This window comes from Apodemus sylvaticus, chromosome 23, assembly GCF_947179515.1.
Source record: "Apodemus sylvaticus chromosome 23, mApoSyl1.1, whole genome shotgun sequence".
In the NCBI taxonomy this organism is placed as follows: Eukaryota; Metazoa; Chordata; class Mammalia; order Rodentia; family Muridae; genus Apodemus; species Apodemus sylvaticus.
This window is the reverse complement of record NC_067494.1, coordinates 41,234,160-41,371,196: the sequence shown is the minus strand read 5'-3', so window position 1 is coordinate 41,371,196 and position 137,037 is coordinate 41,234,160. Positions and strand designations below refer to the sequence as shown.

The 137,037-nt window shown below is 45.7% G+C and overlaps 6 protein-coding genes and 2 non-coding genes across 12 annotated transcripts; 4 read left to right on the top strand and 4 right to left on the bottom strand.

Moving 5' to 3' along the window:
• Window positions 1-12,187: 12,187 nt before the first annotated feature.
• Window positions 12,188-13,167, top strand: LOC127674084 (mas-related G-protein coupled receptor member H). Its single transcript, XM_052169932.1, has one exon. The coding sequence runs from the start codon at window positions 12,202-12,204 to the stop codon at window positions 13,165-13,167; it is 966 nt and encodes a 321-aa protein (XP_052025892.1). The 5' UTR covers window positions 12,188-12,201.
• Window positions 13,168-24,587: 11,420 nt separating this feature from the next.
• Window positions 24,588-44,398, bottom strand: Pnldc1 (PARN like ribonuclease domain containing exonuclease 1). The gene is made up of 19 exons (XM_052169709.1): window positions 44,323-44,398; window positions 44,025-44,082; window positions 43,660-43,733; window positions 41,282-41,321; window positions 40,366-40,489; window positions 40,108-40,196; window positions 37,477-37,577; window positions 34,167-34,243; window positions 33,837-33,980; window positions 32,887-32,956; window positions 31,399-31,484; window positions 30,315-30,370; window positions 28,502-28,566; window positions 28,046-28,099; window positions 27,862-27,904; window positions 26,498-26,597; window positions 26,058-26,233; window positions 25,848-25,946; window positions 24,588-24,783 (listed from the first exon to the last, which is right to left on the bottom strand). The coding sequence occupies exons 1-19, from the start codon at window positions 44,396-44,398 to the stop codon at window positions 24,720-24,722; spliced, it is 1,596 nt and encodes a 531-aa protein (XP_052025669.1). The 3' UTR covers window positions 24,588-24,719.
• A 2,110-nt stretch (window positions 44,399-46,508) lies between these two features.
• On the bottom strand, window positions 46,509-51,295 carry Mrpl18 (mitochondrial ribosomal protein L18). Its single transcript, XM_052169237.1, has 4 exons — window positions 51,137-51,295; window positions 50,683-50,869; window positions 48,883-49,114; window positions 46,509-46,887 (listed from the first exon to the last, which is right to left on the bottom strand). Exons 1-4 carry the CDS (start codon window positions 51,186-51,188, stop codon window positions 46,816-46,818), a joined length of 543 nt encoding a protein of 180 aa, XP_052025197.1. The 5' UTR covers window positions 51,189-51,295; the 3' UTR covers window positions 46,509-46,815.
• Window positions 51,296-51,603: 308 nt separating this feature from the next.
• On the top strand, window positions 51,604-59,651 carry Tcp1 (t-complex 1). The gene is made up of 12 exons (XM_052169233.1): window positions 51,604-51,814; window positions 52,619-52,704; window positions 52,812-52,940; window positions 54,100-54,197; window positions 54,564-54,674; window positions 55,034-55,215; window positions 55,709-55,835; window positions 57,285-57,460; window positions 57,783-57,906; window positions 58,223-58,415; window positions 58,533-58,696; window positions 59,333-59,651. The coding sequence occupies exons 1-12, from the start codon at window positions 51,751-51,753 to the stop codon at window positions 59,547-59,549; spliced, it is 1,671 nt and encodes a 556-aa protein (XP_052025193.1). The 5' UTR covers window positions 51,604-51,750; the 3' UTR covers window positions 59,550-59,651.
• Window positions 54,339-54,475, top strand: LOC127674300 (small nucleolar RNA SNORA29). Its single transcript, XR_007975347.1, has one exon. It is a non-coding gene; the product is annotated as a small nucleolar RNA SNORA29 (small nucleolar RNA).
• Window positions 57,964-58,105, top strand: LOC127674299 (small nucleolar RNA SNORA20). Its single transcript, XR_007975346.1, has one exon. It is a non-coding gene; the product is annotated as a small nucleolar RNA SNORA20 (small nucleolar RNA).
• An 18-nt stretch (window positions 59,652-59,669) lies between the features above and the next one.
• Acat2 (acetyl-CoA acetyltransferase 2) lies at window positions 59,670-100,963 on the bottom strand. 2 transcript variants are annotated; one of them, XM_052169235.1, is made up of 9 exons: window positions 100,826-100,963; window positions 100,215-100,349; window positions 95,422-95,603; window positions 91,179-91,296; window positions 86,867-87,010; window positions 85,669-85,791; window positions 83,576-83,730; window positions 80,353-80,463; window positions 59,670-59,919 (listed from the first exon to the last, which is right to left on the bottom strand). In XM_052169235.1, the coding sequence occupies exons 1-9, from the start codon at window positions 100,878-100,880 to the stop codon at window positions 59,749-59,751; spliced, it is 1,194 nt and encodes a 397-aa protein (XP_052025195.1). In that variant the 5' UTR covers window positions 100,881-100,963; the 3' UTR covers window positions 59,670-59,748. The 2 variants fall into 2 exon arrangements, with proteins under 2 accessions (XP_052025195.1, XP_052025194.1); XM_052169234.1 differs by lacking the exon at window positions 59,670-59,919 and adding an exon at window positions 78,836-79,833.
• Window positions 100,964-106,410: 5,447 nt separating this feature from the next.
• Wtap (WT1 associated protein) lies at window positions 106,411-133,027 on the bottom strand. Of its 4 annotated transcripts, none has more exons than XM_052169280.1 (8): window positions 132,776-133,027; window positions 126,487-126,524; window positions 124,714-124,769; window positions 122,736-122,794; window positions 121,318-121,445; window positions 115,226-115,404; window positions 109,227-109,381; window positions 106,411-107,635 (listed from the first exon to the last, which is right to left on the bottom strand). In XM_052169280.1, exons 2-8 carry the CDS (start codon window positions 126,514-126,516, stop codon window positions 107,052-107,054), a joined length of 1,191 nt encoding a protein of 396 aa, XP_052025240.1. In that variant the 5' UTR covers window positions 126,517-126,524; window positions 132,776-133,027; the 3' UTR covers window positions 106,411-107,051. The 4 variants fall into 4 exon arrangements, with proteins under 4 accessions (XP_052025240.1, XP_052025239.1, XP_052025241.1 ...); XM_052169279.1 differs by lacking the exon at window positions 132,776-133,027 and adding an exon at window positions 132,540-132,700; XM_052169281.1 differs by lacking the exons at window positions 106,411-107,635; window positions 109,227-109,381; window positions 132,776-133,027 and adding exons at window positions 114,200-115,008; window positions 132,540-132,698.
• Window positions 133,028-137,037: the final 4,010 nt, after the last annotated feature.

The window sequence follows — 137,037 nt, the reverse complement described above, 5'->3', positions numbered from 1 at the left end:
GGAGGGATCCCCTACTTCGAGCCTCCTCTCTGTAGGCCCCCAGTAGCCTTCTCCATTTCTTCCACTCGCAAAATCTGAATGCCTCATGTCCTCGCCAGTACTTGCACACACACACACACACACAGACATACTCATACACACACATGTGCGTGTGTCTATGGTGTGCCTGAGTGTATGTGTGCCTGAGTGTTTGTGTATGTGTGTGTGACTGAGTGTGCGTGTATGTATATATGTATGAGTGTGTGTGTATGTATATGAGTGTGTGTGTATATGCACACACACGTATGTGTAACAGCTATCCTGACGGGTGGAAAGAGACACTGTTTGATAAGTTTCAAGCCCCTCAGCCTCGCCTGAGTCTGTGTTCTGAGGAATGTGTAGAAAGCCCTTGGGGGGGGAGGGAGGTTTCCAGAAGGGCTGCATTAGAAGACTGGGAGTTTCACTGAGGGAGGGCGGCTAGAGGTAGAACTCACCTGCCCCTGCCGGGGATTGAACCAGGTGCATCTGTGTAACAGTCTAAAGGGACGATGCAGTTTGGAAAGCTGGCTAAGGGGCACAGAGCTTCTAAAGGCTTCTGTCCCTGCCCACATTCTTCACTTGAGCATCCCTGTTGGCTTCCCAGAGGGTTAGCCTTGCCATCAATAGGTGCATGTAAGTTCAAGTGTCTGTAAGTCTTCTGATCACACTAACAAACTTGAAGAGGGACCCTGGCTTATGGACTGTCCAGAATGAGTCTTCAAGATGGAATACACTAACTCCAGGCAGACCACATCAAAACTGAATTATGATTATATGTGATTATATGGCATCGGGAGAGTGTCTGCACTGAACAAACAAATCCGTTGGTAGGGGAACCCTTCCCACATCCGCCATGAGACGTGACTAGTTAATTTCCCTCCTCCAGGACTTCTTCCCCTGCCTTCCCACCCACCCACCCCGCCCTGCCCCCGCCATCATCCCCAAACCTCCAGGCCTGTCTTAAAATAAACACCCTATGCTTAGTTCTCCATGAGAGACCACTGATATTTTTACAGACCCCGCCTTAGAAGTTCCCAGAACACTTCACCCACTGGCAGCCCAGTTAACTTTGAAATTCTGCATTAAACTCAGGCTGGGTGGTGAGGTCTGTCAGACCACGCTTCTCAGATAACACAGCGCCAGCCTCAGGCAACAAGAGCCTCTGAGAACAGAGCTACTTCAAAACCACCTCAAAAAATAGCATCCCTCCCTGGCCCTTGGGAAAGTGCACAGGACTCTGCCAGAAGGCAGCCGGAAGCCCCTGTGACTTCCTTTATTTGCTAGGGCCATCAAGTGGTAGGGTTTTGTTTTGTTTTTGTTTTGAGGGTTTTTTTTAAAAATATTTATTATTATATATAAGTACACTGTAGCTGTCTTCAGACACACCAGAAGGGGGCGTCAGATTTCATTACAGATGGTTGTGAGCCACCACGTGGTTGCTGGGATTTGAACTCAGGACCTTCAGAAGAGCAGTCAGTGCTCTTAACCGCTGAGCCATCTCTCCAGCCGTTTTTGGTTTTTTGTTTTTTTTTAAATAAATGTTGGTGGCAGGCTGTGTGACAGTCTATGCTCAGGCAAGTTTAGGTCATGAAACACTCAATTTGGGGACTGGGACATAACTCATGCAATACGATGCAACTAGGCAAGCATGAGGACCTGAGTTTGGACCCCAAGCACCCAGGTTAACGGTCTATAATCCTGGCACTGGGGAAGTGCAAAAGAGAGAGGATCCCCGGGGCTGGACAGGAAATGGAGAAGATGACACAGAAAAACAAAATGTTTATCCCCCCCAAACCAGAAGGGATCAGTGACAGCCCCCACTCTTGGGCAAGAGCAGAGGAATATACTTGCTATTGTGAAACTAAGGGGTAAGGGAGGGGTAAATAATTTATAGTAGTTTTTTTTAAAAAAGATTTATTTATTATTATATGTTAAGTACATGGTAGCTGTCTTCAGACACACCAGAAGAGGGCATCAGATCCCATTATGAATGATTGTGAGCCACCATGTGGTTGCTGGGATTTGAACTCAGGACCTCTGGAAGAGCAGTCAGTGCATTTAACCACTGAGCCATCTCTCCAGACCCATAGAAGTTGTTCTTAAGAATTAGAGATTGGCTCACAAGGAACCTTAGCACTCGTGAAGTCCTGGGTTCCGTCTCTAGCACAGCAGAAAAACAAGTGTGGCCATGCAGACCTGTAATCCCAGCACTCTGGAAGAAGAGGCAGGAAGATCAGAAGATCAGAAGATCAGAAGTTCGAGGTCATCCTCATCTACATAGTGAGTTTGAGGCTGCCCAGGACTACATGAGATCCTATCTCAAAATATAAAATAATAATATAGGTGGTGGAATCTATCCAGTTGTGTTTGTTCCCTGCTATAGTCCTAACACTCTGGAGACTGGAACAGAAAAATTTCTGTGGAGTTCAAGGCCATTTTGGACCACACAGTGAGCTCCAGGCTAGCTTGAGCTAAAGAATAAGACCCTGTTGTTGTTGTTGCCGGGTATTCGCCAGAGAAGACTGCTTGTTTAAACCAATAGAAAGTCTTTATTGGCCAGCTGGCAACTACAATTGGTGTTGGGGATCTGGGTATAGTACTGAGCCTTCTCGGGGTGAAATTTTAAGAACAAGATCACGGGGCTAGAGAGATGGCTCAGTGGTTAAGAGCACTGACTGCTCTTCCAGAGCTCCTGAGTTCAATTCCCAGCAACCATACAGTGGCTCATAACCATCTATAATGGGTTCTGATGCCCTCTTCTGGCACGCACTGTATTTACGCACAGAATACTCATACATACGTTAATAAAAATGTTTAAAAAGGAATGAGGGGCTGGAGAAATGGCTCAGCGGGTAAGAACACTAACTACTCTTCCGAAGGTCCTAAGTTCAAATCCCAGCAACCACATGGTGGCTCACAACCATCCATAATGAAATCAGATGCCCTCTTCTGGGTGTGTCTGAAGACAGCTACATTGTACTTACATATAACAATAAATAAATAAATAAATCTTTAAAAAAAAAAAAGAAAAGAAAAGAAACGATCTGGGTTGACAAACTTCAGTTAACAAGAACAGTTAGCCAGAAAAAGAACTACAGAACCCAAAAGACAAGGTTTGTACGTTTAGAGACCTTCCCAGAACTATAGATTTTGATGGATTAGGTGTTTGTTTTTGTTTTTGACTGGTGGTGCTGTCTTTGTGCTGAGTTGTACAGCCCAAATGGTGCTATCATCATGGAGTCAGTTGGGCTAAGGAATGGAGGTCTACGAAGGGCTGGGGGCTTGTTACACCTGTGAATGAGTAACAAGGACTAAGGTGTGACTGTAGCAGGGGGTTTTTAATGTCTTCTTACGGCTTGGCTATGGACTGTCTTGAGGCTCACACACCGGAAGCTCATCCTGCAGCTGGTGGGGCTGCTAGAAAGTGCTTGAAACCTTCGGAGAGGGGCTCGGAGACAAAAGGTCCCTAGGAGTGTGCTCTTAAAAGGGTATGTGGCAGACTGGAGAGATGGCTCAGCAGTTAAGAGCACTGACTACTCTTCTGAAGACCCTGAGTTCAAATCCCAGCAACCACATGGTGGCTCACAACTATCTGTACAGCTACAATATACTCATATATATAAAATAAATAAATCTTAAAAAAAAAAAAGGGTGTGTGGCACTGGTCATTCCTGCGGCCCCACCTCCAGCCACCTGATGCTCGTAGATGAGCACCTCTGCTCCCTGCCATGATGCTCTGCCTTATGCTGAGCCCCCAAAACATTACAGACAGGTGGCCCGGGCTAAAACCATGAGTCCAGGAGGCCTGCCCTCCCTTAATGATGTTGCTTCAGCTATTTTGTCACAGTGAGGAAGGCTGACTCAGAGAAAACTGGTTCCAAGAGAGGCCATTGCTGTGACTTTTCTCACTGGTGTGATACAATCCTTTGAAATGAATGGGAGGATTAAGAACTTAAGGTGAGCTAGTCTATAGGACACCAACAAATTAGATAGCACTGAAACAGTGTCCTGTCAGCTTGGCCACACCTTATTGATTAGAATTAAGTCAGTTTCCAGTACACACATGTGCACACACACACACAAGTAAGGAAGAGGTATTACAGCCAGGCGGTGGTAGCAGTTGTGTTTTATAAAAAGAGCCAGGATATGTTTTATAGAGCGCGGTATGGTGAGGTGAGAGGGGTGCTTCACCATGCTGAGGCAGCCCTTCCAAGGGACCAGCCGTATAACAGGTCGAGTATAGAATAGAGTTTATTAAGGGCATGGGGAGAGAAGTTGAGAAGGGAGCAGACAGAGAAACACACGAGGGGGGGGGAGAGGGGAGGAAGGAGGGAGGGAGAGAGATGGGAAGGGAGGAAGAAGGGAGGGAGGAGAGGGGAAGGGAGGGGAAGGGAGGGGAGGGGAGGGAAGGGGAGAAGGGGAGAGGGGGAAGGGAAGGGAAGGGAAGGGACCTGCCAAACACGTGGTAGAGAGGGGGGGAGGGAGATAGAGAGAGGAAGAAAGGGTCAGGGAGAGAAGAGAATGGAGGGGGGAGCAGAGGGAGCAAGGAGGGGCCAATCAGCCTCTTTTATAGCAAGCCAGGCCTACCTGGTTGTTGCCAGGTAACTGTTGGGCGGAGCCTAGAAGGAATGCTACTAGTAGAGGAGGCTTTTAATCCCAGCAATCTGGAGGCAGAGGCAGGTGGATCTCTATGAGTTCAAGGCCAGCCTGGTCTACAGAGTGAGTTTCAGGACAACCAAGGCTACTCAGAGAAACCCAACCCTGTCTCAATAGCAGAGAGAGAGACAGAGACAGAGAGAGAGAGAGAGAGAGAGGGATTGCAAAGGCTGTGGCTCATGTGGAGGGGGAGTCTTCCACAAATATCAATCAATGACTTTTAAAAAAAATCCTCAAGTAGGGCAGGCAAGAAGACTCAGAGTAAAGGCACTTGCCACCATGCCTGACAACCTGGGTTTGATCCCTGAGACCCACAAGGTGGAAAAGAACAACTCTCAGACATTATCCTCTGACCTCCACGGATGCCCTGACACATGCGTGTGCGCACACACAGCCTGCCGGAGGTAGCTAGCAACACCACCATCTTTCCTCGATGCCTTTTTTTTTTCCTGCCTTCTTGGTATCTCATGAAAACGGGACAACGCTACAGCCCCAAGAAAGGACACACAGGCTGGGACAGGGCCTGCAGCTCAATGCGCCACTCCCAGCAAACATCCCTTGGGACCGTGGGGTTTTTTTTTTTCATTCTATGGTCGGCCTCCCCTGATAATCCTGATAATCAGGTCTTCCAGCCATCACCAGTAGCAGAGCCAAGGAACCTGTCCCAGCGGGAGATCTGGTGCCTTCCCAGTACACAGGAATCCTCCTCCTCTCCAGCCCTCTGCTAAGAGGGCCACGCAGGCTGGAAAGAGAGTCCAGGCTGAGAGGATCCCAAGGGTTACTCTAAGGCCGTGTGGAGAGTAGAGACACAAAAGGCAGGAGAGAGACAGATCGGGGACACAGGAATTCACAACTAGAGTGCTGATGCACATATCCAATTCACTAACAACCAGAGAGGAATGCACTATCAGGCTCCTACTGGGGTAGATCAGGATATTTTCTCAATAGCTGGGACTCGATGCAAATTACCAAAAGTGTCTCGTGATGATTCGTTAGTTTGACGGACAGGTCTCCGCGGAAAACTGGCCACGCCCTCTGCCCTCAGGGCTTGCCAACAGGAATCTAAATTTCACTGGCCAGATCTGAAGCCAAAATAAGACCCTGAGAACGGACCGGTGCCAGACTGGTGTGGGCGCTCTTTCAGCCTTCCAGAACCTTCTTGTCTGCTGAACGGGGTATGAGAACCGGCAGAAATAGCAAGCCCTAGGGGAAGAACCAGAGATCACCACAGTGGCTCCTCACCAGCAGACCGTGAGTGCTCCCACTTGCCCGTTCCAGAAAGATCTCTGTGTGACTTGAGTGTACGGGAGCCTTCCTCCTCCCCAGCCCTCTGCAAAGAGGGTCACACTGGGTGGAAAGAGAGTCCACTTTAAGAGAATTTTAAGAGCTACCTTAGGGAGATCATGTCTTCTGAAACAAGGGTGGCACTGTGGTCTGACTATAACCACAGAGCCCACCCCCCCACCCCACCCCCGTAGGAGCACCATAAAAAATTTAAAAGCACGCCTAATAATCGAGCCCCATATATGTGTGGGCACGCTCACAGGTGTGCACACAGTGTGCGTAGTGCTGGCTCTGCACACCCACTGAGCGACACTTGGTTTGGAGCGCAGAAACAGCACCCGAAATAAAATGTGGCTCTGTTCTATTTTGTAGTTTTCTAGTAGAAAACCGACACACAGATGCGAGTGCGTTTATCTCCTGCCGAGCTTCCTTGATGGACTGGATCTGACAAGCTGAGAGAACTCATTAGTAAAGACCATAAATAACATGTTCCAGACACTAGGGTGTAAATCCAAAAGAGGGTCGGGGAACTGGGAAGGCAACTGCCCGGCTGCCACCAGAACATGTGGCAACTGTCCCTGGCAGGTTTTGCAGTCTGTACCCCGCTTCAAAGACAAGCTCCCTTTCCCCTCCCCAGCTATGCCCTCTTGCTCTCTCTTCAGTGGATAGTTAGAGACAGGGGTTGACTGAGGTGTCTCCGTGCAGACAGGAAGTTGAAGGGTACCTACCTACAGGAAATGGTATGGTAGCAGGCTGGGGGACTAAGGCAGGACTTCAGAACCCAGAGTCCTCAACATGTTACGTGAGGATGGCCTCCAACCTCTCTGGGTTCCTTAGCAACCATGTGGAACCGGCCAATCTGAATGATTAGTCTAATTGTACTTAATAGTTCAGGTCTCATCTCCTGTGTCTGTCTCTCTGTCTCTCTCTGTCTCTGTGTCTCTCTGTGTCTCTGTCTCTCTGTGTCTCTGTGTCTCTCTGACTCTGTCTCTATCAGTATGTCTCTGACTCTCTGTCTCTGTCTCTCTCTCAACAGGGTTTCTGTGTGTAGCCTTTGCTGTCTTGGCACTTACCCTGTACACCAGGCTAGCCTTGAACTAACAGAGACCTGTCTCTGCCTCCCGAGTGCTGGGACTAAAGGCGTGCGCCCCCACCGCCCGGCTCTTCTTTTTTCTCTTAAATTATACTTTGTTCCTAGGGCCAGACTATTAAGACATACAATTGAACTAAGTGCCTTTCTGTTTGCTAAATACACTTGCATCCAGGCAGAAAGGTTAGCAGAAAGGTTAGCGCAGACAGTGTTCCCCGGGCAACCCCATTCCCGTATTTGTTCAGACTTCTATGGAAGGATAGCCGTGAGTACGCGCTGATTTATTACTCTGCTCTGGCCTTAACACTCAGCCCCTAGGCGGTTGCGAGTGGGCTCCCTGGTGGCTCCTGGTCTGTGACAAAGGTCCCTGTAGGATCTTTCTGCCCCACCCCCACCCCCAATTCTGCCCTTACCTTTTGCCCTTGAACAGAGGGTTGTGACAGTGGACTTAGGGAAGAGAAAGAGAGGGAAGAGAGTGGGATTTGAGTGGGAGGGAACTGTGTTCACCTGCGCTTGCCTCGGCCCTTGAAAAGCCAAAGAGGCTTGCCTGGGGGTCTGGGCTACACCTGGAGAAGACCAATAAAGGCCATAGAATAAAGATCGATGCATGCTCCTAGGCCAACAAGGACCCTGATTCCCAAAAAATATGAGCTAAGCATCTAGAACATTCTGTCCAAGAAGAAACAAAATACCAAGAATATACCACCTTGCTCAGTGCTAAGCCTGCCAGTTATCATTTTTTTCCCCTATTAGATAGTTCTATTTGAAAATGATCAATACAGAAAAGGGCTTCGGTGTACACGTTCTCTCTTAAGCTGCTTCCAAAAACAACCTTTTAAAAAATATCGTTCATTGTTCTTTGAGGATTTCATATGCGTACAATGTAATTTTATCATGTTTATCCCTACGCCTTACCTAACCCCTCTCATTTCACACCACCCCCAGCTTCCTGTCCTTTTTTTTATTTTTATTTTAATAACTCGTGGAGTTTGAACTGTCCATAGGAGTATAAGACCATCGCCGGAGCACAGCTGGCCTATCAGGGGCCATCACCTTAAAGAATGCTCCCCCCACCCCCCATCTAGCAGTCGTCTGTTGTCATTAGCTCTTCAGCAAGCGGTAGCGAGCCACTCCCCACTCTGTGCTAGAATGGGGTGGCTTGATCTTGTGCAGGTATTGTGTGCGGCTGCTGGGTCTCTTTTAGCCTAGTCCAACCTCTAACTTCCATTGACTTCTGGGATTCCTGCCCGTATCTCCTGAATACTGAGACTATAGGTAGAAGACACCCTCCCCAGTTTATGTGGTGCAGGGGGTTGGAATCCAGGGCTTGTGAGAGATGAGCAACCACTGCTCTCTATGAGAACCCTGAGAACTCAATTTGAGAACTGTCAGACTGGGGACTGACATGTCTCTGCAATCTGCATTCAGAGCTGTGGAGATGACTCTGTGTGTAAAGCACTTGCCTGAAAATGTGAGAAGGTCCAGGTGCTGAGCCTTTGCTTTTTTAATTAATTAATTAATTAATTAATTAATTACATGTATGTAAGTACACTGTTACTATCTTCAGACACACCAGAAGAGGGCATCAGATCCCATTGCAGATGGTTGTGAGCCACCATGTGGTTGCTGGGAATTAAACTCAGGGCCTCTGGAAGAGCAGTCGGTGCTCTTAACCACTGAGCCACCTCTCCAGCCCCCTTAGTTTGCTTTCTTCTGTGGTGATAGCCAAAAGCAACCCGGGAAAGAAAGGGTTTATTTCATCTTACAGTTTACAGTCCGTCTGGAAGGCAAGTCTGAGCAGAAACTCAGAGCAGGAACCTGGAGTTGGAACGCGAAGCAGAGACTGTGGAAGAATAATGCTCTCCGGCTTACCCTCAGGCTCTTGTTCAATTATCTTTCTCCCCTGGACCACCCGCTCAGAAGGGGCACCACCCACAGTGAGATGGGCCCTCCCACAACAGTCGTCAATCAAAATGTCCTATGGTCTTGCCTTCAGGCAATCCAATGGAGTCATTTTCTTAGCTGAGGTTCCTTCTTCCCAGATGACTCTAGTTTGGTTCAAGTTGACAAAAACCTACAACCTGCATGTTCTCCCTCAACAGACAAAATAGAGAGCTAGGGCGAAGACACCAGATGTCAACCTCTGGCCTACACACACACACATGCACACATATGCATGCACACAGGTACAACACACACACACACACACACACACACACACACACACACACGGGTCAAAAGGACAAAGAGAAAGAGGAAATCAATTATTTCCTCAATTTTTCTCAATAACTGTGGAAACTGCTGTTAGTATTATTTCTGCTTTGCAGATAGAGAAACAGGTTAACAGAATGAAACCTGCCCAAAGGCAGATAATCCTGTCCTGGAGATGGGATTTAATCCCAAATCTCTGAGCCCAAGGCCTGTGTTCACGTCTATTATGCTTTTCTGATCCAAAGCCTTAAAGTCCCTCATAAGTCATTATTGTCAAAACACACCGCCCCCAAGGAAGAAATTAGAGAAACAGAAATGATAAATACTTTTAAATGGCCCATAGACGTGGAGAATTGCTAACACCCCAGGTGTTTGCAATAGCATAAACAAAATATAAAATAGCTTATGCATTCATCAGCACTTTTTGAAGAACTTTTAAGAGCAGTAAAATAGCAATATCATATTAAATATATAAAGGTAGGAATAGATACTTAAAGTAACTTGCCAATCAAGCCTGATATCCTGAGTTCCATCGCTGAGTGCCTTCCCTAAGTCCACATGGTGGGAGGAAAGAACCGAGTCCCATATGTCATCTTCTGACCTCTGTAAACTGTGTGTGCAAACTGTAGTGTGTGTGCACTCCACACACAACTAAGTAAGTATAACTTTTGAAGATGGCTATTAAACCACAGACTGCGGTCTCCGGGAAATCTGTCCGCATTGTGATAGAAGTGATCTTTGATAGATAATGATCAGGTGACTATTTTAAGATCGATAGTGGAAGAGATGTTAAACTCAACACTAAGAAATAGCAAGTGTCTGTGCTGACAGATGCCACCCACCCTAATCCCTGCATCACAGGTGCTCAACCATCACTGTGCATTCAACAGGTATGTACCGTTACATGTGACAATCAGAACTAAGAGGCATCTGGGCATGGTGGCACATGCCTACTGTCACTGCAGCACTCAAGAGGTGGCGGTGGGAGGATTCTGAGTTTGAGGCTAGCCTGTGCTACATGACAAAACCGTGTCTCAAGGCAAACAGAGGAAGTAGCTATCTTTGAGTGGTCAGACAAGAAAGTCAGTGGGTTTTGTTTTCTTCCTCCTGAACTCTCTAAAGTCAGTGAAATTAATTTACTTTTTTTCATCCATAAAAGTCATCCATTGTATCAAAACCACTGAAGTTGTTGAGACACTCCCATCTTAAGGCAGACTGGGTTGATCAGTGGGAAGAAAAGATCTGGCTGGAGAGAGAGAGACAGAGAGAGACAGAGAGAGAGAGAGAGAGAGAGAGAGAGAGATCAGGGGGAGCTCTGAGAAGGACAGAATCACAGGCTGCCTGGGATGCAGGGGCTTAGAAGACCTGCCTCTCCTGCTTTCTGTCTCCTCTGTTAAACCCCAGGTGCAGGTCACAGGGAAAGTCTTGAGAGGTTCCTCTGCTTGCTTTAGAAAGAAGAGGATGATTTGTGAACCACGCCTCTGTGGGGTAGGGCAGAGAAACATTCTGACTCCCCCCTGAGGCTAGTGGCTGATGAGAGAAACCCAAGAGCCAGTGCTCGGATCCAAGTACTGACAGGACCACGAGTGGAGCCAGCCCAACGTGGGGAAAGGAGGAAGGATGGTTTTGCTCATCCCTCAGTGGGCTGCTACTATAATCGTTCTTTTTGGCTACTTTATTGGGTTCTTTTACCTACCTCCTTTCTCTACCTCCATCCCTCCCAAGCCCACAGCACTGGGTAGGCAAGGAAGAAGGTTAGAGGAGAAAGAAGGAGTCGGTCTCATTAGACTAGTTCCCGCTAGTTAGGTGCACTGAGTTCCTAGAGGCAAGTTTAATCTCTGTTGTTGGGATAACCAATTTCTTCTTCTCATCAACTTTGCTCACAACCACTTGACAAACCACAACAGCAGCAACCAGCAGGAGGAGGGGAGCAGCGGCCTCCTCCTTTCTCAGGGTACTGGCATTTATATGTGCTCTGAAGAGTTCCCAGAATTCCACATGTAAACTATCTTCAGCCGGCAAAAATCACACACACTGTCAGAGCACGAGACAAGTCACAGGTCAGCTGCTGTGCATGATCTGAAGTTGCCCCGCATCCCACACCTGGGATTAGAGCAGAAACATAGTCACATGACATAACAGACTTTTTAAAAATCATTTATTTTATGTGAGCACACTGTAGCTGTCTTGCGACACACCAGAAGAAGGCATTGGATCCCATTACAGATGGTTGTAAGCCACCATGTGGTCGCTAAGATTTGAACTCAGGACCTCTGGAAGAGCAGTCAGTGCTCTTAACCGCTGAGCCATCTCTTTAGCCCCTCCCCCCACCTTGTTCTTTAAGACAGGGGGTTTCTCAGTGTGCCTGGAATTTGGTGTTCCAGCTAGACTGGATGGCCACCAGATCCCTGGGGTCTTTCTCTCTCCACTCCCTTGTGCTGGGGTTATAGATACATGCTACCGTGCCCAGATCCAAACTCAGATCTTCATGCTGCCTAGTTTTCTGAGCTGTGTATCCAGCCACAGTTTAAATCGTTTCAATGCATTGCAATGTATCATTCCTAAATTCCTGTTCCTAATTCTGCCACCTCGTTCTGGTAAGAACTCTTGGAAGTAAGAAACAGAGAGCTTTCCCAAATAGCCATAAACAAGACGAACTGTTGGAAGTGCCTGGAGCTAAGGTCGGGAGTCGGCCCTAGAGTTAGTAGAGGGGAGATGGACATTTCAGTAGCGTCTACTGGGCAGAGAGCTGGCAAAGGGAGAATGAACCAGGGCATGGAGATGAGGAGATTAGGGCAGGGGACTCTGGCTTCCCGAATTCCTCAGCATGGGAGAGAGCCTCTTCAGGATACAAAACCATTTTGAGGTGCAGAACAGATGACACCCGTCTCCACCTTCCATTTCTGACCACAGGAGGCCACAGAGAAAGTGATCTCCCTGGAATGGAGCCATTGGCGACGACCTGGTATCCTCTGGAATCCACACAATCCACCAGAAACGAAACCCCAAACGAAACCACCTGGTCTTCAGAGCATGAGGTTGAATACGCTTATATCTCCATTTCCCTGGTCATTTGTGCACTGGGACTGACTGGGAATGGGCTTTTGATTTGGTTCCTAGTGTTCTGTATCAAGAGGAAGCCATTCACCATCTATATCCTCCATCTTGCCATCGCTGACTTCATGGTCCTCCTGTGTTCGTCTATCATTCAACTAGTGAACACTTTCCACATCCACGATGTGCCCTTAGAGAGCTATGCCGTCCTCTTCATGATCTTTGGCTACAACACGGGCCTGCACCTCCTCACGGCCATCAGCGTGGAGCGGTGCCTCTCGGTACTTTACCCAATCTGGTACCAGTGCCGACGTCCAAAACACCAGTCCGCCGTGGCCTGTACGCTGCTGTGGGCCCTCTCTGTTCTCGTGTCCGGTTTGGAAAACTTCTTCTGCATCCTGGAAGTAAAGCCCCAGTTCCCAGAGTGCCGATACGTGTACATATTCTCCTGTGCCTTGACGTTCCTGGTCTTTGTTCCTCTCATGGTCTTCTCCAACTTGATACTCTTCATCCAGGTCTGCTGTAACCTGAAGCCACGCCAACCGGCCAAACTCTACGTGATCATCATGGCCACGGTCATCCTGTTTCTCGTCTTCGCCATGCCCATGAAGGTCTTGCTTATCATCGGCTACTATTCCAATTCCAGTGATGATTCAGTGTGGGCCTCCCTCCCCTACCTGAACATGCTGTCCACTATAAACTGCAGCATCAACCCAATTGTCTACTTTGTGGTAGGCAGCCTGAGGAGGAAGAGGAGCAGGAAGTCCCTAAAAGAAGCGCTGCAGAAAGTCTTCGAGGAAAAGCCAGTGGTGGCCTCGAGGGAGAATGTGACGCAGTTCTCCCTGCCTTCGTGACCTCCTGCTAGGACATCCCCAAGGAAGGATGCCTGAGGTTTTCCCCATGGGAATACAACACTATTATGAAAATACTTCTCTTTGTTCCCACCTGGTGGCTCGCTATATTTAAAGTCCTTCATTCCTCCTGGAAATAAATGGCAATAAGGCACACTGTACACATAGCATGCTTCGCCACAGAGAACTTGATAGGAGCTAGTACTTTTTCTAGTACCGGGAATTGGATCTTGGATCTCACACGTACTCTGGCTTGGAGACTTGGCCCAGGCCTGATCCTATCTCCCCAGCACTAAATGCTATGTGTCCCAAACACTGTCACACTTTGTCTTCCTGTCAATCTCATGAGCCACTGTTGTCAATCGACTGTCACAGATGACATAAGAGGTCAGAAAAGTTATAGGATAGGGGTGGTGCTGAGCCAGACTGTGACCTAAGGAGTCGACCCTTCAAATCTGTCCTTGAGACCACAATACCCAGGGCAGTCTTTGAGAGGTTCTCTAAACTGTGTGTGTGTGGTTGTTACCAATACTTCTCAAGTTCCTCTCCCCAGGCCTCCTCTACCTGTGCTTTGGATGCATCACAGGGAAACATGTTAGCTCATATAAGGGACATCCAAGCTATCTTACAGAGCATCTTCACTATCCGAACCTTCAGAACTCCTCATGGGAGCAGTTAAGAGAGGGTCGGGACATCCCATGAGTCCTTTAAAAATGTCATCCTATAAGAATTAGAAGGGGCCTCCACAAGGCTGAGTGATGCTTGACTTAGGCATGGAAAATTTTCACTTTCCCTCCCTCCCTGCCTTCCTTTCCTCTCCCCTCCTCCCTTTCCCCCACATCCCTCCTTCTCTGATTTTCTTCTGGTTTCCTTGTCTTCTTCTTCTTCTTCTTCTTCTTCTTCTTCTTCTTCTTCTTCTTCTTCTTCTTCTTCTTCTTTTTAAGAAAAGGTCTTACTATGTAATTCAGCCTGGTCCCAGCTTTCGATGCTCCTGCCTCAGGCTCCTGAGAGCTGGTTTTACAGGCATGTTCCAGCATCCGCAACTTCTTATCTTTCATCCCTCCCCACTCCTTTCTTTTGCTTACATGCCTGGGAACAACATGCAATGCATTTTTCTTATAAAGTGTGTACAAAACAGACCCGTGGTCTCTCCCTCAGCTGCCTCGGCATACAGCTAATCCCACACCATCCCTTCATTCCTCCCCTCTTGGCTGAGCAGCTCACTGGAAACGCTGCTTCTGATACTTCTGAAATGGAGTGTTTTCTTTTTTTATTGCAAAGAAAACATTCCTGGGTAGTCCCGAGGCGCGGTGGATGGGCTGTGTTATTTTAAGGTCGGCCCCCAGCTTCTTCCCGGCTCTATTAATAAATTTTGCTCATCCAGACATTTTCTTACTGGGAGAATAAACCCAGAATGCAAGTGGGTTTCATACAATAAGTCCTTAAATGTAAACTGGACAAGACTAGGGATCCTATTGAATGCCCAGCATTCAGTGACTTTGGGCCTGCTCCAACTATGGTGACAAGTTCCATCTATAATAAATCATGAATTAGAAAATGGTTTTTGTAAATACATATGGTGGCAGGGTAAAACCCCTTAACATATGGAATGCTCGACTAAACCAAGAATAAAAATAGCGGGATATCAATAGATAGATGGGTAAAAGGTTAAATGGTGAGTGATTTATAATCGCGCTGTAAACAGGCAAAAATGGCCCACAGCCAGAAGCGTTCGAACTCGGTGAACTCAGTCATCACCAAAAATGGAGCCCAGCATGGTAGTATCCATTACTATCCATCATGGAACCGCTCAGGGGCGGAAGCAGGAGGCTTCCTGTGAGTGTGATGGCATTCTAAGCAACACAATGAGATCCTGTCACAAAATAAATAATAAGGTAAAATATCTGAATGTTGTTTTAGCCGATACAAATGGCAAAGCTGAAAATTAAGTCTCTGTATGTATGTCTATATGTATGTATGTGTGTATGTATGTGTGTGTGTGTGTATGTGTGTATGTATGTGTGTATGGATGTTCATGTGTGGTGCTGGAGGGACAAACCCGTATGCTAGACACGCACCCTGTCCTGATCCACACTCCCCGCCGAGTGTGACTGCTGGTGAGAGAGGCCTCATCAGACACCACAGAGCCTCTATCTTTGTGGCTTCCAGCTCACTCCATCCTGAAATGGGTCTGGTTTGTTGAGTTTCACGCTGGGAGGAGAAGCGGGCCTTTCCTTTGGCCTCCGCTGCTGAGTTAGGAGGGTGTCTTGTCATTAACCTGGGAATACAACCTGACGTCCTCATCAAACACGAAACTGTGAGAACCTGCCCGAAATCACCAGGAGGCTGAGACCAGACGCTGGCGGGACGCTGGGCGGCTTCAGAGCCAAAGGCCAGAAAATATCAGAAAAACATCGTTCCTTCCTTGACGTTTTGCTTCAAAAAAAAATTGCGCTTCGGTGGGATGTATTTAGCTTGCTCTGAGAAAGGCTGTAGTGACTGTCACGGTGACCTTCCCCTTGAATTTGACAACGGGATGTAGCTGTGATATCCTCTGAAACCACGAGAGTGACACCGATCGCCTCGCGTTTTTTCTCTTTTGTTTTTTTGTTTTGTTTTGTTTTTAATGTAAAAAAAAAAAAAAAAAAAAAAAAACCGAGAAACAAACTATGACCTCTCCTCCCTCTAAGGCACTGCCAGAAACCGGCTCGCTGGGTGGCGCATTTCTGTACACTCTGCCCCGGTCGAAGGCAGTTACCTACTTCAGCCACCAGGGGTCGCTCGCTCTCCTTTAGAGAATTGCTTCAGTGACAAAAGGAACTCTTAAGTAATTTCAAGCAAACAGAAGCCTTCAGAAGCTTCCCTGAGAACTGAAGGAGGCTCTTTGAAAGACGGGGAAAGTCGTGCAGGATCTGGAGGCTTCAAACTCTGACCTTCATTCCATGTCAGTTCAGGGCAATGAAACTTTCCTATTCTGGATCATTGGGAATCGGAGAAACACCAAATGTCTGACTCCAAATGTATGTTTCTCTGTATTGGTGCACTTAGTAGACGAGCCAGGCAGGAGACTTGGCTCAGCAGGTAAAGGTGCTTGATGCTAGGCCGATGACCTGAGTGAGATCCTACATAGTGAGAACAGAGAGCCAACCTTTGCAAGTTGTCCTCTGACCTCCACCTGTGTGCTGTGGCACGTGTGCACAAATAAATAAATTATGTAATTATTTAAAACTTAAATAGCAGAATTCAATCATCAAATGTCTTCTGTCCCATATACAAGGAGATGATGCCATATACTATATTAGAACACTGTTATCATTTGTCAGTTATAAACACTATTAGAATACCGTTATTGTGTATTCACTTATAAACATGTGTAAATTCACCTATAACAAGTTGTGAGGAGGGGGCTGGAGAGATGGCTCAGCGGTTAAGAGCATTGACTGCTCTTTTGAGGGTCCTGAGTTCAAATCCCGGCAACCACATGGTGGCTCACACCCATCCGTAATGAGATCTGACTCCCTCTTCTGGTGTGTCTAAAGATAGCTACAGTGTACTTACATATAATAATAAATAAATCTTTAAAAAAAAGTTGTGAAGATTTATTATGTATATAATGTTCTACTCACTTGCCAGAAGAGGGCACCAGATCATCAGAGATGATTATGAGACACCATGCAGTTGCTGGGAATTAATAGCTAGTGTTCTGAATCCCCGAACCATCTCTCCAGCCCATAAACACTCATTGAGCATGCAATGAGCATTGGACATGTCTGTGGCTTTTTCTGGGTCCCCTCAGCCTCTAGGACAGTGGATCGCAAACTTCCTAATGCTCCAACCCTTTAATAACACAGTTCCTCATGTTGTGCCAACCCCCAACCATAAAATTATGTTCATTGATACTTCCTAACTGCAATTATGCTACCGTTAACGAATCATAATATCAAATCTGATATTTCCAGTGGTCTTAGGAGATGCACCTGAAAGGGTCCTTCAACCTTCCAAAGGGGTTGCAACCCACAGGTTGAGAACCATGGCTCGAAGCTGTTCAAGTCCCAAAGCCAATGCCTGTGTTCCATCTCTCATCAACTCTAGAAGGTTTCAGACATCCAAGGGATGCACTTCCTCTAGAGGACCTGAGTCAGGTGATTCACAAGTGTCTGTAACACCAGCCCCAGAGGGATCTGATGCCTTTATCCCCTCTTCATGGGCTTGTGCCCTCACGTGTTCATGCCCTCCATGTAGACACACACACACACACACATACACACACACCACATATAATTAATTAAAAAAAAGAAATCTGTAAAACAAAGAGCCTAAACAGCATGGTGGCACACATCTTTAGCCCCAGCACTCAGGAGGTAGAGCCAGGCAGATCTCTATAAGTTCGAGGCCAGCTTGGTTTACAGAGTGAGTTCCAGGACAGTCCGCATTACATAGAGAAACCCTGTCTAGGAAAACCATAAAAAGAAACAAACAGTGCCATTAGGCAACATTAGCCATTAGCATCCTTAGTCTTTGCTGCAACTGTCTGGCCTTAGCTAAGGAGGAAACACAGGGGCTCTTACACAGCCCAGCTGTCAAAGCCCTGGCTTGTCCCATCCTTGCCCACCTGATAAAAGGTCAGATCAGAGTGAGCCCCGCTGCTCCTGGCTGCTTCCCCTGCCTCCGGGTGGTAGAAAAGAGCTGGCCTTAGCAGGCGTGGGCCCATGTGAGTCTTTGTTGCCCCTGCTCAGAGTCAACCTATTGGACTATTCTGGAACTGGGCGGCTGCCTTGTCAGACTAAGGCCCAAAAATTACTGGAGCCGGGGCACACAGGGGAGGTACCAGAGGCAGGGTGAGTTCCTGACTGTGGAAGTGGTGGTGTCAGAGGCCTGGACACTCACTCCCCAGCTAAGTCTGGACCACGCAACAGGAAAAGACAGCTGACAATCCCTGTTTACTAGGAAGATTAAAATCAAGTGGTTATTTAAAATAATACTTTGGTTTTTACCTCTTTACTTTTTATTGGTATTAGGATGGGGTTTCACTATTTAACCCTAGCTGGCTTAGAAGAAAGTCACTTTGAGGACCAGGCTGCCCCCAGGGCTGGGATTAATAGTTCTTAGCTTTCCTGAGACAAGAAACTCAGGTTGGTCTTGAACTCAGCAAGTAGTGGAAGGTGGTCTTTCACTCCTGATCCTCCTGTCTCCATCTCTAAAATAACTTTTTAAAGAGTTATTTATTTATTTATTTAATGTATATGAGTACACTATAGCTGTACTGATGGTTGTGAGCCATCTTGTGGTTGCTGGGAATTTGAATTCAGGACCTCTGCTCATTCTTGTTGGCCCCATTTGCTCTGGCTTAAAGATTTATTTATTGTTATATATGAGTACACTGTAGCTGTCTTCAGACACACCAGAAGAGGGCATCAGATCCCGTTACAGATGGTTGTGAGCCACCATGTGGTTGCTGGGATTTGAACTCAGGACCTTCGGAAGAGCAGTCAGTGTGCTCTTAGCCACTGAGCCATCTCTCCAGCCCTAAAATAACTTTTAAAAAATGATTTCAAGTGAGAGGGACTGTAGCTCAGTGAGTAGACTGATTGACATGAGTGAGGCACATAACAGGTGACTGGAGTCCCAGCACCCAGAAGGTAGAACCAGTGGCTGGAGAGATGGCTCAGTGGTTAGGAGCACTAGCTAGTCTTCCACAGAACCAGGTTTGGATTTCCAGCACACACATGGCAGTTCACGACCCCTTGAAACTCCAGTCCCAGGGGATCCCACAGCTTCTTTCTGGCCTCTGCTGGCAGTGCGCGCGCACACACACACACACACACACACACACACACACACACACACACACACGGTATAGACGTGTGTACAGATAAGACACCAATTGTTAGCATTCTGTCTAAGCTCCACCCCACAGTTACCTGGCAACAGCTAGGTAGGCCTGGCCCATTATAAAAGGGGGATGCTAGTCCCTCCTCCCTCTCTTGCCCTCTTGCTCCCCCTCTCTCCACGTGGTCATGGCCGGCCTCTACTTCTTTACGCTCTCCCTCTCTCTGTCTTTCTCTGCCTCTACTATCCCCTTAACTCCCGTCTCCATGCCCTGAATAAACTCTATTCTATACTATTCCGTTGTGAGTCTGGCCCCTCAGAGGAAAGGGAGGCCTCGGTATGGGCCCACTGAGGCACCTCCTTCCCCCACACCTCACCCCCCCCAAAGAATCCTTAGACTTCTTTATCTTTTTATAATCACAGCACCCACCATACATGTAAAATAAATCATGCTTTTTATTTATCTTTTAATTTATTTACTCATATATATGTAAGTACACTGTAGCTGTCTTCAGACACACCAGAAGAGGGCATCAGATCTCATTACAGATGATTGTGATCCACCATGTGGTTGCTGGGATTTGAACTCAGGACCTGCGGAAGAGCAGTCGGTGCTCTTAACTGCTGAGCCATCTCTCCAGCCCCTTGCTCCATTTTTTAAGCAACATTTGCAGTGATTCTGGAGGGAGTGGCCCAAAGTGACACCAGGAGATGGAGAACTTTTTACCTGCCCTTTCTTGGGTACCAGAGCGCCTGACCTGCTATCCCAACTAAATGGAATGCAACAGGAAAAAAATAGGGGTTTGGGAGAGGTTGTGGGGTGGGGGTGGGGTGAATCAGGATCCTGTGACCTCACAGGAGGGAGTGGTGTCCCTTTGGACTGGTAGGAACGGAAGTGATGAAGTCACAGGCCCAGCACCTCCCTATACCAGACCTAGGAATACAAGATGGCTGAACTAAGCACCTGTGAGGGGAGGAAGAGACCTCTCAAAGCTGGCTCAGGGACAGTGAGGGACTCCCTACCAAATACGGTGGCAGGTGGTGACCCAGGCTGCTTTGACCCGTCCAGACAGACCACAGATGATGGGGGTGGGGGTGTGACTGGGCAGTGGAGACACCGACCTGTAGCTCCCTGCTGAGAAGTCTTGTAACACCTTGCAGAGACAGTCACTACCCCAGAGCCAGACCAGGAAGCCTCTCACCCCGTGGGGTTGCTGGGAAGAACAGGAGTCCCTTGCCCTCATCGCCTGACAAGGCCCTTCCACAGGGCACACGCTGTGCGGGCTCCACGACACTCTGCACTCGTGCCCTGGGGCGGCCACTCCTGGGTTCAGACCCTGCTTAGCTCTGTACCCCAGGGCAACTTCCTCAGCTCTCTAGGGCTGGGGTCCTTCCTCCTCTGTGAGAGGGACCCACGCCCAGCAGAGGGCCACCGTGGTGCACACTTCTTAAGTTTTCACTCCCTCTCCTTTTGAGGACTCTCTGCCATATCGTTTGCTGAACCCAGGGAGTTAGAGCACGAGGCCGGCGAGCGCACTGTCTGGGCAAGTGACGACCCGGTGCCGGACGGACACGCTCCCAGCCTGGCTCTAGGTGCAAGGACACATTTTACTGAAGCAATGTCTCCTTTTGTTTTGTCAGCTGTGTTTCAAGTCCACCAGCACGAATCCGTGGCGGCAGGGCATCCACTCACTGTCCACAGGATTCCTCCGCCCACCGCCCTGCCAGTGTCACGTGACGTCACCACAGCCTTGGTTCAGACCGTGTCCCGTGCAAAGCTTGCACAGGACATGTTACCCCCAAAACACGCAGTGCCTACAAAGACTGCCTGAAAATACAGACTCCCCCTAGTCCCCTGGGGAACTAAAGAGATAGCTCAGTGCTTTAAGAGCACACAGACTAGAAACTATAAAGCTTTTTCCATACACACAACGCTTCCTGCACGTGCCATGGTTTCATTAGGTAATCAGCATGTGTTGGTCCATCAATCCTGTGACCTTGGGTTGTATTAGAATGTTTGATTCTAAAATTCTGAAATTCGGATTGTTAAAATTTCATCTCCAAAAAAAAAAAAAAAAAAAAAAAAAAAAAGTAACAGGAATTTTGGCTTAGAATTGGGGTAGAATTCCAACAGTTTCTGAAATAGTCACCAAAATACCTCTGCCACTTTTACTATGAATTTATATAAAATAGTGTCCTCACAAACTGACGATTATAAAATCAAAATATCAGCCAGTTCTGGAAAACACTGACGAGGCCCTCAAATGTTCAGCCAACATTTAGTTCTCTGTGTAAATATAAACAAGCAGTTATCTCGTTAGTTTGCAAATTTGTCATCATCTTTAATGTTAAAATTATATGTGTGCCAAAGAGGAAAAGTTATGATTAGTAAAGATTTGGGGGTTTTTGTTTTTTGTTTTTTTCTGTTTTAAGATGGAGTCTCACTCTGTAGCTGTGGTTGGCCTGTAACTCAGAGATCCACCTTCCTATGTGCTGGGATTACCCTCATACACCCCGACATGCCTTATATGCTTGATTTGTATACTTCATAGATGTACTTCCTGATATCATCTGAAAATGGGTTCAGTGGAGGAAAAAAAATCTAAGAAACTTGTCCTAGTTAATGATAAAAAATATTACAGGAGACCCATCGCTAGCCGGTGTAACTTCCCCTCTGCCCCACATACACACCCCACCTCGGTTGGAACACTCCAAGCCTTCCCTGGGGACTAAAGAGATGGTTCAGTATTTAAAAGCACACACTGCTCTTTCCAAGTCAGTTCCTAGCAGGTAGACCAGGCAACTCCCAAACCAGCAGCAACGCAGTTCTAGTGGATCTGACATCTTCTGGACTCCACAGGAACTGCACGTGCACACACCCTCAGCAGTCACACACACACATACATACACACACATGCATAATTAATTAAAAATCTTTTAAAAACAAAAAAACAAAAATAAAAACAAAAACAACTTTGGAGCCAGAAAGATAGCTCAGAGGTCAAGAGCACAGATTGCTCTTTCAGAGGTCCTGAGTTCAATTCCCAGCAACCACATGGTGGCTCACAACCATGTGCAATGGGATCTGGTGCCCTCTTTGGGTCTTGTAGGCATATATGCAGGCAGAACACTGTATATATAATTAATAAATAAATCTTTAAAATGGCATTGGAGCAAAGACCTGGCTGCCGTGAAGTCACATGCCTTGGACTCCAGCGGTTTAGAAGATCTGCGCTGAGGTTCTATCGGCGCGGAAAGGCCTAGAAAGGGCTCCACCAATCACAGCGTTCCTGGTACCTGGTTCAGGAAAGCAGTTGCTAAAACAAAACGGAAGGGAGGAGCCGAGACTTGTACGGCTAAGCTCTAACCAGTGCTTGCTTGTGGGAGACCCCTTGCCATCAAGGGCTGGGCGGCTGGGTGGCGCCTCTGGGAGGTGAGGAAGGCGGAAGTGAGGCCTGACGGGAGGTGCCTGAGCCTGTAGTCTTCAAGGTGCGCTTACACTTTCCCTCCCACCATGCCGGGACTTCTCCAGGAGAGGAAATCCAACTGGGCCCCCTGGCCTTGACTTTCCTCAACTGGCACCTCAGCCTTTTCCTCTTTAGTAAGAGGGCCACCTCAGGTAGCGCTGCGACACTAGGAGATGCAAGATCAACTGGCCAGAGGTCACCAGGCACAGCAGCCTGACACGTCCCACAATACTGACTGAAAATTTATTCATAAAACTAGAACATTGTGATTTTTTTGACTGAGGGTCTCTGCCCCTCCCCCTTTGGTAGTGCTGCCTGTCAATCATCTCAAGGGCGAGCAGGCTTGCCCCAAAGAGTCAAATTCTTGGCTTCTGAGCTTAATTTATTTAGAGTTTTGGAAGGCTGGGGCAGAGGCAGTGGGCTGAACGCCAAATGCCTGGACTCCCAGAAGCGGGCTCTCGAGAGGCTTTATTTGGTTTATTTTATTTTTCACAGTTCTAAAAATTTAGCATGACCTGTTCATGGCAGACCTCCTACATTCTGAAGAGTTTGAGTTGTTATGGAGGGGGGGGAGGAGTATGTTGATAAAACAGTGAATTTCCATCCAAACAGAGATAAGTGTATCCACGCAGCTGGGCTGGAGAACCACAGGCCCGTGTGGGCAGCAGGCTAGAGAGGCCTAAAACTATGTGGGCCCTCCTTTGAAAAACCCCACATCCACATACGAGAAAGCCACGAGGGAAGGGGCTGGCACCAGCGGTGAGGCGAGTTCTGCAACACATGTGACAAGGAGCCGTCAAGAAAACAGAAGCCACCTGTGGGGAGCTGACATATGATTTGGTCCTAGAGACAAGAGAACAAAGTCAAATGACCTTTAATCCTGGTGGATCTCTGTGAGGCCAGCCAGGGATACAATGGTCCCTGGTCTCAAAAAACTAAACATCCATCCATCGGGATGGGAAGCCACCTAAGACCCTGGGACCAACAGATTTCACCGAGGTTCCTCAGAGAAGCTGAGGGGAGATAAGATGGTGCTACCAGGGTCAGGAGGCTCTGTGGACATTGCCTTGAAACTGGTTGAAACAGGGTTATCAGCCAGTTCCACCAGTCATCTCCACCTCCACAGGTCTCGCCTGACTAAATCCTGCTGTAAGAGCAGGCATGTCACCTGAGGAGAGCGGCCTCTATCAAGGGACAGTGATATCAGGGCAACTGGGCTCAGAACCATACTTACCCCAGGGGACCATGTCAGCCCTGGTGTAACAGAGAGTAAGGGTGGAGCCCTCCAAACGAGAGCCTACCTCAAGGCTGGCAAGGCGTGACCATGAGGACCAGAGCAGAAAGGAGGTCTCGACAGATGCGGGGGAGGGGTGCAGAGAGGCCCCACTGATTGCAGCAGCAACACAAGCCACCTTAGCCCAGAGAGATGACATTCGACCCCAAGTCCCTGAGAGTCTGGGGCAAGTTTGCTCTAAACCCACAACTTAGAAGCATGGGTTACCTGTCTTCTCAGCTCTGGAGAGAAAATAATGCTCCTCTTTTCATCTCCAAAACCGAGGCTTTAAAAGCATTCTGGTGAGGTGACTGTGCCCGGTCTTCGAGCGGCAACGCATTAGTGCAGCGCCTGCCCGGTCATGTAACTGTGAATGTCACACAGCACCTGTGCTGCTCGGCTGGGGCACGAGTGGGGCCCTGGGAGTCGCACGCCCGGACACGCCCGGATTCGCATCGCTCCATTCTGTGGCAGGGCCTCGCGATTTTCCTTCACATTCTGTATGCAATTCCTCTCACGCTGGCCTGCTCAGGGTTTGTTCTCCTGTTCTTCTACCACCGTAAGTTCCATGAGCCTGAAGCCCTGGGGCCCTTACTGGTCTCTGCATCCCAGTGTTGGCCCAGTGTGGTGCTCACACAGCTTCTACGGAAGCCACAGCAGCCCCTTTCCTTATCTCTGCCAGCTCCTTGTCCCAAATAGCCCTCTCACTCGCGCACGGCCACCAGAATTGTGAACATGCTGGTGCAATAGCTTCAACCCCAGAGGCCGGGACTTCTCCCAGCACTTGACAGCAAGGAATGCACTGGCCGTGTACAGAAGTCCGACATGCAAGGGTTTCTTTATCATCAGCCATATTTACAGAATCTCACATTCACAACACAACAGAATATCTACAGAGGACCGCATAGGTCTGCAGGAGAAAGGACCGATGAGCCACAAGGGTCATCTCCAGAGGCCAGGACAGAAGCTGAGGCGGCTCACTGCTCTCAGGAGCTGGGTCTTCCCAGGAGAAATGCAATCATGGCCCAGGTGGTGACTATGCTGCAGACCCTGTAAGACAAAGACACGTGTCAGAGGCCTGGACACGGGGTCTGCCTGGGGACCAGTGGCAACTGGCACAGGCTCTGTGCCCAATTTTGTTCAATCAAAAAAAAATTTTTTTTGAGACAGGATCTCAAGTATCCCCAGGCTGGCCTTAAATGTGCTATGTGGCCAGAGATGACCTTGAACTTCAGATCCTCCTGCCTCCGCATCCCCAGTGCCCAGGTGACAGGAAAGTACCACATTTAGTAGAGGTGTGCCAGAGCTTTGGGCACACCAGGTAAGCACTCCGCCAACAGAGCCATGTCCCCAGCACGAGCGTCCCTGCAACCATCGCCCAGGTGCCCATGGCCAACTTCTGCCTCTCAGGGGCAATACAGGTCAGAGCCTGACAGGACAAGAGGTTGCCTGAGAAGGGGGAGACTGTCCGTGGTAGCTATAGCACCTAAGGACCAACCCCAAGTCTGTTTTTCCAGTCACGTGGGCCTCTACCTCAACTGTGACTCTTCTTGGGCCTGCCACTTGCTTGGTTCCCTTCCCACTACCCAGGCTGGACCAGTTCACAGCCATACTTGCTCCCTGGTGCTCCCTATCCTCTGCTTCCTGTGCCTGCACTGGCACAGGAACCAGCAAGACTTTGCAAATGGGAGTTGGATCAGTCCCCCTCCCCCACACAGCCCCTTATCCACAGCGCTCACTGGTGGAGCCTCAGGATGGGACCCGTTTCTCACCTTACCCGCTCTTTCTTTGTTCCCCTTCACTGGCCCTCGGCCCACAGGCAGCTCCTACAAGGGTCGCTGCCCCACCCACCTGCCCCCAGTTTGGCTCGCTCCTCTCTGTATTTCCCCCGACTCTCACTGAAGCTTCCATCATCTCCTCTGAACTGTATCCTGCCCCCAGGTCTCTCTCCATCCCATCCTAGTTCACTGACAGAGCGGCACCCAAGGCTCCGGTGGGATGTTCTGGATACGCTGCGCTTCGCACCTGTCAACAACAGCTTGACAACCCATAGTAGCTAGTGAGCCAGGGCACGGGACCCCAGCGGCCAGGGGAGCGTTCGGCCAGCCACTTACTGTAAGAGGCAGGTGATGTTGGGGGAATGTCTCCAGTACCGGTACAGGGAGACCTGAAGGGTCGGGTGGCTCCTGTACTCCTTCAAGACACTGCGGGCACTGACAAAAGAAGTTCGCTCAGGTCAGCAAGCAATGTGGCCACAGCAGGTAAAGGCAAAGAGGCGGCGAGGATGAAGAGGCGGGGGTGGGGGCTTGGAGCGGGGTACCTACTCCTTAAACTTATTGGTCAGGAGCAGGAACTGGCTTCGTGTGAACCGCCTAACGTCGAACTTGCAGAGGTTCTGGAACTCGCGGTAGACGTGGTGCTCGCTCACCCCGGGCCACTTCTTGACAGTGAGGATGAGCACAGGGGGGCGGATGCTGGGGTAATCCGGGCCAGAGAAATTCTAGGAAGACAAAACCACCACGAGAAACTCTCCATACTTCTGATACTTCACACAAGCTGAAAACGCTAGAAGATTCTAAAAGAGGCTGAGCTTGGGGCTGGGAGCAGGAAGGAGAAAGGTGTGTCACGGGGTGTGACCCTCCTCCTCAGCTCCCTCTGCAGCCTGCCTGCATCATGAGAACCCTGAAGCACATCCCAGGGAGCGCTAGGCTGCTACCCACCCCAGGCCTGAGAGAGGAGAGAGCACAGAATGAGACATACTCACGATTTTCGGAACCCCGGCTCGGATAAGATTCACTTGGTTCACGTAGGGCGCCAGCACGTCGAGGTACTGGGGGAAGGCAGGCTCCTGCACAGCATCGCTGCTATATGGACAGAGACAGACCCTGAAGCACTCAGGTAGGCAGGTTTTTATGCAGGTCCTCAGCTATAGCTAAGGTCCTGGTAGGAAAACAGGGAAGGGAGCTACGTTGGGTGCCTCTCCTTTCTACCCCTTTAATTTTGGGGCTCATATTGGTGGGAACACACACAAACACACAGAGTTTAGACCGAGAACTTCTCGTATCCGCTGACCAGCACCGGCAGCACACTGGGAGGCCCCTGTTTGGAGGAAGCTCCACTTTATAACCTCTGCAGTAACATCACCCTGACTCCGATGCCCCACCACCACCTCTACTGCCAGCTGCGCCCCCAAATATAGATCCTAGAAGCAACGCCGGCCAAGGCGCCAGGCGAGCCTAGACAGCCATAAGCTTCTCTAACCTGAAAAGGGTTTTCCAGTCACAAGAGCTAAAATGAAGAAAGTGGGTAAGGCTGTGTCCAAAATACGAGGCATGCTGCTGCATGCTGCTGTCTTTGTGCCTGCACACAGCACCTGCCAGTGAGTACCGGGATACTGCCACACCAGGGGGAGAGGAAGCCAGCTGGCAGGTTCCTCACGTAAGTTATAAGCCTGGCATCAATTTATCAGACAATATTCATATTTATATCTGTGGCCAGAAGAGACTAGTAAATTCACAGTATAGTCCAGAACATTTCTAGGCCAGTGCTGAAGAACAGGTTACAACTGTGGACAGCTCCCTCTGTGGGCCCATGGAGTCCCATGGAATTAATGTGACTCACATTACAGCTCTGTCACATGTCAACAGCACCCTGGGTGTCTGTGGACCAGCACAGGGACACTGGGGTGCCACCCTCATGGGCCATGTGTTTATGTTCTGATTTGGGTTTCCGGGTCACAGCCACTGTCCTCCCTGAAGCCCTGGTGACAGACATGGCCTTCCTTCCCTTGAACGCTTCGTCTGCTCACTTCAGGAGGCCTCTGGGGGCTAGGAGAACATCGTAGCTGACAGGGCTACAGCACTGAGCCTGGGCGTTCTCTACTAGGAACCCTCTAGTCCCACCCTGATGCACGCCAGTCTCTATTGCTGAGACACTGCAGGACCCAGGCAGGAGGCAGCAAAGGGTTCAGTGGAGCACACCGCTTCCTTCCACACACACGCTGGATGCTGGGGAGACACCCACATACTACACATCCCTTCTCTTTGGTGGTCAGGTGCTGGTTTCTAACAAAGGTTTGCTGAGGGAGACCTGAGGACTTGGTACCAGGACGGAAGGAAGGACACTCACCCACGCACCCTCTGTAGGAGCAGGTGAGCCACTTTCAAAAGAACTAGAAGAGAAAACAAGAGACAGAACTGATCTCAGGCCTGTGGAAAAGCGCCTACTCAACTCTGTGTGCTACCCAACAGGAACCAAACATGACCCAGTCCACATCAACAGAGCAGGAGGCCCTTCGAAAGGAACACGTTACCTGACCCGCAGAGGAAAGCATCATAGGCTGCTTCGTGAGGGCACTTGGTCTCAGCTGAAGTGGTTTTCCAAAAGAGACAAATGACCAGTTGACAATTAGAACCGTTGTGAGGAGGAAACCTCTCTTCCCATCCTATTCAACAACCTTGGCAAGTGTGGCACGCACTGTGGACCTCTCTCCCTGCTCACAAACGTTTCTCACTCTGGTCCTGGCCTTGTGGGGAGGGCAGCCTAGACCCCACACACTGAGAGAAAGCAGGTTCCTGTGCCCGGAACAGTTCTCTAGCTTAGCATAGCTTAGCGTAGCGGAGTTGTGGGGAACAAAGCAAGGTGGGTCAGGAAGGAATCCCAACCCAGGTCTACAGCCTGCTGCCTGGGGGACCGGCGCTGGGGAACCCTCAACCCAGCCCCACCGCACTTGGCCAACTATGCCAGGGGCCAGAGCTCAGGGACATACCGTATTTTTTACACTGTCTTGCGTGAATAATCGCCGGTCCAGAATCCTTAGTGGGATTCAAGTTACTATTAGAAAAACAGAAGGAGGATAAAGATCAACTCACTAAAAGTAACTCCTTCTTCTTGTCCCAAGCTCCTTAAGTTACAGAGACACACTCTCAGCACATCCTTTTTTAAAAGACGAAGATAGCTGAGCAGTGGTGGCGCATGCCTGTAATCCCAGCACTTGGGAGGCAGAGGCAGGCGGATTTCTGAGTTTGAGGCCAGCCTGGTCTACAGAGTGAGTTCCAGGACAGTCAGGGCTATACAGCGAAACCCTGTCTCCAAAAAAAAGAAAAAAAAAAAAAAAGAAAGAAAAGAAAAGATTTTAAAAGACGAAGATCTAAGCATGGACCAATGAGGCCTTGACAAGGCCACAGACCATGAGGCTCTGGGTTCAATCCCTGATGCTTCAAATAAAGGAAAACAACAGAAGACAACAACAGGCCAGCCAATTGTGAACTAGAGCTGCACAAAAGCAGTGTGGTGGTAACACAAGCAGACAGGCGGTAAAGACCCGCTAAGACAAGTCAATGGTCTCGAAGAGAACCCAGGAGGAGCGACTCTAAGATGCAGTATCGGAGACGAGGAGAGAAACACACGGGACACCTACCAACCCTCCCACCAGGAAAAAGAAAGCCGGAGCGTGCCGGAGGAGAAAGCCCCAGCTCCAGGGCACGCAGAGCACACTGGCACAGCTCCAGGGCCCTGGGCTATTCCTAAGGCTGTGTGTGCAACATCCTGCCGGGTGCGAGCACAGGCATCCCGGGTAACTGTCCAAGGGGGAGAAACCACAGCAGAGGGCATGGGTGAAAGGGAGGCTGTGAGGGGACCACAGGCAAACTGGATAGCTTGACTCTAGGGAATAGAGCTGCTGCCAGACCAGTATTGGGCATCCCACCAAAGGCTTCCCACCAGTCAAGAAGTTCTGACTCTTCTATTCTACAACCTGATTGCACATATTTCCCACAAGTCCCCATGAAAAGTACAGGGTTACCATGGGAGTCAGGGAGAGGGTCAGAAAGTGAGTGGCTTGGTTTTAAGTCTTAGATGGTGATGGTAAGGGAAACAAGAGGTGATGGCTTCGGTCCCTAGGAAAGGGACAAGCAGGCGGAGTCTAAGGGAGGGAGGAGAGAGGGAGAGGGGGGTAGGCACATAATGGAGCGGGCCTGCTTGTCTCAGACAGGGAGGGTATGTGGGGTATGGCGTAGCTGTTTAAGGGCTTGCTTGGCATGTACAAAGCCCTGGGTTCTGCCCCTTGCACCCCCATAAAACCGAGCATACTGGCACACGCCTGTAATCTCAGCATCTGGAAGAGAGACAGAAGGATCAGAAGTTCAGGTCGTTCTTGTCTACAAGGTGAGTTCAAGGCCAACCCGAGACACCTGAGATCCTGTCTCAAAAGAAACCAGTAAGGAAGGTGACTGTGTGTGCTGGTGACAGGAATGTCAATAAGGATGACAGAACTTGTAAAATGTTCAAGAAGACAGGCAGCAGCCTCAGACCTTGACCTCTGATTTTTTTTTTTCAGAAGTGGGGCCAAGAATGCTGTCTGAGGCAGGGACAGAGGCATGAGGGGCTGGGTGGAGGGACATTGGACCCAAGCAGCAGTGTTCTAGGGAGCAGTACCACAAAATTATTATGTTGTTGTCCAGTGAAATACATGCCAATTACATACAAACACATCAAAACCCGGGGGCCTGGAATAAGTTAAAATCAGAGAAAGGTCTCAGAGGTCCCTTGTGGCCTGGGCAGCGAGGCCACACCTTCCTCACCTGCTCAGCACTTCATACACTTCCGAGAGGTTGGAGACTCGTGGGAAACGCAGGTCCTGCAATCATGAAGAACGAAGCACTGTGCTTGGGGTCACCATCTGCTGCAGGCCTCGCAAGGGGTCACTACATGGACCTGGCAAATGCTGGCCTTGACACCATCCCAGGGTCAGGAGAGCAGGACTCTGGGGGCATCACAGAAGACGTCCCAGTGACCCTGGCTAGAGGTCAGTGCCAGCCACAGAACTCACACCTTCTGTTTAGGGAAGTATGCGAACACAGCAATCTGAGACACTGGACTGAGGTGACTTAGACCTGCAGAGCACCTGGTAGTCTGGGGATCAGACGGCCTTGAGGTAACGTCAGATTACTAGGTCCCAAGATCGAAGATGGAACAGGTGAAGACCAAATACTCAGGGCCTCTCTGGGCAAGAATGCCCCCAGGAACCCCTTCTGAGTTCTGCTGCCCCTAAAAGCGTTTAAAGCTCAGTGCTTCCCTTCTCCACACACAGTGTGTGACCTGGGCTACAGGACAGTCACTGGGAGAGCTTTCAGAATATCACCTGGCTCTCCTCTAGACCACACAGGAAACAGACAGTGGAGCCAGCTGGGATCAGTTTGCAGCCTCCCCTGAGAGTCTAACTCTGTCAGAGAACCCATGTCTTCAGTGCTTGACAAAAACAGGGTTTCCTCCAGACTTTACAAGGGGCCCCTCCTCCTTTAGGTTGATACTTTCTAGGCATCTCTCATAGGTTTATAAAATATGTAGTTAAGTTCTAAAATAAACTGAACCATGCATAACAGTGTACTCTTTTAATCCTAGTATGTGGAAGGCTGAGGAGGCAGGGTGGTGGGGGGGGGGGGCTGTCATGAGTTCAAGGTCAGCCTAGGTTACCCAGCAAGACCCTGTCTTAAAAACCGAAACAGAACAAAACACCCACAGAATTATTGCTCTGTTAACCAATGAAAATTACACTATTTACCTACAAATGCATCACAGCTGGGGGCTTGGAATATGTGAAAATCCATTGAAAAGTGTCACAAGTATGACCTCAACACCCCCTACTCCAAAGCAAGCCACTCTTACCTTCCAGATGTCCTTTGTCACGTTCTTAGTGTCAATGAGGACAGGAAACAGGCTGTGGATGTTCTGCTTAAACTGATCGTAGCTTTCTGAGGGGGACACATGAACTGGTGGGCTAGTGGAACACGGAGCCATCCTCTAGCCCGGCTCGCCACCACCCAGGGCTGACTAGTAAAGCAGAGAGAACAACACACGCACGGGAAATATTTCTAATCCTTGTGGAGGACTCTGGCTCTCCAGCCAGGCAGCCACACTTTGTATGGTAAAGGTCGCGTGGCTTTCCACCAAACCCAAAGCCCAGCCGACAGCCATCATCAGCTAACACAGCCCCAGGGGCTTGGGAAGACACAAGTGATATAAGTTATAAATGGCTATGCAGAGAACAGCCCAAGACAATTCAGCTGAACACCTTCTGAGTAAAGCACCCTAAGAAAGGAGTTGTTAATAGGCTCTTAATAGGTTATACTCTGTGAAATTATACTGCTTCTAGATACTGAAGTTTACTACGCACAAAATCTCACCACACATCCCAAGCAAAAAGCCCCAGGATTCTCCATCACACTCCCTGCCCCATCCCAAAAGAACCTCTACAGGGTCCTCTCTCTGGGATCCTTGCACCCAGCTCACAACGGACTGTGACGGAGCTGTGGACTTGTGAAAAGGTCCTGACCTCCTCCCCCTCCTCACATCTCCCACGGGTCCCATATGCATGCTGTGGCTGCAGCACCCGCCACAGCCACAGCCCCAGGGCCACGAGGACCCCACCAACTGCAGGAACTTCCCTATCTGCCTCGCTTCCCCTCTTGCACAGTTGCTTTCCCTGTTTACTCAAGCTTTCTGCGTGCATCTTTAATCATTTGCCCCTAATTCTTCCAATATGCTCAAACGGAGCTGTTCTGTGCAGTCGTGATTTGCAGAACTCCCTCCTGAAGCTTCCTGTCCCATTTTAACTAGTGTCTGCCACATCTTTGTGAAGCCCCAAGCTGAGGTCGCTACTGCCATCTCACCTCACAGCTAAGCAGGGAAGGCAAAGGCACCAGCAGGAGGTGTCGTGTGCATGGGTGTGCACGCGTGTGCGCGTGCACACACTCCCTGAGGGCTGGACACTACCCACTATGCTATACTGCCATTTGTCTAAGGACAGACTCAGGTGAGGAAAAGGAGCACAGCCAGACAGGAGCCAAGGTAGTCACTGAAACATCTAGACATCTGTTAGGTCTATAATGGAGTGAGCGGGAAAAGCCAACCTTAAGATTAAATACTCAGTCTACCCAAGTATGTGAAGACTCAAAACAAAGAAGAAAACCCGAAGTGTTAAGCAATGAATGGTGGGTTCTTTCCTTCATGCACGTGTGACCTGGCCCAGTGTCGCACCATGCGCCAGTCACAGGAAGAAGCCATGTGACCAACTTCACCCTCCCTGATCACTGCTCAGAAGGCCGTACAGATACAGAGCCAAGGCTAGGCTAGGCGAGCCCCGTGTCACCCTACCTGGAAGAGGCCGGAAGAACTTCTCGTGGAGATGCAGCAGGTCCATCATCATGTTGTGTCCTACCAGGGGCTGCTTGGAGTGAAGCAGCAGGTGGGGGAAAGGAAGTCTAAAAACCAGGCCCGACACTTGGTCTAAAGCAGGTTTTGGTTTTGGTTTTTCAATACAGAATATAGCTTTAGGTCACTTGATAATCTAGCTTCAATGTCCTTCAGCTCCCACAAAAGGTAATGGGGCTGCTGGGGTGGACAGAGGGAAGGAAACAGGGAGGGGAAGGAGAAAGATGGAGGGAGGGGAGAGAGCAGACAGACAGACAGGGGAGGGGAAAGGAGGGGAGGGGAGGGAAGGGGGAAAGATGGGTAAACAGCAGAGACCCTGAGGCAGGGTCCACACTGGGAATCTGTGAGGCCAACACAATTTCTCTAAGCAATTTCAGGTAGTTGCTGTTAAAGTCCCCATGCTGCTGCAAGGGACAAAGCCACCGCAGACCCCGGGGCACTGTCTTTCCTCAGACTCACCGACCATGGAAAAAGCAAGGCTACGAAGTCAGAAGCAATTTGCCAAAGACAAAGTGTCACCTTAAAAATTTACTAGTCATTTATTTTATGTTATGTGGGTGCTTGGGCTGCACGGATATCTATAGATCATGTATGCCTGGTGTCCACGGAGGCCAGAAGAGGGAGTCAGAGCCACTGGAGTTACAGATAGCTATGAGAGGCCCTGCGGGTCCTCCACAACAGCGACAGGTGATCCTACTCACTGAGCCATCTCTCCAGCCTCCAAGAATCACTTTTTTGGAGAAAAAAAAATCTTTAATCACTTTTTGGCCTTTTGAATATGGTCAAGTGAAGAAAGATAACTTTATCAGCTGAGGAGCCTTAAAATCTACTGCTATAAATACAAAAGATGATGGAAAAAACAAAGCAAAAACAAGGAAAGAGATGTTCCCTACCTTCTGGGCTTTCACCAACATCTGAAAGAAGACAGAGAAGCCTCTTGCAGAGAGAAGAATCTGTTCCTTCCAGCAGCTGACCTGGTCACAAGAGGCGTGCTCCAGGTACCAGCGATGTGGCTGGCTTACCTTCTTCACAATCACCTGCAGCAGAGAGACAACCGTGCTCTGAGCGAGCGCCTGGTAACACAATTGGAAAGCAGGCGTCCCTTTACCACAGAGAGAAACATGAGACAGAAGCCTTTCAGAGGCCTGATTCTGCTACAGGAGAGACGGGGAGAGGGGGGTGAAGCTGCTAAGGGCAGGACGCAGACGTGGGTGAGGACTCACCCCCTCCTCTTTCAGCACTGTCCAGATGTTGGGGAGGGCCTGCCTCAGCACCAGTTGGACCTCAAAGGCTTGGAACCCTGCCACAAGGAAGCACAAGGCACACACAGGACCTGAACACTATCCAACTTCCCCACGGGAGAAGCCTGAAATGAACAGACGTTTCGAGCCTGTGACCTGTGGGCTGCACCAGAAACTTGCTTCCAGGGCACCCGAGCCTGCACGCATGTGTGCCTACCGGGATGTTCTAGGACAACATCCTCAAAGGTCTAGATCTCAAGAATGCTCTTCAGTTGGGGACACTCACGTGCTTGCTTCTGTAGTTTGAGGCTGATAATGTTAACTGTGTTAGGAACTAATTACAACTTAGAGAGGGCACTTCAATAGCAAAAACACTTTTAAGAAAAACAACTAACTGGTTTCTCAAACAAAAATATTTAGTAAATTGGACATGGTGGTGCATGCCTTTGCTCCTAGCACTCTGGAGTAAAGGCAACTGGATCTTTATGAGTTTGAGGCCAGCCTGGTCTAAATAAACAGTTCCAGGCCAGCCGAGGCTATCCAGTGAGATCTGTCTAAAGAAATCAAATAAAATGGAGAGGCTGGAGCGTCAGCTCAGTGGTTAAGAGCATGTGTTGCCCTTGCAGAAGATCTGGGTTCTGCTCCCAGCACCCACAATGGTGACTCACAATCATCCAAACACCAGCTTCAGGAGATTCAGTGCCCCCTTCTGACCCCCAAGGGCTCCAGGCACACACATAGTACACATATATACATACATACACATGGTACACGTATACACATGGAGGCTAAGCATGCATAAATCTAAAACAAACCTTTAAAAAATCTTGTAAACAACAAATGTAGCAGAAAGGGACACTGCTACTCATTTTTCAAACATCTGACTGGAATCACATCTACTTATGTGTTTGACCTACTGTGATATGTTATGGTCCTTCAACACTTGAAAAATGAAGTACACAAAAACAGGTCTGAAGCTTATAGACATCAGCCCGACTCTGCCGCCTCCAGAGTGCTGGGGTTAAAGGCACGTGCCACCAGGCTGCTGGCTGCATATGGTCTCTGTATGCTCACATCTAACTTTATAAAGTGCTGATGATTGAACCAGGGCCTCATGCACGCTGGGCAAGTCCTCTACCCACTGTGCTGCAGTCCCAGGCCCCTACACCTATCATTTATTGAAAGCTTAACATTAGCTGGGCAGTGATGGTGCATGCCTTTAATCCCAAGGAGGCAGAGGCAGGTGGATTTCTGAGTTCGAGGCCAGCCTGGTCTACAGAGCAAGTTCCAGGACAGCCAAGGCTACACAGAGAAACCCTGTCTCGAAAAACCAAAAAAGAAAGAAAGAAAGAAAAGAAAACAAGCTTAACGTTACAGCAAACACGTAAGTCTTAAGGTGACTGGCTGGCTTCTCCATTTGAGGAAAATGATTGAAAACACCCAGGTCGCCGGGCTGTGGTGGCGCACGCCTGTAATCCTAGCACTCTGGGAGGCAGAGGCAGGCGGATTTCTGAGTTCGAGGCCAGCCTGGTCTACAGAGTGAGTTTCAGGACAGCCAGGGCTACACAGGGAAACCCTGTCTCGAAAAAACCAAATCCAAAAAAACAAAAAAAAAAAAAAACAAAAAAAAAAGAAAGAAAGAAAGAAAAGAAAACACCCAGGTCTAAATAATCTCAGCTCAGTTATTGCAAGTAAAAGTTTTATTCTGTTAAGATAAAATAAGATGCTGGAGAGATAGCTCAGTGGTTAAGAGCACAGCTTCCTCTTCCAGAGGTTCAATTCCCAGCAACCACATGGTGGCTCACAACCATCTGTAATGGGAGCTGATTCCCTCTTCTGGCACACAGGTGTACATGCAGATAGAGAATTCATATTTTTTTAAAAAAATTATATTATTAAAATAAAATAAGAAAAGACACTGAACCCAGGTGGTGGTGGCGCACGCCTGTAATCCCAGCACTTGGAAGGCAGAGGCAGGCGGATTTCTGAGTTCGAGGCCAGCCTGGTCTACAGAGTGAGTTCCAGGACAGCCAGGGCTACACAGAGAAACCCTGTCTCAAAAAAAACCAAATCCAAAAACCCAAAAACCTAAAAAAAAAAACAAAAAACAAAACAAAACAAAACAAAAAAACAAAAGAAAGAAAGAAAGAAAGAAAGAAAGAAAGAAAGAAAGAAAGAAAGAGAGAAAGAAAGAAAGAAAGAAAGAAAGAGCAAAAGCAAAGATGCTGAGAGCTGGCTCAGTGATTAAAGGCCCTTGCTGCTCTTCCAGAGGACCCGTGTTTGTTTCTCGGTGCCCACATGGTAGCTTATAACCAGCTGTAACTTCAGTTCCAGGGGAGCCAATGCCTTGTGCTCCAGGCATGCATGTGGTGCACAGACATAAACGCAGGCAGAATACCCATCCACACTAAGTAAATACTAAAAAGAATGTTTGTTTGTTTTCAGCAGAAACAGCACCCGGGGCTGGAGGATCACTTACTTAGAATGCACAAGGCCCTGACTGTGCTCTCCAATGCGTGCACCCAGGCGCTCAGCTGATCCAGGTCTCAGGGGAACATGCCCCCTGGGTGCCCATTTCCAACACAGCCACTCTACTGCGGCCCACAGCAGCAATGCTGTCTGCACACTCATTTTCCCACACTTAGGCTGACACATAAAATTTAAGTAAGAGACGGCCAAAGGCTGAGGCTTCATAAACCTAAGAACATTACTTCCCACCAAGAAGGTTCTCCTGTAAAACTCCCTTTTGGAGCCTGAGTGGCTGGTGGGGAAGAGTCCGCTGACTGCCAGCGGAAGGCTGAGCCTGCCATCTTGTGCCATGGGGCAGACAGGTTTTACCTTCATCACTACTGCACCAGGACAAATGGCACCAAAAAAAAAAAAAAAAAAAAACCAACAACACAGTAACAAGTCACAGCTGAGCAACACTTTGGAGACAGCTTTGACGTCAGAGACTCCATGGCAAAGGGTCCACAGACTGGGCTCTGGCCATTGCTACACTAATTACCATTCCTCAAAGTCAGGAAAACATGCATTGGAGTGGAATAGAAATGATTGGCTTATGAATCTACACATAATGCAGGTTAAAAAGCCTCTGAGACGTGGGAATTCAGGTCAGGACTTTCACCCCAAGGATAAGCTACCTACTGAGCAAAGGTCTCAGACTCAGTCATGAGCAGGACATTTGGGATCAGGACTCACAGGAAAGAGAATTTGTTCCCCACCTTCTGGTACACTGCCATGACACCCCCGTGCTCCCAAGTGGGGAGGAATAGCCTCCTACCCCGCCTACCAGAGATGCCAGGCAGAGTCATCTGGTCGCCTTCCTCAGCCAGGTCCAGCCACTGCGTCACCTTATCGATCACCACCTTGATTTGATCTTTATCCAGAGAGCTGGAAAAGGGCACAGGAAAGCAGAGACGTTGGCGGAGGTCAGACCAGACCAAGATGGTCTCAACACTGAGGCCCGTCTGGAGCCTGTGCTTTCAACGCTGTGACTTCATAGTGAAGATCAGCAGCGCCCATGAAAACCGCCATTTGTTCTCCGAGTCTTTTCCTGCAAGAGGAGGGTGATCGCCTGTTCTTCGGACTTCTGCAGGAACACGAGTCCGCCTGGATGCGGTGGGCGGAAGAGGGGTGGATGGAAGAAGAGCCAGGAGCTCTAACCAGTGAACACCACTGTCAGGACTGGCTGCCCGTGACGCCCGGAGGATTTGTTGTGAACTTACTGGAAACACAAGGGAAAAGACAAACACGTGGATGAACTTCTCTGCTCCTCTGTTAGAAATTTAAGCTCGGGGCTGGAGGGATGGCTCAGCAGTTAAGAGCACTGACTACTCTTCTGAAGGTCCTGAGTTCAAATCCCAGCAACCACACGGTGTCTCACAACCATCCGTAATGAGATCTGACAACCCTCTTCTGGGGTGTCTGAAGACACTACAGTGTACTCACATATAATAAATAAATAAATAAATAAATAAATAAATAAATAAATAAATCTTTTTTAAAAAGAGAGAAAGAAATCTAAGCTCTCTCTCTCCAACACTTGAAAATAACAAAAGATCAAAAATTCACACCGTTTGCCTCGGGTTTTGCTCCTGACCCTTGAGGACCATTTCATTAGAGTTCTGAGAAGAAAAACAACAGGGCAGGCGAGCTGTAAAAGCTGTGACTGGCAGCTGGGGGAGGTGAGGAGGACGAGGAGGAAGGAGGAGGAGGAGGAGGAAGAGGGGGAGGAGAGAGGGGAGGAGGAAGAAGAGAGGGAGGAGGAAGAGGAGAGGAGGAAGAGGAGGAGGAAGAGGAAGAAGAGGAGGAGGAAGAGGAGAAGGAAGAAGAGGAGGAGGAAGAGGAGGAGGAGGAAGAGGAGAAGGAAGAAGAGGAGGAGGAAGAGGAGGAGGAGGAACAGGAGGAGGAAGAGGAGGAGGAAGAGGAGGAGGAAGAGGAAGAGGAGGAGGAGGAACAGGAGGAGGAGGAACAAGAAGAAGAAGAGGAGGAGGAAGAGGAGGAGGAGGAGAAGGAGGAGGAGGAGAAGGAGGAGGAGGAGGAGGAGGAGGAAGAGAGCCAGCCATGCCTTTTGAGTCAGGGTTCAAGAAATCAAGCAGATTCAGCAATGGAGGTCAGAGAACAGTTTAGAAGGCGGGGAGAGGCTTCGGAGAAGGGGTGGGAAAGCCGGGAGGCCAGGGGATCCAAAATCAAAGAAAGGGAAAGTCACCCACACTGAGCCTGAACTCCGAAAAGCAGGCAGCTTTAGCGGTGAAGTTCTGTAAGGGCCTTCCTGCTTTTCCTTTCAAACAAATCTACCTTTGTGTATGAACATCAATACCAAAAAAACAAAACAAAAAAATCCAAAGTATTCAAGATTATTACCCAGATCATATGAAAACCACATTTTGGAATCAAAGCTAACTGATTTTTTTTTTAAATGTAACCTGATGAAGGTGAAAAACCTTAAGCCCCTCCAAAAGCCCAAATAATTCAAAACTGGCAACTGGCTGGGACCCAGGCTGCCACCTCCCTGTGGTCACTGCGGACCTTAGTGCAAACAAGTGGGGGACAACAAGGTCTGAGCCTACCAAAGAGAAGCAACCCTGGCCCCAGGAACAGGGGAAAAGCCCAAGCTGAGCCTGACGCTCCAGCAGTTAGCTTGTAAATCCCACAGACCCAGTTCCTGTCTCTTTGAGGACCAAATTTAAGAGTTAATTTCTTAGCCAGGCAGTGGCGTACGGTACAGGCCTCTGATGATTCCCGCATGCAGGAAGCAGATCTTTGAGCTCGAGGCCAGCCTTGGACTACAGAGTGAGTTCTGGGACAGCCACGGTACACAGGGAAACCTGTCTCTAACCCTCCCCCAAAGTTAATTCCTTGCTGTTTTTCTCTTTAGAGATGAGGGTCCTCCTATGTTGCTCAGGCTTGCCTGGAACTCACAATCATGCTGCCTCACTCTCCGGGGTGATGGATTACCAGTGTGTGTCACTATGCTGTACATAAGGGTGTGTGTGCATGCTGGGGGTGGGGCCACCAGTCCTAAGTGTTCTCTACCACTGTGGGAGCTGGAGCTTCTGTTTCTCGACAGCCTGAGTCTCACCAAGTGGGCTGGGCTGTCAGGCAGCCAGCCCCACGGATTCGCCTCTCTCTACCCTCCGGCTGGGCTGGGATTATAATTTGCTTTAAGATCATACGTATGCTTTAAGGATCAAGCTGGGGGGGGGGGGGTCCATGAGCTTTACCTCCCAAACCTTGTATTTTCACTTTCAAGATTAAAATGATGTTGACACGAGAGTTGAAAGGAGAAGTTGTGGAGAATGTTCTCTACGCTTAGGAGAGCTAAGCATGGATGGTTTGAGGAGCCAGCCTCCCCATCTACAGAGGTGGCCGGAAGCCTATCAACAGGGGGACCAGAGGCACTGAGGAGGGCAGACCCTACCTCCGGACTCTCCAATTCCCTCTCAGGATACTGTGCTTGATTTTCTTCTCCTGTTCTTCGTTCATGTACGGGATTCCGTTTTTGAGGAACTGGAGACAGGGACAGAACAAGGTAACTGGTAAGAGGCATGGTGGGGGCCAGGCAGCAAAGGGAAGGGGAACACCTTGGCCTGGTGTCGGCAAGGGAGAAGGGAGGGGAGACGGTGGTGCGTTTAGAGTACCCCCCTCCACGACCACAGCCCCCTCATCGAGTGCATACCTTGTTATAGTCAAAGCCATACTGATTCAGAAACTGTACACTAGACGCCTGGAAAGAGAATTCTGAGTCCAGGATCCCGAATGTTGTAGGGAAGAGAAAGAAATTGCAGGAGTGTGCTACATACCTATAAGGCAGAGATAATGAGGAGAAAACCCTCAAACAAGGACAGAACAGACAGGGAAGCCAGTCTGGCTCACACAGCAGGCCCTGTGTGGGCTTCCCTTTCAGTTAAGTATCTAAATGGTTTCTGGGTCAGACGGTGCTCACACCTGTAATCCCAGCACTCTGGGAGGCAGAGGCAGGCAGATTTCTGAGTTCAAGGCCAGGCTAGTCTACAGAGTGAGTTCCAGGACAGCCAGGGCTATACAGAGAAACCCTGTCTCAAAAAAACCAAATCCGAAAAACCAAAAAATAAGTAAATAAATAAATAAACAAATGGTTTCTGAATGTTCAATGTACTTTGGACACTGTCTAGGTGGGGGGCAAAGAAAACAGGGAGTAAAACTTCCCTTGGGGAGCAAAGTCTAGAGCAGAAATAGGGCCGTGACCCACCCAAATATTCAGCCCACCAACGCACACACAGCTCAGCCCCCTGCCGCTGCTTCCAAGGAGATCTGTCCCAAAAGGTGCAGCACTCTTCTGACTTCTGGTACCTGAGAGCTACCAGGCAGCTTAAACAAACTTTCCCAAGAAGCACAAGAGCCAGCAGGAGGCAACAAGAACCGGAAGGACACTTGAGACACAAGGCAGGAGAGGCCCCACAGAGAAGGCGCTACTTCCAATCTGGAGAGCACAGTGCAGAGGCGAAAGCCAGAAGTCGGAAGACAGTGTCTGGGACAAAGTGACTCAGACAACCCAAGTGAAGCTGCCAAACACAGAAGGGGAAAGCCGTGTGTATCACAGTCAGCATACATACTTGTTTGATTCTCCTTCGATGCTGGAAAACACGGACAGTCCTAGAACAACAACGGTAGATGTAATGAGCACGGAGGCAAAGCCACCTGAGGACACCTGAGACCAGCTTTGCACCCACAGACATGGTGGGGGCTGCAGAACAGGGGCACATCCTTACTGCAAAACAGACTCAGGGCATGAGATCTCTACCACACCAGAGCTTGTGCCAAAGTTACCAAAAGTGCACTCGTGGCCAGCTCCCCAAACACAGAAGTGGTAAATCACCATTTTTGTAGCTTTAAAAATGAGCCAAGTGTCAGGCCCAATGGCATACGCCTTGTAATCCTGGCACTTGGGAGGAGGAGGAGGCAGGACGCTCAGAAGCTGAAGGGTTTGGCTACACTCCTTCTTGAGAGGCTAAGGCAGGAGTTTGAGGCCATCCTGTGTTTCCATGTGAAATTCTGTCTCAGGAAAACTAAAAAAACCAGAGCCAGCAAGATGGCTCAGTGGATAAAGGCACTTCTTACATAAGCCCGGTAGCCTGAGTTTAATCCCCAAGGCTGAGGTAAAGGTGAAAAGGCAGAATGTACCCAAGTTACCTTTGACCTATACACGTGCCCCGCACTCACACATCATAAGTAATGAATAAAGTGAAAAAAAATAGCAAGGCAGTGGTGGCGCACACCTTTAATCCCAGCACTTGGGAGGCAGAGGAAGGCAGATTTCTGAGTTAGAGGCCAGCCTGGTCTACAGAGTGAGTTCCAGGACAGCCAGGGCTGCACAAAGAAACCCTGTCTCAAAAAACAAAACAAAACAAACAACAAAACGAAACAAAAAATTTAAAAACTCAAAACCGACGACGACGACGACGACGACAACAACGACGACGACGAAAAAGCGCCAATGTGAACATTTTAAAAATCCCTGTATTACTAGGGCTGGAGAGATGGTTCAGCAGTTTAAGAGCATTGACTGCTCTTAACCTGAGTTCAAAACCCAGCAACCACAAGGTGGCGCACAACCATTCGTAATGAGATCTGACTCCCTCTTCTGGAGTATCTGAAGACAGCTACAGTGTACTTACACATAATAAATAAATCTTAGAAATAAAAACTAAAATCTCTGTATTACTATGTTAAATAAGCCACTCAAAATGGAAAAATTCCAAAGCAGTAGAGAGCACAAGAACTTAACCAAGAGCACTTGGTTAAGTACTTCTCAAATAGATCTTATAAGAAAAAAAAAAGGCGGCAGCAACACACAAGAAGGTAAAGCTGACACAGGAGTTAACACACATGAATGTTCATCTTCAGAGAAAGCAGGAGTCAGTAAAACCTGGCCCACAGCTTGTTTTTATAATTCATTTTACTGAAAAAGTCAGGACCTCCATCACAAAGGTGGGCCTTGAAAAAGAAATCACAAATACTATCTAGTCCCTCGCATAAACTTGTAGAGCCAGGTATTACAAATCAGAATCAAATTACAATATTTTTGTAGACTATCAGGTTGGGTTAATTCCCTGGGGTTTTGTATAGGAACGTCCATTCGCCGTGGTTGGTGTCAGTCTCTGAGAGCACTGTGGAGGATTAGCTGTGTCCATCAGTGCTTTAATGCACATCAGTCTCTGATGGAAATATCCCAGATGCATAGCACTAGGTGTGTAAATAAATACGAAGACCATCAGTAACAAAAAACACTTTTCATTGCAAACAAAGGGTTACCACATATACTTTATTTAGGACACTAAGTTCTAATCTATACTTTGCTATATTATGGAGTTGTGTCCATGACCAGGCCTGTTTGCTAACATAGCCTTCTAAACTCCATTAAATGAAAAACAAAAATAAAACATAAAACACCTGTAAAAATTGTTTTTGTAGGCTTTCTTTTGAAAAAAAAATCACACATACTGGGGCTAGGGAGATGTCTCAGGGGTGGTCAGGGATCTTTGTGACTCATATCCATCAGTAACTCCAGTTACAGGGGATATGGCATCCTCCTCGGACCTCTGCAAGCCCTGCAGGTATGCAGTGCATATATATATACAGGCAGGCAAAACAATACAAAAAAATCTAAGCAAAATCTAATCACCTACACTCACAGACAAAACATATAGCTTTGCTCAAATGATAGGTTTAAAAGTGACTGTTTCTGGCACGGGTCTATTTAGCCCATGAAATAAAAAGGCTGGTAAATTCCTGCTTGGCCTAAGCCACCATCTTCACACTATAGATGCTCCAGGTGGTGTACACACACACACACACACACAAAACAGAACAAGCATACAAAATGACACACGATGTCTTTGAAAACGGGCAAAGCTGGTTTACCCACAGGAAACCCAGACAGTAAAATACCTTCTAGAATGATCCATAGCAAAGGACTGAACATCAGACTCACCAATCTGACAGATTGTAAACTGCTGAACACTCTGCCGGGTCTTCAGATACCACTCAGATGGCAAGTCAAAAAGACTGTGAAGAAAAAGGCATCTCACTGCAGAGGCAGGGGGCTGAGGGGGAGGGACCAGGCCTCTGCGGTGGCTACCTATTACAGGGACTTGTGATCAAGGACCTATCACCCTGTTACCACTGATGCTGATAGAGAATCAATCAGCATTTGCCTAACAAAAGTCACCTGTCTCAACCCACCAAAGGGGAAAAAAAAAATATTCCCCAGTACACACTGGGAAAACAGAAACAACAACCAGACAACAGGAGCCAGGGCAGAAGGAGACACTGGGAAGGGAGGTAAAACAACAGTACCTGATCTGTTGGGGCCGGGACAAGTTTGAACGCAGACCTGTGAACTCTATGTCCAGACCTACGGGAGCACAAAACAGACAAAAGTCCTCTGTCCTCAGGCACAGAGCAGCACACCACCACCTTTCACACTATAAATGCTCCAGGTGGGGAGCAGATATACACAATAATAGAAAACAGGAATGGGGTGTGTGGTCCCAGACCAGGCTATCCGGAGCTGCGGGTTTGATTGCTTCAGCCCCCCCTGCCCGAGAGGGGAAAGGAACCCCTTCTCCTTTCCCTGCAACCCCAGGCACCTTACCCACGAAGTCTGCACCCGCGACAAGCTCCTGCAGGAGTGGAAGGCTCTGCTCAAATTCGTCCGCGCCCACGTCCATAGCCGCTCGTCCCAGGGCGCGCCGGATGCGGCCGCGTGCTGCCCACGCGTTTCCGCTGCGCAGGGCCTTAAAAGCTCGTGCCCGTCTCCCACCTAGGCCAGAGCCGGGTTGGTGGGAGCTTCGGGGCGGTGCTCAGAGCCTTGATTGTAACTTGCTGGGCAGGTGGAGGTTGTAGCCATCAAGAACTGCCAGCTGGCCTGAGCTAGGCTAACCATGGCGGCGAAGACGCTAAATCCCAAGGCCGAGGTGGCCCCGGGCACAGGCAGCGCTGGCGGTGAACATCCACCCGGCACGGGGCCTGCAGCATGTTCTGAGGACCAACTTGGGGCCTAAGGGTACCATACAGATGCTTGTATCTGGTGCTGGAGACGGCAAAGTTACTAAAGATGGTAAGGTGCCGCTTTATGAAATGCAAATTCAACACCCAACAGCCTCTTTGATAGCAAAAGTGGCTACAACCCAGGACGACATAACTGGAGATGGCACTACATCCGATGATGTCCCCATCCATCATCTGGGAGCTACTGGAACCGGCGGACCTCGACATTTCTGAAGTACACAGGATTCTTGTTTCTGTGCTATGTTTAGTGGGCTATTGGTGCACACCATAGAATGGGCAGGCTGCTTAACTCTGGGAGTCTGTGCCTGTCTGTAACCTGGTCTGAAATGAATAAATAAATTCAAAGAAAAAACTGTAAAAAAAAAAAAGAGAGAGAGAGAGATAGAACTGTCAGCTAGGCTGAAAGCATCGTTGGTGCCGGCGATCAGCGAGTTTAGTCTTTAGCCTATAGAAATGCCTACCAGCAGTACTAATGACCAGCTTCTAAGCTCACTGTTCACGGTCTGATACACCCTCTCAATTGTCTTAGTCTCCTAGAGACCCGTGCTTCTAAGTGAGATGCTTCAATCCAGTTAACATGAGAGAAGGAAAAAAAAAATACGCATGTATAGCCTTGTCTCCAGTTGGGTATTTACTGATCAGAGTGACTCTTATGCTATTGAATGCCTCGGAATTGATGCTTTAAAAGAAACTGAGCCACGTGACTAATAAGAAGTCACTTTGTTTACATGTCTTCTTCATATTTTAGCAACTTTCAGAGAGGTGCCATGATCTCCCCAAACTCCAACCTAAGTTATCTTGCATGACAATTTTTAACACATAATTTTATGTATATTTTGCTAGCATGTGTGTGTACTCTAGAAGCCAGAAATGGGTGCTGGGATTCCTACAACGGTAGTGCTGGCTGTGAGCTGCCCTCTGGGTCATGGGTACCAAATCCACGTCCTCTGCAAGATCAGTGAATGCTCCTAATCACATTAAGCCATCGCTCTAGCCCCTTGTATGACCATAAAGCATTTTCTACAGCCACATTTGAATTCCCACTTAAAGGCAAAGTGACCACTCACTACCTATCACTCCCACCCCCCATTGGCTGCTCCTACACTCATTACCTCTCTAAGATATGCCTGAAACCACTAGGGGGTGAGTCCAGGCAAGACTAGAAGGCATTTGCGGTCTATCTACATGTCCTGGCTGGTTTTGTGTGTCAACTTGATACAGGCTGGAGTTATCACAGAGAAAGGAGCTTCAGGTGGGAAGTGCCTCCATGAGGTCCAGCTGTGGGGCATTTTCTCAATTAGTGATCAAGGGGGGAGGGACTATTGAGGGTGGTTTCCTCCATGGGCTGGTGTTCTTGGGTTCTATAAGAGAGCAAACTGAGCACGCCAGGGGAAGCAAGCCAGTAAGGAACATCCCTCCACGGCCTCTGCATCAGCCCCTGCTTCCTGGCCTGCTTGAGTTCCAGTCCTGACTTCCTTTGGTGATGAACAGCATTGTGGAAGTGTGAGCTGAATAAACCCTTTCCTCCCCAACTTGCTTCTTGACCGTGATGTTTTGTGCAGGAATAGAAACCCTAAGACACTACACGTACTATTTCTGAGTTTACAATTGCACTGACATTAAAAACAAACCCAGCCTACATCCTGGGCAGCAACCAGTCCTCCTTCCCTGATGACTAGCCAGGCACCATCCCTGATGGCCAGTGCTTCACAGAACCCCACGTGTGCCCTGTAAGCCACAGGGTGTTTACAGAGAGCAACACAGTAAGGATTCACAGTTTGTTATAAACATTTTAATTTGTTCTTCAAATAGTGACTACTTTCCTTAAATACATCTCATGTCCAAGAATGAAGACACATTAAGCCCTTGATTAAAACAATGAAACCAGTTACACATGCACACACAGTCGTGGAAGGAAGCTAACTTTAAGTTTTCACTGGTGGTTATTGCGATGAAGCTTTCAGTCTGGTTCTCCTTCCAAATGCTCACTCCTTCCTTTCAATGCAGATGCTTTCTTTCGGTGGTTGTAGATGGTAGTTTTCTTTTTACACTTCCAACAACAGTTAATGCTTCTATTTCATTCATAGATTCTTCGAGGCTCCCGAAGCACCACCCCACTTTCTGTCATGGCGTTTTGTAAACGTTGTATCTAGTTTGGAGATCAGGAAGAAGAAGAGAAAAAAAGAAAACACCTTCAGCCTCCAGAAAAACCTGAGAATCAGTTTGTTTTCCAAGAGACAAAGAGACCACTGACTTCATCTCGCTGACCTCCCTGGGTACACCTGTGTTTCTCTGAGAGATCTTTTTTTTTTTTTTTCTCGAGACAGGGTTTCTCTGTGTAGCCCTGGCTGTCCTGGAGCTCACTCTGTAGACCAGGCTGGCCTCGAACTCAGAAATCCACCTGCCTCTGCCTCCCAGAGTGCTGGGATTACAGGTGTGCGCCACCACCGCCCGGCTCTCTCTGAGAGATCTTAAGAACACAGATGCTGGGGTGAAGGAGCAGAAACCGGGGAGGTGGCCGACCAGTGACTGGTCCAGCAGGAGACCCCTGCCATGAGAGGGGGGCCACCTGACACTGCCTGGAGGGCCAGGGACTAGAGGCTAGATAGACATGAGACCTAGGATAGAACCACACATGACTGACCAGGAAAAAAAAGTCAGCAAAACGATTCCTAATATTCTACTGTATTGAGACAGGAGCCTAGCATAGTTGTCATCAGTGGCTTCGTCCAACAACTGGTGGAAGCAGATGCAGGGACGCACAGGCAAACATTGGGCAGATTCTGGGGAATCCTACAGAGAAATGGGGGCGGGGGTTGTAGGGACCAGAGAAATGAAGGACCCAAGAAAACCCACAGAATCAACTCACCTGGGCCCAGAGGGGCTCACAGAGACCGAACCAACCATCGGGGGCCTGCATGGAGCTGATCTACACCCTCTGCACTATGTTGTGCTTGTACAGCTTGCTCTTCTTGTGGGACCTAACAGTGGGAGGGAGGCTGTCTCTCTTTTGCCTGCTTTTGGGACCCTGTCCCCCCTCCTACTGGGTTACGTTATCCAGCTTTGATATGAAGGGAGGTGCCTAGCCTTACTGCAACTTGATCTGCCATGTTTGGTTGGTATCCCTGGGAGGCCTGCCTTTTTCTAAAGAGAAATAGAAATGGATAAGGAGGGGGTGGGGGGTGTTGCACTGGGAAGAGAGGAGGGAGAGGAAACTGCCATCAGGATGTAATATATGAAATAAAAAATAATAAAACACATATGAAAAAGGAAATGGAGAGCTGTGGGGGATCGGCACATTCAACTACAAGATGCCAGTATACCAACATAACACCTATAGTGCTCGCATCCTAGACCACAGGGTCTCGGTCACCCAGCAATACCCACTGGCCTCGGTTTGTACAGAGAATGGGAACACAAGCTCCTATGGACTCCTGCAAAAATCCAATGTCACAGGATCCAGCCAAGGCCTACCACAGAGAGTACCCTCAGAAAATAATGTAGGCACAGCTAATATCAAGAGCTAACTCAAACCCTCTGTTGTCTCTGCGCGTTGCTGGAGATTGCACCCACGAGGCAGTGCTTTCAGAGCTGCGTCCCCAGCTCTGGGCCTTCCATGTATTATGGGTGGAACAGGAACACAGCCTCCTGCATGCTTGACCAGTGACTTACAGTTCCCAGCCCATTCCCTCCCGCTTAAAACTCTGAGACAAAGGCTTACTAAGGTATTCAGGCAAGCCTCGAACTTGAGATTCTTCCAAGTCAACCTCTCGACAGCGGGAATTATAAACCCGTGTCACCAAAAAACTAATCAATCTCTCTCTCTCTCTCAACAGGATCTCACCATATATCCCCGACTAGATGGAACCTGCTTGGTAGACCAGGTTGGTCCTAAACTCAAAAGGTCCACTTCTGCTTCTACCACACCATGCCAAATTTGTGTTTCTTTTGTTTTCCTTTTTTTGTTTTTCGAGACAGGGTTTCTCTGTGTAGCCCTGGCATTCCTAGAACTCACTCTGCAGACCAGGCTGGCTTTGATGGTGGAGATCTCTTGCCTCTGAGACTCCCCCTGAGTGCTGGGATTAAAGGCATACACCACCACTCCTAGCCAAATGTTTAAGTAAAGACATAGAAATAAAAATACCGAGTCTGAGGACGCCTCCCATGGGGTGGGCTGGTAGGCCATGAAGTTGATTCCCGCTTCTAAGCACCGCTGTGCCAGCACTCGCCCGATGCTCTCACAAGCCACCACGTTTCTGGTACTATAAAGGTGTTTTTTAATAGCCCACTCACGCGTGGATGCCGAAACCACAACCTGGCCGTTGAGGTGCTCAACAAATGCTTCTATGTGGTGCTGAGTCTTTATAACTCGCAACCTAAATGGGAAGAAAAAGAGAATAAAATTATAAAACAATCTATTTATCAAAATGTTAGACTACTTAAGGTGAATAAATGCCTACATATTCGTCAAGAATTCAGTGAGTACACTGTTAAGACAGGTCACTGGGTAAAGGTGCTTCCTACCAAGGCCAACAATCTGCATTCAATCTCCGGGGCTCGCAAGGTGGAACATGATCTAAGTATATGTGGTGAATGTGTGAAACTATGAGGATACGCACATACCAATAAACTGAAAAACAAAAAACAAAAACAAACTATAATGGTATTTGATGCCCTCTTCTGCTGTTTCTGGGGACAGTGACATTGTACTCACAGAAATAAAAATAAATAAAAAACAAAACCAGAAAAATCCCACTCTAACAACAAATATAGCCTACACACCTCAACACAACAATAATAATCTAAGGCCCCGACTCCAAGGTTACATACAAACATGTAAATCCTAGCTCTGGCATTGACTCATCATGTCTCCCTCAGTTTCAATTCCTCTGTTTCCAAAAAGTGGGGAAAATTGATACACCTGCTTCATAATGTAGTTTAAATAGTTGAATTAAGGGCTGGAGAGATGGCTCAACGGTTAAGAGCACTGACTGTTCTTCCAGAGGTCATGAGTTCAAATCCTAGCAACCACATGGTGGCTCACAACCATCCGTAATGGGATCCGATGTCCTCTTCTGGTGTATGTGAACACAGTGACAGTGTACTCACATACAGAAAACAAATAGATAAGTTTAAAAAAAAATAATTGAATTAAAAAAAAAAAGGACAGACATTCAAAGCAACTAGCCTAAGTGCTGGTAAATACAATGTTTTCCGTCAATAGCCATCTTGGGGCTGGGGGGACTGGGGAGTTCAGTTTAGAGGCAGAGCACTTGCTTTGTGCTGAAGGGCCTGGTCTCACCCTCGCAGTTCTCCCAAAATAAAATGTAACATTTATTTTCATGGGTATGATTATTTCTTGGGAATGTATGTCCGTGCACCACCAAGGTCAGAAGAGGGCGTCAGATCCCTGGGACCTGGAATTCCACACCACTGTAAGCTGCCTGGGTCCTCCGCAAGCTATGTATCTTGTTTCTATTAATGGACTTTTAACTTTTATTCTCCAGACTTAAAAAAAAATGACTAAGGTTCAAACTTTATTCTCTATCATTTTCCCTAATGTGCACGCTAATAACTAATTCTACTTACCACTCTATTCTCATAACGAGTCACTCGTTCCTTTATTTACTCAACTCCAGATACACAAGCCTGCCAGCTCCTCAGACACTCAATCCCAGCCTGCTAGATTGTCCTTCACGGTCAAGGATTCCGTGGCTCCCTGTCCTTTAGATCTCAGCTTTTTGACAAGTCACCTTCAGAGAAGCCCCAGTCTATAGTTTTTAAGTTTTCTTCAGGGCAACTATGAGTTGCTTGCTCCAAGGTCGCTTTCTACCCAGGTGTCATCTTCCTGACACATCCTGAGGCTTACCGGGCAGGGTCAGTCAGGGACTGATGAAAGTGTCGTGTAAGGTGCTATGCACAGTCCTAAGCTGACTTTAATTACCTGTGCCAGAACTCACGGTTCGGCCACACAGTAGCCCAGCCCCGTTCTTTCCGGGCGACACCTAAGAGCTCCAGATTCCGAGGGTTCCGGTTGGTGAACTCCGGGGCCACCGCTTCGTTTTCCTTAGTCTCCACGTCAGGCTGCACCGCCGGCGTGGAACTGGCAGAGAGGGCTGCGAACCCACACTCTAGGGGATGGAAACGATCATATGCATCTTTAGAAATGATCACTGCGGCCATGGGAAGGGCATGCTCTCACCATTCCCATCACAAGGCCCAGAAGCGGGAGAAATGGCCGTCTGACCACAGGTTATCACCACAGACCCACAACATTCTACTGCCACCCAGGTTCAGTTAGTGCGTTCACTTTCCCACATCAAATACAAAATCGGATTTGCAAATGCACCTGTACTGTACACAGAGCGCAGGCGAGGAGGTGGGGCGAGATTAGTTACCTAGGTTCCTGAAAACTGACAGACATTTCCGGAACCGCGGCTGAAGCGCCATCGCAGTCAGGACGTGGGCAAAGGCTTTTCCTTTGCTCACGGTCGTCTAGCCGCAGCCATGTTAACTGTGGGAAAAGCTACAGGGGCTGGCAGTACCTCCGAGGCTCCAGGACCCGGAACTAACAAGCTCCCTAGTGCTGAGTGGCCGAGTGAGCGATCGGTATCTCTGGTTCACCAATCAGCGCAGACGTTGAGGCAGGGGGCGGGACACGCTAGCCTTGGCCTAGATTCTGATTTCCGTTTGCCACTTCCGCGCCTTTCTTCTACAGTTTCTAATTGACCAGTAAATCAGAGACCTAGCTTCTGGCAGCTCCCTACTTCCGGCGTTTTCAGTTTTCGTCCCGCCCAGCTCACGTCTGTCAGTCTTCACGCGTCTTTCCCAGCATGCATTGCAGTTGGTGGAGCGTGGAGAGCGGGCGGGCGGGGCGTGTTACCCAGCAGCCCCCGCGGCGTCGCTCGGGCCTCTCCACGCCGTGATCCCCGCCGTGGTGGCCGCTGTCCGGTCTCAGAGCGGAGCGATCGGTTGTCTGCGGCGGTAGCGAGATTTGCTCCGTTTCCTGAAGATGGAAGGCCCTTTGTCCGTGTTCGGGGACCGCAGCACTGGGGAAGCGATCCGCTCCCAGAACGGTAAGGGCGAGAGAGACCTGGGTCCCGCTCGCGGCGGCGCAGGCCGAGGCCCAGCCGCGATCGGTAGGCCGGGGCTGCCCGCTTGGCACAGTGAAGTTCCCTCAAGAGAAGCCCAGCCATCCCGGATCCGCCCTCACTGGCGGGCCGATGCGACGCCATTGCGCCCTACCGTGTAAGGAAAGAATGTTCGAGAATGCAGCACGTTTGGGGGAGGCGCTCATTATGGGTGTGGGCGTCCATGCCTTAAAATCTAATAGAGGAGCGCCAGTCATACTTGCTTGCGGCTCCCCGCGGCCCCTTTGTTGGGTTCCGGGCCGGTTGGAGCATCCCTGACATAACCGGAAAAGAGTAGCTTTCCCCGGTTCCATTTGCCCATGAGAAAAGGCTCATAGAATTTAAGTGGCTTTTGCGTGACTTCCCGTGGCTGGTCGGGTTTCTGGATGTCCAGAGTCTTGCAGTTGACAGCTGCTCCCCCAGTAAAACATAACGGAATGCAACTTAAACGTTATTAAGCGATACTTGGCTACCTTTATCGTGGTTGACGTTAATACGAATTAGCACGTGGTTTGCTGTGGTTGAATCTGTTCTTAAAAGCATTCACTTGTAACCACGGTGTTGTCTGTGCTTTCTTTTTTTTTTTTCACCCTTCTTAGAAATTACTGCTACTTTACACTGGTAGACTGTCTGATGCTCTTATTAAAACTTGCTAGAGTAATTACAGACGTGTAGATTTGAGCAAATCACGGGAGGTTGGATGTCTTAGTTTATGCGTTATTCTAATTAGTTTTCACTGTTCGTCCACAGTTATGGCTGCAGCTTCGATCGCCAACATTGTGAAAAGTTCTCTTGGGCCAGTTGGCTTGGATAAAATGTTGGTGGACGATATTGGTGTAAGTATGTCTAATTGTTCTTGCTATAAAATCTTTTGTTTTTACCTGAGTATGGCATCGTGGAATGTGGTTTCTGTGTTGACCGCTTACTCCTTGGTATTTCTCAGGATGTAACCATTACTAATGATGGTGCCACCATCCTGAAGTTACTGGAGGTAGAACATCCTGCAGCTAAAGTTCTGTGTGAGCTGGCTGACCTGCAAGACAAAGAAGTTGGAGACGGAACTACCTCAGTGGTGAGAGGCTACCAGGAAATGGGCTAGAGAATAGTCAGAGTTCAATCCATGAAAGACCCATAGACTAGGTCAGAAATAAGTCACCTGGTACGGCAGCCTCACAAACATTTGAAAATTAACCATTGTAACAAGTTTGTGCAGTTTAAATAGGGAAAGAACTTGAGATGATTAAATACAAGCATACAAGCCTGTTTTAAATCCTGGAGTCTCATGAATTTGGGGGCTTATTTTAAACCCCCTTACCATTATGATGTTTACATCTAGAAAATGTTACCAGGTTTGGGCTTTTTTTTTCTTTGTTGTTTAATAGATACTTTTGCATTTTAAATGTGAACAAGAAATCTTGAGAATTAAAAATACAAATTTGCGAAAGTTAATTTGCTACCATATATGGCTAATAGCATAATATTTTGTGAGTTAACCTGCTTAGTAGTGTAATACTGTTTGGTGAGGAAGATCTTGGGCCTGGCAAAATAAATGGTGGGGGAAGAGTATTTTATAGACTTAATCTTTGCTAGGAAAGAATTGAATCTGTGTTTTCTAAACAGGGAAAATGGTCTTTATCGAATTTGTTCTTGAACAATGTAACTTAAAAATAACATTAGTTCTACTCAAAAGAAGTAAAGTTCTTTGGGGGATTTTTTTTGTTTGATTGATTTGTTAAGAAAAATAGCTCTTCACGTTGTTCTCTGTTTTAAGTAATTTTAAGATTTAACTGAAATTACTGGAATGATACCAATCATTTCCATTGATTCCTATCCAGCTTTTGCTACACTAAATCTCTAAATGTAATGGATATAAATTCTGCTTTATTAGAGTTTTAGCATTTTCTGGTTTCTACGGCTCGGGCCATTTGCACAGAATTATAGTAGTCTCCATTTTATGTTTTCAGCAAGTTGTTACTGCTTGTCTACTGTGGCTATCCTGGTTAACAATGCTACTTACGTCATAGCTGGGCACGGTGGCCTACACCTTTAATCCCAGCACTTGGAAGGCAAAGAAAAAGAGAATCTCTGGGTTCAAGACCAGCCAGGGGTATCTCAAAAGCCAAAACAAAAATGAAGTGAAACCTTAAAAAGTTAATAATGTTTTAATGTTTTCCTGTATACATTGTGCATATTGAGTGCCTTGCATATTTAAAGCAATGCTTGATCAACAGGTAATCATTGCAGCGGAACTTCTGAAAAATGCAGATGAGCTAGTCAAACAGAAAATTCATCCAACGTCAGTTATTAGTGGCTATCGTCTTGCCTGCAAGTAAGAAGATTGCATTCAAAGAACATGTTATTTTGTGTGATGGTAGTAAACTATTTTAATGTTTTAACCAATCGTTAAGTAGGAAATATTGTATCTTAGCATTCGAGCGTACTACTTGGGTACTAAGCTCAGTGTACTTTTTTTCCCATTTGACTACCACATTTTCTTCTAATAGAGTTTAGTGGCTATGCTTATGGGATAGATGAAAGGTGCCTTGATCTGAAGAGGGGGAACTCTTCCGTGTCTTTCCTCTATATGAAATGGCTGAACAGAAAACCATTCCTTGTGACATTGTATGTTAAATGTGGTAAGACGCAAAACTTTTGAGTGGTGTGTTTCTATTTTTCTTTTCCACGCTCTTAACAGGGAAGCGGTGCGTTATATCAATGAGAACTTAATTATTAACACAGATGAACTTGGAAGAGACTGTCTGATCAATGCTGCTAAGACATCCATGTCTTCCAAAATTATTGGAATGTATCCTTGAATGTTCCAGTACAGTTTAGCCCTAACCCCTTGTGTTCTTAAAAATAAGTTTAAAGTTTTTAGAATGTTGGTTTTCTGCAGTAAAATTTAAAGTGCCCACTAATTGCAAATTGGTCTTATTAGACAAAAACAACTGATCCTGCTGCTAACTATCCAACATTTCTGTGGTGAAAACTGCATTTGAAGTGCAGGTGGTGGTGGTGGCATATATACACAAGTCACTTTGATTATAGTAATAGCACTTTTCCTCACTGGTGAATTATTTTGCTAAAAGGAAGTCTAGATGAATAGGTTTTTGATCCCTAGGCCTTTTGTTCTATTGCTTCAGCTATCCTTAACTGTTGTCTCAGAAATGGTGATTTCTTCGCTAATATGGTAGTAGATGCTGTGCTTGCTGTTAAGTACACAGATGTAAGAGGCCAGCCTCGCTATCCAGTCAATTCTGTTAATATTCTGAAAGCACATGGCAGGAGTCAGATAGAAAGCATGCTGATCAATGGCTATGCACTCAACTGCGTGGTTGGATCTCAGGGTAAGTAGGGTTGTGATTTAGAAATGCAGATTACCAGGCCGGGCGGTGGTGGCGCATGCCTGTAATCCCAACACTCTGGGAGGCAGAGGCAGGCAGATTTCTGAGTTCGAGGCCAGCCTGGTCTACAGAGTGAGTTCCAGGACAGCCAGGGCTATACAGAGAAACCCTGTCTCAAAAAAACCAAATCCAAAAAAATGAAAAAAGAAATGCAGATTACCATAAGTAAGTCATTCTCTGTGGATTATATACTATGCTTTTAATAAGTTCAGAAAGTTGTAATAGGTGCTGGGCTGGTGGATCAGACATTTGATTCTAGAATTAAGGTATGAAGGGCAGGCAGGTCTCTGAATTTACAGGCCAGCCTTGTCTATCTAGTGAAGCCTGTGTTTAAAAAGAAAAGGGAAAAAAGAAATAGAAATGGTGGGTGCAGATTAAAAGAAATTATGTGCACTTTAGGTTTGGTGTAATTAACTAACCTCTTATTCAATTATAGGCATGCCCAAGAGAATAGTTAATGCAAAAATTGCTTGTCTTGACTTCAGCCTGCAGAAAACAAAAATGAAGCTTGGTGTGCAGGTGGTTATTACAGACCCTGAGAAATTGGACCAGATTAGACAGAGGTGAGTGGAGAAGCATGTTCTTTAAAAAAAAAAAAATGTTTAGTCAAACCAGGCATGATGTACTAGCTTTAGATGTCTGAAACGAGTGGGTGGGGGCTATTTAAAAACCAAGAATTGGGCTGGAGAGATGGCTGTGCTCTTCCAAAGGTCCTGAGTTCAATTCCCAGCAACCACCTCTAACAGGACCAGATGCCCTTCTCTGATGTGTCTGAAGACAGCAGCAGTGCACTCATATACATAAATAAATCTTTAAAAAATGAGGGCTGGAGAGATGCCTCAATGGTTAACAGCACTGACTGTTCTTCCAGAGGTCCTGAGTTCAATTCCCATCAACCACATGGTGGCTCACAACCATCTGTAATGGGATCTGATGCATTCTTCTAGTGTGTGTGTGTGTGTGTGTGTGTGTGTGTGTGTGTGTGTGTGTGTGTGTGAAGACAGCTACAGTGTACTCATGAATCAAAAATAAATTAATCTGTAAATAAAATTAGACCAAGGATTGGGGGGGTCAACGTTGGCATCATTGTATAGCCTCATGTCACAAACAAGAAAACTGATATAAAATAAATACGAATTATCAACTGTCAGGTACTGTGTGTGATTGCTGTAGTTTTCACGTATGACAGAGTAATACACAGTGCTGACAGTAGCTGCAGTGACATCACCCCAGCAGACAATTCTCCATTTTATTCTCAAGGAACTGCTGTTGTATAATTGGGGCCTATTACTGACCAATATGTCTGTTATGTACATATAACATAGCTTAAGTAATTGACATTTACTCTGTCTCGTAATTGGTACATGGAATCTTGACTTGTAAATGTCCACAAATGAGGCCGAAGCAGCTGCATCTCTGACTTTGAGGTTGGGCAACTTCAGGAGTCCTTTGCTGTATCTGTCCTTGATACATACTGTTCTGTACCTCTGGTTTCTGTCTCTGAAGTCTTTCATCTTTCCAGTCATTCTCATATTAGCAACATAGGCGCATTTGAAAGAAAAAGATTTTGACAATCATAGCCTTGCCTCAGAACATAAGCTAACTTCTGTTGGTTCAGCTCTGAGCTATTTTCATACCCCACTATGTTGTGGGATAAGAAAAAGTACAAGACAGTTCTCTGTCTTGTACTTGTCCTGGCTTCATACAGCTTTAGTGATGCCATCTTGGGTTTGTTAATAATAAATCTGTATTTCGTCTTTAAGATAGGAGAAGGTGCAAGGGGGCATCTTTTATTTATTTATTTATTTTTAAGAAAACTGTCCTTAGGAATTCAAAGTAGAAAGAGTAAATGGTATTTTCAAGTCCTTGAGATTTACATAAACTGGACTGATTTAACCTTGGTTTAATGGAAAAGAATAGTTAATATAATTTAATGTATAGCCAGTGAAAGTTAACACTGCATTGTTTAAAATTGAAGTTGCTAATTTAGGTTTATTGAACCATTATTGTAGAGAATCAGATATCACCAAGGAGAGAATTCAGAAGATCCTGGCAACTGGTGCCAATGTTATTCTAACCACTGGTGGAATTGATGATATGTGTCTGAAGTATTTTGTGGAAGCTGGTGCCATGGCTGTGAGGAGAGTTTTAAAAAGAGACCTCAAGCGCATTGCAAAAGCTTCTGGAGGTAAGTCTTCTCCTAATATGAGACGAACAACTTCCAGTAATATATGTCACTGGGTCAGAAGTCTTTAGATTGAAATATTGTCACTAAATTTCAAAAATATTTTTCTCTGTGTTGTGCTCTAATAGATTTATAAAGCCGTTTTCCAGGTAATTGGAAACTTTTTTTAATTCTGAATTTGTTGGGAATGAATAAAGCTAAGGTTCTACCTTGAATGTGGCAGTATTGGGTTAAGGTAGTGGTTTGTCTGGAACCTTGAGGTAATGCACTGCTTTTCCTTATACTAAAACTACAAGGAAAAATGTATCTTATGTGACTCTTATAGCAAGTATCCTGTCTACACTGGCCAATTTGGAAGGCGAAGAAACTTTTGAAGCGACAATGTTGGGACAAGCAGAAGAGGTCGTACAGGAGAGAATTTGTGATGATGAGCTGATCTTAATCAAAAAGTAAGAACTGCTTTTGTAAGTTATAGAGCAATGCAGATTGTGTTGTAAAAAGAATTCTTTCCCATTAATTTGCTGCTCTAGTCTGTCAGTGATGGGAGTGGTTATACGCATGGGATAAAATAACATTGGGCCATTGTACATGGAGATGAAATGTGTTTTGTTTTGTTTTTTTTGTCTCTCGTACATGGTCTAGACATTGTTCCTAGTGCCTTATGTCTAAATATCTTTTGGGATTTAATCAAGGGTGTTTGCAGTTCATGTTTTCACTAATAAAAATGCTAATAGCCTCACATTTGTTTTTTGTTTGTTTTGGTAGTACTAAGACTCGTACATCTGCCTCAATTATCTTACGAGGAGCAAATGATTTCATGTGCGATGAAATGGAGCGTTCTTTACATGACGCTCTTTGTGTGGTGAAGAGAGTTTTGGAATCAAAGTCAGTGGTCCCCGGTGGAGGTGCTGTAGAAGCTGCCCTGTCCATATACCTTGAAAACTATGCAACGAGTATGGTAAGGTTGCTTTCAAAAGGTGTAGGAGATGGTGTTGCGTTTTACCAAATACCCTGTCAGAGGCCCTGCTCTATACTTTGATTACTTTCATGAACACACCTCATGTTTTTTCCTTAGGGATCTCGGGAACAGCTTGCTATTGCAGAGTTTGCAAGATCTCTGCTTGTGATTCCTAATACACTGGCAGTAAATGCTGCCCAAGACTCCACCGACCTGGTTGCCAAGTTAAGAGCTTTTCACAATGAAGCTCAAGTTAACCCAGAACGTAAAAATCTAAAGTGGTGAGTATATGATTTCCTTGTGCTCTGTTTTCAACTACCATAGGTCTGTTCGAGGGTCGTCACAGTGCCTTTGTCCCTCCCTCCACCTTTGGGAAATACATGAAGAGACTTGCCACATACTGAAGCATCACAGGCGTCATTGTTGCTTGATAACCTCTTTACATAATATTGGCTGATAATTTTAGTGGCGTGTCCTAGGTGTCAGCTCTGGGCTCCATTCCGACTCCCTGGTAGTCTGTAGGAAAGGCCAAGAGGATGGTAGTGGGGTAGAGCTGACTCATTTTAGGCAGCTCTCAGCTTACGGTGAAGACAGACTCAGAATATTGTATCCTTAGACACTCTGGTCTAGATAAGGATATCGTAAAAAATATTTACACTAACCAAAACAGCTGTGCTGTCACTAGGCAAAGGGATCTTTGGCCACCAAACTGCACACAACTTGGCTGAACATATGCAACATGTCCCTGTTTGCTAAGTGTTTGACAGAAGAGGTTTCTCTGCTGCACCATCAGCTATTCTACTCCCAGAGCATGCTTGTCAGAACTCCGACAGTCTTTTGACTAGAATAGCTGGTCACAGCTACCACATCACCCACCACATCAACTTGGTCACTGAATCCAATTTTCACCATTACAGGATTGGTCTGGATTTGGTCCATGGGAAACCACGAGACAACAAGCAAGCAGGCGTGTTTGAACCAACCATAGTTAAAGTGAAGAGCCTGAAGTTTGCAACAGAAGCTGCAATCACCATCCTTCGGATTGATGACCTGATAAAACTACACCCAGAAACCAAGGATGATAAACACGGAAGTTATGAAAATGCTGTTCACTCAGGAGCCCTTGATGACTGATTGGATTTTCCTTTTATTTATAACCGTGTCAGGTGCAGTGTCTTAGCCTTGGGGGTCTGACATTAAAGTACAGCAGGCTGCCCACCTGGGTGCCTGTCCTCACTTTGGTCCTCTGGTTTCACTTTCTACTTAGTGTTTCACTGATACAATGAGGACTGTCCGGGGGTGGTGGCTCACCCGGGGTGGATCAAGGCTCAGATCATCCTCTCTGAACACACATTGCGATCCCCATCCCACCCCCAATGCACAGGGCTGCAACACCACGTGTCCCACCCACTCTCTCCAGGGTGTGCAACAAGGTCACTAGAATCCTACAGCCAGATGCTCCCAGAGGATGGCCCAAGGCAATGGCTCCTCCATCGATGTTGACCTGTAGAGAAGAAGAGCTTAAGTCAGTCCTCTGGGCACAGGCTGTTTTATCTTTCCCCACCAGTGTTATGCTAGCAAACCATCCTTTCAAACTCAACTTTCACTGTAAAGCTTTGGAATAAGTGATGCCTGTGTGACACCAGCTATCCCCCCTCGTTTCTAGAATGTCCCACTCATTCTAGTGTGAACTAACACAGTACTGTGAAAAAGCAACAACTCAACACCTGGCAGAAGCAACCTTAAACGTGGATTGTGCAACTTCCTGTTGGTTACCTTCTCGGGGTTTAGTCCCAGTTCTTTAGCTATTGCAACAGAGAGAGCAGCATAGGCTTCATTGATTTCAAACAGGTCAACATCAGGCAGGGACCAGCCTGCCTTTGCAACCTATAAAAAGAAGGAACTTGAGTTAAGCCATTAGTAATTGAGAACTACAAGACGTGTGGGACTCGGGGAACTGCTTCTATGAAGTTAGGTGTGCTTGGTGGGTCCTGCCTTTAACAAGGGTTGAAGATGAGCCAGCATAGTGTTCTCAGAAGAGCATTACGATGGACTCCTTTAGGGAGCGTCTCTAGGTTCAGTGGCACACCTATAATCTCAGGAGATGAGAGGGACAGCTACATTTGAGGTCAGGTTGGGCTTTAGAGCAAAGCTCAGCCTTGAAAGCAAAAAGATGGAATCATCTAGAATGCCCCTGAGGTACAAAGTCTAAACTGCCTTGTGATGTGCAGGTAATACATTTCATTTAAACTTGAACTGGTAAAGTACATGGCACCTGAGTTCAATTCCCAGAACCCATATTCTAAGAAAGCCAGGCATAGAGGTGTGCACTTGCAGCCCCTGTGCAGGGGGTGGGGGTGGTGGTGAGGTGGGAGGTCTCAGCTAGGTGGCAGCAAGTAGCAAGCACAAAGCACATCCTTACATCCTCAGAGTGGAAAGGTTTATTAGAGCTTAGTACAGAGCAACATTGTATACACTCTCGGGAAAGCCTAGCATGCACCAGTGAGGTGCACCTATAACCACACCAACTGGCTGGAGGAGCAGGGGTTTAAGGCCATCCTCGGGCTACACTAGAGTTTGAAAGCAATCTGGGCTTCCCCAAACCCTGTCACACATGTGCCCACCAACACATACACATTGCTAGAGACTCACAGCTTGCTTTATGGCAGGAATTGGTCCTACTCCCATGACAGAAGGTTCCACACCGGCTTGTGCCCATGAGACTATTCTGCCTAAAGGTCTCAGCATCCGACTCTCAGCTTCTGTCTTCTTCATAAGAACCACGGCCGCGGCACCATCATTCATTCCTGTGAACAAATGACCTGGTGTCTCCAGTGCTGCTTTCCTTCAGGTATGGACCCAGGGCCTGCTTTCCATCTGAAAGCATTAAGCTACCAACATCTTCCCAAGGGGTTCTGTTTGCTGTGATTCATCAGACTTTAGTGTACTTAGAAATGATCAAGTCAGACATGATCCAGCCATACAGACAGTCCCCAATAACTGGGGGCATATAGGGGTGGGGGAAAACCAAAACACAAGCCTAGGCCTTTCTGTGATCATAGCTACTGAGGTTCCTGGAATTGGAAAAATACAAAATGGATGAATATTGGAGGGCTTTGCTGTGTTTTCAGACAGTGTCTTCACTGTGTTCCTAGCTAGCCTACATTTCTCTAAGACCAGGATGAATGGAAACCACAGAGACCCACCTGCCTTTGCCATTTAAGTGCTAGAAGTATGGGTATGTGATACTCTGGAGTTCTTTAGTTTGGGGAGGGTGGTGGTGGTGGTGGTGGTAAGCATTCTGACAGGGCTCCTCTGTGTAACACCTCTGGCTGTCCTGGAACTTGATTTGTAAACCAGGCTGGCATCAAACTCAAGATGTACCTGCTTCTGCCTCCCAAGTGCTGGGATTAAAGGCATGCACCACCCTGCCCTGCTACTTACTTCATACTCTTCACGTGTGTGTCCAGTCTAGATACCAAGAAAACAAATCACTTCAGCATAGATTAACCAACAATAGAGAAAGACCAAGGGTTCCCCTTAAGTCCAGCCTTAAGAATCATTTTGTGTAGAAAGACATATTCATTGGTAGACCTTACCAGAGTTGGTAATTCCCTCAGTGCCCTTCAGAACTCATACCTGTTGCATTAGCAGATGTGACAGTTCCTGTTCCATCAGTAAGAAAGTAAGGTTTCAGCTTGGCCATGGCTTCAAGGTTGCTCCCATGATGAGGAAACTCATCGATTTTCATTTCAGTAAGACCTGCAGGGAACAAAGCCAGTTATATTTGAAATGAAAACAGAGAAGGAAGAGTTCTGGGACTGGGGACTTCTCAGAATCAAAAGGAGTGACATTTGAAAGAAAGGTCTATTACCATTTGACCACTTCCATTCCAGTAGGAACTGTTAGAATTACTGCATGGCCTCTACTGAGAACTCTTCCTAAGACCCACCCTGTGTTTCAAATCCACAGTCCGTCCTAAGGACAGCAGTTCTTTGTATTGTGTGGACACAGGTTTGGGTAACTGCATTTAGCTAGTTACAACTGAGTGGGTCAGAAGTGCTGCAATCCACCTTGTGTGAGCTGGCCATCAGTGTCAGATTGATTAGCATTTAATAAATGTTTTTTGGGTTTTTTTTTTTTTTTTTTTTTTTTTTTTTTTTTTTGAGACAGGGTTTTTCTGTGTAGCTCTGGCTGTCCTGGAACTCACTCTGTAGACCAGGCTGGCCTGAAACTCAGAAATCCTCTTGCCTCTGCCCGCCAGAGAGCTGGGATTACAGGCTTACGCCACCACCTCCTGGCTGATGAGCATTTAAAATCATGGCAAGTAAGCTAACAAGATGCTTCATCTGCAAGTTACATGGAAGCAACTGTAAAGACTTCATTTAAACTGAGTAGAAGAGTTGGGTCTTCTGACAACCACAAACCTGATGCTCCACTTCTCGTAAAACCCATGGGACACTGCAGCTCTGGACACTGAAGATGACAATTTCCCATTTGACCATATCTTGCTGTGGTGACAGTATTTTCCAGCCAAGTACACTGGCACACACTTTTGTTGTTGTTGTTGTTGTTGATTTCAAGACAGGGTTTCTCTGTATAGCCCTGGCTGTCCTGGAACTCACTCTAGACCAGACTGGCCTCGAACTCAGAAATCTGTCTGCCTCTGCCTCCCAAGTGCTGGGATGAAAGGCATGCACCACTACCGCCGGGCGCTGGCACACACTTTGTAATCCCAGCACTCAGCTGGTAGAAGTAGGAGGATCACCCAGCACTTGGAGTGAGCACTAGGCCATCCAGGCTACACAGCAAGACCATGTCTCAGAACACAGCACATCACAACCTGCCCTCCCCCATTCAGATTATAACACCTACACCTTTACAACCTGTAAAGACCTAAATTCACAAAGTCCTCCAGATCATCCTTGCCTCCAGACCATCCTGGCGGGTGTCATCCATGCCTACAAATAGGCTCATAACTGTGGCCTCCACGCTCACCTTTTCTGGAAGACACCAGCACAGGCACGATCTCCTTGTCAAAGTGGCCAGCTTTCTGCGCATGCTCCGCCCTATTCTGGGACAGGACTGCAACCTTGTCTTGGGCCTCTCTGCTCACTTGCCATTTTTTGGCTACGTTTTCAGCTGAGAAGAAGAAAAGGCAAAAACAGCACATTGAGGAGCTGGGCTTTTGTAGCTCAGGTTACTGACATTTAAACAAGAATTAACTGTATACACCAGCAGACCTTCAGGTTAGGAGGAGAGGCCTTGCTCTGCAGGTAGCTTCTGCTGCACCTGATAGGTCTGAGAACTGTGGCACCTCTTGAGAGGCATCCTCTCATCCCTTTCTGTATATGGAAGTGTAAACTTCCAGAAATCAGTATACAGATTCACCCGTTTACCTAACAGTCGCTCCTAAGCATTTGAAGGAAAGATGGAAATGCAATTCCTTTTTACCTCTGAATTATAATTTCACTATGTACTTCTCTTGAACAAATTATTTACCTATATAATGGGTTGTTTAAAAAATAAAATCAGGGCTGGTGATATGTTTCTGCAGATAAAAGATTCATGTTCCCATCTCTGGGGACCTTGATTGCACATAGTAGGGAAACTGACTACTATAGATTAACCTGTGACCTGCATACATGTACTGTGATACTTGCATACCTGTGTACCCATGCACACACAAATACAAAATTTAAAAAACGTTTTTTTAAACAAGCAGGAAATTTAACATCAGCATGAATTTTTAGCTCATCTTCAAAGTTTACCTATTGTACTATTAGATCTTTTAAAGTAATTACTTGTTTTAAAAAAAATGCATGCACATTTATTTCAAGACTTGGGAAGCAGAAACAGGCAGATCTCTGAGTCTCAGGCCAGCCTGGTCTACAGAGTGAGTTCCATGACAGCCAGGGCTACACAGAGAAACCCTGTCTCAAAGCAAACAAAAGAGTAATTGGTCCCATTGGCTCAGACACAGTGCTGATGTGGATGTTGCTTCACTTTAAATCTCTAAGTGTGATGTTTTGGAAGAGCATGGGCTGCCTGTTCTGTTACATTGCTCCTCTTTCCTTTCTTCTGAGTACAGTCAAGGCATGAATACACTGGCGAAGTAGGGAGTAATCACCTCCTCTCAGGTAGTGCTGGCAATTATTGCATATGTTGTATTCACAAGGTTTATACAGTGGCGGTATGTTAGGAAGTTGTGGCTAGCTGGAACTTGCTATGTATACCAGGCTAGCCCAGAGCTCACATGAATGCATGTGCCTCTGTCACTCTTATTCTAGGATATGGGTTTACATCACCATACCAGCTTGGGGCTCTCTATTGAAAAGTTTCCATCTTTGCATTTAAAACTAATCAGCAAACCATGGGAATTATGATGTCATAAAAATACCTTTACTTACCAGACATGGTGGCACATAGCTTAGAGCCCAGCGCTTTAGAGGCACATCAGCCTTACCTGTGATGCCCATGTGGTAGTTGTGAAACGCATCTGTAAGACCATCACAGAGTATGCTGTCAGCCAGTGGCACCTCACCCATCTTGACTCCTGTCCTCAGGTTAGCCAAGTGAGGAGCCTGGACACAGGAAGGAAGAACAGACTTAGGATGGGTGTCCCTTGTCTCTCAGGATCCCACTCAGATTCAGGAGGCTCTGGCTTGTACTTCTTCCTTCTTCATTACCCATCAAGCCCTTCTCCCCACTGCCTGCTTTCCAGGTCAGGACCTGAAAGCCCTTGGTGTTAGCAGACAATTCCTCCTGCCTTCTCTTAGCAATCTATTCCTCTATCACTTGATCATTTCTGTCTCTTGATCAAACCTGTCCATTCTGGGTTTTAGTTCCTTATGATTCTATTATTTCCTTCCAGATAGACAAGTATTACCAAAGGGGATGACATAGAAATCTAACTCCTGTACTACTTTCAAAAAATGGTGTGTGTGTGTGTGTGTTAGGGGCGAGGTGCTAAATGAATTTACATGTACCATTTAAGTGTGTGCCCAGAGACCAGAGGGTATTGGATGCCCTGGAGCTGGGTAATAGGCAGATGGGAGACACAGGACATGGATGTTAGGACCTGAACTTGGGACCTCTGCAAGAATGGCACAAGCTCTTCACCACTGACTAGAGTTATAGTTGTTAATTAGCTCTCTCTGAGCTCCAAATGGGTAGAACTCGTGAACCCACCCAAGAGCTATCTGTATTCTCAAATAAAAGACACAGTCACACACACACACACACACACACACTCACACTCACACACACTCACATACCAGTTAATTTTAATATGCCTGACTGCCAGGAGCCATCCTCACTTAGATCTCAATATCAGAGTCATTCTCACTTAAATCTCCTCTCCAGGAGCCATTCTTTTTTTTTTTTTTGGGGGGGGGGGGGTTTTGTCAAGACAGGGTTTCTCTGTATAGCCCTGGCTGTCCTGGAACTTACTCTGTAGACCAGGCTGGCCTCTAACTCAGAACTCCGCCTGCCTCTGCCTCCCAAGTGCTGGGATTAAAGGCGTGAGCCACCACCACCCGGTTCCAGGAGCCATTCCTATGTAGATCTCAAAACCCCCTCCTTTTGAAGCTCATCTGCGGATAGGTTACTATAGCAACCCCTTTCCACGTCACCTCCTCATGACCCCCTTAATCATACCAAAATTCCAGCAACAATAACTAGCCTTTCCCAGAAATTCTGAGAAACTGTTTCTAAGAAATGATTCTTCCTGAGATTCTTCCCCCTGCAACCCCTCCATACACCTATACCTTTCCCTTTAAATTGGCTTGTGTAAAAAATAAAATTTGACAGCTTGATCAGAATTAGACTTGCTGTCCGTCTTCTCATGTCTCTTGTCTCTCGCGTTCCCCTTAGGTAGTTCCGGGGACCCTGTTGACTGTCCTGTGGGTAGGGACACCTGACTAGCTCAAAGGCTGGGCAGTTCTAATCCTCCAGGCAGCAAACACACATTTCCCTCCAGTACTCCTGGCTCAACACCTTCTAAATCCATGTTTTATCTTTGCTGCCCTGCGACCTGCTGGGTAGGTCCCAGAGGGTCAGTTTCCCTTTCCACCTACGTTTTGGATGAATTTTCTTCTGCACCTCTAAATCTGATCTGTCTCCCTCAGAGACATGGCCATTCTCTCCTTCCTCTCTCCCAGTTCTTAGCCTGGGCAAAAGTCTCGCCTCAGTCTACCTGCCCAGCCATTGGCTGTTGGCTCTTTATTGATCAATCAAAAACCAATTGGGGACAAGGATCAGCCTGAAGGACAGCACTTGGTGAGACAGGAGGAGGGAAGCCTCCTGCAGAGGGGCTGCTCTCCGTGATCCTCAGCTCCATTCTTTCTTTCAGTTTCTGACACAAGGACTTGTATGGGATCCAGGCTGGTCTTGATGTTCAGGTCTCACATGCTTCTCAGCCTCAGCTCCTGAACAGCAGGGCCTGGCATGTATCACCACGCGTGTCTTTTACATGTTCTACCTACCCTCTAGGGGATCAGAAGTCTGGGCCTTGGGGTCCGTCCTGACCAAGGGCCATGACAAGAAGGTTAACTGGCAACGAGTGACTTGACTCTTCCTCACAGTGGAAAAGCAAGTCCAAACCAACTTAGGCTGATTCCTGTCTCCCTCTGGCCTGGGATCTGAAGTGGTGGAAATCTGTCCTGGAGAGGCTTGAGGTGAAAGTTTTGACTCCTTAAAAAACCCAGTTATATGAATTTTTTCTTTGTTTTAACTCCAGGTTTGGGATATGGGGCTGCTTCAGTATACCCACAGCTGTTAAATATGGTTGTCTTGTGCTCTAGGAGAGGCATGATTTTTGCCAGCTGCAGGTAGTTTAATTCTGTGGACTCTGGAGAGGGAATAAATGTCAGAGCCACCAAGAGGTAGGGGTGTGCGTGTGTGCATGCACATGCCTGAGCACGTATGCTCCGAGGAGGTGCCTCCTCCACGTTGCTGCTGCTGCTCTTTCCTGTTGTTGCGGTATCCTGAAAATGAAATTGGACTTGCCCTAAGGAACTCAATGCCCGCAATCAGCAGGAAGTAATCAAAATAAGTCTTATGTCTCTGATCCCCAAGGCTTCTTTCTCTCCCACCTGGCCGTTGGGGTTGGAAGGGGGATAGAGGCGTAAGAATCCAATAGAATAGCCAAAACGTTTATGCCAGCAGAGGCTCCTTGTGGTTTGTGTGCAGATCATGATCTGGATTATTCTAATAATTCTAATTCTTCTGGGCTCTGGCTCCAGGTCAAAATTAGAAAGAACACTTTGTAGGGATGAGCTGTTCCCTGGATTGACGAGCTGAGTCTAGGAACAGGGTGCTCCCAGGTCAAAGGGTCCTACGTGATTTGTTTGAGTTCAGTTGCCCTAATACTTTCAGCCTTGGGGCGATCTATCCAGAAGGTCAATGGAGGACGAACTAGGAATTCTAACAGCACAGCTTATGTTCCACTGTCCCACTCAAAGAACATTTAGTCACTTCTGCAGAAAGAAAGAAAGAAAGAAAGAAAGAAAGAAAGAAAGAAAGAAAGAAAGAAAGAAAGAAAGAAAGAAAGAAAGAAAGAAAGAAAAGAGAAAAAGAAAGAAAGAGAAAAAGAAAGAGAAAGAGAAAGAAAGCGCCAGAATTTCGTGGGCAGTGATAGGTAGATTTCTGTGAATTTGAGACCAGCCTGGTGGACTGGGAGTTCCAGGCTAGTGCAAGCTACATAGGACCTGGACTAAACTTGGGGATCCGGGGGAATAGGGCATTGTGCCCCACACCTTTGATCCCAACACTTAGGAGGTAGAGATAAACAAATCTCTGAATTTGAGGCCAGTAGTCTGGTTTAATAGGGAGTTGCAAGACAGCCAGGATCACACTGAAAAACCTTGCCTTGAAAAGCAAGCAAACAGACAAACTACACACACACACACACACACACAGGGGAAAAAAGCGTAAGAAGGCAGTGCTGGGGAGAAGGGTCAGTACACACAGGCACTTGCACCCAGCCTGATGACCTGAGCTCAATGCCCATCTGGTGGGATGGAGAGAATCTTCTCCAGGAAGTCATCCTCTGACCTCCATAAGTGGGGGTGCATGTGCCATCCCCCAGTAAAAGGGGTAAGAAATGTTTTTTATTTCATTTATTGTAATTATTAATTCTATTTTGAGGTTAAGAAGTGGAGAATTAGTGTAGTGCATGATGGGAAACAACTCACCATTGGAAGTGATAACTTGACACCATCTCAAGTGGAAAATTTGGGATCTCACCAGAATAATTAGTCAGGACCCAATTTTTATCCTTTGATAATAAGTAGAGAGCTGAATTATAAATCTGGATGATTCAGGGCCTTAATGACCTTGGAGTCAACTTCGTAAGGATGACACCCCTCAGAAGTTAGTTGCCTGTGGATTATCTTTTACCTTTCTTGTGTTCTCAAAATGAATTAGCTGTCCCAGGCATGTTTACTAACTCTTTGGGCATGATAAAAAGGAGCTTTCTCAAATTTTTAAGATTTTTAAGGAAGACAACTTAAAACGTTTAGACTAAAGCCGGGCAGTGGGGAGGCAGAGGCAGGCGGATTTCTGAGTTTGAGACCAATCTGGTCTACAGAGTGAGTTCCAGGACAGCCAGGGCTACACAGAGAAACCCTGTCTCAAAACAAACAAACAAACAAACAAACAGTTTAGACTAATTGGAAAATATCCAAAGATAATCTTAGCACTCTGGAGGCAGAGCAGGAGAGGCAAGCATCTAAGGCTAGCCTAGGCTACATAGCAAGTCTTGAGCTAGCCTTGGCTACATGATGAGCAGGAATAGCAACCAAATGATCTTGTGGGTTCATTTCAGAAAGCGCTGTGTGCTTCTGGAACAAGAGCTTAGAGAAATGATATTGTCCTCCACTGCCTGCTGTGTTCTTCACATGGGAGTTCTCACCCATCCTGGAGAGCAATGGGCATTCAGCAGGGGTCAGGCTGAGTCATTTCTGTGCATTCCTCAGCAGGCCACGCCCTCTAGGTGACCAGCAGCAGCTCTGCACATACTTACCTTGCTCATATTCTCCATGCCTCCAGCAACCACAATGGTGGAGTCGCCCATGGCTATGGACTGGGCGGCCAGACACACGGCTTTGAGGCCCGAGCCACAGATCATCTGGCAGCTCCACGCTGGCACCGAGTAGGGGATCCCTGCCCCCACACTGGCTTGTCGAGTGGGATTCTGCCCACAGCCTGGAACAAGGAGCACAGGAGTCAGGTTCTCAACATGTGGGTCGGGACCCTTCCGGGGCTGCAGATCAGAGGCTTACATCACAACACATGACAGTAGGGAAGGTCAGAGATGGACACACTTTTATGGCTGCTGTGACCACCCCATGAGGAACTGTAGGAAAGCGTTGCTGCCTTAGGAAGATAGAGAACTGCTGCCCATGAAGGAGAAAGGTTTATAAGACATGAGGGTTAAGTGTGTGCTAAGTGCCAGGAGGCTGCCCTCCACTTCTGCATGCCTTCAGGCCAGCTCGGTCCCCACAGCAGCAGAGAAGCCTGTCCTCCTCTCTGCCAGTCACTCCAGCCCTGGACAGATGCCACCTTGTGCAACTGCTAGGTGTTTCAGAGAGGCTTCCTTCTCCATTAACAGTGTCCCCGATACCGTAATGCAGAATCTTAAGATCTTCATCTCTGTCAATGTCGTGCTGACCACATACCCTGTTCTGTGTGTTCTCAGACTTGGTCATCTTTCAGCTCAGCCCAGCTGTGCCAGAGCCTCGCTTTCTTCAGCATTCTTTGTCTCTAATTTATTCTTGCATGTCTAATGATGGTTTTGCTCAGTCCATGGCTGTTAGGTCTTTAGCCTGTTGTTGGGTTTCTTTCTTTTATTTTTTTTTAATTTATTAATGTTTATTTATATGAGTACACTGCAGCTGTCTTTAGATACACCAGAAGAGAGCATCGGACTCCATTACAGATGGATGTGAGCCACCGCGTGGTTGCTGGGAAATGAACTCAGGGCCTCTGGAAGAGCAGTCAGTGCTCCTTTAACTGCTGAGCCATCTCTCCAGCCTATGTGGTTGGGTTTCTTCACCCAGTTTGCTCTACTCCACTCTGAGGACATGTCTCATACACTACCCGTCATAGGTAGTCCGGTGTCCTTTCTCCCATCTCCTCCCTGCCCTCTTCTCTTTTAGACTTCCTAACTGTAAACTTCTGTAGCTTTAACAGCCGAGAATGTCTGTGGACGATAACAGTCTCAACTCCCCCCCCCCGCCCCCCGCAGATACTAGGTTCCCCCCCTTTCCAAAGTCAATTTAATGCTTAATCGTTACCCACTCTGCCATCTCAAAGTCCATCTGAACGCTTACATCATCCGACCCATGCTGGTCATGTTTGCCCTTTATCCTTACCCATCCACTCACTCCCACTCCTAATCTTATTAATTGAAATCCAGTACATTCCATGCTACCCCAGGTTGGTTGTTCTCCATGTTATTGAAGTCAAAGGTGCCACTATTATTAATGGGCTAATATAATAATGGCTTAATGATACTGGCAAACTCCTGTTGTTGCCTCCCAGGGAATAATATAAAGCTTCTGTCAGCATCCAGAGTTTCTGGACTAAGGAATTATTTTCTGAACTATATGTTCAACACTAGTATCTCTAAGTGCCCCTTGAACATAGCAAATATATCAACTGAAAGAATTGAGCTGATTTTTTTTGGTTTTTTTTTTTTGTTGTTGTTGTTTTCCAGACAGGGTTTCTCTGTGTAGACCTGGTTGTCCTGGAACTCACTCTGTAGACCAGGCTGGCCTCAGAAATCTGCCTGCCTCTGCCTCCCAAGTGCTGGGATTAAAGGCGTGCGCCGCCGCCACCACCACCACCACCCGGCTAAAGATTTATTTTATTTATATGACTACATTGTCTATCCTTAGACACACCAGAAGAGGCATCAGATCCCATTACAGATGGTTGTGAGCCACCATGTGATTGCTGGGATTTGAACTCAGGACCTTTGGAAGAGCGGTCATTGCTCTTAACCACTGAGCCATCTCTCCAGCCCTGCTGTGTATTGTAATGGTAAATTCTATACCTACCAGTGATTTCTCACATTTACAAGCTCCTGTTGTGCAAACCCTGTTCCTTGATTTAAAACAATTGGTTTAGTAAAACTGGCTACAGCCAGTTACTGGAGGGATTCGAGGTAAGTGGGTTTGGAGTGACCTGGTCGGAGGAGGAGAGACCAAGAGGAGAAGGAGAAAGAAGGAGAGGAGGAAGCCGCCATGAGGGGAGATGGACGTGACCAGGAGTATCTGGGGCACAGTGCTGGGGAGGCAGCCAGGCCATCAGTTAGAAGAGTAGATTAGAGATTATGCCCCCCTCCCCCCTGAGCAATTGTCAAAGTGTAACAAAATAACTATAGTCTGAGCCTCATTCCTTTGTAAACTAGTCAGGGGTAAGTTTGAGTTTGTTGTACTTCATAAAACAAAGGTATCTGCCAGGCGGTGTAGAGCACGCCTGTAATCCCAGCACTCTGGGAGGCAGAGGCAGGCGGATTTCTGAGTTCAAGGCCAGCCTGGTCTACAGAGTGAGTTCCAGGACAGCCAGAGCTATACAGAGAAACCCTGTCTCAAAAAAATCAAATCCAAAAAACCAAAAAAGAAGAAAAAGAAGAAGAAGAAGAAGAAGAAGAAGAAGAAGAAGAAGAAGAAGAAGAAGAAGAAACCCAAACCCATGCAGCCTCAAGAAAGAATAAACCAAGTTAGAACAGTAACAAGCTAGAGAGAAAGAAAAAAACAAAACAAAACACTAAAATCAACAAAAAGTTAGGAATCAACGAGCACCTTTCAAAAGTAACCCTGTGTATTAATTCCCCAATCAAAAGACTCAGAGATGGCTCAGCAGTTAAGAGCACCAACTGTTCTGAAGGTCCTGAGCTCAAGTCCTGGCACCCACGTGGTGACTCACAACCGTCTGTCATGGGATCCGACATCTCTTCTGCTGTCTGAAGACAGCTACAGTGTACTCACATATCATAAATAAATAAATTAAAAAAAAAAAAAGACTCAGACTAGTAGATCAGACCAAAAGTCAGGAACTGGTTTTTGCCTTCAAGAAACACACCTCACCCAAAAAGACAGATACTACCTTAGTGTGGAAGTTGGAGCTTTGGAATTTTAGATTGTGTGTTTAATTTGTTGAGCTCAGGACGCTAGAAAGGGTCCATGAGAGGAGAAAAAGAGGAGGTCCTAAGGCCTATTAGACAGTGCATATGAAAGTATAGGAATTCAGGGAGTAACGGTTTAACCAGGGATAGGAAAGGGGTAATAGGGGAGAAGAGGGTCAACAAGAAACCCTTATGTAGCCAGACAGTAGTAGCACACCCTTTAAACCCAGTGCATGGGAGTCAGAGGCTGGCAGATCTCTGAATTCAAGGCCAGCCTGGTCTACAGAGCAAGTTTCAGAACAGCCAGGGCCATACAGAGACACCATGTCTTGCAGAGCAAAAGTAAACAATGAGATAAATAAAAGGCATTTGACCAAAGACGCCCTACAGAAGGAGTGCATGCTCTCCCAGGAGGCATCAGTGAGGACTGCAAACCTCATCAAGAGCTCAAGGCTCAGGAAATCATAAGCCCTAGCTGAGGGGACCTGAATTTTGTCCCCGTGCTTATGTCAAGCAGCTGGAGACTGCCTGTAATTCCAGGTCCAGGACATTCAAAACCCTCTTTTGACCTTCACAGGCATACTTACATACATGTGCATATACGTACATATACTGACACACAGACACACACACACTGACACACAGACACACACACCCTGACACACATACACACACACTAACACACAGACACACATACACACACACTGACAGACACACACACTCACTGACACACAGACACACAAACACACACACACACACACTAAACAAATAAAAAGGGACAGACAGCTGGATCTCTGTGAGTTCTAGGGTAGCCTCGTGTACGTGGTGAGTTCTAGGACAGCCAAGGCTATACATTGAGATCCTGTCTCAACAAAGAAACAAATATCCAAAAAAACAAAGAAAGTCCCCTCCAAACCAAACCAAACCAAACCACTGCTTGTTGACTTGACACAGAAACATATCTCTTTTAAACCAAACCGTTTCACTCCTTGTCCCTAAAGTCTCATGTTAATATCATAATATAAAATACAGTGTGCCACTTTAAAAGTTCAAAGTCAATAAAAGTTGTAGTGGGTTAGAAGTCTAAAGTCTCTTTAAAAGTCCAAAGCCACTTAACACTGGATTCCTTCAAGATAACAATAAAAGCAAATTTTATACTTAAATATCCTTGCTGGGTATGGCTGTGGGTGCCTTTAATCCCAGCAGTTGGGAAGCAGAGGCAGGAGGATTTCTGTGAAAACCAAGACTGCAAGGGCCCTGTAAAGAGAATCTGTGTCCTATATATATAGGGAATTCTTATCCCAAAAGGGAAGAACTTGGACATTAAAAAATTAAAATAAATTCACACTTAAACAAAACTGAAAATCCAGCAGTATGGATTAGAACTGAGTAGTTCAGGGCCAGACAGCCTTCTGGGTCACCAGGGCCTTGGGCGGTCCACTGCCCTGCCGTTCACTGCACATGGTTTCCTGCTTCTTTTAGCTCATTTCAAATCTGCAGCTCCCATTGGTGGTCATCCTACATCCTGGAGCCTCCGTACCCCTGAGGCCTCCCCTCCCGCCTCTTGGAGCCTTCCTGCCAGGACTCCGACCCTGCCACAAGGTGCCAAGCTACAGGCGCTCTTCTTGGCCCCCCTCAAAATTGTATTTTTTTTTTTTTGTGCCTTCAAAACTAGTACCAGATGATTCATAGATTGCCAAGTCATGGGATGGCCTTTGACACATGGAAAAGTTCTGTGTCACTGGTCTGGGAAGCGGGAAGGGGCAACCGTGGACTACAGGCAGCTAATGGTACCACAGTCAGACCTCAGAGGGCCCTGAGAAAGTGCTATGGCCCAACGGAGACTGTAAGCAAGGACAAGGGGGGTCAGAGAAGACAAGAGTGGTGCTTGGACAGTGGGGGCAGAAGCATCGAGAGCTTAAAAGGGTAAGGTCATCATCCTGGCTACACATTAACTTTGGATTCTAGGTCAACAACAACAACAAAATCAAATGCTGGAGAGACAGCTCTCTGGGTGAAAAAAGCCTCGTTACTGAGTCTGATGGCTGAAATCCAATTCCTGGGACCTGTATTGTCAGGGGAGGGGAAGAAAGAACCAACTGTCGCGAGCTGCCCTTCAACCCCTACACATGCCCTGGAGCATCCCTCAAAACGAAGTAAATAAATACAGGAATAAGTAAATTTAAACTTTTTAACAAGAAAACAAGAATACAATATCACAAACTGTTGTGTGTATGCACAAATAAATGCTCTGTTTCTCTGTTTCTTTCTTTCTTTTTTTTTTTTTTTTTTTCTCCGAGACAGGGTTTCTCTGTGTAGCCCTGGCTGTCCTGGAACTCACTCTGTAGACCAGGCTGGCCTCACACTTAGAAATCCGCCTGCCTCTGCCTCCCAGAGTGCTGGGATTACAGGCGTGCGCCACCACCTCCTAGGCAAATGCTCTGTTTCTAATGAACCAGACTTATCCTAGGCTGCTGAGAAGTTACCTGCCGCCAAAACGTGTCCAAATATGACCTCGGACACCTCTTCCGGAGCCACCTTGGCCCTCTGCAGGACTTCTTTGATGACAGTTGTCCCCATGTCGTGCACAGGCACGGTGGACAGGGCACCATTGAAGGAGCCTATAAAGGAATGGGTAAGAGGGAAAGCATCTAAACCAAGAGCACACTGAGGACCGCGGAGGGGGAGGTGGGGGACACAGGCGGTGGGGACTTTAAATCAGTGCTTCACCAAACCCAGGGCTGCCCAAGTTCAGACCACCACAGAGTGACAGATGAACCATTATGCATGCAAGCAGACAGTTGGCAGGTTCTCTGTGCACCTGCAGGGCAGCCGGTGGGAAGCCTCGGGGACACTGACCTATGGCGGTACGGGCCGCCGAGACGATGACCACCGGGTCGGAGCTTGAGTTCATCCTGCTGCTTCTCCGGCGTCTGCACAGCCCTGGCTGCAGTTGAAGCAAACTTCGAAGAGTCCGGATTGAGTTAGAGACTGAGCCTAAGGCCGCCCGCCCCGCCCCGCCCCGCCCTGCCCCGCCCACCTCTGCTCAGTAAATCCCCAGACTCTTACTCCTCCTAGGCCCTGGGATGGTGGTGAACAGAGTGTGCACAGTCTAGGGGGTCTTAGGGTGTGAGATAAAGACCTGGGGATGCTGAGTGTGTAGGTTAGAGTGAGCGCAATCAGCGTGCACAAGGGAGAAGTCTCATGCCCTGGACTTTGAATGCTTGCAACACAACCTCGGAATCTTTCTCTATTCCTTCTCCGTCTGATTTTGTGTATTTTCGAAACAGTGGGGGTGACTAAAAGTCTATCTTTGATTCAGCCGAGACTGGCATGCCCTGGCTATAAGTCCCAAACCTGTCAGAAGCCAGGAGTTTGATACAGCGTCCGTGAGGGACTTTGAGATTCCCCAAGTGTGCCTGGGTGCTGTGAACCCTACTTCACTTGGATGTTACAAGCCAGGTTCTTGTCCAGAGGAGAAGGTGGATGGAAGGTGATCTGAAGATCTCATTCATTAAAGGTCTCTTAGGGCCACGGATCACGGCTGTCTAAAACACCTGCAGCCAAAGTCAGAATTTGTCTGGACTTTTCAATTACCTCTACCTTGCTAGAAATGGGTCCTCCCACAAACAGTCCACATGATCCACAGATGCGGACAAGCAAAACGTTATTTCTGCAGAGGGTACCCAACTCTAAATCCTACAGGCTGGGGTGAGGCTGGGCTGTCAGGCAGGAAGGGCCAGAGCGTGTACACACACACACTCACACACACACACACACACACACACACACACACACTCACGTGTATATATATACATGTATAGATTTTTCTTTTTTTAATTATTAAGCTATATTTATTCATTTCATGTATATGAGTACAGTGTAGCTGCCTTCAGACACACCAGAAGAGGGAATTGTATGAATTTACAGATGGTTGTTAGCCACCATGTGGGTGCTGGAAGTTGAACTCAGGACCTCTGGAAGAGCAGTCAGTGCTCTTAACCTCTGAGCTACCTCTCCAGCCTATATTATCTTTTTTCAAGGGAAAAATCTTACTAGATTTATTTTATGTATATCAGTGTTTTGGGCTTTTGTTTGCCTGCATGCATGTATGTGCACCATGTATGTTCCTAGTTCTCCAGGTAGGTCAGAAAAAGGCATTGGAACCCCTGGAATAAAGTTAGGATAGTTTTGAGTCACCATGTGGGGGCAGGGAACTAACTCAGGTCCCATCAATTTAACTTTTCCTTTCTTAAATATTCATTTATTTAATGTATATGAGTACATTGTCACTATCTTCAGACACACCTGAAGAGGGTATCAGATCCCATTACAGATGTTTGTGAGCCACCATGTGGTTGCTGGGAATAGAACTCAGGACCTCTGGAAGAGCAGTGCTCTTAACCACTGAGCCATCTCTTCAGCTCTCTCTCTCTCTCTCTCTCTCTCTCTCTCTCTCTCTCTCTCTCTCTCTCTCTCCTCTCAGACATGACTTCATTATGTACCCCTTGAAGCAGATCCACCTGCTCCTACTCCCTGAATGCTGGTATGAAAACTGTTTGTCACCATGACTGGCTTTAGCCTTAACTGTTATTACCTAGTTGGCTAACTCAATGCAAACTACAAGCGGAACTTTTGAAAGCAGATGTAACCTTGGGCACATAGTATTATGTGAGAAAAACTGCTGACTGCAAAGGGACTTTTGCCAGATTTCTTTTCTAATTAAAGATGGAACACCCTTGGTCTCCTTTAATCTTGTGAGGTTCCATTTGCATCTTCCTTTTGCAGACTCAGTCTGGCTCACACTCCTCTCCACACTCACACTCCACCCCTCTCTCACAGGCTGGCTGCAGGACTCCCAGGGTTCTGAAAGGAGAGCCATTCTGGTTTGCTTCTGCACTTTCCTGTCTTTTCCATTTCATTTCTCCCTTACTCTCTGGCCACTCTTCAGCCCCCTTTGTGGCCTTACTCTGCCCCTTGCCCAACTGTGCAGGAGCTCCAGGGAAACATCAGGTCCACACCATCGCTTCAGCAGCCACCTGTCATGCTGACGACTCTGGAATCCTTCTAGTTAACCAAGTTGCCTCAACAGACTGATCCTATTGAAACTTCCTAGGATTGGAGTTCAATTCCCAGCACTCAGCACTGGCTTACCTCTAGCTCTGGGAGCAGCCACTGTACCTGGTTTCCTCAGGTTATTCACACGGTGCCCACCCCAACATTTAAACAAAAATGGGGCTAGAGAGATTGCTCCGTGATTGAGTTCTAGCTGTTGTTGCAGCGGACCTGGGCTCAGTCCTAGCGCCCACGTGGTGGCTCACATGTCTGTTCCAGGGGATCTGATGCTCTCCGGTCTCCAAATGTGCATGTACAAACATGGGAACACATGCACACATAAATAAACCTTGGCTTTTTTTCTGGTAGATTTTTGTACAACTCTACTGCATCTTCCTGAGGTAGAGGCAGACCGTGTTCCTGACCTGTAGCCCTGGGCCTGCAGGGACTGAAAGACTACCTTTCATTAGACTGTATGCTCTATGCAGTAACACATCTGGCTATGCAGGTTAGTGCATAGCATGTTGGCTGAAGTCCTGTTAGGCTGTCCCCGCCCTGACTACAGCTGCCGGGACATCACTTGGGTAGGCACTTTCTACTCCATGGTACTCTTAGGGGATTGCTGTTGTGGATGTGGTCCATTACCTGACCAGTCATGTGGATGTGACACATTGGCTTCAATAACTGACTTTTGCAAGCTGTCTCTACTACAGTTTGCTTATGGTTTCCATAGCACATGCGACTAGCTTCTGGCAGGCTCATCTGAGTAACATATGGCTTATTAGAAATGATTACAAATGACCCTGTCAGTTACATCCTGCAAACTATGGCTGTTCAGTTGAAGCTGGCTGCTTCACCACAATCCTATGCTCTGTGATCCTGTGCTCTGTGATCCTGTGCTCTGTGATCCTGTGCTCTGGCATCCTATGCTCTGTCATGCTATGCTCTGTGATCCTGTGCTCTGTGATGCTATGCTCTGTGATCCTGTGCTCTGTGATGCTATGCTCTGTGATCCTGTGCTCTGTGATGCTATGCTCTGTGATCCTGTGCTCTGTGATGCTATGCTCTGTCATCCTATGCTGTCATCCTGTGCTCTGTCATGCTATGCTCTGGCATCCTGTGCTGTCATGCTATGCTCTGTCATCCTGTGCTCTGTCATGCTATGCTCTGGCATCCTATGCTCTGGCTCTGTTTCTGCTGTCATGATAAAACTCACTGATGAGAAGCAATGTAAAGGAGGAAAGTTTATTCGACTTTTAATTCCAGTTACAGTCCATCATTTTGGGGAGGTCAAGGTAGATATTTGAAGCAGGTAACATCCCTCCCGTCGAGCGGAGGGAGAGAAATCCACAGAAGCTGCTTGCTGCTCGCTTTTCAACCACCCAGAGGTCCACTTGTTGGCACTGCCAGTCTGTTGACCAGACTAGCTGGAACCCTACCCACCTTGGCTTGGAAGAGGTCACTGAATCCGATTTCCACCATTATAGGACTGTTCTTGATTTGGTCCATGGATAACCATAAGACAACAAGCAAGAAGGCGTGTTTGAACCAACCATAGTTAAAGGGAAGAGCCTGAAGGTTGCAACAGAAACCACATCCCCACTCTTTGAATGGATCATTTGGGGCCCTGCATAATGGTGCATGCCTTTAATTCAAGTACTCAGGAGGCACAGAAAGGTAGATCTCTGGGAGTTGAAAGCCAACCTGATCTATAAAACAAATTTGAGGCTATAATGTGAGACCCTGACTCAAAAAGAAACAAACAAATCAATGATCAGAGAAAATTACACTCAGACAGCAAAGACAAAAACCATGGAAGTTATGAAAATGCTGTTCACTCTGGAGCCCTTGATGATTGATTGGATTTCCCTTTTATTTATAACCGTGTCAGGTGCAGTGTCTTAGCCTTGGGGGTCTGACATTAAAGTACAGCAGGCTCCCCACCTGGGCGCCTGTCCTCACTTAGGTCCTCTGGTTTCACTTTCTACTTAGTGTTTCACTGATACAATGAGGACTATCCGGGGGTGGTGGCTCATCCGGGGTGGATCAAGGCTCAGATCATCCTCTCTGAACACACATTGCGATCCCCATCCCACCCCCAATGCACAGGGCTGCAACACCACGTGTCCCACCCACTCTCTCCAGGGTGTGCAACAAGGTCACTAGAATCCTACAGCCAGATGCTCCCAGAGGATGGCCCAAGGCAATGGCTCCTCCATCAATGTTGACCTGCAGAGAAGAAGAGCTTCAGTCAGTCCTCTGGGCACAGGCTGTTTTATCTTTCCCCACCAGTGTTATGCTAGCAAACCATCCTTTCAAACTCAACTTTCACTGTAAAGCTTAGGAAAAAATAATTCCTGTGTGACACCTGCTGGCTCCCTTTTTTCTAGAATGTTCCATTGATTCTAGGGTGAACTAACACACTCAGTTCTTTGCTGTGAAAAGCAACAAAAAGCCCAACTTAAAAAATTTAACTTGTATTTGTTCATCTCTAGCCAAGGTCCTGGGAGACCGCATTTTTTTTTTTTTTTTTGATTTGGTTTTTCGAGACAGGGTTTCTCTGTGTAGCCCTGGCTGTCCTGGATCTCACTCTGTAGACCAGGCTGGCCTCGAACTCAGAAATCCACCTGCCTCTGCCTCGCAGAGTGCTGGGATTACAGGCATGCGCCACCACCGCCTGGCCCGCATTTGTTATATTTCACATGGATTGTGCAAGTTCACTGGCAAACACAACTTCATGTTGGTTACCTTCTCAGGGTTTAATCCAAGTTCTTTAGCTATTGCTGCAGACACCGCTGCAAAGGCTTCATTGATTTCAAACACATCAACATCATCCAGGGACCAGCCTGCCTTTGCAACCTACAGGAAAGATTAACTGAGGTCAAACCATTCATTCCTAACATCGAGATACATGAGTTGCTGGAGAGATGGTTAACAGCACTCACTGCTCTACAATGAGGACCAAACCTCAGATCCCAGCACTCATGATGGGTGGGTGCATGGCTCACCAATGTCTGTAACTCCAGCTCTATGGTATCATATACCCTCTTGTGACTTCCATGGGCACCGGTATGCATGCACACACAGACACACACATACACAGACAGACACATAATGATAATTTAACATGAAGAAAAGAAATCGGGCAGTGGTAGCACCCGCTTTTAATCCCAGCACTTGGGAGGCAGAGGTAGGGGGATTTCTGAGTTCAAGGCCAGCCTGGTCTACAGAGTGAGTTCCAGGACAGCCAGGGCTATACAGAGAAACCCTGTCTCGAAGCAAAACAAAACAAAACAAACAAAATGAAGATACATACTATACTCCTCAACGATACACCTCCAGTAGGAAACTGCCACTATGAGGCTAGGTGTGCCATGGTGGCCTGTGCCTGTAATCCAAGGGCAGGCAGGGAGGCTACAGTCAGCCTGCATAATGATACCCCAGCTGGAACCACTGTCAGTATGGAATGTTCCTTCATCAACCCTGGGACAAACAGTTCCCTCAGTGAAGCTGATTCCATTCAAAAGGTAGATGCTGTTCTCTAGGTAGATGTGGTCTCTCTCTCTCTCTCTCTCTCTCTCTCTCTCACACACACACACACACACACACACACACACACACACCTGTAATCAGGCACAACAGTGATCTCCATTTACGTGGGTCTGGGCTATAAAGCAAGGCTAGCCCCAAACTAAGAGACAGCGTGCTAAAATATAAGGCAGCCATCAGAACTGTCTGAATGTCTGTGCAGTTAATTCAGCACACTTGATCTCACGTGGAAGGATCTGGGGACTGGAGAGATGGCAGACAGCACTGGCTGCTCTTCCAGGGACCCATGCTCGACTCCTCACTCACACGGAGGCTCATAATACAGTCTGTGACTCCAGACCCAGGCAATCGGACACCTCCACTGGCACACAGTGGTTTGCAACCACATGGTGGCTCACAACCGGCTGTAATGGAATCTGATGCCCTCTTCTGGTGTGTCTGAAGACAGCTACAGTGTACTCATATAAAAAAAGCGGACCTAGGGCTGAAGAGATGACTCAGGAGGTAAAGTGCAAGTGTCCTGAGGTCAATCCCCAGAACCCAATTTAAGGGAAAAAAGCATGAAATGAAGCACTGTGGTGCACCCATGATCACCTACTAAAGGCTGGGATGGGCAGATCTCTGGAGCCTGACGGCCACCAAGCCTAACCTTCTTGGAGAAACTACTTCAGACTAGTGTGAAACTCTGCATCAAAGATGCAGGGGAAAGCACAGCCAGTCCAGTCAGCTCAATGAATAAAGCACTTGATGTCAGGCTTTACTCCTGAGTTCTTCAGGTCCCACAGTAGAGCAAGAACAGCTCCTGTAAGTTGTCCTCTGACTTCCACATGTGCATCAAACCTACACACACACACACACACACACACACACACACACACACACACCAGACCAGAGAACATTCTGAACATTCTTCAGTGACAGGGTCGTAAAGCAGATGACCAGGAGATAAGAAGATGAAGAAGATAGAAGCTGTGGCCAGGGTGTTCTGCACAAGCTGTGTCTTATACTGAGCAAGCGTTTTAATAAGCACGGGACCTTATAGACAGCTTTTAAGGGATAAATGGGATAATGGGATGAAGTCAGCAAAAAGCTAATTAATCAATGTTGTACAAGAGGAACACAGGGATCTTCAGTGTGCCACAGATAGTGCACAAACTAGCTTTAGGAGTGATAATTCTGTCTCTTCAGAGGTAAACACTGAGCTTCCAGGAACTGAAACCTGAATTTCTCCAAGGCCCTGACCCCAGCTCCAGACTGGATCTTGTCAAGTCTGCTCCTGGGCAAGGACATTAAGTTAGGTTTTCTTTAGCCTATCAACCCAGACTTTGAGAAACCTTGGATTGGCCTGGCTCTCAACACAAACACACACATAGACATAGAGACAGATACACACACAAACATAAACACAGAGACATACACACAGACACACACACACAGAAACGCAGAGACAGACAGATATAGACACACAGAGACACACATAGATAAGACACAGACACGTACTAAAGAATGTATGTAGTTTATTATTATTATTATTATTATTATTATTATTATTGGGGTTTTTTTTGAGACAGGGTATCTCTGTCTAGCCCTGGCTGTCCTGGAACTCACTTTGTAGACCAGGCTGTCCTCAAACTCAGAAATCCTCCTGCCTCTGCCTCCCAAGTGCTGGGATTACAGGTGTGTGCCACCACTGCCCGGCAATTATTTTTAAATTTTATTTTGTGTATGGATGTTTTCCCTATATGTATGTAAGCAGTGCATCACATACATGCCTGGTGCCTGTGGATTTTAGACGAGCGCCTGAGATCCTCTAGGACTGGAGTTACAGATAGTTGTTATCTTCCACATGGGTGCTGGGACTCTAACCCAGGTCCTCTGGAAGTACAGCCAGTGCTCTTAACCACTGACCTAGCCCTCATATATGCAGTCTTAGTTTTTAAAGATGAAATAATACCCAATGTATCCTCTGCCTTCATTCAAACCCAAAGCCACAAGTACATACACGAGTATTTGATTCAAATGTAAGGGAACAAACTAAACTCATTTTAGACTTGCGGAACACAATATTACAAGAGGCAAACAGCAACTAAGACCTGGTGGAAGTAACAAAATCCAGCACATCTTTATACTTCAGAGTGGAAAGGGGAACGCAGGGACTTAAGGAGTGCTTAGTACAGAGCTGCAGGCGGCTGCCTTCAAGGTCAACAAAGCCAGGGAGAGGTCTGCAAGGGTGAGGCAGAGAGACAGGCAGGTGCAAACCTGTGCTCTCAGGAGCTGGGAGGAAGAGGCTGAAGGCCTGAAGTCCAAGGTGTTCATCCTGAGAATGAAGGCCACTTGGGCTACTAGGAACACTGTCACAGACAGACAGACAGACAGACAGACAGCAAACCAAACAACTGAAAGGCTACGGTATAAGACTCACAGCTTGCTTTATGGCGGGAATTGGTCCTACTCCCATGACAGAAGGCTCCACACCGGCTTGTGCCCAGGAGACTATTCTTGCTAATGGTCTCAGCGTCCGACTCTCAGCTTCTGTCTTCTTCATAAGAACCACGGCAGCGGCACCATCGTTCATTCCTGTGAACAAATGACCTGGTGTCTCCAGTGCTCCTTTCCTTCAGGTATGGACCCAGGGCCTGCTTTCCATCTGAAAGCATTAAGCTACCAACATCTTCCCAAGGGGTTCTGTTTGCTGTGATTCATCGGATTTCAGTGTACTTAGAAGTGGTCAAGTCTGGAGCATGATACTGACCACACAATATTACAAGATTGCCCCAAAAGCAACTGAGAGGGAAAGAGGGAGAAGGATACTGAAGAAACAAGCTGAGGCCTCATTCACAGGTACTGAGATTTTCCAGAACTTGGAAAGTGTGAAGGCAAATACCCTCTAAAGTGCCGCAGTGGCTCCAGTAAACTCTGTGAGACAAAGCTTTCTTGCCTCAGCGAGAAATGTCTCCAGGAGCTCTCAGGAACACCTTTATTCAGAAGCTGAAAATCTCACTTGGCAATTTGCTTTGCTCCTAAACTCTCCCCCTTCTTAGTAGCCAGGACTAAGAAAAACCAAGCAAATTAAGATGTAAAAGAATCCATCTTGAAGTAAGTCACTAGCCAGAAAATTCTGCAATGCTTTGCTCCGGTCGTTTACATAATTACATTTACCTCCCAACAGTATATAAATGAAGCATGACTCTGACACTATGGTATGAAAAGCATTATTTAGCACAGTGGTATAAATATATTTCACGTGTCTTGACTGTATATTAGCTTATAAATCATTGGACATCATTTAAAAGATATAATGGTATTAAGAAGAGGTTAGTTTAACCAGCGACACATAAAAAGTACAAGTTTCTTTTGTTTTTTGACCTTCATAGTCATACTTGCAGGACAGGTGGATTTGAAACAATAGGCCCAGACTACAAGATATTTACATCTGAAGAACCTTATACAATGTCCTTGCTGAACAGGTGGGTGTTGGGCAAGTTAGAAGGAATTTACATTTGAGTTGGTACAGAGCTCAGAGCTGCCTCAATGAAAGCTTGTGAGGAACTGCTTTTCTCTTGCAGACCCCACCTAGGGGGTCTTTGGCCAAAACAACATTCTTAACTTATCCAGGTGTGATTCAGGATGCAATTCATACTTATTACTCATGGAGACTCATTTGGACTCAGAGAGTTTGACAAAATGTCCTTTAAAGTCTCTTTAAAAGTTTATATCAAGAAGATTGATGTCTGTGTTCGAGCTTCTAAATTTGTTACATGGGAAAACATTTTACCTGGTTGATTTTATACTTCCTTGTGCCAAATAGTTATGTTGATTGTTCCTTGTGCCTGCTTTATTGGATATATCTTTTGATATGTAAATGTCAATCCCTCATGCTTAAAGGCTCATGCTTCAAAACAGAAAAATACATTCAGATTCAAACCACCTCTGTGTGTGATTGTGTCTGTCTGTCATCTCGCTGAACCTGTGCATGCCGAACCTGTGCCTTTTCCCCGGCACTAAAGCCTTTTTAAAAATTTTTTATGTATTTATTTATTTATTTATTTTTTTTGAGACGGGGTCTCTTTGGCCTTTGGTGGCCTGGAATTCCTGATGCAGACCAGGCTGGCCTCAACTTCACAGAGCTCTGGTGCAATTCTGGGATTATAGGAGTACCTCACCAGGCCTGGCAACTTCAGAGTTTTTGGTTTTTTTCTCTGTGTAGCCCTGGACTAAATTTGTAGACCAGGTTGGCTTCAAACTCACAGAGTACTGGGATTAAAGCTGTATACCATCATCGATTGGACAACTTCATAATTTTAATTGTCTTATGTTTAAACTTGTATGTTTAGTCTAGATGTCAAGAAAGCAAATCACTTCATTCAGTATAGATTGACTATATAGCCAGGCATATAGAAGCTATAAACATTCCCTTAAACCCAGCTTTAGGAATCATGTTGTGTAGAAAGACATATTCACTTGGTAGACCTCCTCAGACTTGGTATTTTCCCCAGTGCCCCTCAGAACTCAAACCTGATGCGTTGGCTGGGGTGACTGTTCCTGTTCCATCAGTAAGAAAGTAAGGTTTCAGCTTGGCCATGGCTTCAAGGTTACTCCCATGACGAGGAAACTCATCAATTTTCACTTCAGTAAGACCTGCAGGGAGCAAAGCCAGTTACTTGGAATGAGTGAAGAGAAGGCAGAATGCTGGGACGGCGGATTTCTCAGAAACAAGAGCAGGGACATTTGGAAGAAAGGTCTATTATCATTTTATTATTTAATTACTTCCACTCTACTGCTAGAATTACTGCATGCTCTCTCACGAGACTCTCACCCTGTGTTTCAAAAACACAGTCGTTCCTAAGGACAGCAGTTCTTTGTATTGTGTAGACACAGGTTTGGGTAACTGCATTTAGCTACTAGTTACAACTGAGTGGGTCAGAAGTGCTGCAATCTACCTTGTGTGATACTGAGCTGGGCATCAATGTCAGATTCTGCCTCAGGTCATGGTGAGTATACATGGTGAGTATACAGTTCCTTAAGGAACTGTAGGGACTGATTGGCATTTAAGAGTGCTTGCTGCTCAATTATGGTGATCAGAATCCACACCCACCTTCAGCAGCTCCTAAATACCTGTAACTCTAGCTCCTAGGGATCTAAGGTCTTTAGACAGCCTCCAAGGGTATTCACACACATATGTGTGCATATACTCACACAGACACAGATAGACAGACATCCTCAAAGTGTTCCCCATAGAATGTGAATGTAAGGGACATACAAGATCAACTGGGTGAACAGATGCTGTTCCTGAAAGGTTTGGAAAGCTGTCTTCTTCTGACAACCACAAACTGATGTTCCACTTCTCCTGAAACTCATAGGATACACACTGCAGCTCTGGACACTCTGAAGATGACAGTTTCCCAAGTGACCATATCCATCCAAGTATGCTGGCACACACTTGTATTCTCAGCACTCAGCTGGTAGAAGTAGGAGGATCACCCAGCACTTGGAGTGAGCACTAGGCCATCCAGGCTACACAGTAAGACCAAGTCTCAGAACACAACATATCACCACCTGCCCTCCCCCATTCAGATTATAACACCTACACCTTTACAACCTGTAAAGACCTAAATCACAAAGCCCTCCAGATCATCCTTGCCTCCAGACCATCCTGGCGGGTGTCATCCATGCCTACAAACAGGTTCATCATAACCGTGGCCTCCACGCTCACCTTTTCTGGAAGATACCAGCACAGGCACGATCTCCTTGTCAAAGTGGCCAGCTTTCTGCGCATGCTCCACCCTGTTCTGGGACATAACTGCAACCTTGTCCTGGGCCTCTCTGCTCACTTGCCATTTTTTGGCTACGTTTTCAGCTGAGAAGAAGAAAAGGCAAAAACAGCACATTGAGGAGCTGGGTTTTGGTAGCTTAGGTTACTCATACTTAAGACTCTTTTCCTTTCGATGTCTGTAAATCTGTGTCCAGATTCACCATTAATACTTCTGCCTCTTTTACTAAACATCTCACATATGAATCTTTTAAGGAAAAGTAGAAGCACACAGATTGCCCCTTGCCCCTGTCGATGGCCCACAGGACAAAGGTGCCTGCTGCCCTGCACGGTGACTTGAGTTAGACCCCTGGGATGAACATGGTGGAGGGAGAGAACTACAGCAGGTTTTCTCTCTCACTTTTTTTTACACCAGGAAAATTAACATTAGCACTGACTCCTGGCTTATCTCCAAACCTTTCCTTTGGTTGTTGTGACTTAGGGGTGAAGTAGCCTGACAGGCAGGATGGCACACAGTAGGCAGCAGGGTCTGTGAGCTCACGCCAGGCCCCTCACTGCTCAGGGCCTGGTGCTCCTCACTATCGGTAGCTTCAGATCTTCACATTATAATGCTCCTTAGGCTTGGTATTCTTTTTTAATTTTGAAAAGATTTATTATTCCTTTTGTGTGTACATGTGTCTATATGAACACTTGTGTGCAGTCATCTGCAGGGCCACAAGAGGGCATCAGATGTCTGGGCCTGAGCGCTGATATAGCTGCTGGGACCTGAACTCTGGTCCTCTCAAAGTGTGGCAAGCACTTTTAAACAGTGAGCTGTCCCTCTAACCCATGGCTTGATACTTGTGAAGAACCGTAAGAAGCCCCTCCTTTGTCACATTGTCTATGTTTCCTAACTGAATAAAGGCTTTTTGGCATATGTGATAATCTGTTATGCTTGGTGCCTCTGGAGATCAGGTTTCTACATATTTTTTGTTTTGCTTTGCATGGAGCCCAGGACACTGCACATGCTAAACAAATGCTCTAACACTAAACTCTACCCCTAGCTTTAGCTTTAGGATATATATATATATATATATATATATCTGAAATGTGCATTGGTGTGTTTCAGGGGCCTGTGTGAGGGTGTCAGATGCCCTAGAGCTGGAGTCACAGACAGTTGTGAGCTGCCATGTGGGTGCTGAGAGTTGAACCCTGGTCCTCTGGAAGAGCAGCCAGTACTCCTAACCTCTGAGCCATCTCTCCAGGCCCAGGACCTAAATACTTAATAATCATCTTGGTGATGTTCGTGCAGGTGCTTTGGATATCACTCAAGAAGCTGGCTAGCTGGGAGTGATGGTACAGAGGTGATGCACTGTTAGTCCCTGCACTTGGGAGGCAGAGGCAGGTGAATCATTGTGAGTTTGAAGCTACTCTGGTCTATTACATACAAAGTACATTCTGGGCATTTTTTTTTTTGTTTTTGTTTTGTTTTATTTTTGTTTTTTGGATTTGGTTTTTTTGAGACAGGATTTCTCTGTGTAGCCCTGGCTGTCCTGGAACTCACTCTGTAGACCAGGCTGGCCTCGAACTCAGAAATCCACCTGCCTCTGCCTCCCAAGTGCTGGGATTAAAGGCATGCGCCACCACTGCCTGGCACAAAGTACATTCTAAGACTGAGAGACCTACACAGAGAAACCCTGACTCAATAAACAAAAACAAACAAACCAAAAAAAAACCCCAAGCAACTAGCTAGCTACTAGGACAACTAGGATCCATGGTACCTTCTATTGTCTCACTGGGGCAGAGAAACCTGAGTCCCTGTTTGTCACATCCCAAGACCTCTCTCCTCCTTACTGTGGCACACATTGTCTCTTGTGCTTCTGCTTGTAGCCTTTCCCTATTCCTCACTCGTATGACTCACACTTCTTACAGAGCCACGGCCACTCTGCTGCTCCAGAGCAACGTGCCTCAATGTGTCTCAGTTTGTTTAACTCATAGTCAAACGGTACTTCAGTTTAAGTTGTACTTTACATATGGCAACGGTTTTGTTTTGGTTTCCCAATTGCTTCAACTGTCAACACAGGAAACAAGGACCTAGACACATGACTAATGATACAATTGTGTGTAACCAGAGAAATTTGAGTTTATCTAAGAGAACCTCTTTGACAAGCCTGCATATGATAAGATGAGGCATCCATCCAGAAGAATCAACTATCCTTCCACACCAAGGATTCACAACAGCAGAGTATTGATTGAGAAAAGCTGTCTATACTGGTGGGTTCTGTGTGTCAACTTGACACAAGCTGGAGTTATCACAGAGAAAGCTTCAGTTGGGGAAGTGTCTCCATGAGATCCAGCTGTGAGGCATTTTCTCAAGTAGTGATCAAGTGGGGAGGGCCCCTTGTGGGTGGTGTCACCCGGGGCTGGTAGTCTTGGGTTCTATAATAAAGCAAGGTCAGCAAGCCAGGGGAAGCAAGCCATTAAGGAACATCCCTTCATGCCCTCTGCATCAGCTCCTGCTTCCTGACCTGCTTGAGTTCCAGTCCTGACTTCCTTTAGTGATGAACAGCAATGTAGAAATGTAACCTGAACAAACCCTTTCCTCCCCAACTTGCTTCATGGTCATGATGTTTGTGCAGGAATAGAGACCCTGACCAAGCCGGGCAGTGGTGGCGCACGCCTTTAATTCCAGCACTTGGGAGGCAGAGGCAGGCTGATTTCTGAGTTCGAGGCCAGCCTGGTCTATAGAGTGAGTTCCAGGATAGCCAGGGCTACACAGAGACCCTGTCTCAAAAAAACCAAAAGAAAAAGAAAAAAAAAAGAAACCCTGACCAAGACACTGCCTTCAGGAGGAGCACACTGAAGAGTACGCGCCTCTTTCACTGTGGCCTGAGGTCTCTCTGGCTGGGGGTCACACACTGCTGGGCTTCCTTCCGCCATCAGCTTCCGGGACAGGATGAACCATGGGAATATACCTTTCTTTCTTTTAAAAGTTAATCTATTTACTTCATGTCATTGCATCTGTGTTTATGTGCCATATGGCTGCTCAGGGAACTTGGAAATGAGACAAGGGCACTGGGTCTGGTGAAATCACCTTGTAGGTGGTAGGAACCGACTTGGGTCCTCTGCAACAGCAGCAACACGTGCTTTTAAGTGCAGAGCCCTCTCTCCAAACCCTGAAGTATACAGTGGTGACCTTTTTGAGTTTTGTTTTGCTTTTTGAGTTTCTATTTAAAAACAGGCATTCATTAACAATGCCAGTATATCTCTGCCAGGCCTAAAAACTCACTGAATACCATCAGACCAGGATAATCTAAAACTTACAGGTCTGTCTGCTACTGTACCTCAAGTGCTGGCATTAAAGATGTATGCCACTGTGCCTGGTTAAATCCTTAAAAATTTTTACTTACTTTTTATTACTTACATGTATTACATGTACGAGTATGAGGCTGAATTATCTTATATGCACCCTGTGTATGCAGTGCCCGTGGAAGCCAGAGGGCATAGTATTGTCTGGAAATGGAGCTGCAGCCAGTTCCTAGCCACTTGGTGTGGATGCTGGGAACCACACTCAGATCCTCTGCAAGAACAGCGAGTGCTCTTGACTGCTGAACCATCATCTCTTCAGCTGATATTAGTCATCTTTGTACTGGTAGTTCAGGCGTTCATTAGTAACACGGGCTTTCAGGGAGGCACTCACTGCCCTTCAGGTTCACAAGTTCATTTTCTATTACTGTCTCACGTTTTTTGCTCTTAAGACTTTAAAATCTGGTGAAAACCTGTCATCTTGCTTTCCTTTCCCTTTCAGATGTCTTCCCCATCTTGTGGCTGACTATTTTATGTTGGTATCTACCCTCTGCCAGTAAAATGTGGGTGGTTCTTTTTAGTAGGCACTGTAGGGAACTTTAAAGATAGAATGAGTGAGCTACATACATTTGGAAGGCATGAACTCTTCTTGCCTGTGTACAAGGTCCAGCCACCGAAGTCCTATGTGTACCAATGACACAACTACAACTAGCTTTCTGTATCAGGTCATCCAGGCCATCCAGGGAAGTTCCATGAAACTTCCAACAACACACACATCCTATGATTCTCTAGGTAGTACTGTATGTAGGATGTAGTCAAGAAACTAGGTACTACCTCAGCTTCTTGACCATATAGATGGTGGACAATGTACAGAGATGGGAAGCCATCGGAGCCTATGCAAATGAGCCTCACTGTCACATACTCTTGCCAACCTTTTTAAAGTTAGTGTTTGCAGGCACATCAGCCTTACCTGTGATGCCCATGTGGTAGTTGTGAAACGCATCTGTAAGACCATCACAGAGTATGCTGTCAGCCAGTGGCACCTCACCCATCTTGACTCCTGTCCTCAGGTTAGCCAAGTGAGGAGCCTGGACACAGGAAGGAAGAACAGACTTAGGATGGGTGTCCCTTGTCTCTCAGGATCCCACTCAGATTCAGGAGGCTCTGGCTTGTACTTCTTCCTTCTTCATTACCCATCAAGCCCTTCTCTCCACTGCCTGCTTTCCAGGTCAGGATCTGAAAGCCCTTGGTGTTAGCAGACAATTCCTCCTGCCTTCTCTTAGCAATCTATTCCTCTATCACTTGATCATTTCTGTCTCTTGATCAAACCTGTCCATTCTGGGTTTTAGTTCCTTATGATTCTATTATTTCCTTCCAGATAGACAAGTATTACCAAAGGGGATGACATAGAAATCTAACTCCTGTACTACTTTCAAAAAATGGTGTGTGTGTGTGTGTGTGTGTTAGGGGCAAGGTGCTAAATGAATTTAAGTGTACCATTTAAGTGTGTGCCCAGAGACCAGAGGGTATTGGATGCCCTGGAGCTGGGTAATAGGCAGTTGGGAGGCTATTGGGGGGCACAGGACATGGATGCTAGGACCTGAACTTGGGTCCTCTGCACGAACAGCACAAGCTCTTCCCCACTGACCTGCTGCTCCAGCACAACTAGTATCTGTATTGATAGGAGACATAATACCCATAGGGAGAATATTTGGGCTGTAAAATGCACGAACAGGAGGGTTTCTGAACAGAAGTTATTTTAACTTTCAGCAATTTAAAAGCAGCCAGAATACAATGGAAAACTTAGTGGACACGGAGTTAACAGAGGTATTAATCAAAGTAATGACAGTCTCTGAAAATGATATAGTTAAATTAATAGTTTTTTATGTTTTCTTTCTTTTTTTTTTTTTTTTATTTGAGACAGGGTTTCTCTGGATAGCCCTGGCTATCCTGGAACTCGCTCTGTAGACGAGGCTGGCCTTGAACTCAGAAATCCGCCTGCCTCTGCCTCCCAAGTGCTGGGATTAAAGGCGTGCGCCCAGCATGTTTCTTATTTTTAAGAAATAAAGAAAAGCTGTGCATTTAAGTGGTGGCTCTGGTCATCAGTATTCCCACCTTTCAGTTGGGAATAGCAGCACTGACTCCATATTGGCTCTGCTGACCACGCACAGCCCTGGGGTGCTAGTGTGCAGCTTTGTCCATCTGACCAGAAGGACTCCACTCACTGTGACCTTCAGCCTTCGGCTTCTGAGCTCTGCAGTGGCTGAGCTCAGGAGGTCTCTGACCAGTGCATCCCTGAGCACAGGAGGAAAATGCTGTTCCGCTGCAGAGCCAGCCTGAAGGACAGTATTTGGTGAGACAGGGGGAGGGAAGCCTCCTGCAGAGGGGCTGCTCTCCATTATCCTCAGCTCCATTCTTTCTTTCAGTTTCTGACACAAGGACTTGTATGGGATCCAGGCTGGTCTTGATCTTCAGGGCTCACATGCTTCTCAGCCTCAGCTCCTGAACAGCAGGGCCTGGCATGTGTCACCACGCGTGTCTTTTACTTGTTCTACCTACCTTCTAGGGGATCAGAAGTCTGGGCCTTGGGGTCCATCCTGACCAAGGGCCATGACAAGAAGGTTAACTGGCAACGAGTGACTTGACTCTTCCTCACAGTGGAAAAGCAAGTCCAAACCAACTTAGGCTGATTCCTGTCTCCCTCTGGCCTGGGATCTGAAGTGGAGATCATATCGCTGAGGCTCCTTGTGCTTTGTATGCAGATCATGGTGTGGGTTATTGGATGGACTGTTCTGACCTCTGGCTCCAGGTCAAAAGTAGAACACTTTCTCGAGATGAGCTGTACCCAGGAACAGAATGCTCTTGGCTCCCAGATCTTTCCTAACTTGTTCGAGTTCAGTTGCCCTAATAATTTAAGCTGTGGGTCAGTCTCTCTAGAAGTTCAATGTCAGAATGAACTAGGTATTTCTAAACAGCAGAGCCCATGTCCCATTGTCTCTCTGTGTTCAAAGTATATTTAGAGTCACCTCCACAGAACAAATGTGGTGCTAGCACTTGGGTGGGTAGTGATAGGCAAATTTCTGTTAATTTGAAGCCAGTATGGTATACATGTGGAGTTCCAGGGTAGTCCAAGATACAAAAAACCTTGCCTAAACTAGGGGCTAGGGGTAACAGGTCATGGTGTCATATACCTTTGATCATAGCACTCAGGATGCAGAGACAGGCAGATCTCTGAGTTTGAGGCCAGTTAGGTTTAAAAGGGAGATCCAGGACAGCCAAAGCTACACAGATAAAACTTGCCTCGAATAGTAAACCAACACACACACACACACATACACATTTTATATATATACATATACATTTATACATATATATGTATATACACACATTCATATATATCTCACATATACACATAATACATACATACATTCATATATATGTGCACACACAGAGAGGGGGGAACATAAGAAGGCAGTGCTGGTGAGAAGGGTCAGTACACACAAGCACTTGCACCCAGCCTGATGACCTGATAGGTAGATTTCTGTGAATTTGAGGCCAGCCTGGTGGACTGGGAGTTCCAGGCTAGTGCAAGCTACATAGGACCTGGACTAAACTTGGGGATCCGGGGGAATAGGGCATTGTGCCCCACACCTTTGATCCCAACACTTAGGAGGTAGAGATAAACAAATCTCTGAATTTGAGGCCAGTAGTCTGGTTTAATAGGGAGTTGCAAGATAGCCAAGATCACACTGAAAAACCTTGCCTTGAAAAGCAAGCAAATAGACAAACTACACACACACACACACACACACACACACAGGGCAAAAAAGCGTAAGAAGGCAGTGCTGGCAAAAAGGGTCAGTACACACAGGCACTTGCACCCAGCCTGATGACCTGAGCTCAATGCCCATCTGGTGGGATGGAGAGAATCTTCTCCAGGAAGTCATCCTCTGACCTCCATAAGTGGGGGTGCATGTGCCATCCCCCAGTAATAGGGGTAATACATGCTTTATTATTTATTATTATTCTGTTTTGAGAGTAAAGGTATATGCCACCACCACACTAAACCTGTATTTTTTTTAAGAAGTGGAGAATGTTGGGAGAATGTTTGTAGTGCATGATGGAAAATAACTCACCATGGGAAGTGATAACCTTAACAGCATCTCAAGTGGAAAATTTGGGGACCTCACCAGAATAATTAATCAGGACCTTTATTGCACCATCTAATTTTTATATGTTGATAATAAGTAGAGAGCTGAATGATAAATTTGGATGACTCTCAAAAAAAAAAAAAAAAAAAAAAAAAGCTGGGTGGTGGTGGCACACACCTGTAATCCCAGCACTGTGGGAGGCAGAGACAGGTGAATTTCTGTGTTCAAGGCCAGCTTGGTCTACAGAGTGATTTCCAGGACAGGCAGGGCTATACAGAGAAACCCTGTCTCGAAAAAATAAAACCAAATACAAAAACAACAAAAACAAACAAACAAAAGCTGGATGACTCAGGGCCTTAATGACCTTGGGTCAACTTCGTAAGGATGGCCCCCTCAGAAGTTAGTTGCCTGTGGATTATCTTTTACCTTTCTTGTGTTCTCAAAATGAATTAGCTGTCCCAGGCATGTTTACTAACTCTTTGGGCATGATAAAAAGGAGCTTCCTCAAATTTTTAAGATTTTTAAGGAAGACAACTTAAAAAGTTTAGACTAAAACCGGGCAGTGGGGAGGCAGAGGCAGGTAGATTTCTGAGTTTGTTATCAGCCTGGTCTACAGAGTGAGTTCCAGGACAGCCAGGGCTATACAGAGAAACCCTGTCTCAAAACAAACAAACAAACAAACAAACAAAAAGTTTCGACTAATTGGAAAATATCCAAAGATAATCTTAGCACTCTGGAGGCAGAGCAGGAGAGGCAAGCATCTAAGGCTAGCCTAGGCTACAGGCTACATAGCAAGTCTTGAGCTAGCCTCGGCTACATGATAAGCAGGAATAGCAACCAAATGATCTTGTGGGTTCATTTCAGAAAGCGCTGTGTGCTTCTGGAACAAGAGCTTAGAGAAATGATATTGTCCTCCACTGCCTGCTGTGTTCTTCACATGGGAGTTCTCACCCATCCTGGAGAGCAATGGGCATTCAGCAGGGGTCAGGCTGAGTCATTTCTGTGCATTCCTCAGCAGGCCACGCCCTCTAGGTGACCAGCAGCAGCTCTGCACTTACTTACCTTGCTCATATTCTCCATGCCTCCAGCAACCACAATGGTGGAGTCGCCCATGGCTATGGACTGGGCGGCCAGACACACGGCTTTGAGGCCTGAGCCACAGATCATCTGGCAGCTCCACGCTGGCACCGAGTAGGGGATCCCTGCCCCCACACTGGCTTGTCGAGTGGGATTCTGCCCACAGCCTGGAACAAGGAGCACAGGAGTCAGGTTCTCAACGTGTGGGTCGGGACCCTTCCGGGGCTGCAGATCAGAGGCTTACATCACAACGCATGACAGTAGGGAAGGTCAGTGATGGACACACTTTTATGGCTGCTGTGACCACCCCATGAGGAACTGTAGGAAAGCGTTGCTGCCTTAGGAAGATAGAGAACTGCTGCCCATGAAGGAGAAAGGTTTATAAGACATGAGGTGTCTTATAAACATAAGTGTGTGCAAAGTGCCAGGAGGCCGCCCTCCACTTCTGCATGCCTTCAGGCCAGCTCGGTCCCCACAGCAGCAGAGAAGCCTGTCCTCCTCTCTGCCTGTCAGTCCAGCCCTGGACAGATGCCACCTTGTGCAACTGCTAGGTGTTTCAGAGAGGCTTCCTCCTTCATAAACAGTGTCCCTGATATCGTAATGCAGAATCTTAAGATCTTCATCTCTAGAGAGAACTTGACTTTTCCTCCTAGTAGGCAAGGAACTTAGTTAAGACTAAAGGTACCAGCCAGCTAGTTACACTCTTCTAACGCAGCAGAGTTCAGGCATACAGAGCACTGTGCTCCAGGTTCAGGGCATAAGATAGCTAGGGAGAAAGAGAGTTCCTTTAGGAGGAAATCTGCTCAAAAGCTATGCCTATATCATGCAGGTGTGGGACCTCACACTTGTAATCCCAGCATTTTGTAAACTGAAGTGGAAGGATCTCAGTGTGTTTGAGGTTAGTCTGGGATACATATTAAGGTCAAGAAAAGCATGAGCCAAACGGTCAGCTCAAAGGCATTCTGAATTACACAATGAGTAAATTTCAAGCCACCCTGCACTATATAGTAAGGTCTTTTCTCAGAACGTAAAAAATGAAATTTAATAAACTTAACAAAATTAGAACTGCCAGGCGGTGGTGCACGCCTGTAATCCCAGCACTCTGGGAGGCAGAGGCAGGGGGATTTCTGAGTTCGAGGCCAGCCTGGTCTACAGAGTGAGTTCCAGGACAGCCAGGGCTATACAGAGAAACCCTATCTCGAAAAAAACAAATCCAAAAAATCAAAAAAACAAAACCAAAACAAAACAAAATTAGAACCAAAAATTCACCTAAGATTTCCTTCAATTGCCAACACAAACAAAAATTCCACTTCCTTAAAAGTAGCAGAAACATAATGGACTCAAATTCTGAAATGCTATCAGTCACACTGTCGGACAAAATGGCAAAGAGTGGTTTCCTCCTTTGCCAAGTTCCAGATACACATACATCCTTTCCTTAGTATGCTTGTTGAAAAAATAGTAATGGGACACTGTCAAACAGTTAGCAACTATTATAATAGGTGTCATTAATCTGAGGTTTGTTTAGACGTGAAAAACACATAAAATTATTTATCTCTTTAATCCTTGCCCTCAGGAGGCATCAGTGGGTGGATCTGAGTTTAACACAGGCCAGCATATCAGACATTTTTCTGGCTGAGAGTAATGGCTCCTGCCTGTAATCCAATGACTCAGGAGTTAAAGGTAACAGGTTTGCTTCAAGGCTTGCCTATGTTGTAAGGCAGCCTTTCAACGTCTCAGAAATTAAAAAGTAAAAAATTCAAAACTTCAAAATGAAGCTAATAAGATACTATTCAGTAAGATATTACTATATAAGATACCTGTTCTTTAAACAATACATGGTATATATTTAGTAAATAACTTTGTGCATGCTCTCTCTCTCTCTCTCTCTCACACACACACACACACACACTCACCATACTCAAGGTACTTAGGGTTCAGAAATGAGTATTGCATTTGATATTGCTAACTTAGCAGGCTATGAGCCCCATGACAGAGACCTGACACAGATGGTGTTTATTCCTCAGAATAGTGTTCTAGATGGAGAGAAGATGGTTCAATAGTCCAAAGCATGCATTGTTCTTGTAAAGGCACTGAGTTTAATTCCTAGCACCCACATAAGGCAACTCACAAATGCCTACAATTCCACCTCCTCCAGGGTATCTGATATTTGTGGGTGTTTAAAGAAAAAAAGGGGTGGGGGCTGGGGATATTGTTTAGTGGTTAACAGCTCTGGCTGTTTTTCCAGAGAACCATGGTTTGATTCCAAGCACCTACAGAGTGGCTTACAATTGTCTGTAACTGTGGCCTCAGGGGATCCAATGTCGTCCTCTGGCATCCTTGGCCACCAAGCATGGACTCAGTGCTTAGATATGCATGCAGACAAAATATCAATATTCATAAAAATAAATATTTTTTAAAGAGCCAGGTATTGGTTGGTGATGTACGTCTTTAATCCCAGCACTTGGGAGGCAGAGTTTGAGGACAGTCTGGTCTTCAAGTGAGTTCTAGGACAGTCAGGTTTACATAGAGAAACTCTCTTGAAAATAAAACAAAAACAAGCAAACAAAAAAAGAGAAAGGTGAACTGCAAACCCAAAACTTTAAAAATACATGTCAAATACCTACATTTTAAAAATGCTGGATGCTCCAAAGTGTGAAATTTATTATTATTTTCCTTTTTTAGTAGCTTTGAGCATATTGGGCAAGTGTTCTACAACATCCCCAGCCTTTCTTATCTTTCCTTCTAAAAAAGAGTCTTGCTCAGAATTCAGGCTAGCTTTAATCTCCTGATCCTCAATTACAGGCCTCAGAGCACTGAGGTTACATTGACAGACCAGCAATCGAGGCAATGTAAAACTTCTGAATGCTAAGATGCCACTACATGATCCTTTACTGTCCAGCAGTGATCTATAAATGATGATCATGATGAAATTTTCTGCTCAGAATGGGGTTCCAGCCAGGACATAACCATCCTTACAGAGATGAAGATTTTATATGTGTGTGTATGTGTGTATTTATTCTTTCTTTTCCTCCCAAGACAGGGTTCTCCCATGTAGCTCTGGCTGTCCAAGGAAATTCTCTTGGTAAAGCAGGCTGGCCTTGAATTCACTGAGATCCACCTGCCTCTGCCTCCTGAGTGCTGGGATTAAAGGTATATATATGAATGTTTTTCATGAACATATGTATGTATGTATGTATGTATGTATGTATGTATGTATGTATGTTTGAGGGTGCCTGGTACTTATGGAGTCCAGAAGAGGGTGCTGGATTCTGGATTCCCTAAAAGAGCGAAGTCTATAAGAATCCAAGAGGGTACCAGGAAACAAATCTGGGCCCTTTACAAGAACAGCAAGTGCTCTTTAACAGCTGAGCAATCTCTAACGTCTAGAGATGAAGATATTTCTTAGAGACCCTTGGCTTCCTTAATCTATCAGACTACTGAAACAAAGAACTCCCCAAACACTGGGAGCCCCCCAAGACTCTCAGGCTGGGAGAAGGAAGAAGTTAAAGTCTAGTACTAGACAAAGGAGATCTTTCCTCCCAGACCACCCTGCTATAGAGACCCAGAAGATAGATCAATGGTGGTGGGTGGGGCTATAACATGAGCAGACTGTTTAGATATGCAAATCTCCAGCTGTCTATTTAAAGTTAATCTCACTTCTAGAGCATGAAGATGGACCTGAGGGGGTGGGGGGGGTCCCTGGATCTCCTCCCAATTGAACCAAATTACATAAACCTCCCTTTTCTGCTATTTACTATCCATTTTGCTGTTCCACCAACTGTATGAAGGACAACTAACAGGCTGAACCTACTTTTGAGATAAAGATTATGACACCAAATTCTTTTTTTTTGTTTGTTTGTTTGCTTTTTGGATTTGGTTTTTTCGAGACAGGGTTTCTCTGTATAGCCCTGGCTGTCCTGTAACTCACTCTGTAGACCAGGCTGGCCTCAAACTCAGAAATCCTCCTGCTTCCCAGAGTTCTGGGATTACAGGCGTGGGCCACCACCGCCCGGCTATGACACCAAATTCTGTAACGATGATACTTTATATATACAGATGTTGCAAAATCTAGGGGGTGGGGGATCTGCTATCAAAACAAATGTTTCAAATACGAATATTCAACAGGTACAAATACAAATGGTCTCAGTGTAAGAGCAGAAGTTGGTATTGAATATTAACAATTCTCTCTACATTTTGGTTCAAATGTGTGCTGAGTGAGCACAGAGCAGGGCAGGAGTGAACTCAGGACCACATGCATGCTAACCACACACTTCTCCACTGAGCTACACACCCAGGCCCCAAATCAATCAACACGAATGATCAGTAGTCACTGGTCTACAAACCTACCAGGACTCAGAGGTGAGATGAAGCAATCTTAGACTCTGCTGCCTTCCTCCAGAGAGTCCCCAGAAGTGAGGAACAGCCTACTATCTCCTGACAAGTGGACTAGGGTATAGTTGTTCTGCTGCAGCTCTGGCACAGTGCCAGACCCACACACTTTTATTGACTGTGTGACATTTTAGGGCTATGTGGAGGACTGTGAATACTTTTGCTGTGCATCAGGCCGGCCCTGCTTCTAACAATGGTCTAAGATCACTCAGGGGAAACGCTTGTAAAGACGCTGTGACTTCAGCTAGAGGAAGGACGAGGGACAGAAAGAATCCTAGCAGAAGAAACTCTAAGCAAAGCAATGTATGGTGGTAAGGGAGGTGTGTGTGTGCACACCAATAAATGCTGTTTCTAGTGAGCAGATCTATCCTGGGCTACTGAGAAGTTACCTGCGGTCAAAACGTGTCCAAATATGACCTCGGACACCTCTTCCGGAGCCACCTTGGCCCTCTGCAGGACTTCTTTGATGACAGTTGTCCCCAGGTCGTGCACAGGCACGGTGGACAGGGCACCATTGAAGGAGCCTATAATGGAATGGGTAAGAAGGAAAGCATCTAAACCAAGAGCACACTGAGGACCGTGGAGGGGGAGGTGGGGGACACATGGTTTCCAAACAAAAACGGCTGGAGACGAGGCCGACAAAGGCGATGGGGACTTCCAGAACAATGCCAAGGCCAAAGCTTTCCTGGAGGACCAGCTCAGACCACCAGCTCCCGGCCCCCCGCCACCACAGCGTGATCTGGTGCACCTCCGCGCAGACCAATCAGCGATCAGGAGAGAAAGCGCGTCCCAACGTTAGCCAATAGATGAGCCTGGCAGAGCAGTGGCTCTACTGCGAGGAACCAATCGCAGCACGAGGGGCGGGGCCGCGGACGAGGCGCGGGGTACTGGGCTGTGGAGTCCGTGGTCGGCCGCCCCCTCCCCGTCACCATTGCCCGGGTCTCCGAGAACCTGTCGGGAAGGAGGGTCACGGGCCGAAGTGACCCCGCGGGATACTCACCTATAGCGGTCCGCGCCGCCGAGACGATGACCACGGGGTCCGAGCCTGCGCTCATCTCGTCGCTCCGCTGTCCACTAGCACTCAGCCTGGCGCCGTCTGCGACTGAGGTAAAACTTCCCCCAGCCTGACAGGCCGTGCTGGGGGCGGGGCAATGGACTCCAGGCCACGCCTCCTCACGCCTGCGCAGGACGCTGGGCGTGACTAAGTCCCGGCGTTGAGAGAGATGAAGATTCCCTGGTTTGGTATGGGGTGGGTGGTATGTACCCAACCGAGGTGTGTCGGGTTAGGGTGGGGTGTGGAGGATCTAGGGATGCTGGGTTGGAGGTAGACCGCCTTGGGGTGTCGTAGAGCGGTGTGGTCTGGGAGTCCTAGGTGGGGTCGGGTGTAAACGGTCCAAGGGTAAGATTTTTCTCCAGGTGACACTCCAGGATTGAGCCTGATCTTTTCTGGATAGGCATCTCCCGTCTCTTCTGGAAGGTCCTCCTCTCGGCTGACAGCTTCTGAGCGCGTAGCCTCTTTACTAACGAAGATCCTTAGGGCAATGGATCTCTGCTGTCCAATCCTTTCGGATTTATTATTCAGCCAAAGTCAGAACCTGCCAGACTTAGCCCCTGAGCCTTGTATCATTTATGCCTTTTGCAGACTCCCTCCGGCCACCCCCATCTCCAGCCCCAGCCCCAGCCCTTGCATTACCACAAGCCAGCTACAGTGTCCCCAGTGTTTTGAAAGGAGAGTCATCCTGGTTTGCTACTGCAGCTTGCTGGCCCACAGAGAATGCCATCTCTTTAGGAAAGCAGCATCCTGTGGGGGATGGAAAAGCTTCCTAGGCAAATCTTGCCTAGGAAGTCAAGTGGGAACAGTGGGCAGTGAAGAGAACGTTGCTACAGGTTGTGAGAAAGGAAAATAAATAAACCTAACAACAGCAACCCGTCAAGCTGGGGCATCCTCCTGAAATGTAAAGCAAACTGAAAAATTAAGATTTTAAGAGAGCTGGGCAGTGGTGGTGTACGCCTTTAATACCTGCACTTGGGAGACAGAAGAAGGCAGATTTCTGAGTTCGAGGCCAGCCTGGTCTACAGAGTGAGTTCCAAGACAGCCAGGGCTGCACAGAGAAAGCCTATCTCAAAAGACCAAATATATATATAAATAAGTAAATAAAAAAGATTTTGAGAAAGGCGGATGGATCAAATGCAATGGATAAATAGACTAGAAATGAGGCTAAATTCTGCATTGTGTTCCCTGGTTCCTCATGGGTCCAAGAAATGCAAGGGACTTCCCATGGTTTCGTGCTTCTTACATGTTAAAAAGATGTATTGTTTCTATGCATATGGATATTTTGTCCACATGTATGTCTGTACTGTGCGAACATGCGGTGCCGGAGTAGGCTAGAAGAGGTTGTTGCATCTTCGGGGATTGTGGAGTTACAACAGGTTGTCAGCTGCCTTCTAAGTCCAAGGAACTGAACTCTGCGTCTCTGGAAGACCAGTAAGTGTTCTTATCCCCTAAGCCACCTCTCCAGACCCCATGTTTATTCCGTTACTTCTTTAATAATTTATTTCTGTGTGTTTTTGTTTGCATGCATGTCTGTGCACTTGCATGTGAGCCTAGTGTCTGCAGAGGCAAGAGGATGCTGGATCCCCTGGAACTGGAATTGCAGACAGCTGTGAGCTATCATATGGGTGATAGGTACCAAACCCAATTCTCTGCAGGAGCAGTAAGTGCTTGTCACCACTGTGCCACCTCCCTAGCCCTCTGTTTTTCCATCACTTCCTGGTGCCTTCAGTCCCCTGTGTGGCCTTCCTCTGACCTCCCCTCACCCACCTTCGAGCAGCTCCCTAGGAAGCAGTGTGTCCACCCCTTCACTTCAGTCACCATCCATTATGCTGACGACTCTGGAATCCTTCTTTCTCTGCTGCCTGTGAGCAGACTGGCCTGCTCACTTTAAACTTTCTATAAAAATAACAATTTATCACATCTAACACTAACTCATATTTACCCCTTGAGCTTATTTCTTCTGACAGAACAAAGTCTCAGTGAGTGAGGTGAAGTTGTTAGCTAAGCTAGAAATCTCTGGAAGTCCACTAAGGCTTTACTTCCTCCAGAAAGCCTTCTTACGTCCTACCTTCCACTTATACCTAGCCTTATCTTTGTACTTATTCATAGAATTCTTAATTTCCAGTTTTCGTTATTATGCTATACAGAGTACTCTTGATCCCTTCTTATACTTTTTTATTACATATGTCTAGCACACTTTAGGTAGCAAAGCTGATAGACAGTAATATATTCCATATGTTCTGTGCATATGAACAAATGGATATGAGCCACGGCTGATGACACAGGCCTTGAAGCTGAGGATTTGAAAAACTGACAAAGGAGCATGAGGAGTTCAAGGGTAGACTGGGCTGCATGAGCCTTGGTTTTGTTTGTTTTTAAAAACAAACCAACATGGGTCTGTGGAGTTTGCTCACTGCCTGAACCATTTGTGCTAACAAGAGGACCAGAGTTTGGATTCTGAGAGAGACTGCATATAAAAGTTGGATGGATGTGAAAGTCCACCTATAATCCTAGTCTCAAGGCAGAGATGGGGCATCCGTGGGTCGGAACAAGCGGGCTAGTTAAATGGCTGTATTGCTTAGCTGCTGGCTTACTGATCAACCATGTCTCAAAAAGAGATAGAAGGCCAGTGCCAGAGTAGGCTAAAAGAAGTTGTTGCATCTTCTGGGACTGGAATTAGAACAGGTTGTCAGCTGTCCTGTAGGTCCTAGGAACTGAACTCTGCTTCTCTGGGAGAACAGCAAGTGCTCTTGTGGAAGATCTCTGACACCGATCTCAGGCCTCCACACATAAACACTCATGAAAAAATGAGCAGGAATACTTTCTTCTGGGGACAAGGTGTGTGTTCACTTGTCTCCTTCATGGAGGCTGCTTTTGTTGAATGACCAACAACAGCACTGAAATGTCTTCATTTTAGCTCTTTATAATGGTCTGAGTGACATGTGTGCCAGATGCAAGCCAAAGATAATGGAGAAAAGAATAAGAGTTTTTACTTTTCTTTCATTTGTTATGTGGGTATACAGTTTTTGTTCTTTTTTTTTTTTTTTTTTTTTTTTTTTTGTATTTGTTTTTTTTTTCCAAGACAGAGTTTCTCTGTGTAGCCCTGGCTGTCCTGAAACTCACTCTGTAGACTAGGCTGGCCTCGAACTCAGAAATCCTCCTGCCTCTGCCTCCCAGAGTGCTGGGATTACAGGCGTGTGCCACCACGGCCCGGCGGGTTTACAGTTTTAAAGGGATAGTCCATTAAGGCAGAAAGGCATGGCAATAGGCAGGGGAACATGGCAGAAGGAAGCTGCTTCTGGTCACATTCTAATCTATACAGGAAGCAGAGGCTAGAATATTTTTTGTTGTTGCTCTTTTAATCTTGTTTTGCTTCTTCGAGATAGTTTCTTTGTGTAGCCTTGGCTGTCCTAGAATTTTTCTGTAGACCAGGTTGGCCTTAAATTTGTGGAGATCCACTGGTGTCAGGCCACTAAATGTTAGGATTAAAGGTGTGTGCCACCACTGCCTAGCTGTTTTGTTTCTGAGACTGGAACTATATAGACCAAACTGACTTCCAAATTATAGATTCTCTGCCTCTGCTTCCTGAGTGTTGAGATTAAAGGTGTGTATCACTATGCCGGTTTTTTCTTTTCTTAAATATTTGTGTGTGTTTACCACATGTGTGCAGGGGCCTGTGAAGGCCAGAGAAAGCTTTGGGTCTCCTAAAATTGGGAGTTATAGATTATTGGATGCTAAGAATGGAACCCGAGCATTAAGTGCTCCTCACTGCTGAGCCATCTCTCCAGCCCCTAGAATAGTTTCTCAAATAACACCCAGATCTAGATTCATATGCTATTAGGCTGGGAGGGGGTAAGAAAAAATGATTTAGTAGTGCTACTGTTTGTCCTGAAGGGTTCTTGCAATCATCCTGGGGTTGTTTCATGTCTAGTTACAGGAGTCCAACTGTCAGAAAAATGCCGTTTCAAGAATCATTTCTACAAAAGGCCATATCAAACACAGTTGAAAGGACAAGCTCATCTGTTGAAGTGTTTCTTCAGACAGGGCTTCTCTGTGTGGTTCTGGCTGTCCTGGAACTCTGTAGACCAGGCTGGCCTCGAACTCAAAAATCCGCCCGCCTCTGCCTCCCAAGTGCTGGGATTAAAGGCGTGTGCCACCACCGCCCGTCTGAAGTATATTTACACATGCTCACATCTATGTCCTCCCAATAGTATTCACTCTGAGATAGTAGCTTCAGGTTGGCCTTGATTTCTCAATCCTGTTTCACCCTCTCTAAGTGTGGATTAGACATGTCAGCTATCACCACCACAACCAACTGTTCACTCACTGAACTGAGTGTAACTAGTCATCTTCCAATGCTAGACTTAATGCTGCTTTCAATTCCTTTTGTCCATAAACTGGTTTTTTGTTTGCTTTTTCTTTTTTTGGATAACCTGGGCTGTGACCTTGTTAAGTAAGCAGTCTATCACTGAGTCACACCCCATCATCAAATTGCTTCCAGGGACTGCAATGCAAGCTTGTTGCCTCGGCCTGTCATTTTTAACTCTATACTTAAAAGCTTTTATAATTGGCACTTTCACTTTTAAAAAGATTTTGTATTTATGAGTACACTGTAGCTGTCTTCAGGCACACACCAGAAGAGTGCTCAAGTGCTCAACTATTACATGTGGTTGCTGGGAATTGAACTCAAGACCTCTGGAAGAGCAGTCAGTGATCTTAACCACTGAGCCCATAACTTGCACTCTTACTGCACAGCCGTCACACTCATCATTTCACGCTCCAACCTCAAAGACTGTCCTCCCTGCTCAGGTTTTTTGTTTGTTTCTTTTCTTCCTCTTATTCAAAAGCATGAAGGGAGGCAGGAAAACATTAAGGGCTAAGCTCAGAGTCATGGTTGGATGACCCGCCAGCATAAGAGTGGATGTTGTCAAGAGAGTTTAAGTGATAGTCCTCTAAGTGTTACAAACCTATTGGAGCATCCCAGGTCTCATTGCCACATTTTATGAAAAGAACAAAGGCAAACCAAGGGTGATATAAATCTGGCAGAAGTGTGGGTGGGGAGAAGAGGAAGAGAAAAGGAGATAGGGTGACTGAAGAGATGGCACAGCTGGTAAGGGTACTTGCTTCACATGTCCACACCCATAGACCTCCTTAAAATACACGCAAGGATGCTGTCCAGGAAAAGGCAATATTTGGCCAGTGCTTTAAAGCAACTATTCCCTGAAATCACATCTCAAGAACAAACTGCTCTTCAATTAAAACCTAGAATTTGGTTAGCTTTTTAAAAATAAGATCTTTATGTCAAGGGAAAAAAACAAAACCAAACTCCTTGAACTATAGTCAAACTCTCACTTGATTCTGCAAAGAAAAGTACAAATTAGAATTAGGTGCATAGTCAGACTTAATGCATAAACTGTTTTAATCTGACCGTTGTATATATATTACATGGTAAAAAGGAATTCAGCCATCCAGTGAAAATAAAGGACAATTGCTAAATATACCCAAGGCAAAAGGGAAAAACCGAAAAGGAGTCGTAATAAAAATTTTTATTTAGGTTTGGTCAGTACAGGTGACATATACTGGAGTCACAGGGCAATATGCATTAACAGGACACAACAGTTCATAAAAACTTAGTAACTATGCACACAGATTTCTTAAACATTCAGTCACCTAAAGATGAATGCACAAATGTATGGTGGAAAAACTTTATCTAACGCTGAAACTACTATAGGACTCCAAGTCCAACTTTTTAGTGATAAAAACTACTGTACTGGGCAAACTCGGCAGTCCTACACCCACATCTACTCTAACAAGTCTGAATGGTGCATGAGTAACAACAGCGTGAGGAAGAGTGTCCTGACAGCACAGGTTCTAGATAAGACACAGATTTATACAGACATCATTGCTATAGATTCTCATTTACAACTTCACATTAACTCATATAAAAATAACTTGACCCTACACAAAATGTCCTCTTAGCAACGTTCAAAGTAATTAACTGTTACAATTTTCAAAGTGGCAGAGGTATTGAAGCAATTAAAAAAAAAAAAAAAAAAAAAAAGAACCAAACAAAACACACCCACAAAAAGTTGTGACAGAAGTATGCATTAAATTTTTGACAGTATCCTCTCCCCAATTAAATGACACTGTATAAAAATTTGCTGGAAAAATATTACAAAACTGAACCCTGAACATTTACACTTGAGTCCAAGCCATTCTGAACATGGCGGGAACCCACAGTTCGATTACCTTTCCCACTCACTGCTTTCTCCTCTTGAGGGTCATGACTGGAGTCTGTGTCATTTGAGTGATGTGTGAGAGAGTTTTCACTGCCCGTGGGAGAGTCTACACTTTCATACCCCGCACTGAGTGGGTTTATGTAACTACTACCTCCTCTGCCAGTTCTCTCCTCTGAGCTGTTGGAGGCCTTATTACCATTCCCTGAAGAAGAAGGAAAGTCATCCTCGGGTGTGCTCCCCTCCCTGTGAAATCCAGACCCAGACGTCCTCTGGCGGGAGGAGCTGCCATTACTTGGTCCATTTGCCAGACGACTGCAGTCTTTGCTCGTGGCCTCTGCCTGATCTACAGGTTCAGAAGATGTAGTCCTGCTGCCACTTGGAGCGGAAGCTTGAGACTGCTGCTGCTGGTACTGTGCCAACTGCTGTCGTGTCTCCTTCAACTGTTGCTGAAGAACCAGAATGGTGCTCTGCATACCCTCTACCTCTTCGTCAAGTTGAATGATGAAGTCATTCAGTTCTGTGCAAAGGAGAACCAAATTTACTTTAATACCTTAACATTTTTAAAACGTTTCTGTGTTGCATGTGCACATATGCACTTACCTGTGAATGTGTGTGCATGAGAGGCCAGAGGTCAACACCAGATGGCTCTTTTCTACAGCTTTTTTTTAACCTCTCAACTGAACCTGGAACCTACCCTTTTGGCTAGACTAGTTGACCACCAAGGCCCCAAAATTCACTTTGCATGTCTTACCCTAAGCACCGAGCAACAGAAACCCACCTAGCTGCACACACACCTAGCTAGAATTGGATTCAGTGCCAGAATCCAATGTGAGGTCCTCGTCCCTGCATGGCGAGCATTACACCCACCAAGCTACTTCTCCAGCCCCTGAAATATTACAATGTTTACCAAGTAAATACTATTTTAAAAATGGAGTAGCATTCCTAAAAGAATTTACCTGGAATTTTAATCACCATTCAAGAATGAAATGTTTGGAGGGTAGCTAGATGTTTTAAAAACTATATTAAAGAAACCAAGCTAAAATTGATTCCAACCATCCTGCCTCATACAGTTGACAATAACCTGTCAAATCTTATCTGTGTCCCTTTTCTTCACCCTTAGCCAGGGACTAGATCTACAGCATCTCTAGCCCTCAGGACAGTGTTTGTTTTTTAGTCTAACCCAACAAAGAGATATATGTACAAACCAAATATGCTCCACATACAGGAACACGATCATATAAAAAAAAATATCTGGGGCTCAATAAAGTATACAAGTGTTTTTTAAGTTTTTTCTTTTTTTTTCTTAAAGGCTTTAAACAACCTCTCAACTCTTATATAACATCTCCCCACTTAACATGTTTACACATAGTAAAAGCTAAGAATGGCAACATTGTCTATCTGCCTTCTTTGCAACCAACAATCAACTACACCAGTTCTCAGTTTACAGCTTCACAGTGTGGCTCCATTTTTTACTATTAATCCACTTCTCAAAACAAGAAAAAAAAATGCAGCTATACCGGGACAAAAAGGACTATGGTAAGAAGCACATTTAATTTGTCTCAGCAAATTTAAATACTAAATCCCCTTTTCACTTAAGAACACCTTAAGGAAGTAGAATTCTGTTACTTTTTAACCAGAGAAATTAACTGTTCCAAGATTTATACTTAAGAGAAACTGTTAATGATACTCATGCACTGAATAAATTTTTTTTGTTTGTTTTCTGTTTTTCGAGACAGTGTTTCTCTGTGTAGCCCTGGCTATCCTGGAACTCACTCTGTAGACCAGGCTGTCCTTGAACTCAGAAATCAGCCTGCCTCTGACACCCAAGTGCTGGGATTACAGGCGTGCACCACCACGCCTGGTTTGAATATCAATTTTTACAGCTTAAACAAAACACCTTACAAACAAAAACTTAGAAAAATGTCCCAATATGCTATTATTACCTTGGGGAACATGTAACATTCAATGGTTTTGTTTCCCAAGTCAATGGTAGGTGTTGCATGCACAATTTTAGGTAGCTATTATCTAAGAACATGCACAGAAACTCATCTACCACAAGGCCATAGAGCCAGTGCAAAGTTGAACAAAACTTAAACAACCCCCCTTACCATCCTGACTGCTCTTAAGCTCCTCACTGTACTTCTTCTGTAAAGCCAACTCTGCTTCGAGCTGAGCGATGCGGCCCTGGGACAGCTGCCGTCCAAGCTCCTGGTTCTCCTGGATAAGCATTCGGCACTTCGCCATTAACTTTTTGCCTGTTTGGCTGCAAAGGAAAGAGCCAATCATCACAAAGTGAAGGCCATGCACTCTCTAGCCTTTGCTCATTGTTACAGGAGGTGAGCACATAGAACAGAGCTACGGCACAGCAGACCCACCCTGTAATTACCATCTTCTTTTCTGGAACATGTCCATCTTCTGCACTTCAGTATTTTACCAATAGAGCAGTAAAAATAAACCTTAAACAAAAAGTGCCAAATAGCTACTTTTTGTTCCTACTGTATCAAGGTTTTCACCCTAAATTATCACTTCAGGAATAAGCAGGCCAATTAACATGTATCCAACACTAAGGTACCAATTCATCCAACAGAAAGTTCTTTAAAAAAATGCGTAGTTATCAATTACAAATGCCCCTTCATCACCTATAAAATACCTATAAAATGAGAATTTATTGTTACTAGGAAATACACATAATGGATTCCTTTTATTAGATAGTTTTCTAATCACATATAACTTCTATACAATAATGTATCTTTCAAAAGACTTAACTGAGACATAATTTTCTTTCTTTTTTCTGTGTAGTAGAAGTTGATGTTAAAATTGCAATCCTCCTACTGTCACAGAACAGTTTAACTTTCAACAATAGTGTCCTAACTATTCAACTCCTATAACAACTGAAAGGTTAATCAAAACTATAAGCAACAACCCAATAAAATTTCACTGCTTTCAGTCTTAGCAATAACAGCAGAAATAACTTTAAAGGTGTTTGACTTAAATATGTAATTGTGATACTAACTTTGAGAGTTGCATAGGAACAATTTAACATTCTTTGAATTGTGATAAGAACACTTTGGTACTTTAGTGTTTTTCCCATATATAGCAGGACTTGCACTTTTCAGATACACAGATTTTTATCTGATCCTAGTAAACACCAGAACCCTAAAAATAGTAGTACTTTGTAGACAACTCTTTTACAGGTAATGTTGTAGGATTCCTTAACTTACTGCTTATGTTATATAATACAGTTCAATAACAACAAAAATGCAATTAAAATTTCCTCACAGATATTTTTGGAACATTAAAAACCAGGTTACTAATGTTCAAAGGAATCAAGGTAGAAGCCCTGAGTGCACACAGTTTTATTTGTTTAACCATTCCCTTCAGTTATCGTAGTTCCACATCCTCCCAACCCCCATTTCCTATCAGCCTCCTCAGAATTTAGCATCCACTAAACAAGCACTTCGAAATTAACAAGGGGGCTGGAGAGATGGCTCAGCAGTTAAGAGCACTGACTGCTCTTTTGAAGGTCCTGAGTTCAAATCCCAGCAACCACATGGTGGCTCACAACCATCTGTAAAGATCTGATGCCCTCTTCTGGTGTGTCTGAAGACAGCGACAGTGTACTTACATATAATAATAAATAAATCTTTAAAAAAAAAAAAAAGAAATTAACAAGGAAATAAGATGTGGACACCACTGTCAAGGACCCTGGAGCTCCTCCTTCCTTCTAGTTGTCTGCCCATATTCCAGTAACTTCATTTCTGCTTTCCTATTTTTCAGACGGGGTCTGGCCCAACATGGTATTTGCCTTTAATCCCAGCAGGCACAAGAGGATTTGTGAGTTCAAGGCCAGCCTGGTCTACAGAGAAACCCTGTCTCAAAAAACAAAACAAAACAAAAACAGAAAAGGGGGCGTGGGAAGAGTCTCGCTAGGCATCCCTGGCTGACTTGAAACTCACTGTCACAGAATCTATACACTTCTGCCTCCCAAATATGGGATTAAAGTTATGTGCAACCACACTTGGCCACCTGTTTCTTGGAATTATATACAACAGATTTTCCAGCAGGAAAATCCTACTTTTCTGTGAATTAATAAAGATTAAAAAAAAAAAAGTGGGGGCTGGAGAGATATCTCAGTGGTTAAGAGGTCTACTCTTCCGAGGGTCCTGAGTTCAGATCCCAGCAACCACATGGTGGCTCACAACCATCTGTACAGCTACAATACACTCATATACATAAAATAAATTAATTAATTAAAAAATACCCTTTAAAAAGTGTCAAATACATTAATTGGTCACTTGCCTTGAGCCCATAGACAAATATCAAAAATTTAAAAATACCTCAAAACTGCTTTAATTTTTACGTTAGCAACTATGTTGTATAAAGTCAGTAGTTGTGGTTATAACAGCACACATAAACACTCCACATATGAAACAGTGAGGGAGCTGGGAGTGTACTCTTTAGTCTTATTTAGCAAGTGAGGCCATGGGTTCAATCCTTAGTACTCAGTCACCAAAGAGAAGGCTAAGGATATATAGCTCTATTGTAAAGTGTTCATCTAGCACGGTCAAAGCCCTAGGTTCAATCCTCAGCACCACAAAATAAGTAGAAACAGAGAGACCTTAACTACAAGTAATTATTTCTATGGATAGTAGAGGTTACTCCTTTCATTAATTTTTTTTTTTAGTCTAGGGGCTGGAAAGTTAGGTCAGCAGTTAAGAACACTGGCTACTTCTCCAGAGGACCCAGGTCTGAGCCAATCACATACATGGTGGCTCCCAACCTTCCTTAACCCCAATTCCAAAGGACCCAATATCCTCCTCTGGCCTCCACGTGTCCATGGTGCAGAGAGAGAAAGACACACCGCAGACAAATCGCCCATATACACATACAAATAAATAAATGCCTCCATATTTTAAAAATATTTCTGTCCTCTTTTCACATGTGTGGGTTTTTTGCTTACATGTAAGTCCATTCAACACATGCACAAGTGGTGCTGGAGGGAAGTATATTAGTTCCCCTGGACTGGAGTTTTAGATGGCTGTAAGTTGCCATGTAGGTGTGGGAAATTGAATCTGGGTCTTCTGGAAGAGCAGCCTGTGTTCTTACCCACTGGGCCAACTCTCTAGTTCCTTTTGTTTTTAAAGCATCTCAATGTGCAGTCCTGGCTGACCCTGAGTTCCCAGACATCTGCCTGCCTTTGTCTTCTAGGTGCTGAGATGACACCTAAAACCAAATAATCACAATAACAGGAAATACTTAAGACTTCAAAAAACAAGGGACATCAGCATATTACTTTAATTATCAAAGGAAGGAAGCCAAGTGTACATACAATTGCCTAAGTGTACATACAACTTGACTAAGTACAAGTTGAAAATAACCAGCATAAACTGAAAATAACCAGCAAAAACCAGCATAAATAACTCCTAAACACTCTTAAAGTGAATGTGCTGTCAAATGAAACAATATAGAGCAGACATTATGGAGGGTCCATAGTCCATCTCTTAGCAGTTCTCTTGTTTACTGTGAGACACAAGTCTATGAATAGACTCCTGAATCCCCCATCCTACTCCATCAGCCAGCCAGCCTCACCACTGCTGGGATTAAAGGCATAAGCCACCATATCCAGCTAAACAGATCTTTAGCCCTCAAAATTACAACTGCAGCAAAGGGAGGGAATACCATATCCATAAGAAATCTTAAAACCCAATCATTGGAATCATTCCACATTGATTATTAAGTACTACTTATTTTCAAATTAATAATGTATTTTTAGTACTTGATTCATTGTATCATATAGTTTAGTTTTATAACAAAACCTCATTGATGGGTTGTTAAAATAAGATTAATATAAAAAAGCTAAGTAACTATTAAAAAGGTAGTAATCTAAGATATGCCAAAAAAAAAAAAACCCTAAAAGATAAAAATAAAGGAAAAAAATAAGGCTTTGAAGCATGTATATGTACGATATGATTACATTTCTTTAAAACCAATATACATTAAACCATTGTGTTATCCACAAATCATCTTGATGATACCCAAGATATTTAACAGCGGCACTGGTCCTATAGAGCAGAATAGGGCAGTCTGACATCAGGTCCGTGAGTGACACACACGTCCCATCTCCCACCTTTCTCTAGCATTCATATATACATGAACATGTATTGTCTTATTAAGAGAAGATTAACAATAACAAGAAAGCAGGCCCACAAGGTTACTGTATGCAAGTAGCAGAGAGACTGGCTAACTCTGAGTACATATTAGCAATACATTTTACCAAATCACTATTCAACCTATTAAACTATACTCAGGGCCATTTCAATCATGAGTCTGAAAATGCATAAAATAAATACAAAAGATCCAATTTTGTCACAATAAACTACTTTTAAACAAATTGGTTACTTACCCTCCAAACCCCCAGTGACAATTTTAGAAGCAGACTTGTTCCTGAAAAGTTATACAAACCACTCCTCCAACCCACCCCTGCCCACAATCAGTTCACTAAAGCACAAACATATAAGATACTTACAATTGATTAAGAGAGAACTTAAGTCACCCTTGTTAACACTGCACTTAACCGTTGGGGCATGCTGGAGCATTTATCTTCTACTCATCTCAGACTCCATTATCACCAAGGGAAAATTCAAACTGGTGACTTATAGACGAAAACATTTCACCTCCAGGATTGGATGGAAGCATGAAGAATATAATGCCTCATTTATCTAAATGAGCAAATGAGTTTGCTAGAAATGATCACTATACCTTTTTCAATTCACAGAACATCTATCTCACTTGGGCCAGCCCAGAGTTCCAACACATTTTGTCCCCAATCTTCTGGCAGGCACCTTGTGAGATTGTCCCACAATGTTTCTACTGCAATATCCTGGGGCCAAATGCCAAGTCTCCTTGTCTTTTATACCATCTGGAATAGTCTTTTAAGCGAGACAGCCTTTTCCTTCACTTTGAAGAACACAGAATAATTTTTCCAAAGTGTTGATCTGCTCTCTATAGCCCCCCCCAGAGTAAAATATTGAGTACAACAAAATTATCAGAGTATTCCTTGAATTAAAAAAAAAAACCCAACTATTTCAAGGCACATTTAATTTAATATCAAGATTCGATACAAAAGGCCCCATATACAATGAAGGAACACATTCCCCCATTTAACACCAACGACAGCACTGTTTAACATGTGCCTGCTGAATGAGAAGAAGGTTTACTGAATAATAGGCGTCTCATCACAGCCAAATACCATATACAATCTAGTTGTGAAATGAATGCAAATAATGCTTCAAACAGTTTAAACCTGAAGTGTGAGACCACACCTTCACGTTTGTACAGTCCTCACATAAGGTTATCTACAGTTTCCACAACCATTCAAAAAACAAACCATTGATAAAACCACATAGATTTAAGGCTCCATTATAATATAGAGCTCAGAGCTAAATGGATAAATATATGCTCTACTTGTACTGGTAGCTATGCCGTGATAGTCTCACAGCTATTAGAAGTTGGTTCTTAGCAAGTAAATCCTTTAAAGGCAAAATTCACCTCATTTGAGTTTTGACCCAGTAGTTCAACAGTCATGAAGTCCACAGTCTTATTGGCATAACTGATGTACAGTGTCTCTAAGTCACTGTGCTCATGGTTAAGAGCGATGCATATTCCATTTTTACATTTTACTGGAATTTTACATGTTCAATTCATGATTTTAAACCTCTAGGTTTTCAATCCTCCAAACTGTCTGAAGACACAGTGTGCCACAGACTTAAGACTTCTGTTTTTCCCTCTATTTTCTTCAAACAGAAACATTTCTCAAGTGTCTACATGTCCTAGAGGGGGAATTTTTCGGAGTTGGCCTCTTCTTCGGAATAGTCCGACGGCATCAGGCCTCTGAAGCAAGGGGGAGGGGAAGAGAAAGAAGCTGAAACACAAGGTTCATCTGGTAAGTTTTACATTAACCATTACAAGCTGGACAGTATAAGAATGTGGCTTTTTGGCTCAAAAAGTCTGAGTCTTGGTGTGGAAACGAGTACTTGGCTGTCCCACCACAGCTTTCTCGAGGTGGGACTGTCAGGGAAGTCTTGACTGGGGAGTATGATTTGTTTACCTATCAGGCGTAAACTTCCAGGCACTCAGTTCATTTTGGGCTTGTTCCAGTTTGTCTTTAGTCTGTTCCAGTTCACCTTTCATTTTTAGGAAAAACAAGTTGATCGCTGGGTCGACCATTGTTGATCTCAGTTGGGCCACACTCGGCTGCTGAACTTGCTTGAGGTACTGGATTTGAGTCTGTGCAAAGCAAAATAAACAATTACTTTCAAATCAAAAGAAACCCTTAAGAAGATGAGAAATACCCTTTATTAACTGGACAGTCAGTCAGCCTATTGTTAGGTCTATACCCCTTTGAAATTAAGTCTCCCTCGGGTTAAGGGTGTAGCTCTTGAACAGACAGCACACATGGAACAAGGCCTTTAGGTCCAATCTACACAGTTTCTTTTTTTGTTTGTTTGGTTTTGTTTTTGATTTTGGTTTGTTTTTTTTCCCCCAAGACAGGGTTTCTCTGTGTAGCCCTGGCTGTCCTGGAACTCACTCTGTAGACCAGGCTGGCCTCGAACTCAGAAATCTGCCTGCCTCTGCCTCCCAGAGTGTTGGGATTACAGGCATGTGCCAGCCACTGCCGCCCAGCTAATCTCACACAATTTCAAACAACAACACAAACCCTAGAAAAAGTACCAAAACTGAGAAGGATGACAAGTGCCTATAATTCCAGCCCCTAGAAGCAGAGTGAGGTTTTAAGCTCCAGGCCAGCCTGGAAAACAAAGCAAGACTGTCTTAACAAAACAAAGACACCAAAGGATGGGGATGGAGCCTAGCAGTAGATCACTTGCATTGTATGTACAAGGCCCCAAGTTTTGGTCCCAACAACCACAAAGGAAAAAAGGGGACAAATGAAAACAGGTGTTTAAGGCAATTCATGAGGTTACTTTCACTGTACAACCAAAAGGACATTAAAACAAAACAAGGACAGTGTCATGAGCTGGGCAGTGGTGGCGTACGCCTTTAATCTCAGCACTCAGGAGGCAGAGGCAGGCCCCTGAGTTAAGGCTAGTCAGGTCTACAGAGCAAGTTCAGAGAAACCCTGTCTGAAAACCAAACTCAACCAAACCAAACCAAGGCTGCATCACTGCACAGCAGTTAAAGAGGATGAACTGGGGTCTGGAGAGAGAGCTCAGTGGTTGAGGGCACTGACTTTTCTCCAAGACCTGACACTTTTCACACAGACATACACAGGCACGCATGGAGGCAAAATACAATGCACATAAAATGGAAGTAAGTAAGCAAGCAAGCAAGTAAGAGCAGGAGCTGCTCTTATAGAGGCAGAGCTTGAAGAGCCCCAGCCCTCAGTGCCCACAATGGACAGCCCAAATGACTCCAGCAGGGCTGGGGTGGGTGGATCCAATACCTCTGGCATCCTCCAGCAAAAACCCACAGACACATGAATTAGTAAAAATAATAACTTAAACTGAAACCCAAACCAGACTGAGGAACATGGGAGGCAGTTTGACCTATCCAGTGAGCTCTACACCAGCCAGGGCTGTATAATGAGACCTAGTCTCAAAATAAAACCAAAAAACAAGCAACAGCTTTTATTGTAAGGACTGACAACTGCTAGAAAGAAGCAAAGTTTAAAATTTTATTACAGAAGAACTGGTGAGGTCTTAGCTTACTTTTTGCTTAAACTACATAGAACTCCCAAAGACAAGGTTAAAACTTCATACAATTTCCACTTCTAAATGTAAAACAGTAGTGACATTGTATCTTTACATTAGTGAAATTCTATAGCATCTCAAGAGTTTCTCTAGGTAGCTCTGATTCAGAAAATAACAATGTTGTATATAACTGATGGAGACTAGGCAAGCCCGTAAGCAGAAGCCTAGCATTTATGCTTGACTCCTGAAGTACGACTGTCTACAAGGCACTTAAACCTCTTACTACATAGGAAACGTTCAGTTTCAATTTCAGCTGTGCTATTATTTACTAGTACTCTAAAACAACCCTTTCTAAAATAAGAATTAAAATCCCCCTAATCTTGGGCTAGAGAGAGGGTTCAGCGGTTAAGAGCACTGACTGCTCTTCTGAAGGTCCCGAGTTCAAATCCCACCAACCACATGGTGGCTCACAACTATCTGTAAAGAGATCTGACACCCTTTTCTGGTGCTGTCTTAAGACAGCTACAGTGTACTTAGCTTTAATAATAAATAAGTCTTTAAAAAAAACCCTCCCCATATCTCCGTCATACCCAAGTGCAATTAGACCAATGGTGGTGCTTTACCATTTGCTTTTTAAAGTTTTAAACAATCACATTTATTGTTTTATGCTTATGGGCAAGTGCAGCCCCCTTCCTCCCACCACAGGGGTCATGCACTAAGGTCAATGAGCTTAAGCAGGAAGCATCCTTGCTACAGAGCCAGAGTTAGCTCTACCCTATCTTAAGTTTTAATAAAATGAAAGTTTAAATTCCCTACCATAAATTAAGTAGAAGGCAAAAGTATACTGACTGATGAGGCTACAGTTACTTAAGAGTTCACTGTACACAAATAGAAAAGAATAATAGGGGTTGGAGAGATGGCTCAGCGGTTAAGAGCACTGACTGCTTTTCTGAAGGTACTGAGTTCAAACCCCAGCAACTACATGGTGGATCATAACCATCGGTAATGAAGTCTGACTCCCTCTTCTGGGGTGTCTTACGTCAGCTACAGGTTACTTGCATATAATAAATAAATAAATAAATCTTAAGGAAAAAAAAAGAATAATTTATGGAGATACTATGTTTTTCATTTGAGACAAAGTCTAATTATGTAGACCTGGCCGGCCTGGAATTCAGGACCCATGCTGTACAGAGCAGGGATTAAAGCCACGAGCCCACCAAGCTTACTCTAACAGTATTCACTTAATTTTTGTAGTGTATGTTAGCATGAGCACGTGCCTGCCAGTACCCCAGAAGCCATCAGATCCCTGGGGCTAGAGTTATAGGGAACTGGGTGTCCTGGGAAGAGAACTCCAGTCCTCTGCACAAGCAGTAAGCAAGCACTTTAACCATTAGATCATCTTGCCCAGCCTATTAAGGAAAAATTTCAAACAAATTAAATTTTAAACAGAAAGTTTACCTGTTTAATTCCAATACTGCTATCTACTGAAATATTTTAAGAGGAGAGTAAAACAACATTATGTAGTGTGTCTCATGTGCTCTCCTCACTAACTAATTACAACAGTCTCACACCACTGACTCAGACTAAATCCCAACAGTCTGCATTGTTGGTCATAAAACAGAGGCGAATGTAACCAGAACAAACTCTCTTTGTTTTCATGAGGAAAGAAAGGTAGTTTTAGGGCTGGCAAGATAGCTAAGCAGCTAAAGATGCTGTCAGTCCTGATAACCTGAATCTAATTCCCAGGATATGTGGACACAATGGAAAGAGAACCAATTCCCACAAGTTGTCCTCTAACTTACATATGCAGGTCATAAAATATCCATAAATAAACAAAATATAATAATAAAAGCCTTGAGGACTAGCAAGACTTTCAGTGGATGAAGGCACTTGTTTCTAAGTCTGTTGACCTGAGTTCAACCCCCAAGGTCTGCATGGTGAGAATGAATTGCTGCACGATGTCCTCTGACTTTCATATTAAATAAAAGTTTACTAAAGGTATGTTTCTGTGCAGGCCAGAGAACCATCTTGAGTGTTAGCCTGGCTATACACCTCCGGTAAGTTCCCTCCCTAGACAACACCCACTTTGTTTTTGGAGGCAAAGTATCTGGCAGGCCTGTCTTGTTGATTACAGCCAGGAAGCCCTAGAGCTCTGTCTTGCTCCATTGGCTCTCCTTTGGGCTGGAGTCATACACCTCCCCATGGGCAAGATTGGGATTTTGAACTCAGGTCCTTAACCCTACAGACATTCTCTTAGTTCTGTTTAACTATCTGAAACCATCACCTGCTTTAATTACTCCATTCTTACTTTTTTGTAATTCCTACCCCCCCAAAGCAACAGGTCCCACTACTCTTTCTGACTGCTAAACATAACAATTTTCAATCCTGCCAGGCAGTGGTGGTATACACTTGTAATCCCAGCACTCTGGGAGGCAGAGGCAGGTGGATTGCTGAGTTCGAGGCCAGCCTAGTCTACAGAGTGAGTTCCAGGACAGCCAGGGCTATGCAGAGAAACCCTGTCTCGGAAAAAAACAAATCCAAAAAACCAACCAACAAATAAAAACAAAAAACAAAATAATTTTCAGTCCCTATTTTTACTAAAACTAATTTTTGCATCAACACTTTTTAAAAAAGATTTATTCATCAGGTGTGGTATGCACACCTTTAATCATGGCACTCAGGTGGCAGAGGCAGGCAGATCTGAGTCTGAGGCCAGTATGTCAGCGAGTTTCAGAACTGCCAGGACTACACAGAGAACCTATCTAAAGGAAAAAAAAAAAAAAAAAGCCAAAACAAAACTAAAAAGATTTACATTTTCTTATGTGTTTTGTTTGGCCTACACACATACATGCATCATTTGATTTGTGTTCCTAGTGCCAGAAAAGGTCAGAAAAAGGGTTTGGATCCCTTAGGACTGAAGTTACAATTTGTAAATCATCATTTGGTTGCTGGGTTGGTCCTCTTCAAGAACAAGTACTCATAACAGCTGAACCAACTCTCCCGCCTACTTCTAACACTATTAATGGTTTGTATCTGGTGGGCTGGTGCTGGAGTGGATGGAAGAGGTGGTATTGCAGTTCCTGCTTTCCTAACATTATGCTCTTCCCTTTCTAAATTCAATCTCTTTCACATTTAGTCGCACAATATAAACATGAGACCCACCTGTTATTACTTATTCTTAAATACCTTGCCCAATAAGATCTAATTGATCAGGTCCTACTGATTGTGCCCAAAATACTATTTAACACATTCTTCCCAGCTACCAGTGACTTAATCAACCCCATGAATCTTTTGCTGAATAATTTTCCACTGGTAGCGGGGCAGAGTAGAGTGGTGCACGCCTTTAATCCCAGCAACAGAGAGGCAGAAGCAGGTCGATCTCTGTAAATTCAAGCCCAGTCTGGTCTACACAGGAAGTCCTCCAGGCTAGCCACAGCTACATAGTGACACACTGTCACACAAAACCAAAAACCAAAGCGAAATTTAAATTAAAAAAAAAACAAAAAACCTCCAGCTTTTACTTATACCTAGGATCAAATGTCATTCGCTGAGCCCTTAGCCACGTTTCAGTCATACCTATAACTCCAACTTCATGTGTCCTCTCCCTGTTTTGTTCCCAGTGCTGCCTGCAAAGCCTCACCTCTGAACTGTAGCTGGAAGAACAATGGCTGCATTATGTAGGGAAAGGCATAAACATGTCAAGGTCAAGGGCTGGAGGAGCACTGGCTGCTCTTGCTATGTCAGTGCCATAGCGGCTCGCAACCATCAGTAATTCCTCTTTCAGGGGATTCAATGCCTACATCTGGCATCCACAGGCACCAGGCTTACATGTAGTGCACAGTCAAAGGCAGGCCAAATGCTCATATACATAAAATAAATATCAAAAACATGACAATAAAAGGTTATGGTTCAAAAAAGAAAAAAGAAAAAAAAGAAAGAAAGAAACCCCAACCGAAAACAAAACAAAAACCTAAAACAAACCCAACTCAAAAAGTGTTGGAGTGACCACCATCCTCAAAGCCCTGGTGATTCAAAGTGCCACCGCATACATTACAGTTGCAGATTCAGTTGGGAGTAGCACAAATTGCCTAATGCTAGCAAAAGATACACAGACTCCATCAAAATTAGGACTCAAGATTGCAAACATAAGAACCTCCATTCCCACCAGGCAGTGGTGGTGCACGCCTGTGATCCCAGCACTCTGGGAGGCAGAGGCAGGCGGGTTTCTGAGTTGAGGCCAGCCTGGTCTACAGAGTGAGTTCCTGGACAGTCAGGGTTATACAGAGAAACCCTGTCTTGAAAAAAACCAAATCAAAATAAATAAATAAATAAATAAATAAATAAAACAAAACAAAAAAGGGAAAAAAAAAGAACCTCGATTCCCAACCCTTCTCCACTGTACCCTTTAAAAATATGCACTTATATTTGCTATTATCACTATTTAAAAATAAACTGTATGAATCCCACAAAAAACTAATGTTGAGACACTCACAGTGCACTCTTGCATTTCCTGCTCCTTGGTTGCTAGTCGCATGACAAGAATGTTCTCCCTTCGTGCAGACTCCTGCTGTTGCTGCTTTAGTTTTTCTTCAGATTCCCTTAAACCAGTCACATCGTTTGCTGAGTAAAAAAAAAAAAAAAACGAAATCCAAAATATAACAAATCTCATTTCAAGATCAAATCGACCTAACCAAAAGAAAGTTCTATCTGTCAAGGTTAATTAAAAAAAATCATTGCCTTTAAGTTTTCATATTGTTTTTGCCCCAAGGAGGCAATGGTGTCATTATATCACACTGAGCTGCTTCTGTACTTCAGTCACACCTAAACACAGGAAGCTGCACTACACTCATTTATAGTATAACATTTAATCCCTCCCCCAATAATACATTCTAACTGACTTCATAACAATGACAGTAACTGGCCTGGCAGAGCAGTAACCTATCTATATCACAGCACTCAGGAGCCTGTGGCAGATCTTAAGTCCAGGATAGCTTTTGCTACATAGTATAAGACCCTGTGTTTCAAGCAGGGCGATGGTGGAGCACACCTTTAATCCCAGCACTCAGGAGGCAGAGGCAGGTGGATCTGAGTTCAAGGCTAGCCCTGTTTATAAAGTGACAGGCCAGCTAAGGCTACTCAGAAAAAAACCTGTCTCAAAAAACCAAAAAACCCAAACAAAACCAAGAACAAAACCCTGCAACAACCCTGTCTCAAAAAGTGGCAGACAGAAGCTGCTGACCATGTGAACAAATAGCACCATTGGCTTTCCACGTAACCATGAATACGACTGGCAATTAGGAGCTCTGGAGCTGCATTTATCTGGCCTGGGAAACAATAGCAGTTATTATACTTCACAATAGTACGTTACTCTAACTCAGCAAGAGTAGCAGACTAACAGTTGTATTAAGGCATAAAGTCTGTTTGGCAGATTTGGAAAATCTGTACTCAAAGACCTATGTCCTAGTGTCATATAGAATAGCCTCTCTTCTGGGCGGTGTATCTGAAGGCAACTACAGTATAATCATACATAAATAAGTAATTCTAAAATAAAAAAGTTCCAAGCAGTTAAGTTATCCTACTTGTACTTCATTTTGAGAATATCCATTTCCCTGTTGCCAGGGATCGTCACAAACCAACCAACCAACCAACCAACCAACCACCCACCCACCCACCTTTTATCTTTTAATCCCTCCCCCAATAATACATTCTAACTGACTTCATAACAATGACAGTAACACCATTCATTACATTTTTCAGATTCTTATAGTGTCTGGACACAGCTCTTATAATAGAACAATAAAGAATATCGTAACAACTATAATAAAAATAATTGAATAAAAAACTGGAACTGCGTCAACAAAGCCCATTTAGTCTGTAGCGACAACTCTTTATCTGGAAGATCAAACTTACAGTTAAGGTCTGTGTACTTTCCCTCCAAAGCTTGAACATATGCTTCATATTGTTTCCATCTAAGCAAAAAGCAAATTCCTGTTAGTGGTTATACTGAAATCGCCTTTATTAAATACACTAGAAAAGCATACCCACAATCCTAAGAGTAAAAACTGTGCTGGATTATTTTTAACTTTGACATAATTACAAACATAGTTTAATGAGCAATAAATTCATCAGCTTTACTGTTTCTCTAAGTTTACAGAGGAAAGGTAAAAGAAGTTATACCAAGGCAAAAGAACACGGTGGTATCCAGCCTACAATCCTAGTTACCTACAGAGGCCAGATGATGGCATGCTCTAGACCAGCTTGGCAACTTATCAAGCCCATCTCATATTAAAACAAAAGGAGCCAGGTAGCGGTAACTTTAATCTCAGCATTAGGAGGCAGAGGCAGACAAATCTCTGAGTTTGAGGCAAGTCTGGTTTACAGAGTTCTAGGACAGCCAGGATTACATATAGAAACCCTGTCTTGAAAAACCTAGGGGTGGAGGTGGGGTTAGATCATCCTGTAATTGCAACTTTTAAAATGTTACATGACAAAAGAAAAAAAATGGTATTGAGGTAAGACTACTGAGCAAACTATTACAGTACATTATATTCATAACATAAGCATAACTTATATTGCTAACATTCAGAAGACTGAGGCAGATCTCCAATTTGAAGCCAAACTGAATATACCCTATTTCAGAAAGACATCCATGCCAAAAGTTTAATAAAACCATTACTGCATGTGGGCTCACATTTGCCAGGGTACACATGGGATAGTCTTGTAGAGGTGTTTTTTGTTCCCCCTTTCCAGCTTTATGTGGGTTCCAGGTATTAAGCTTAGGCTATAGCTAGCCTTTACCCACTGAGCCATCATGCCCTCCCTGTGCTTGCCAATTTACTAAATTAAACACATCCTGCCGGGCAGTGGTGGCGCATGCCTGTAATTCCAGCACTTGGGAGGCAGAGGCAGGCGGATTTCTGAGTTCGAGGCCAGCCTGGTCTACAGAATGAGCTCCAGGACAACGAGGGCTATACAGAGAAACTGTCTCGGAAAACAAACAAACAAACAAATAAAAAACCCCCAAAACAAAACAAAAAACACATCCTCCAGCAAAGTATATATTAAATATAAATGCTTCCTGCATAACAAATCTGAGTATTTTTAGCTCTAAAATCTGGTCTATGTCAATCTAGAAATGACCTAAACTAACGTCATAGTTCTTCTTGCTTACATACTGAAGAACCATAAGAAATGTCCCCCGTCCCCCCCCAAAAAAAGGCGCCGGGTGGTGGCGGCGCACGCCTGTAATCCCAGCACTCTGGGAGGCAGAGGCAGGCGGATTTCTGAGTTGGAGGCCAGCCTGGTCTACAGAGAAACCCTATCTCGAAAAAACCAAAACAACAACAACAACAACAAAAAAAAAAATCAAAAAATAAATAAATAAATAAAAGTCAGACTGAATCAGGTCATAGTGGCACATGCCTTTAATTCCAGCAGTAGAGTTTAAAGACAGGTGGGACTTTTTGGGTTAGAGGCACCAAGACAGCCTGGGCTACCTACACAAAGAAATCATGCTTCTTAACAAACAAAAAAAAAACCTAACTGAGCCAAAACAAAACAGAACAAAAATAACTCCCCACATATACCCCAATCCCCACCCCCCAAAACCAACCAACCAACCAACTAAAAAAACCCAAACTAAACCAACCCCAAACAAACAATACAAACAACCACATCAACTACTGTAACTGCAGCAGAGACAAGCCAGTACTCCTTCCTATCCCTTGGTAGGCTAAGGCAGTAGGATCTTAAGTTCTGTAGGAAGATCCTGTCTCAAATGTAATGAGTAACAAGAAAACCCCACAAAACAAGCAAACCCAAACTAGAGATGGCATAATAAGTAGTCACAGTATGTTGTTTATGAATTTTTGAGGAAAGAACATTTTACCTTAGAATTAACTCATCCCGTGACATAACTTTGAAGTCTGTTTCACTCAGTCGGACCTAGAACGAAAATTAAAATGGACTGAGCATTCTTTCAGAGCACAAAGCGGTTTCCACAGGAGCGACTCTGAAAAATAGCTTTAAAATAAATGTGCAGGTTGGAGAGCTTAGTGGTCAACAGTGCTTGGAACTCTTCAGAGGACCAGTTCAGTTCACAATACCTACCACATGGGTCAGGGAGTGTGTACCCATCTGTAACTCCAGCTCCAGAAGATAACCATTTCTCCACTTCGGAGCATTCCCAACATCAGATACATAAAAAATTAAAAATAAAAACCAAACAAAAATCCTCACTAAAAATGAAAAACATCAACCAAGTTAAACTTGCACATGCCACATCAGCCAGTCTGTGCGTCCTGAGCATACAGCCAAACCAAGTCAACATTCACAAGTAGCTTTACTGGCGACTGTGCAAACAAACTGCGATCCTCCAAGTGTCCTTTAACAGGTAAATGCTTGTGAAACTATAATACAGAGGCAGGTGGATCTCTTTGAGTTCAAGGCCAGCCTGTTCTACAGATCCAATTCCAGGACAGCCAAGGCTACCCAGAGAAACCGTTTTTGAAAAACCAGAAAACAAAACCAAAAAAAACCCCCTGTGATCCTGCCATAAATTCAGTATTCTTCAGCAGCAAGTAGAAATAAGATTACTGGGCCGGAGAGATGGCTCACCGGTTAAGACCACTGATTGCTTTCGAAGGTCCTGAGTTCAATTTCCAGCACCCACATGGTGGCTCATAACCATCTGTACAGCTACAGGACTCATATACACAAAATAAATAAATAAATAAATAAATAAATAAATAAATCTTAAAAAAAGATAGCTACAGTGTATTCACATATATTAATATTAAAAAAAAAAAAAGCTGACCCTAAGCTGAAATTGTTTCATACACTTAGAAACACTTTCTCCTAGGCTCTACTAATTTCTCTTATTAAAAAAAAATTCTTGGAGGAGGGAACCTAGAGAAAAAGGAAAAGTGCCTGCACGGTATGCATGAAGCCTACTCTGATTCCTAGAAGCACAGAAAACACTTTCAAGGTTCCTAAGTATTAACCAGTAACACCAGTGTTACAACACAGAACAGGAAAACTCTGGGCCAGAGAAAGCAAATCCCGGTTGCTGTCACTAAATACTTAAGAGTTCACTATGTACTTCTGAGTAGTGTCGACTCCGAAACAGAAGGCAGAGTTTTATATAATGTACACTTTTCCAAAACAAATTACAAATCCTTCCATAGCCTTATCACAGTTTAACAGAACCTCAGGATATATGTAGTATTATCTGCAAGTAGTGATAGTTAAACTCAGTAAAGGACTATAGAACCAGAAAATCAAAAGTCAGAAAATAAAGGAAGCAACAGACTACAGTATCTAATTAATTGTAGCCTTGAAAAATACTCAGGTGGATAGATTTAAATTACAACCCTGGGGGTTTAACAAAATGGGAGAAAAAATAGGAACGAACGCATGCATGCATGCATACATACATACATAGGTAAAACCTGTGAAATATTCAGAAAGTGTTCACGATTTAACGGCAGGTAATACAGGCTAAGAGTGAGGTTCACAGGAAACTAACCCGTGAAGCTGAGCACACTGAAACGCAGCATAATGCTTTCCAGTCCCCTGATGCAAACAAATACAAGGAAGTGAAAATAATAAGGACACAGAATAGTCCCTTGAAAAAAGTGTGTGTGAAGCTGCTGAAACATACCTTTTTAGGAAGAGGTTCTTCGTTGGTCATCTTGTACCCTAAAAAGAAAAGAAAAGAAAAGAAAAAACAAGGGAGGGTTGGGGGGAAAGATTTTCAGTTGATTTTCTTTCAATTAAAGTTTTTTCTGCTCAAAGTTAAAACAAAACTATTTCTTTTGAACCACTTAATTAGCAAATGTTAATGCAAAATAGTTATTAAAACAATCTTGTATTTCACAGTACTTTGGTCCTTCATTCATTGTAGTGAAAGAGATTCAACCCAGGACTCTTCACACTTTAGGTGTTAACCCAGGATAACTTCAATTAATGAAAAACAACACAAAAACATGAATACCCCCTGTAATGTTCACCAAATGTCCTCTTTGCTAACACCTTTCATCATCATGGTTATGTAATTTCTTTTTTTTTTTTTTTTGTTTTTTTTGTTTTTTTTTTTGAGACAGGGTTTCTCTGTATAGCACTGGAACTCACTCTGTAGACCTGACTGGCCTCAAACTCAGAAATCTGCCTGACTCTCCCTCCCAGAGTGCTGGGACTACAGGCGTGTGCCATCGCCGCCTGGCACTAATGTCTTAAAAGTGTTGACAGTAAGTCAGGCCTTGGAAGGCCACCGAGGCCTGTTGCTAAAGGATTAGAAGGGCAGCCATAATGCTGGGCGGTGGTGGTGCATGCTTTTAATCCTAGCACTTGGGAAGTAGAGGCAGGCAGGTGGATTTCTGAGTTTGAGGCCAGCCTGGTCTACAAAGTGAGTTCCAGGACAGCCAGGGCTACACAGAGAAACCCTGGGGTGGGGTGGGGGAGCAGCCATAGGCACTCGTCTGCTGGCCTTCCACAGCGAGAGTGAAGCAGAATCCATCATGTGAGTCACTACGCTCTAAGGATGTTAAATAGAAAGTATATATGCCTTAAAGATGCAAAGGTAATAAACGGACCTTAAATAATATAAGTTTGTAAATAAGTACAAGAATAGGGACAGCCAACCTAACAAATATAAAACCTTCATTTGAAGATTCTGAGCACTAAACATTATTTGGCAGTTTGAGGGTCAGTTTTTTTTTTTTAAATCTAAATTGTTTTGAAGTAATTTATACACAATTAAAACATGAATTCTTGCCAGGTGGTGGTGGCACACGCCTGTAATCCCAGCACTCTGGCAGAGGCAGTCGGATTTCTAAGTTCGAGGCCAGCCTGGTCTACAGAGTGAGTTCCAGGACAGCCAGGGCTACACAGAGAAACCCTATCTCGAAAAAACCAAATACAAAAAACCAAAACAAACAAACAAAAAACACGAATTCTTGGGTTGGAGGAATGACTCAGCAGTTAATTGCTCTCAAAAAAACCCTGAGTTCAGTTCCCAGCATTCACATTCGATGGCTCACAACTCCAGCTCCAGGGGGAACCAACACCTCTGGCCTCCACAGGCAAGCATGTGCACATTAGCACACATGCAGAGAATTAAAAATAAATCTTTAGGGGCTGGAGAGATGGGTCAGTGGTTAGGACAACTGGCTGTTCTTCCAGAGGTCCTGAGTTCAATTCCCAGCAACCACATGGTGGCTCACAACCATCTGTAATAAGATTTGGTGCCCTCTTCCAGGATGCAGAATACTGTATATGCAAAGAGCACAACTTAAAAAAAAAAGTACCTATAATGAACACATCTGATATTTTCTAATATTCAACCTTAACCAGGAGCCAGTTATTCCTAGGTACTAGTTCTCAAAGTTATTTTATATCTTTAATTATTTTTTCCACTTTATTTTACTTACAAATTTCTATCAAAAATTCTAAACTATAAGCTGGGTGTGATTACATATGCTTCAAATTTGAGTACTCTGGAAGGATAGGCAGGTGGATCACTGTATTTTAAGGCCACCCTGTATTGAGAGTTCCAGACAGCAAAGCCATATAGAGACTGCCTCAAAATTCTAAATGATTAAGATTTTTGTTATGACCATTTTCTTAAGACCAAGCTCAGTCAGTCGACAGGTTCTCCCGGGCGTGAGGATCAAAAAGGAGACAATTAGGCAAAGCTGCTGCATGACCCCAGCCAGTTCTGAGGCTGGGGCAGGCTTTTTTTCTCCAAATCTTCTTTTACACCATTTTAATTACATGCAAGTATTAAGGGCCAAAAGTACAATGAGGAACAAGGAAGACAATAAGCACAAATAGTCTAGGAACAGACAAGGCAGTAAAAAAAAAAATTCCAAAGACCACTCCTGAGAGCAGTTTCTAAAGGCTTTATCAGGATGATCAAAACATCAGAGCCTACTTCCCAGTCCTAGCCCAAGGTCATATTCATGCCTGAAGCCACTTCTTTTGTTCCATGCCCGGAACTTCTTTGTCATGGCCTAAAGACATGATCCCAGCCAGGCCACTCAAAGGCTCTCCAAAAGGTTATCTTTAAAAAACAAAAACAAAACTATTTAATTCCTAAATGAATATTTGACTTGTCATAGTAAAGATTTTCCAATATCAATTCATATATACTCCCATACGCATGAAATAGTCTAGTCATACCACAGACCCCTTGGTTCTCAATTAGGTCCATTGTACAGAAGGCATCAGGATTTTAGGAAAACACTGTAAATGAGCATATCATAAATTAAATCTTCTCTATTTAAAAAAATCTCATTGTGCTGGAGACCTGGCTCAGTGGTTAAGAGCACTGGCTGCTCTTCCAGAGGTCCTGAGTTCAATTCTCAGCAACCACATGGTGGCTCACAACCATCTACAATGAGACTCGATGCCCTCTTTTGGCGGGCAGGCACACAAGCAAGCAGAATGTCTCACAGGATTAAGGATGTAATGTAGTTGTATACTGCATGTTAAGCACATGCAGGGCTCTGGAACTGCAACCGAGAGAGGAAAGAACATCATACACACACTTTTGCATTTTGAATAACCAGGACTTATTGAGTTCCAGGCAGCCAGGGCTATAGTGAGACCCTCAGAAAACAGAAAAGCACAAGAAAACCTGCCCATTGTGGCACAGAACATACAGTACAGCACGCAGGAGGCAGAGGCTGGAGAATTTCAAGTTCTACACAGCCACGAAGTTGCAGGGCAGCCAGGGCTACACAGAGACACATCAACTTAAAAAACAAAAAACAAAGGCAAAAAAGAAAAATTCAAACACGAATAATTTGGCAACCTTCCAAAAGGTTAAAAGATGACTGGTTTTAAATTACAAAAGGGGGAAGCAGCTGGAGAGATGGCTCAGAAGTTAAAAATACTGACTGCTACTGGGCGGCGGTGGCCCACGCCTGTAATCCCAGCACTTGGGAGGCAGAGGCAGGTGGATTTCTGAGTTCAAGGCCAGCCTGGTCTACAGAGTGAGTTCCAGGACACTCAGAGCTATAGAGAGAAACTCTGTTTCAGAAAACAAAAAACAAAAACAAAAACTCCTGACTGTTCTTTCAAAGGACCTGGGTTCAATTCCCAACAGCCACACTGTAGCTAATAACAATTGTAACTCATCTGGCATTCTCTTCTAAACCTCCAAGGGTACAGCATAGATATGGTACAGAGACAGACATACAGACAAAACACCCATAACATAAAACAGAATAAATGTATTTTTAAATTTAAGTTATTTATGAAGACAGTTCAAAGAATAGATCTCAAGTTAGAATGCCATTTACTCTTCAAGCCTAGGTTGTGGAATTGTTTTAGTTGACTAAGTGCCCAGCATCCCAGATCATAACACGATGATGATCCCCAGTCAGGCAACTTAGTACTCTTTGGAGAAAGGCAATCACAGGCCAAGGTAAGTTATGCAGGAAGGCAGGTATATGCCCCACTGAAATAAATCACAATGAAGGTAAGAAATGGCAAGTCTCAGCCTCAGCCCTGCAGGAGTATGGTAGAAATCAGAACACTCAACCTCACAGATTTTTCTGATCAAATCACTCAATGCTTTGGGCTTCAGTTTCCAACTCAGCTAAAGGGAATGGCAGTGCTGCTAGGTGCACAGTGCTGCAGACCTGTCTCTGGTACCATAAGAACACTAGACAAACAAGGACTGCTTGAACACCATCAATATAGAAAATAAACTCTACCAACTCCATCTTTAAGGTAAAGAACACTGAATTCTAGTCTGATGAAAGTGACTAACACCTTATACCAATAGCTTATTTAATTATGGGAATACTGAGAAAATGTCCCAAGCTTTTGTTTTTTGGGTTTTTTTTTTGTTTTGTTTTGTTTTTTTCAAGACAGGGTTTCTCTGTATAGCCTTGGCTGTCCTGGAACTCACTCTGTAGACCAGGCTGGCCTCAAACTCAAAAATCCTCCTGCCTCGCCTCCCAAGTGCTGGGATTAAAGGCGTGCACCACTACCGCCAGGCAAAATTTCCCAAGCTTATTGAAAAGAAATATAAAATATTTAGAGGAAGAAAGTGGGAGATAAAAGAATGCTATCTTACATCTTGCTTGGCTAAAGCCGATAAAGTAAAACTTCTAAAGAGCATGATACAAGCAATGCAACTATATTATACACCAATAATCTAGACACTAACAATATTTTTAAGAGGAGGCTATATTACATATAAAAAAGACAGGAGGGACTTTGAAAATGGTAATGCTCTGCCCAAATACACCAAAAGGCTATTACAAACCATAATTTAAATAGTGTACAAGCACACTCATCTGTTTAAGAGTGAAGAACTAAAGCATTCTTAGAACCACATCTGCCCAAATCCTTAAAATTCAGTTTCAATCACATCAGAAGCCATCATGTAGACTGCAACCTTTCCCAACTTGCCGGAACAGTAGTGAATGAATGAATGAAACCTAGCCACCTCAGAAATGTCTGTTTTCAATAGTTTTAAACGTCTGCATGTTAGCCTATAAGAAAACCTAATGCTTGGTTTAAAAAAAGATATTTAAAAATTGTTATGTTTTGCATGTATATATGTGCATCACGTGCATGCCTGATGCCAGGCATTGAGGACAGAAGAGTTGGAAGTCCCAGAACAGGAGTTAAGGATGGCCATGAGCCAACATTTGGGTGCTGGAAGAGCAAAAAGTGCTCTTAACTGCTGAGCCAACTCTCCACCCCCAATGCTCAAATAGATAAGCTAAAGGGGAAAAAAAGTAGAATCTGTAGTAACTGATCTGTGACTTCCAATTATGTTTACAAACAATAAAATTAGCTAAATGAAAAAGCTAAGCCAGAGTGTGAAAAGGATGAAAAAGGCCTAAGTCAAACTTATGACTACAACATGCTCCTTGAAGCTATAACAGGCTCATCGATCTTTACAACCAGTTTACAGTGTCTTAGTCCTTTGGGGTCAAATTAACTGACTTCATTATCAAACCAAGAACTGTGGGCTCGGGGAATAGCTGAATGGCCTAGCACGCATGCAGAAGACCTAGCCGCCCACCTCCCCATAAAACAGATGCACAAACAGGAAAACTTAGGCTTTTCCTACTGTACACTGTCTTACGAAAAACAATTTTAAATATGGTCAAATCAGCCTTACAGAGATCCAAAACTAGACTAAAAGTTCACGAAAAATCCCACGAAGCTATCAAAAAAAAAAAAAATGGACTACTCTCACAATGCATGCACTTATGTAAAAATGGAAGTCCACGGGAGAACGAGGCTACAATGACAAGCTACTGCGTGACGTGAAATTCCTTTCTTTAAAAAAAAAAAAAAGAACAGAATGCTTCCCTTGTGTCACACACAACGGTGGGTACCTCTGGGTCCCGGGTGACGAACGCTGGGAGGTGGGAGGGGGCGACAGAGGCGGGGAAAGGACCTGCATGGCCAGTCTGCCCCGAGAGGGCGGCCTCCGGCCTCCCCGCCTCCCGGGCCGCGGGAACGCCCGCCCTGTCCCCTGCCGGCAGGGACGGAAGTAGAATGGCCGCGGAGCGGTGCAAGTATCCCCACGGGCAGCAAACCGCTCTGCCTAACGGGAAGCCTGCGCGGCCGCAGGCCCGATCAACCTTCGGGCCTGGAGTGCGTTTCCCCGGGTCCGGGGCGGTCGCGCCCTGCTTCCCGGTCCCGCAGGCCCTCGTGGCCATTCCCGCTGCGGACTGCACCTACCTTCCCAGCCCGAGGCTGCGCGGGCGCCGCCAGTCACACAGGCCGAGGCCGCGCCGCCGCCGCCGGCGCCCCCCCGCGCTCCTCCCGCCGCAGCGCTGGCGATAGCCTTTATTTGCGGGTCTCGCAGCCACAAAATGGCGCTGAGGGAGGAAACCAGGCCCCGCCGCCGGCCCCGCCCCGCCTAGAGTGCGCCCCGCCCCGAGCGCGCCGCCGATACCCCGCCGTGGCCCACTCACCCGAGACGCGCCTGTAAGGCGCCTCCTCGGTCACCGCGCCGGGAGCCGGGAGCCTCCGGCGAGAAGCGGCGATGGGAGGCCGGCCCCGCCCGCTCGGGGCGCCGGGCCGCGGAGAGGCAGCGGCACGCCGCCGCCGCACCGAGACCGTCCGCGGAGGCCCGCACCTGCCCCGTAGGAGCTCTGCAAGCTCAGCCGGGCCGGGGAGGGAAGCGGCCGGAGAGAAGGGCGGGCCCGCGAGGTCGGAGGTCACCCGCGAGGCATCTCGGGACGGCGGCCGCTGCCGGCCACGCTCGGCGGGGCCACCTGCGGCTGCAGCGCGGCCTGGGCGGAGGAATCCGAGCCGACAAGCATGTGATTGGCTCTTGGTTGTACTCGTACCGGCATAGGATGCTTCCGCGCGCCGGGCCGGACCGCGGAGACAGCAGTTTCTCGCCTAAGCGCCCCTCGTTCTAAGTTTGGGGACAGCCCTTGGTGTCCCTGCGGCCGCTGGCTTTGCTCCCCGGGACGACTCTGGGCTTGAGTCGAGGAGCAAGGAGGCCGCGCGTGTGGGCAGTTCCAGGGCAGGTTGCAGACTGGAAGCCCGGGGAAGGCAGCCGGGTGAACGTTCTGGAGTTCGAGAAATCACTCCAGTAAGACAGTCGCCTGGAGTACAGCAAGAACAGCATTACTTGCCGGGCAGGCAGATTTCTTAGTTCAAGGCTAGCTTGGTCTACAGCATGAGTTCCAGGACAGCCAGGGCTATAGAATGGCGTTACTGTCAGTCTCTTCCGTACTATCCAGATGGGACAGTCATATTTAGGCTTAGTCGGTTTTATGAGAGCCGTTAATCCCCAGCGAAGGTGTCTTGGCTGAGATCATTTATAAGGATACTGTTACAGTAGAAACCAGATGATCAAAGAAGCCATGGTGTCCCATTAGGCTAAGAGAAAACATTTGCAGTTTACATCGCAGGGTCCTTGGAAAACTAAAGAAAATGGGGAAGGACCTGAACAGATGATTCACAGAGAAGAGATCCTTAAATATACCATAGGAGAAGGATCAACTTTGTTTATAATGGAAATATACATTGAAATCCTGTTTCCTGGTGAGGATGCAGTCATTGATAGGTGCTGGGAACTATACTGGAATAACAGCCAGTGCTCTAATGACTGAGCTGTTCTCCAGCTTCTTGGACACATTATTAAGTAAGTGTCTGTATTAGTCAGGGTTCTCTAGAGTCACAGAACTTATGGTTGGTCTCTATATAGTAAGGGAATTTGTTGATGACTTATACTCTTAGTCCAACTCCCAACAATGGTCAGCAGCAGCTGTGAATGGAAGTCCAAGAATCTAGCAGTTGCTTAGTTCCACAAAGCAAGCAGGCAAGGAAGAGTGACTGAGGCTTCCTTCTTCCAATGTCTTTACGTAGCTCTCCAGCAGAGGGCGTGGCGCAAATTAAAGGTGTACATGATTCCTGGATCTAGGACTTGCTTTGTCCAAGATAATCTTGAACTCAGAGATCTTCCCGTCTTAATCTGGGGTTCATAGCCACTATGCCTTAAGAGCTCCCAGCTAGCCGAGCAGTGGAGGCGCACACCTGTGATCCCAGCACTTGGGAGGCAGAGGCAGGCAGATTTCTGAGTTTGAGGTCAACCTGGTCTACAGAGTGAGTTCAAGGACAGCCAGGGCTACACAGAGAAACCCTGTATCCACAAAAAAAAAAAAAAAAAAAAAAAGTCAAGATCCAGGTCAGAGTTCATTCCAGATATAGTCAAGTTAACAACCGGGAATAGCCACCACAGTGTCTTAAGATGATCAGTTTAAAAAGAAAAAAGAAAAAAGAATTGCGGGGCAGTGGTGGCCTATGCCTTTAATCCCAGCACTTGGGAGGCAGAGGCAGGTGGATTTCTGAGTTTGGGGCCAACCTGGTCTACAGAGTGAGTTCCAGGACAGCCAGGGGTACACAAAGAAACCCTGTATCAAAAACAACAACAAAAGAGAATCAGTAAAAAGAAGGACAAAAAAATAGTAATGAGGTATAAATATGACCAAAGTGCCATATATACATATATAAAAATAATGAGGGCCTGGAGACATCACTAAAGTACTCATGGGTTAAGAGCATGCGTTGCTCTCTCAGAGAACCTGAGTTCAGTCAGTTCCCAGCATCCATATCAGGTGGTTCATGACCATCTGTAACTCCAGCTCCAGAGGACTCTGACCACACAGGTACAAAGGTATATACATAAAAAAAAATGTAAAGATATAATGAAGCCCGTTATTTTGTACAATTAAATGTGCTTTTTTTTAAAAAAAAAAAATCTTAACTCTTTGAAGGGTGGTGGGTTGTCCCTTCTTCCCAGGTATTGAAGTGGTTTCCATTCCTGGGGCAATGGTTTAGTTTGAATATTCCCAGTTAAGGGCTAGAGAGATGATTCAGTGGTTAAGAGCTTTTATCGCTCTTGCAGAGGACCCGGGCTCTATTCTAAGCACCCACAAGGCAGTTCACAATCATTCATAATGTCCTCCTCTGACCTGAGCTGGTTTCAGGCTTACAAATGGGCACACATACATGCATGCAGACAAAACATCCATGCACATTAAAAGGATCCTTCCAGGCAAAGCAGGGTGGTTGTGTCTCGTGGTAACAGTAAATGCAGCTAGCACCCACTCTTGGTGTCTAAGTTTTGTAAGTTTATGTAGACCCTGTCTACCTGTATGCCTGCATACCAGAAGAGGGCACTGGGTCGTGAGCTGTCCGGTGGTTGCTGGGAATTGCACTCAGAACCTCAGGAAGAGCAGCCAAGTGCACTTACTGCTGAGGCGCCTCCCCAGCCTTCACATCCCATTTTCTACTTAAAAAAAAAAAAAAAATCCAGACTTGATGGGCAGCGGTGGTGCATGCTTTCAATCCCAGCACTTAGGAGGCAGGCGGATTTCTGAGTTCGAGGCCAGCCTGGTCTACAGAGTGAGTTCCAGGACAGCCAGGGCTACACAGAAACCCTGTCTTGAAAAACAAAAAAACAATAAAAATCCAAAATAAAAACCGGAAAAAAAAACAACAAAACAAACAAACATTTTAATATATACTTGCTGGTGGGACACATTCAGACTCTTGGTTCCAGTTGAGTAAGGTGTATCCACAGGACTTAGGACTATCACTAACACACAGTGATAGTCTCGAGAAAAGCAGGCGCCGGAAGTGGGAGAGAAGAGGAATTCACTGGGGAGGAAGATGAAGGAACTTAGGGTCGTAGGTACACTGTGTGCGGCTACCCAGGCTTACGTGTTTGTTCTTTTTTGTTGCTCAGATAAGCACACTTGTCATAACTAATCAAGCCAGTACTAACAGGGCATGTGTATTGCATGTGAGTTACATGTAAATAAAGTTTGCAAATGACCCACAACAAACCAAATGAGCACAGCAGAGACTCAAAACTAAAAAATTAAAAGCGATAACAAAATATAATAATATACACATGTAGACATATAATAAAAATAAAAGTTACAAAGCAGAGGCTGTCTTTTGAGAGTGATACATAGGGGGAGGAAATCAGTCCAAGTCATGACTTGGGTTTGCAGAGGTTTCAGGGCAGGCAGAGGGGCTTCCCGTGGGGAAGAGAAGGGCTGCTCAGCTGTGCCTCGCTTGGAGGCTGGGCACCGGACTGGTGGAGGTGAGTTGCTGGAAGCCAGTCACCTCTTTTGGCGGCCATAGAGGGACATAGTTGGCTAAGCTGGGAGTGGAGACAAGGGTTGGGGATATAGTTCAGCTGGTGGAGTGCCTGGCATATATGAAGGCTCGGGCTCAGGAAGCACTTTGTACATTGGGGGTGGGGACACATTCTGGAACTCCAGCCCTGGCTGTTACAGAGGGCACGATCTACCTTCCTGGAGGATGAGCGGAGAACACAGCCTGACTTCCTACCAGCCTGAGTGCCACAGGTTGGCTTCCTGGGTTGGTTAGTGTTAGTGGGGTTTTTTTTTTTTTTGCCCCCTTTTTTTTCTTTTGTATTTTCAAGACAGGGTTTCTCTGTGAGGCTCTGGCTGTCCTGGAACTCACTCTGTAGACCAGGCTGGCCTCGAATGAACGCAGAAATCTGCCTGCCTCTGCCTGTGGATACCTTTGAAAGGATAGTACACACTTTGAGCCCTCTGAGCCCTCTAGTTTTTTAAGTTTTAATTTTTTTTTTTAAGACAGGGCGGGGTGCTTCTGATGCCGAGGTTCTGTTCCCAATTGGTTCTAGATCTGCCAGTAAAGAAGCCATGGGCTAATTGCTGGGTGG

Excerpts from the sequence above, each read along its gene's own strand:
- LOC127674084 (XM_052169932.1), top strand. The coding sequence starts at position 12,202 with ATGGAGCCATTGGCGACGACCTGGTATCCTCTGGAATCCACACAATCC.
- Pnldc1 (XM_052169709.1), bottom strand. The coding sequence starts at position 44,398 with ATGGACGTGGGCGCGGACGAATTTGAGCAGAGCCTTCCACTCCTGCAG. Across the intron at positions 28,100-28,501 it reads AAGACAGTGTAAAAAATACG|CTGAGACCAAGTGCCCTCAC; the intron begins GTATGTCCCTGA and ends AAACCACTTCAG. Across the intron at positions 25,947-26,057 it reads CTGACCAATAAGTTTAAGGA|TGCCCGCAGTGTCTTGAAGG; the intron begins GTAGGTACCCCG and ends TTCTTTTGTCAG.
- Mrpl18 (XM_052169237.1), bottom strand. The coding sequence starts at position 51,188 with ATGGCGCTTCAGCCGCGGTTCCGGAAATGTCTGTCAGTTTTCAGGAAC. Across the intron at positions 49,115-50,682 it reads AACCGTGAGTTCTGGCACAG|GTTGCGAGTTATAAAGACTC; the intron begins GTAATTAAAGTC and ends CTTCCCATTTAG. Across the intron at positions 46,888-48,882 it reads GGGAGGCGTCCTCAGACTCG|ATACAACGTTTACAAAACGC; the intron begins GTATTTTTATTT and ends TCTCCAAACTAG.
- Tcp1 (XM_052169233.1), top strand. The coding sequence starts at position 51,751 with ATGGAAGGCCCTTTGTCCGTGTTCGGGGACCGCAGCACTGGGGAAGCG. Across the intron at positions 51,815-52,618 it reads AGCGATCCGCTCCCAGAACG|TTATGGCTGCAGCTTCGATC; the intron begins GTAAGGGCGAGA and ends GTTCGTCCACAG. Across the intron at positions 58,697-59,332 it reads GAACGTAAAAATCTAAAGTG|GATTGGTCTGGATTTGGTCC; the intron begins GTGAGTATATGA and ends TCACCATTACAG.
- Acat2 (XM_052169235.1), bottom strand. The coding sequence starts at position 100,880 with ATGAGCGCAGGCTCGGACCCCGTGGTCATCGTCTCGGCGGCGCGGACC. Across the intron at positions 100,350-100,825 it reads GGCGGCGCGGACCGCTATAG|GCTCCTTCAATGGTGCCCTG; the intron begins GTGAGTATCCCG and ends ATTCCATTATAG. Across the intron at positions 80,464-83,575 it reads TTCCCGCCATAAAGCAAGCT|GTTGCAAAGGCAGGCTGGTC; the intron begins GTGAGTCTTATA and ends TCTTTCCTGTAG.
- Wtap (XM_052169280.1), bottom strand. The coding sequence starts at position 126,516 with ATGACCAACGAAGAACCTCTTCCTAAAAAG. Across the intron at positions 124,770-126,486 it reads AAGAACCTCTTCCTAAAAAG|GTCCGACTGAGTGAAACAGA; the intron begins GTATGTTTCAGC and ends TTTTCGTTCTAG. Across the intron at positions 115,405-121,317 it reads AGGAAATGCAAGAGTGCACT|ACTCAAATCCAGTACCTCAA; the intron begins GTGAGTGTCTCA and ends TGCTTTGCACAG.